The 142,738-nt window shown below is 46.8% G+C and overlaps 15 protein-coding genes and 2 pseudogenes across 17 annotated transcripts; 9 read left to right on the top strand and 8 right to left on the bottom strand.

The window, feature by feature from the left end:
* Positions 1–28,668: 28,668 nt before the first annotated feature.
* F5J12DRAFT_782138 (uncharacterized protein) lies at positions 28,669–30,337 on the bottom strand (the record flags this gene model as incomplete). Its single annotated transcript, XM_051742678.1, has 7 exons — positions 28,669–28,712; positions 28,761–29,067; positions 29,281–29,491; positions 29,633–29,964; positions 30,006–30,024; positions 30,074–30,163; positions 30,213–30,337. The coding sequence occupies 7 exons, from the start codon at positions 30,335–30,337 to the stop codon at positions 28,669–28,671; spliced, it is 1,128 nt and encodes a 375-aa protein (XP_051601239.1).
* Positions 30,338–41,600: 11,263 nt separating this feature from the next.
* On the bottom strand, positions 41,601–42,030 carry F5J12DRAFT_824803 (uncharacterized protein; the record flags this gene model as incomplete). Its single annotated transcript, XM_051745448.1, has 2 exons — positions 41,601–41,681; positions 41,739–42,030. A coding segment is annotated over one exon (238 nt), but the record flags the coding sequence as incomplete, so codon positions are not given.
* A 385-nt stretch (positions 42,031–42,415) lies between these two features.
* Positions 42,416–42,860, top strand: F5J12DRAFT_891762 (uncharacterized protein; the record flags this gene model as incomplete). The annotated part of the gene is made up of 2 exons (XM_051747522.1): positions 42,416–42,439; positions 42,468–42,860. The coding sequence occupies 2 exons, from the start codon at positions 42,416–42,418 to the stop codon at positions 42,858–42,860; spliced, it is 417 nt and encodes a 138-aa protein (XP_051601237.1).
* Positions 42,861–43,971: 1,111 nt separating this feature from the next.
* F5J12DRAFT_891761 (uncharacterized protein) lies at positions 43,972–44,831 on the bottom strand (the record flags this gene model as incomplete). The annotated part of the gene is made up of 6 exons (XM_051747521.1): positions 43,972–44,229; positions 44,292–44,351; positions 44,408–44,472; positions 44,523–44,619; positions 44,669–44,741; positions 44,806–44,831. The coding sequence occupies 6 exons, from the start codon at positions 44,829–44,831 to the stop codon at positions 43,972–43,974; spliced, it is 579 nt and encodes a 192-aa protein (XP_051601236.1).
* A 481-nt stretch (positions 44,832–45,312) lies between these two features.
* Positions 45,313–46,224, top strand: F5J12DRAFT_891760 (uncharacterized protein; the record flags this gene model as incomplete). The annotated part of the gene is made up of 1 exon (XM_051747520.1): positions 45,313–46,224. One exon carries the CDS (start codon positions 45,313–45,315, stop codon positions 46,222–46,224), a length of 912 nt encoding a protein of 303 aa, XP_051601235.1.
* Positions 46,225–50,424: 4,200 nt separating this feature from the next.
* On the top strand, positions 50,425–50,937 carry F5J12DRAFT_694545 (uncharacterized protein; the record flags this gene model as incomplete). The annotated part of the gene is made up of 2 exons (XM_051740417.1): positions 50,425–50,525; positions 50,586–50,937. Coding segments are annotated over 2 exons (453 nt in total), but the record flags the coding sequence as incomplete, so codon positions are not given.
* Positions 50,938–51,590: 653 nt separating this feature from the next.
* On the bottom strand, positions 51,591–53,838 carry F5J12DRAFT_912495 (Dbl homology domain-containing protein; the record flags this gene model as incomplete). The annotated part of the gene is made up of 7 exons (XM_051749071.1): positions 53,107–53,838; positions 52,963–53,052; positions 52,811–52,915; positions 52,675–52,758; positions 52,245–52,618; positions 51,993–52,152; positions 51,591–51,932 (listed from the first exon to the last, which is right to left on the bottom strand). The coding sequence occupies exons 1-7, from the start codon at positions 53,740–53,742 to the stop codon at positions 51,591–51,593; spliced, it is 1,791 nt and encodes a 596-aa protein (XP_051601233.1). The 5' UTR covers positions 53,743–53,838.
* Positions 53,822–59,182, bottom strand: F5J12DRAFT_935062 (uncharacterized protein). The gene is made up of 14 exons (XM_051749603.1): positions 58,621–59,182; positions 58,363–58,553; positions 58,061–58,289; positions 57,918–57,967; positions 57,375–57,851; positions 56,833–57,298; positions 56,580–56,743; positions 55,785–56,509; positions 55,622–55,742; positions 55,050–55,559; positions 54,947–55,000; positions 54,767–54,895; positions 54,549–54,716; positions 53,822–54,323 (listed from the first exon to the last, which is right to left on the bottom strand). Exons 1-14 carry the CDS (start codon positions 58,869–58,871, stop codon positions 53,902–53,904), a joined length of 3,957 nt encoding a protein of 1,318 aa, XP_051601232.1. The 5' UTR covers positions 58,872–59,182; the 3' UTR covers positions 53,822–53,901.
* Positions 59,183–77,898: 18,716 nt separating this feature from the next.
* On the top strand, positions 77,899–78,522 carry F5J12DRAFT_912493 (uncharacterized protein; the record flags this gene model as incomplete). Its single annotated transcript, XM_051749070.1, has 2 exons — positions 77,899–78,022; positions 78,081–78,522. The coding sequence occupies 2 exons, from the start codon at positions 77,899–77,901 to the stop codon at positions 78,374–78,376; spliced, it is 420 nt and encodes a 139-aa protein (XP_051601231.1). The 3' UTR covers positions 78,377–78,522.
* Positions 78,523–78,882: 360 nt separating this feature from the next.
* On the bottom strand, positions 78,883–79,774 carry F5J12DRAFT_44887 (uncharacterized protein). Its single transcript, XM_051739486.1, has 3 exons — positions 79,488–79,774; positions 79,232–79,394; positions 78,883–79,175 (listed from the first exon to the last, which is right to left on the bottom strand). The coding sequence occupies exons 1-3, from the start codon at positions 79,616–79,618 to the stop codon at positions 78,969–78,971; spliced, it is 501 nt and encodes a 166-aa protein (XP_051601230.1). The 5' UTR covers positions 79,619–79,774; the 3' UTR covers positions 78,883–78,968.
* Positions 79,775–80,771: 997 nt separating this feature from the next.
* On the top strand, positions 80,772–81,584 carry F5J12DRAFT_44872 (uncharacterized protein). The gene is made up of 2 exons (XM_051739483.1): positions 80,772–80,850; positions 80,916–81,584. Exon 2 carries the CDS (start codon positions 80,959–80,961, stop codon positions 81,463–81,465), a length of 507 nt encoding a protein of 168 aa, XP_051601229.1. The 5' UTR covers positions 80,772–80,850; positions 80,916–80,958; the 3' UTR covers positions 81,466–81,584.
* Positions 81,585–93,123: 11,539 nt separating this feature from the next.
* Positions 93,124–93,196, top strand: F5J12DRAFT_t99 (annotated as a pseudogene). The gene has a single exon. The product of its transcript is annotated as a tRNA-OTHER (tRNA).
* Positions 93,197–95,484: 2,288 nt separating this feature from the next.
* On the bottom strand, positions 95,485–98,499 carry F5J12DRAFT_782131 (uncharacterized protein; the record flags this gene model as incomplete). The annotated part of the gene is made up of 11 exons (XM_051742677.1): positions 95,485–95,700; positions 95,753–95,812; positions 96,310–96,542; positions 96,595–96,753; positions 96,803–96,981; positions 97,031–97,212; positions 97,259–97,296; positions 97,348–97,407; positions 97,513–97,980; positions 98,251–98,327; positions 98,363–98,499. 11 exons carry the CDS (start codon positions 98,497–98,499, stop codon positions 95,485–95,487), a joined length of 1,809 nt encoding a protein of 602 aa, XP_051601228.1.
* Positions 98,500–104,522: 6,023 nt separating this feature from the next.
* On the top strand, positions 104,523–107,328 carry F5J12DRAFT_782130 (uncharacterized protein; the record flags this gene model as incomplete). Its single annotated transcript, XM_051742676.1, has 11 exons — positions 104,523–104,562; positions 104,587–104,624; positions 104,779–104,829; positions 104,877–104,928; positions 104,992–105,057; positions 105,200–105,549; positions 105,717–106,071; positions 106,108–106,284; positions 106,333–106,561; positions 106,733–106,958; positions 107,011–107,328. 11 exons carry the CDS (start codon positions 104,523–104,525, stop codon positions 107,326–107,328), a joined length of 1,902 nt encoding a protein of 633 aa, XP_051601227.1.
* Positions 107,329–108,335: 1,007 nt separating this feature from the next.
* Positions 108,336–109,771, top strand: F5J12DRAFT_718929 (uncharacterized protein; the record flags this gene model as incomplete). The annotated part of the gene is made up of 4 exons (XM_051741140.1): positions 108,336–108,482; positions 108,789–109,042; positions 109,098–109,410; positions 109,460–109,771. The coding sequence occupies 4 exons, from the start codon at positions 108,336–108,338 to the stop codon at positions 109,769–109,771; spliced, it is 1,026 nt and encodes a 341-aa protein (XP_051601226.1).
* Positions 109,772–110,213: 442 nt separating this feature from the next.
* F5J12DRAFT_891746 (uncharacterized protein) lies at positions 110,214–111,487 on the top strand (the record flags this gene model as incomplete). The annotated part of the gene is made up of 5 exons (XM_051747519.1): positions 110,214–110,258; positions 110,307–110,435; positions 110,492–110,597; positions 110,647–111,048; positions 111,096–111,487. The coding sequence occupies 5 exons, from the start codon at positions 110,214–110,216 to the stop codon at positions 111,485–111,487; spliced, it is 1,074 nt and encodes a 357-aa protein (XP_051601225.1).
* Positions 111,488–112,771: 1,284 nt separating this feature from the next.
* Positions 112,772–112,844, bottom strand: F5J12DRAFT_t96 (annotated as a pseudogene). Its single transcript has one exon. The product of its transcript is annotated as a tRNA-OTHER (tRNA).
* Positions 112,845–142,738: the final 29,894 nt, after the last annotated feature.

Below are 142,738 nucleotides of genomic sequence, written 5' to 3'. Positions count from 1 at the left end.
CTGCAGTGCATGCACCCCATGGTTCAGCACCTGGACTGTTTCCTTTTTGGTTTGTTCTATGTTACCTGTATGTTCTCCATCTCCCCTTCATTCATCATCCAGGAAGTTTTCACTTGAAAATTTACAGGTCTCTGTATGTCAGTTCCTGATTCCAGTTACTGTACCTCCATGGTAGTATAACAGCCTGTACAGTACTCTGCTGTTCTTCAGTATGAATATCACCTAAGTTCCTACTCCATATCTCTCTGTCTTCTGTTTGTCAGAGTTAACTCTGATCTTCCATCTGGTCTCTTCCTCTGAAATATGAGGGCTGAGATTGTGCAAGGGGGTAGTGCATGAGCTAAACCCAATGCCCTCACTCCACTCTGCTTCTGTCTCAGCAGACTTTGTTCCTGCCAATCCTCCACTTGTCAGAGTTCTGTTTGACTGTGTCAGACTTGCTCCCAAACCTCTCCCCAGACCTTGTTTCACATTGGAGTTGGTCAGAGTAGGCCTGGACTTGACAGTATATTTGTACTCACACTTGTACAATCTCACTTCCTGTCTCCTGAAAAACTTATGCCATTATGAGAACTCAAGCTCAATCCTGAAGAGAGGTTGCCAACAACCTCACTGCAGCACTGGCTAATCCACATTGCCCTCCTTCCATCATCAAACAGTTCCAAACATTCTCCACTCAACACCACTCTTGCACTGAAGGCAATGTGAGTCAAAGTGTGGTTCAGTGGTGAAAACCAACCAAAACCAACACAAAAGACAAAAAGTGCAAGTGGTGGTGTGCCTATGCAGTACCTAGATGGTAGAACCTGTTCTTTGGGAGGGTTTTTGCAAGCTACAACACTCAAAGACAAGTGCTGAGGGTTGGGGGTGCTCCTGATGAAGAAGGAGCAGGAATGCAAGAGAATGTGATAGGGTAGACTGCTGTCAGCCTACAGAAGGATGGATGATGACTTAATTCAATGTCCTAAGCTGCACTGAGCTCAGGGAGGACTTGGAGTGAAGTAGATGATAGGTTAGACCCTTAATAAAGTCTCAACTATCGAAGCTGCTGAATGAATTACTGAGTGATGATAAAATGCAAGCAAGAGGGGCTCTCTGATGTCTTCTTTTTTTTTGCTATCTAAGTACAGTGATTTATATACAGTACAGGGGTGTTGCCTATGGAAAACAAGGTGCAAACACTTGGTAAGTGATTGGTAGCTGATGAGTAAGGCATGTAAGCAATGGGTAATTGTCTTGGAAAGCATTGGTAAGCATTGGTAAGGATTAGCAAGCCAAAAAGCGAAGAATCAGTAAGCAAAGTCAAAAGATTGGTAAGTATTGGCAATAGGTGAGTCAAAGACAGTCAGAATGTCAAAGTATGAGTCAAGTAATGTCAGGAACTGGGAAAGTGCACTGGAATCGCATTAGGGGGAGGCTGTGCATGTCACATCTCAAAGAGATTGCTTCTAGGCCAAGGTGGGATGACAGAGAGGCAGCACTGATCTGATGCCGAATATAGTACATCCAAAAGTGGACAGGGTGAGTCAGATGTCAACAGGGGTCAAGCTTTGGGGGTCTGTGGGGTGACAGGAGCATAGGGGATCACAACCTTCCCCCCCAAATCATCCTCTCAGTGAAGCAAATAAAAACTTCATGAATGAGGCTCTGTTGGAAGAGAGGATGAAGGGGGAGTGTCTTCTGCTGTATCTTGCAACAAGGAGGCAAGATGTGCATCATACCTGTCATGGATGTGATCAGGGAGAGTGGAGAACAGTAGATTATACTGTAGCTGTTGCAATCTTGGAAGAATGATGCATGAGACCAGTATGAAGACATTGCAGGGAGCAGGGAGGAAGGATCCATATGCTTCTTGGACTGGAGAGACTGAAATGACCACATAAGACCTTTCCAAGTGAATGACAGATCCTAAGGTGACCAAAGAATGTCCTCCTAGAGGTCATACTGACAAAAAGAATATGCTGTCCAAGCTGGATGGGCTGAGAGGGCACAGATGAGGGTGGGATGTACCAGGATGCTTCAGGACAGAAGCTGGTAGGAACTCCTGGTAGATATATGTAGCCATGGTCCCTAGCAAAGGGGACAAGTGAAATGATTGATGTAGAGGTGGCCATATCAGAAGAATTTAGCAAAATGAGCATCTTTTGGAGGGAGTGCTGTAGAAATGTGTGGAGTGCACAAATCCTTTCCAATTTTGGAAGGTAAGATCATGTGGCTGAGCACTACAAGTGAGTGTGGGAATGGTCTCAGTATCTGCAGAAATGGCAGAGATATGCCAAAAACCAGAATGCCATACATGTGTGCTTAAGAATTTTAGCCAGCACTTAACTCGCTCCCTTTCTTTTTCTTTGGCACTGATGACTTGTTCTTGTGCAAGGGATGACTGCCAACATTTCTGGCTGTCCTTCTTCACATGAGGGCTATGGTCTTCATCTCCATTCATCAGCTGTATCCATGTCCACCTTGCTGAACACCTTTGGTGTGTGACAGCAAAAGCACTTCACAAGCTGGTCACTCTGACCTCCATCCAACAATCTTCCACACTCTGTCACCTCATAACTGAGATGATGGACCCAACCCAGACCCTGATGATCCTGATGGTGGTTCTGATGGCAGGGGCAGCAGTGATGGGGGTATCCCTGAAGACCTGGCTGAGCTACCAGAAGACCCCCTCATCACTCTTGCTAGAGCTGTCCATGTGCTCACATGGTCTGGTTCATGCACTGGGGACTCCACTCCAAAAGCTAAGGTCTGTGAGCCTGACACCTTCCACAGCTCCAACCCAAAGAAACTCCATGAGTTCCTTGTACAGTGTGAGCTGAACCTCTGCTGAGCACCAGCATAGGATGAAGAACAACCTCTGCCTCTTCCATGGCAAGGCTGGCCACTCTGTGAAGCACTGTCCCAAGTCAACCTCCCATGCAGCTGAAGCCTGTGCTGCTATGGCTGAAGCTCTGCCCATGGAGAAGGCTGAGCCAAAAAATTAGTCTGCACAGCCTGGAGGAAGCATTGACCCCAACTGTGCACAACTGGACATCTGACTCAATGTGTCTGCTCTCTCCAGTCCCAATTCTTTACTTCTGTCTGTAACTCTTCTTAACTATTCTGTTGATACTGTTTCTACATTGATCAATTCCAGCTCTTCTGATTTGCTTTGTAGACCCATCTATAATCAAAAAATATTCTATTCCTGTTTCTTCCATTTCTCCAACTATTCCACTCCACTTGTTTGATGGTAGTACAAATGCTGTCATTTCCCAAGAAGTAGATCTTTCCCTCTGCTTTCCTTCCAGTGATGTCAACTCCATTTCATTTTATGTTACTCTGTTGGATTCCTCTTGTTCACTGGTGTTAGGACACAACTGGCTCACCTGCTTCAATCTGTCAATTGACTGGGTATTGGGCAGTATATCATTTAGACCACCATTACAGGGAATGCCAATGCCCCTGGTGCCTCTGTCACCCTCCACTGTGAGCTCTGCTCCAGATCCAACACCCTCCACTCCATCTGCAGCTCCAACTGCACCTCTGATTGACTTGCTGTGCTCCACTCCACTCATGTCACTCATCAATGCTGCTGCACATGTCAGAGCTTGTGCTCTCCCTGGCTCTAGACAGTTCCACTTACAGCTCTCCACTGATGATGTGAAGCTATGTGCATCCTCCACTTCCTCTCTGCCTCCTGACCTCTCCCCAGTCCCTCCTGAGTATCACAAGTTTGCTGACATCTTTAGCAAAGACAAGGCTACCAAGCTTCCACCACACCACTCATTCAATCTCAAGATCAACCTAGAGGAAGGAGCCTCTCCACCCATTGGCACAGTCTACTCTCTCTCTGCCAGAGCTTGAAGCTCTCTGTGCCTTCATTGATGAGCATCTTGGCTATGGCTTCATCAAGCAGTCCACCTCTGCCCACAGTGCCCCTGTCCTCTTCATGAAGAAGAAGGATGGTTCACTCTGCCTCTGCATAGACTATCAAGGACTCAATAAAATCACAAAAAAAGATTGCTATCCACTGCTGCCCATCTCTGACCTGCTCAACTCTCTGAGCCATGCTAAAGTTCATACAAAGATCAACCTCCACCATGCCTATCATCTAGTCTGCATTGCAGATGGTGATGAATGGAAAATGGCTTTCTGCACTTGCTATGGCTCTTATGAGTGGTGGGTAATGCCCTTCAGTCTAACTAATGCACCTGTGGCTTTCCAGCAATTTGTTAATAGCATCTTTGCAGACATGCTAGATGTCTGCCTCATGGTATACCTTGATGACATTTTAATTTATTCACAGGACATAGAGTTGCACTGTGACCATGTAAAAGAGGTACTCCACCAACTTCAAAAGCATGGCCTCTATGCCAAGCCAGAGAAGTGTGAGTTCCACTCCAACTCCATCAAGTACCTTGGCTATATCCTCTCTCCCTCTGGTCTCACTATGTCTGCTGAGAAGGTTCAGGCAGTCTGTGACTGGCCTGAGCCACAGAAGGTACAAGATATCCAGTCCTTCCTCAGCTTTTTGAACTTTTACTGATGGTTCATTAATAACTACTCTGAGATCATCATGCCCCTAACTCACCTCATGTGAAAGGGCACTCCTTGGAACTTTTCCAAGGAGTGTCACTCCACTTTGCTCCACCTGAAGGATGCCTTCAGCTCCACTCCTATTCTCACTCACTGGGTTCCTGATGCTCCACTTACAGTTGAAACCAATGCCTCTGACTATGCCATCACTGGCATTTTGTCACTCACCTGCTCCAATGGTGAACTCCACCCAGTCACTTTCTACTCCTACACCATGACTGCACCAGAACTCAACTATGACACCCATGACAAGGAGCTGTTGGCCATCTATGAGGTGTTCTGCCATTGGCAGCATTACCTAGAGGGCTCCACCTTACCTGTTGACATGGTAATGGACCACAAAAATCTTGAGTATTTCTCCACTTCTAAGGTCCTCACCCATTGACAGGCCTGCTGGTCAGAGTACCTTTCCCAGTTTAACCTCTCTATCTGCTTCTGACCTGGCCACTTAGCAGTCAAACCCAATGCCCTTATGCACTGTTGGGACATCTACCCAAAAGGGGGGGATAGGGACTATGTGCAGGTAAATCCTCACAATCTCCACCCCATGTTTTCACAGGAGCAATTCACATTGTCCCTCCGTACCACTACCCTCATGACACCCATGCTCCACACTGCCATGGTCTTTGATGTCAAGTGCTTGCACTCCAACATCATCTCTGGCCTACCCTCCAACCCTATTTCCACCAGTCATCTCCCCACTCCAACTAACCCTTAGTGGTCCTTGGACTCTGATGGTCTTCTCTGCCTCAATGGTTGCATCTTTGTCCCTGACATTGATGACCTCCACCTCAGAGTGCTTCAGTTCAAACATGATCACCCTCTGGCAGGCCATTTCAGGCAAAACTGCACCTTAGAACTTGTCCACAGAGACTACATGTGGCCTAATCTCTGCTCTGACATGACAAACTATGTCAGGTCCTGCACCACCTGTGGACAGAGCAAAACTCCACATCACTGCCCCTATGGTCTACTGAAGCAACTCCCCATCCCAGAAAGACCTTGGAACTCCATTTCTATGGACTTCATCAAGCACCTCCCCAACTCCAATGGTTACTCCACCATCCTCATGGTAGTGGACCACCTCTCAAAGCAAGCAGTGTTCATCCCCACCCACAACTCCATCACCTCCACTGAACTCACTAAGCTCTTCCTTACCCATGTCTTCTCTAAGCATGGGGTACCTGCTAATGTCACCTCTGACAGGGGTCCAGAATTTGTTTGTTTCCCACTTCTTCCACTCCCTAGGAAAGGCCCTTGGCATGCATCTTCATTTCACTTCAGGTTACCACCCAGAAGGCAATGGCCAGACCAACCAGACCCTCAAGCAGTACCTCTGCATCTACTGTAATTACCAACAAGACAACTGGGCCAAGCTCTTACCTCTAGCAGACTTCACTTTTAACAATGCACCAAGTGTGACTACTGGAGTTTCCCCCTTTTTTGCCAACAAGGGGTGCCATCCAAACCTGTCTGTGGTCCCTGACCAAGACTTCACTTCTCCATGGGCTCACAACTATGTTGTTGAGCTCTCCACCCTCCATGACTTCCTCTGCTCCAAGATGTCTGCTGCTCAGCAGCACTACCAGGGTCCAGCAGATGCCAAATGCATACCTCCACCTGGGTTTAAGGTCAGAGAACAGGCCTATGTCAAAGCCAAGTACTTCCACTCCACTTGTCCCTCAGAAAAACTCTCTGAGAAGTACTTAGGTCTGTTCACCATCTTGGCCAGGCTGGGTATGCACTCTGTCACTTGAAAGCTCCCTGACTCTATGTGCTCAGTCCACCCAGTCTTCCATGTTTTGCAACTGGAAACTGCAGTGGCTAATCCCTTCCCTAATCAACAACAACCTCCATCCCTTCCAGTTGATGTCAATGGTGACCTTGAGTATGAAGTATTGGAGATAATAGACTCTAAGGTGGACTGCCATCACTGCCACTGTCAACTGTTGTACCTAGTCTGCTGGGCTGGTTACAAGAACACTGATGAAGAAACATCTTGGTTGCTTGCAACTGAGTTGGATCACACCTCCAACATTGTCTCTGCTTTCCATGAATGGTATCCACATAAACCTGACCTGTATCTACCCCCACTATAGTACTCTGCCCAAGTAACCATCCTCCATGGACCAACTCTGCCCCTTTCCAAAACTCCCCTAAGTACCTTCAAGTATTCTCTGACTGTCTGCCTCATTTCTCAGAATCAAAGAAAAAAAAAAGTCTATTTCTGTAGTAGTACAAAGAGAATATACAAGTCAAAAAAAAAAACAAAAAAAAACAAAAAAAAAACAAAATCTACACTACTCCTCCATTTCCTGTCCTTCACTGCCTTCTTGCTCACCTCCAACCTCCTCTTCCTTGTTGTCCCCCTCCACACCCTCATCCACCTCTTTGATTTTGTCCTCTGCCACCTCTGACTGTGGCCTCTTCCAGCCTCCACCTGCATGCTCAAACTCAGCCACCCTGGCCTCACACACATCCTCTCTCCTCCTCATTTCTGCCCACTGTGAGGTCTCAGCCCTCGAGGGGCCCTCACGTGCCACCATTGGTTCTGCCTCCTTGCCCACCTCATGCTCATCATCCACTTCCTCTGTCTCCACCGCCTTCTCCTTCCCTTTTCCTCATGGCTGTTTCTTCTTCTCCCCTTGGGAGCTCCCTGTCCCTGCTCTCTTCCATGATGGCCCTGCCACCACCTCCTCCCACACCCAACTACAAACCTTTTTCTTGTTCTGGCAGGGCACACAGGCCCTTGCCTTGCCTTGCCCTGCCTTGCCTTGCCCTGCCTCACGCAGCCCCATGATCTTACTGGCTATACACTGCTCACAGGGGGGGCTCCTGCTTGTGGTGACCACCACAGAGGCCCCTGGGACTCTCTGGGTGGTGGTGGCATTGTAGACAGCACCACATAACCTGTAAAAAATAAACTATGAGTCAGCTCCACCTGACTTGCAGTGGTCCACTACACACCTTTGGGCAGCCTCATTCTGCCTGGCCTGCACTCTCTCTTCCAATGCCCTCTGCCACTCTCTCTCAGCCTCCTCCACTGCCATCTTCTGTCTTGCAGCCACTTTCTCTGCTGCCTTCTTCCTCTGAGCCTCTTCCTGCTCCCTCTGCCTGTGCTCTGCCTCCAGTCACTCCTCCTCTGCCCTCCACTGCTTGGCCTCCTCATGCTTGGCCTTGCACTCTGCCTTGCACTCCCTCTCCCTCCACTCAGTCTCCTCTTGTCAGTGCACCTTCTCTGTGGACTTCTCCCACTTGGTGTCAGTGGAGTCATCAGTGAGGATGACTAGGTCTTCATCTGCAACTTGGGAGTAGTTGTGGACATGGCCAGGGGTTGGCTGGGGGGTTTTACTCTGATGCTGAGCAGACATGGTGATGGGGAAAGATATGAAGGTTCAGTGCCCTAACACATGTTTTTAAGCAGTTCTTCAAACTCCAACAGAGCTCTGCTGCAGCTGCATCTATTGTCCTCAATGCATCAAAACAGTTTCAAATAATCAACTCATGTTGATGTCATTCCATACATGCAGCCTTCAGGGGTTCAGGCCCTAAGGGGGGGGCACTGTCATGACCATATGTTTATCCTAGGTTCCCACTCACTCCACACCCTACTCCACTGGCCATTCCATGCCATTCCATTCACTCTGCACCAACTCTGCTGGTCCTCTGTCATTTGCAAGTCTTCTCCACTCCAGCTACTGTCAGACTGTGCAGACTGCTTTCCAGTGGGTCACATGACTCTTGCCAGTCCAGCCTTTGGACTTCTCCTTGACAGTGCACAGTCAGGTACTCTGCAGTGTGCACACCTCATGGTTCAGCACCTGGACTGTTTCCTTTTTGGTTTGTTCTATGTTACCCATTGTATGTTCTCCATCTCCCCTTCATTCATTGTCCAGGAAGTTTTCACTTGAAAATTTACAGGTCTCCATATGTCAGTTCTGATTCCAGTTACTGTACCTCTGTGGTAGTATAAAAGGCTGTACAGTACTCTGCTGTTCTTCAGTATGAATATCACCTAAGTTCCTACTCTGTATCTTTCTGTCTTCTGTCTGTCAGAGTTAACTCTGATCTTCCATCTGGTCTCTTCCTCTGAAATACAAGGGCTGAGATCATGCAAGGGAGTAGTGCATGAGCTAAACCCAATGCCCTCACTCTGCTCTGCTTCTGTCTCAGTGGACTTCATTCCTGCCAATCCTCCACTTGTTGGAGTTCTGTTTGACTGTGTCAGACTTGCTCCCAAACCTCTCCCCAGACCCTGTTTCATGTCAGAGTTGGTCAGAGTAGGCCCAGACTTGACACTGTCATTCTTCCAAAATTGCAACAGCTACAGTATACGCTACTGTTCTCCACTCTCCCTGATTGCATCCATGATGAATATGATGCACATCTTGCCCTCTTATTGCAAGATACAGCAGAAGATGCTCAGATGTGACATGCACAGCCTCCCTTTAATGTGATTTTAGTGTGCTGTCACACACCAAAGGTGTTGTGGACATGGTCACAGCTGACTCTGCCTAACTTGTCAATAAGTTGCATGCCATGCCATGCAGATGAAGACTAAAGCCCTCATGCATAGAAAGACTGCTGGATGTGAGCAGTCATCCTTCACACAAGAATGAGTCATCAATGCTAGAGAGAAAAGAGGAAGCAAGTCAAGCACCCATCAAAGGTTTTTAGCACTCATGTACAGCATTCTGGTTTTCATCATATCTCCACCATGTCCAAAGATATCAACTCCATTCTCACACTTGCCTAAAGTGCTCAGCCACACAATTCTGCCTTCCAAGTTTGGAAAGGATCCTCACTCACTACACATTTCCACAGCACTCCATCCATCAGACACTCATTTCACTAAGTCCATCAGATATGGCCACCTCTTCATCAATCATCTTGCTTGTCCCCTTTTTCAGAGACAGTGACTATGTATATCTGCCAGGTTTCCTACCAGCTTCCATCCTGAAGCCCCCTGGTTCATTCCATCATCATCAGCCCCATCCCATCCTATGCAGCTTGGTCAGCATGTTCTCCTTGTCAGTATGACTTCCAGAAGGATGTTCTTTGGTTACCTCAGGTCTGTCACTCAGTTACAAAGGTCTTATGTGGTCATTTCAGTCTCTCCAGTCCAAGAAGCATATGGATCCTTCCTCCCTGCTCCCTGCAATGTCTTCATACCAGTCTCATCCATCATTCTCCCCATGTTGCAACAGCTGCAGTATAATCTACTGTTCTCCAGCCTCCCTGATCACATCCATGATGAATATGACATGCATCTTGCTTTCTTACTGCAAGACCCAGCAGAAGATGTCCCCCCTTCTCCCTCTCCTCCATCAGAGCCCCATTCATGAAGCTTTTATTAACTTCACTGAGAGGATGAATGGGTGGGAGATGTGATCACCTATGCTCCTGTTGCCCCACAGACCCCCAACACCCTAGTCCTTTGACACCTGACTCATGCCATCCTTTTCCAGAATTAATACTTCCCCATCTGGAAACACTGTCCATCTGTCATCCCATCTTCAGATCTAGTGATGTCTCCACTGAGATCTGACATGCATTGCCACCCCCTAATGTGATACCAGCATGCTTACTCAGGTTCTGGCACTCTTTGACTCATACTGTGATATTTTGACTGTCCTTGACTCATTGTTATCAATACTTATTCATCATGATTACTCATTTGCCTACAGTCCTTACTCATTACTTACCAAGTGTTTGTGCCTTGCTTGTCATAGGCTGCACCCCTCCCACAGTATATAAACCCCCTGTACTTAGCTACAAAAAAGCAATCAAGAAGTCACTGAGGAATCAGTTCAGTTCATCCCAGTCCTAACTTGTTGTTGACAGTTGAGGCTCATTCAGAAGAGTCTATCTGTCATCATTCATATTCTTGGTAGTTGAGGCTCCATCAAGGGTCTATCTACCTTCATTTATCATCTGAAGTGTCATCTGTGCTTAGTCAGCACATTTGATTAGACCTCCCTCCACTCCTGCATAACTTGTCATTGACTTGCACCAGGAGTCCTTTCTGCTGAATTCCTTTGCTCTGTTCAGCATCCCCCATCAAGTCTTCATTCATTCATCCACTCCTGCATAACTCAACATCAACTTGTGCCAGGAGCACATCCCATCAAAGATCATTACTCTACTCAGCATCCTCCTCTCAGTCATCCCTCTTTTTTCTTCTCCTGCATAACTTGTCATTGACTTGTGCTAGGAGCACCTGCCATTGAAACTCCTCCCAATTTAGATGTTTCTGTCCTCCAGGTTCTGTGGAGGTAAACCACCACTTGCTTTTATTTGTCTTTGGTGTTGGTTTTGGTTGGTTCAAACCACCTTTCCACACTTTGACTCACCTATTGCAAATACTTACCAAGCTTTTGACTTTACTTACTGATTATTTGCTTTTTGGCTTACTTATCCTTACCAATGCTCACCAATGCTTTCTAAGTCAATTACCCACCACTTACATTCCTTACTTATCAGTTACCAATCACTTACCAAGTGTTTACACCTTGTTTTCCATAGGCAATGCCCCTGTACTGTATATAAATCACTGTACTTAGATAGAGAAAAAGAGACATCAGAGAGCCCTCTTGCTTGCATTTTATCATCTCTCAGTGAAATCATTCATCAGCTTCAATAGTTGAGACTTTATTAAGGGTCTAGCTATTGTCTACTTTGCTTATCATCATCTTCATCAATATACTTCGTTCCAAGTCCTCCCTGAGCTCAGTGCAGCTTAGGACATTGAATTAAGTCATCATCCTTCTGTAGGCTGACAGCAGTCTACCCCATTGCATCCTCTCAGATTCTTGCTCCCTCTTTGTCAGGAGCACCCCCAACCCTCAGCACTCATCTTCAAGTGTTGTAACTTGCAAAAACCCACCTGAACAAGACCTTCCACCATCTAGGTACTGCATAGGCACACCACCACTCACTTTCTTTGTCTTTTGTTTTGGTTTTGGTTGGTTTACACCACTGAACCTCACTTTGACTCACACCAGTCTCAGAGTGCACACAGAGGGAAGCCAGTCTGGGGTTGGATCTACCTCCCTTGGTCTCAGTTTATGTGCTGTACCCTTATGCAAGCTGGGGAGAGGTCCAGGACAGGGGCTGAGGATAGACCAAGGCTTTGCCTTAGCTATTTAGTAGACTCAGAGGGTAGTACAGAGTTAAGGGTAATACTAAGTTGATATTCTGACTGAGGTGCTATGAAGTATGTACAGGGGTTAAATACACAAGGCCAGTCCAGAGTAACAAACATAGAGCTGGACTTGTTAATAAGCTATTAGCAAGATGATTAGCAAGAGGTGGACAGCCACAGAGGCCATGCTGAGGCTAATAGCCAAAGTCTGGGTGACTGCCATAACTGGAGTCAGACACAGGATTCATACAGTAAGCAGAGACCAGGCAAGAGGACTAAAACTAAATATAGCACAAACATTACCAGAGTTATGTCCAGGTGACCCAGACATGGACCTGGGTGGACCAGGGTGGAACAGCACAAGGCCAAGAGGCCAGAGTGGACCAGAGATAGGGGTAAAGTTCTGGACTTGAGTTATCTAGGCCAGAGTAGGTCCAGACTTCACCAGAGATAGGGGTTAGGGGGTCCTGACTGGACCAGGCTTGAGTCTGAGAGTCACATCTGTGACAAGCAGTGATTGTCATGACATCAAGAAGCTCCAGTATTTCTATGTGGATGGATACCCTTGGAATCTTGATGGATGGGTGGATGACCTGATCTATCACTAAGCTGTTACACCCTGGCAATTTGAGGGGAGGGGGTTTGCTGATGCTGATGACACTAGGCAAGTGAATCTTACTATGAAAGCAAAACAGAACTTACTCATGCAGCCTTGCCTGTGTACCAAGGTAATATTATTCCCTGGAATCTTCACAGAGAAGACAATCTCTTATCATGATTCAAGTAATTGCTTTGGCAAAGTTTGTGAGGTTCTTTGAATGAACTGCAAAGTTAGATGATGACAGAAGGTAGATAAGTAAACCCTACCATCAAGCCAAAAAAGCAGAATTTGTTCATGCTCAACCTTGACTGATGCAGGCTAGCTTAGCACCAAGGTAATATTATTTTCCAGTGTCTTTGCAGAGAGGACAATCTCTTATCAGGGTTCAAGTCCTTTGTCAAAGATCGCAAGGCTCTGTGAATGAACTACAAGGTTAGACTGAGTTCCAACCTTTACTTCATTAATGGTGCCTTTCATGTTGGGTGCTTGGTGCCCTCACCAGCATGACACCCAAGTCTGCTCATGTATGCTTTTGGGACATTGATGATTGAGTTGCATTCCACAGTGTCAGGCTAGATCCAGGCCCCTCATCTGCCTCATGAGACCTAATATGTGATTTATGTAAATTTGCCAATCATTTCTATGCAGGTCATGTTCTCTACTGGGACTGTCTGGACAGAGCTAGCCAGTTGGGAACCTTTTGGGGGATAGCTGGGAGTCTGGAGCAGCTGTACAGTCTGCTCCAGTCAGGCCAGCCTGGACCAGGTGAGGGTTGGTTTGCTGATGGTTGCTGATGTGCCACACAAGGGTGAACTTAATTTCACACCAAGAAGCTCATGTTATTTAGCCAACTCCATACCTCATCACTGTAAAACAACCCCCAACCACCCCAGAGGAACTCTCCAGTGCCTGTCAACTGGCCCACAGTACAAAACCTAACACAGAAGCAACAGCAGTGGACCAGACCAGCCAACACCATTCCAAGACAAGTGGAATTGATGGCCAATCCAGGGCTGCATACCAGAAACAAATGAGAATGGATGGACTGGTGGTTCAGGATGTGAGTATGGGTACATATGAACAGAGTAGTACTCCCACTCAATCCTGATATGTAAAAGGCCCTGATATGCTTATCCAAGGACAATGCTTATTGGGACACCTGCCAAAAAGGTGGGGTGTGGAAAGAATGGGAAATGGAGAAAGAAAAACCTCTTGACCCTGAGGTCTGGGTAAAGCTAACACATCCAGTGTCATTGTCAGGATGATAGAGCAATGGTTTGAGAGTAGATTCAAGTTCCAGTGAGATAATCCTAAAGAAGACACTCTCAGATTACCCTACTGTCACATGGAGGAGAGGAATAGGGTTGAAAACTTTAAAGCTAAGACCCCAAAGAGAACCCAAATGAGGTCTCTGAATGATGTATTGCAATCCTTTGTACTACAGATGTATCCCTACACAAGCGAAGTGCATATAGCCAAAGCAGTGTTCATGACACCACCAGTGACATCAAGAGGAAATGTAAGGAAACAACATGCAAGTAAAAGAAAGACCCAGAAGGGTGTAGAACCTTGTGTCAAGATTAAATGAGATAACCACAATAAGATAAAACAAGATGAGAGGGGATGACAGACTCAGGAAGCTGATGATGCCCAAGTCAGATCATGGAGAATCACAGGTGCAATATCCACAATAGTGTTCACTCAGCCCTCTTCATTGGCATCATCACATCAGATCAGGACTAGTGCAAGTAGTGATTCCCAGCAACCAGCTATGACAAGACTGTTGAGCTTTGCCAACACTGCAACCACTATGGTTACATTAGACATCAAGAACAATGACCATACCATATGCCTTCACATTCACAATGCCCTACATGCTGGTGAATGTACCAAATTCAATGTGCCAATCTACCAGAATCAAGAGGAAATGGTACAGGAAATGGAAAAAGAGCTGTATACTGTGATGAGGTGCTGGAGAGTGGTATAAGGACATCACCTGGGTAAGAGTCATGACCAGGGGGATGACACAGGGCTCAAGGAACTTTTGACAGCATGCAACAGCTTTCTGGGAAAAATCATTGTAGGTAGTGAGCACTGTGAGTTTGTTGATACCAGAGGGGGCAGAGCGATGGGAGAGAATATTGGCTGGGGGCATGGTTATGAGTTAAGGGATCCCCTTGGTGAATTATTATGCTGTGCTTGGCTGTAACATGTACTTCCCACCAGGTAGCACATCATGAATTGTGATTGAAAGTGGGATGTGATAACATGTGGTATGTGATATCAGAGGACATCAGTACAATTAGCAGGTAAAATGATCATTGGAAAAGTGTAGGGGATGAACTAATATGTGGCAGTACAGCAGCAGGTATACCCAACATAAAAATACAATTTAAGACATCATTTGTTCACTGGAATGGAAACATTTGCACCACTCCTTGCCATGGACCATCTGACTCAAGTCCAACTCTGTGCAACAACCTCTAGGAATGACTTGTATGGTCCACATTGAGTAAAATGGACTCCTAAGTTTTGGGGGGATCCAAAGTAGTAGTAGTCCCTTTGGGCCTCTGATCCAGCCATCACCATGTAACTTGACTGCTTGGCCCAGCATAGCCCCCTGTGGCACAAATCCATCAAAAAGTGGTTTACTATTATGCAGTGCATGTGAGGAGTCAAATGAAAAGCAAATGGGATATCTCTTGACATCTGCATTTTTATTAAGTGAAATAAGGATAGGTCACAGGTGGAGGTACATACCATTTGCAGGGGGGAATGGATGAAGCATGCTGGAGGGGTGGGCTACAAACATTGCCAACTGCTCATTCTCCCAGAGCCTCACAGTGTTGTCCCAAGAGCCTGAGACAATCCTCTTCCCATCAGGGGAGAATGCAACTGAAAAGACTGAATGTGTATGGCCCTCAAGAGGGCTGCCAATCTGCACACCTCCCTCAACATCCCAGACCCTCACAGTGTTGTCCCTTGAGCCTGAGACAATCCTCTTCCCATCAGGGGAGAATGCAACTGAAAAGACTGAATGTGTATGGCCCTCAAGAGGGCTGCCAATCTGCACACCTCCCTCAACATCCCAGACCCTCACAGTCTTGTCCCAAGAGCCTGAGACAATCCTCTTCCCATCAGGGGAGAATGCAACTGAGGTGACTGTAGATGCATGGCCTTGTAGTAGCTGCTGTTCAACTGGCCACCCTTTCAAGCCCCCTACAGCAACTCTAGCCAGCCTTGAGAATTTTGGCAAGAGCATCATTGATGACAATGCATTGGAAGGAATAAATGGCAATGCAGAAGCATACAGGTGTGGAGTGCTGTGCACTATCACACTGCCAAAATTCCGAACCAACTTGATTCCATCTTCTACCAATGCCAATACATCCTTAAAGCCTTCTTGTCCCTTCATTGCTCTGTCAGATGTCATCAAACACTGTATATAGGGGAACCCACCTGTAGCCATCTTGCAACCATACCAAGAGCATCCACACCCTTTCCAACCATCCCCAGAAGACTTAATACCTCCAGCCAGAACATAATTTTCTCACTTCCAACAATAGCCTTCACCAACCCTGCAAGTCCCAAGTCAAATGCTGTCTTCCTCAGATGCTGGACCCAGAATCGACTGGAGTATGAGAGATGGTGTGGAATCTTGTCCTCAATTTTCTTCGACAGATCGGGAACTTCAGCATTGGCCAGGTATGAGTTTTCCAATCCACAGATGTTGAATCGAAGGTCATCCCGGAGAATCTGCAATGTGGCAAAGGCCATGTCTCTTCCGTCAGATGTGTCAATGAAGTAGACACCACTCCGTGAACGATCCATCAGGAAGTCATAGAACGACGCATGCAGTGGTCGGACAGGACAAGACCTATCTGTAATGCCACCCAATAGCGGGGCCATGGATGCAAGAATCGCAATTAAGTCATAACGGTCCTCCTTGTCAGGGAAGTGACTGCGCATCTTATTCAGAGTATTCAAATGCAGAGGTTCGAGTGCTGACATGATCTGCTGCATCACAGAGTGGAACTGGCTCAGCGTGGTTTCGTCCTTGGGGATACTGTTTTCAAGAATTGCTCGGTACATGGCATCCAGCAATCCGCCTCCTGAACGAAGATTCATCACATTGTCGACGCGCTCCTGGACTGATCCGTTCTTGACTGCACCTGGGTTCACGAATTCACAAGCCAGACGCGCCCATTCGAATAGACCCTCCGCCTTCTGGGAGATCGCATGAACTACTGCAGGCCCAACGCCCCGAAGATGGCCCACTTTTTTCATGATGTACAATCGGACGTCACGTTCCGATAACCCTGTAGAGACGTCGTCCAACGAGGTCGACCTCACATGCTGAGCAGCATTGAGGACATGCTGGATATCAGGCAATGTGCGGGACGTTACGAGGATGCGGACGTTGCGAGGAAGTTCAGCAGTTTGGGCTGACGCAAGCACAGAGAGCAGGTGCTTCCGCGATGGTTCTCCCCCACTTTCGTCCAACGCGTCGACGACGACGAGCACATTCCCAACGACAAGCCCTAAGATCTTATGCAATGGTTCCGAAATGAGTCGCTTCCACTGCAGCACGATGTCAGAGGTAGTCTTGAGAGCATCATCCTTCGCAACTGCATCCGCGAAGGCTCGCCGGAAGGCAGGATCACGCTCTGCGAGGTCCCATGAAACTGTCCTGATTAACTGTTCTTCGAGGTGCTCGGCCTGCCAGTCACGAGAAAAGCAAAAGCAAGATCCGACCCCTCCAATGCTCTTAAACCACAGAGCGATCGTATGCGCAATGGCAGATTTCCCTTTCCCAGCTTGCCCATGGAGCCAGAGGATGCGTGGCACATTTTCAGCGGTATCATAGATCCAGTTAATAATATCCGTGAGGATCTCCCTCCTGGTACCATCAAGGCATCTCTTGGTCCAATTGACACCCACGCCTCGGGCACGGGCGAAACCGTCCAAGTCCAGTTCTTCAAGTACGCGGAATGCATCGACCTGGACTCCCCGGTCTTCGTGGCGCCGGTATTGTTGCATCAAGTCGTCTAGCGCCTCGGTGTAGGCAATAGAAACGTCGCGCGCCTGATATTCTACGTCCTTCCCTGATCTCTTCCCTGATACCAAGTTGCATTAGCTCGGGCGGTGGGAAAGTGTGATTGACGTACAGAAGTCCACAGTCGCAGAATAATTCTTGATGAACTGCACCGCACCACTTGTCATGAGTGCGATCTTCGCGAAAGTTTCCCGCTTGCCCGAAATTTCCTTGAGGGTATTTTCTTCCGTGAGGAATTCGTAAACCTTTCTGACTATATCCAGGAGGCGGGAGACCCGCTCATCTCGGGTCTGCTGAACCACGAACATCTACGTACGACTACATAAGATGAGCAATGCATACAGGAGTAAGAACGTACCTGAGAAATGGCTACTAACATTCCCAGCGCCATACGGGCGTATGGATGGATCTGGCACAGGCATGCGGTCATCAGATGGAAGCAGAACAATAGTTGCCTACCTTAGTAAGGGCAGTGACGGTTTGATTGAAATCTTTGAACGGTTTTAGATACGTATCGGGGAAGCTTTGGGTCTCGGCGAGTGCGGTATTCGCACCAGTCGCAGGGTCGACACCCCCTACGCCCCTATCCGTCACGGGACCCATACTGAGGAACGTCGGCGACATGGCATCCATATTGCCGAAATTTGGCTGATCCGTCGACGTCTGAGTCTGTCCAGCGAGCTTCCTTAGAGTTGTCGAAAGACGGAGACAGCATAGACTACATACTTCGTAGTTCGGAGCGACCTGAAATTGTCCTCTGTGTTCATAAATCGCCCCATCAACATAGATGTCAGTGCTCCCTCCCGCGGTGGGACTTAGGGAACTTGGCTCTGCTGGATGAGCAGAAACCCACATTGGCCCCTGAAAGGCACTGCCCAACGCTTGAATATCAGAGGATAGATGGGCAGTAGCCTGAGAAGATCCCTGCGATCGATTTTTGGCCAATTGACATATACCATCGCCAGAAAGGAGTGATCTGCGTACCGAAGAAGCATCGAAGTTGGATGGATTTGCAAGGCTAGTGCGAGGTTTCTTTGACTGCTTGCCGGTCATTACGAAGAAATGAGTATTTTGACACGTACCATCGCTAGGAAAAATCAGACGACATACCGAAGGAGGCAAAGAGCCGGATGGGTTGGCAGAACTGGAGCGACGTCTCTTCAACTGATCGCTGTCCATTGATGTAACAATTGGGTGTATATTCCGTGTAAGGTTTGTGCGTTTGAATTGACGTTGCGAGTGAGGGAAAGACGAAGCTGAGGGAATGCTGTGGGCACGCTCGTGAGCGCCAACTGGCACAGCAGACACGTGGCAGCGCCCGCCACTTGATGCGCATGTATGTACTGTGAGTATCATGCAGACTTGAATCGTAGAACAGGAACTGACCTGACGACGCAGCACCTTATTTGTGCGGTCAGCATCGCTACTTCGTGCCTGCTTGCTGAGAAGCATCACATAGTGGGTAGTGCGCGGGATCACGACCTTGTTGCGCTACGCGAGTGAGTCTGAAGACATCACCATTCCCAACATAGCAGCCATCTTTCTACGTCCGAATATTCGCAGCCTTCACCTACTGCCTCTGTCACAGATATATCTATACGAAGTATACTCAGTCGCGCGCGAGTAGCGACAACGTCTTAATATTCACCTATACGAAGTATACTCAGTTGCACGCGAGTAGCGACAACGTCTGAGGTGACGAATCTACTGTGCGAGACTAAATACTGTAGGTATTACAATACTGAAACCTGTGAATGTTGAATCTGCAATTTACATGACATGGGCACACATAGTGTAGTCACACTTAGGGCCCAAACGGTAGCGGAATTTCCACTTCCTTATGCAAAACATATACAAACCAACTCTGTGTGGAGTTCAGCAGACTTCTAAGTTGATAATTGTGGACTATCTGCAGCTGTGGTGTTTACTGATCAGGTGATGAATCACAGCTACCACATATGCATAATATGATATGCCACCTCAACGAACTGACCTTTATTGCAGGCTAGACCATTCCATGTCCCCAACCTGCCACTCACATCAACTTCACAGCAAGATGGAAGGTAGGGGTTCTGGGTCAAAAGAAAAGGCTCTGTCAATCAGTTCAAGCTCTGAGCCTCAGCTGAAGTTGTGAGCTGTATGGCCCCATACAGATGTTGAGATGCTTCTTGATTTCATGGAGGAAATCTGACCCAAGGCAGGTGATCATATGGTCTTTCAACTAGGGCACTTCAAATGCAGCAAGGGTGGACAACCTCACACCTGAAATATTCTGCAACCATGCAGCACCAACAATAGATATTTTATTTGAGAATCTGTCAAGAGTATTGATGCATGCACTCAGTATTAGGACTTGTGCAGAAAGTCCTGTGATGTTGACTAAGTGGAGTCACATGACCACTCTGGATGTCATGGCCACATGCACTCAAATACTACATACTGACACATCTAGTATTACAGGCCAACTATGCAAGATCACAGCAATCAAAGGATATGAAGAATGGGGCAAATGACATACCATGTGCAGGATACTGTGGTTATGAGCAATGGTGACAATGACAAGGACATGAGCAATAACAGCAGCAACTCAAGTGACAGCAATGATGACAATGACCTTACCTACTGCAGATAAACAGCCATACAAGATAGGAAGTGCTGTGCTATGGAAATGGGGCATGATGAGCATGAATACTGAGCCTGAGGGCTCAAAGGTTTGTTTCAGTTTTAGACTGTTTTACTTACATCTATTCTACACTAGGGAAAATGACTGTATATGATGAAGAGCAACTGGCATCTGGGCAATCATGATACAAGGAATGGTGATGATGGTAAGGCTTGATGTGGATCAGTGGCCACACAAGGCTAGAACAGCCATTCAATGGAGACAAGGTGCAAAGAGCACAGATAATGAGCCTGATGACTCAAAGGTTCATTTTGAATTTGGAACATTTTCCTTACATCTATTCTATGCTAGGGAGAACTGGGTTATGCTGCAAAGAGTGAGTGACATACAGACAAGCATGATACAAGAGATGAAAATGACAATGCTTGACACAGAGCAATGGCCATGCATTGCTAGAATTGCCATTCAATGGAAACAGAGCATGACAAGTGCAGATTTTGAGCATTATGGCTTAAGGCTTTGTTTCGATTTCATAGCAGTCTACTTACAGCCATCCTACTCTAGGAAAAATGGATGTATGCAACAAAGAGCACAAGTGACATTGACGATGGCACTTGATGCTGATCAATGGCCACACAAGGCAAGACTTGCTGTTTGGTGGAGACAAGGCATGATGAGTGTGGGTACTGGGCTTGACAGCCCAAGGTTTCATTTTGAATTCATAGCATTTTACTTACAACTATCCTACTCTAGGAAGAGCAAGAGATATCCATGATGCAGCATGATCATGGCACATGGACCTATGAAGGACTATGAATGTAAGGCACTCAGACATACTGCAAAACAAGTGCAATGACTACAGTTCAATCTACAACAATGACCATCAAGGATACAAGAGCAAGTGTGACACAAGGGAGACATCAGGATCACACAGAATGAGCTCAATGGCTCGACTTTTCATCTTTACTTCGGGATGTTGTACTCACACTGGCTTCATTCTAGGGAAGGTAGCTATTTATGATGAGCAGCAATCATGATACAAGAGATGATGATGATGGCACTCAATGTGGATTGACAACCATGTGAGGCACAATTTGCCATTTGATGAGAACAAGGCACAAGGAGCACAGATGCCGAGCCCAATGGCTCGAAGGTTCAGTTTGAATTCGAAACATTTTACTTACATCTGCACTATCCTAGAGAAAGTAAGAGTGTGCAGCAAAGCACGACCAATGTACTGGCAACTGTGATTCAAGAATCTACAGCTAACTATGAATGAAGTATGACAAGACAAGAGTGAAGACTACAACTTGAACTACCATGGCAATCATCGAGGATACAACATCTGATGAGCATGGATATGGAGCCTGATGGCTCAGGGTTTTACTTTTGTTTCGCAGCTCTTTACTTACAAGTACATTATTCTAGGGTAGACAATGACATTGAAGAAGGAATGTGTTGATACATGACAGGACAACCATGACAACTACAAGATGCCTGATGAGAAGCATTCAAGGGAACCTTACAGGCTCACTTGCAAGAGCCACTACAAGTAGCAGTGTGATACTGAAGTTCAGAATCATGACAAGATGGATGTTCAGTGAGGAGCATCAAAGCCATGCCAAGTGGGCTCAAAGGCCCAAAGTTCAGTTTTTTCTTCAAACATCAGTAAATCACTTTTGCTGGCCAGAGCTGTCCAGAGCTGTCCAGCACTGGACAGATTCCCTAGGACTACCAGCTCACAAAGTGGTCTACTGATGTTCATGTGCTGAGCTCAACAACTCATTCTTTCTCTTTTGTTTTGTGTCGTTTCACTTACAGCTATGTTACTATAGGGAAATCTGGTATCTACAACAGACCAAAGAATCAAAGCAACACAACATGATCCAACAGTTTTATTATGAGTGGGGTGAAGGTTCAAAGGTGGTGTCATTCACTTCACTCAGAATGGAAGCTATGCCTGAGGTGAATGTGTGCAGGCTGGGAACAGTGAGTGACAGATATGACAAAGCAATGTGAAACTACATGAGACAAGGTTGATTGTGTTTGCAACTACCACAACAGACTTTGATGATACGAGAGGACACGCAGCATGCAAAGGACTTAGGAGACACACTGACTGGGCTCGATGGCCTGGGGTTTCATTTTTGTTTCAAGTTTCGAAGTTTGCTGAAGGTGAAGACCACCAGATGGAGCTGTAGCAGGAGCCAGGAAGAATGAACTGAAGAGACTCACACATGGAGTCTCTCTCATGAAGACCAAATTGCTGGGTATGCTACACTGGTTAGGGAATGCAAGGGGCAGGTGATGAAGGAAGACAGTAAGGTTCTCAGGGTTGAGAAGAAGCACAACTGCAAAAGCATCTCAAGGTTGGTGTCGAACAAAGCAGTGGCTGGTTTGCATAGAGTAGAATCCCTCAAAGAAGAAACTGGGGGTCTCACATGGCATGAAAGGTTGCTACAGGAGTGATGTGCAAAGCTGGAATGAGCACGACAAGATGCAGACCCAAGGGTAGCCACACTGGAAGAGAAGCTTAGCAAGGAAGCCTGCAGATTCAAGGTGATAGGTTCTATTTTGCTCCGAACATATGCTACTCTGAGGTACAGTGTCCCTAGTGCAAAAGACAAGGAGATCGATGAGGACAGATGGCTCGAGGCCATTTGTCAACACTTAGTACCAAGGTTCTGTCCAACTGACTTAGAGGTAGAAGGCCAATGACTCAGTTCAAGTGACATTAGCATCAATGCCCATTGGCATTGAAGACCAGTCTATCAGAGAGACATGAGAATCTACAGATCCAAGGTGACATGTTTTACTTTGTTTCAAACATATACTATGCCAAGACACTGTGTTTCTAGGACTGAGAAAGTAACAAACCAAGATGGGCAACTTGAGGTCACTCAGCAATACTTAGTGCAAGGGCTTCAGCCCCCAGACAAAGTGCCAGACAAAGTACAAGGAATTGAGTGCATGCATGTGCAGAGGGCTGAGGCTGTGAAAATGAGATTGAAGAGGACAGTATAGCAAAAGTCCCAGTGAGCATGTTGATATATAGTTTTCTTTAATACAAATTTTACCTTGTGTGACTTTGTTCAACTGAGTTGCACTAGTCTTTGGGTGATTCTACTCACCCTGACATCTAGTTTTAATTTTCTTTCACTTTTCTTATGTGCTAGATTGTCTCAAGGACAACAGGAGTCAAGAGTACATATGCATATAAGGATGGTAAATACATGACTGAGTGGGAGTTTTTTTTTATAGGTACATACATGTCTTCAAACTGCCTCATAAAGGCCAACCTCTGCTGTACCAGCTGCAGCACTGTGTTACTGTTTCAGTGCAAAGACTGTGCCTCAAAGAGCAGTCTTTGACTTGCTCCACACTCAATTTATTACTCACTTGCTCGCATGCTCAGAGTTACCTCTGTGGTCATTCAGTTCAAGGAACTTGGGGGCTGTGGAGTAATTGAGGGTCAACGGGGTTGTCTGCAAGGAGGGTGAGGGGTTTGAGAAGCAGGGTGTGTGTTTGAGAGGCCAGGTGGTGGTTCTGGGTGGAAGGAGCTGTGTTTGGAGGTGCAAGGTTCAATAAGTTAGAGGGCAAGGAGCCATGTTTGAGGGAAGCAGATGCAAGGGTGAGGATGTCTGTGTGAGGAGAAGAGCAACTGAGGATGGTCAAATTCTAAACCACCCCTTGGATGTAGGGAATGAGTTTGAGTTCCCTAGGAGAAGTTGTCCTGGTTGGAAGAAAATAGGGGTTGGGGGATTTGTGTTTTATTTCTTGCTTTTGTTTTTGTGTTTGTACCACTGGACTTGGTGGCAAGCAGCCATGATGCTGACTAAGCATGTGTGCTGTGTTTGCATGCATTCAGTTTACCAAAAGGAAACCAATTCATGTCACAGGCCCTCAGTAGTAGGGTGATTTTGTCTTGCATTTCAGTGAGTTTTTGAGGATAGAATTATTACTTTGGGGAGTACCCAAAGGGCCAGGAGGACTGGCAAGACATTTAGATCAGTAGGAAGACATCCCAGAGCTAAGTCTTCATTTTAGTTCGCATTTTTACCTTTTTACTACACCTTTCTTTCTCCACACAGGACCTCCCTTTTGGGTTGAGCACAAATACTCACCCATTACTGATAATTACTATTTCTAGGTATCTTCTATTACCTATTCCTACACTGATCAATATGTTGTGATGTTATATGTGCTATTGTTGTTGGGCCCATCTTATGTTGTGACAGGGGTGGGTCTTACTAGATGGACCCATCCTTGTTTTATGGCAATATAAAAGATATTACTGAGGGGCCCATCCATATGTTATGACCATATAAATAATACTGCTGAAGGGCCCTTCCATATGTTGTGATGCTATAAATGATATTACTGATGGGCCTGTCTTTATGTTGTGACAGGGGTGCATCTTACTAGACAGGCCCATCTATGTGTTGTGACACTGTAAATGATATTACTGATGTGCCCATCTTTATGTTGTGACAGGCATACATGTTGCTATTGATGGGCCTGTCCATGTGTTGTGACCATGTAATTGATATTACTGATGGGCCTGTCCTTATGTTGCAACAGGGGCATATCTTACTAGACAGGCTCATCCATCTATTGTGACAATGTAATTGATAACACTGACTGGCCTGTCTTTATGTTGTGACATGGGTGCATCTTACTAGATGGGCCCATCCATGTGTTGTGACCCTGTAAATGATATATATTGAAGGGCCTGTCTTTATGTTGTGACAGGTACATCTTACTATGGACAGGCCCACCCATGTGTTGTGATGGTATAATTGGTATTATGGAAGGGCCTGTCCATATGTTGTGATGCTATAAATGATATTACTGACAGGCCTGTCTTTATGTTGTGGGAGGGATGCATCTTACTAGATGGGCCCATCTAGGTGTTGTGACACTGTCAATGATATTACTGATGGGCCCATCCTTATGTTGCAGCAGGCATACATCTTGCTATGGACAGGCCTGTCTATATGTTGTGACAAGGGTATATTATCCCAAAGATGGGCGCTTCCATATGTTGCCAACTCTGTAATCTATCATAGAGGGGCCCCTCTTTATGTTGTGACCCTATAAACATATGATGGGCAGGCCCATCCATATGTTGCAACCTTCTTCATGATACAATAGGTGGGCCCATCCTGATATTGTGACTGGGGCACACCCTACCATGGACAGGCCCATCCATGTCTTACAGTAGCTCAGCATACTTACTTGGTCATGGGACCATCTATATGTTGCAGCATCCTTACCCTCCACAGGCCCTCCCATATGTTGCAGAATTGTGCTTACAGGCCCATACATATATTGCTCTCACTATAGGCCCTCAGACCTGTCCATGTGTCATGGCTAATCTATTTGGATGGGCCCATTGTGGGGTCTATATAAGTGTTGGCATTTTGGCATGCAGGCTACCTATATGTTGTGACCAAATGGACTACATGGGGTCAAGGGCAGTCTGTTTGAGATGCACTACATTATTTGCAAGTGATAGAAAACACTGTAAACACAATAAGTGGATGACTTTCCACAAGCTGAAATAATCCCAAATATAATACCTTGGAGCTACAAACTAGACAGAACTCTAATATAATCAAAGTGTTTATTCAGACAAATAAACTGTGGGCTAAAAGGGTAGAATAATTTGAATATATCATATCTATGTCAACACTCATCTCTTGATGATGTCTGATCCTACCTATCTCGACAATTTTAACAACTTGCTTGCTGCTACTGAGGATGAAGATGGAATGGAGGATGAAGAATATGATGGTGCACTATGTGCAGCTACAATACTTGCAATGGCTGAAGTAGGGTGAAAAGTACAGATTGAAAACTGCCATCAAACCCAGCTCTACCTTTGCTGATCTCAATTATTACCCAATCCACACCTGAATACACCATGGCAGGTGCTTTTTGATAACCAGGATGATTGAGCATTCATCACAACCATGGGATTTGATGTGGAAACCTTTGGTCACATCCTGATCTCTGGATTTGCTGCTGCATGGTACCATATGCCTATTCCTTGAGATGATACATCTACCCATGGTGATCCACACCCACAGTGCCAATCTCTGGATGCAGCTGGTGCCCTTGGTCTTGTGTTACACCATCTCAACTCAACAATGACAGAGATCAGCCTACAACAAATATTTGCCATCATCCCAAGCACAGCATCTCGATATACAGTGGCTCACAAAATTGTCCCAATGTTTGCATGTTTGTAATTAATCATGGTGTAGTGAGTGAACTATCATTATTGAGTCTGAGGTGTTGGTGGATGGATCAAAGTGTCCAGTCATGGCTCTCTGATGAACCATATTACATAATATTTGGATAGAAACTGATGACAGAATACCCAAATGAAAATGAGAGCTCATTGGGACAATTACATAACTTTGTGATATGCTGGGGATGTAGTCCTTGGGAACACATATAAAACATGGTGAGATGCTCACCAATGCTACATAATGTATCACATGGTCTACTGAATGATTTGTCAACAAACACACAAAGCCAAACAGTGATTTTGCACCACTAAGCCTCCTTGCTGTAACACAAGTCAAGAAATCACCATTCTGGCTCATCAGGGACATTCTCTCAGGGCAACCTCAGCAAATTCTGGTGAACACTATAGCATAATCAATAGAATATGCCATCAGCACCATTGGTCACTTCACAAACCTGCTGACAGTTATCTCCTGCACTGTTTCCCCACCAATGCCACATGTGTCCTAGAACTATCAGTACTGTGAGAGCTGAGAATGATGTGGAGGTCCAATCTTGCATTCATCCTATCACAGACAAACCAATCACCCACTAACTACTACATCACAGCTGAAGAAAAGCCTGCCTGAAGGCTCAGGTGAAGCACAACCCTCTTGGGCACTCCCAGTATCATGGGAGGGTTGGCCTGACTGTACTCTGAGCTGAACTGGGGATCACTGGGAAGGAGTTATTTGGTCATATAAGACTAAAGAAAATATCCAGTGCCAGATAGAAGGCCATGAATGTGCAACCTGGTGGTTCAGTAGCATATCCCTCCTCATGGTACCTGGAGTGTGAGAGGGTTTAGCTTCACCCTGACCTCCATACCAGTCTCCCCTTCACAGAAATGCACTAGTTAATGGGTGATTTGTTTGTTTATGATAGGATGAATGCAAGATTGGACCTCCACATCATTCTCAGCTCTCACAGTACTGATAGTTCTAGGACACATGTGGCATTGGTGGGGAAACAGTGCAGGAGATAACTGTCAGCAGGTTTGTGAAGTGACCAATGGTGCTGATGGCATATTCTATTGATTATGCTATAGTGTTCACCAGAATTTGCTGAGGTTGCCCTGAGAGAATGTCCCTGATGAGCCAGAATGGTGATTTCTTGACTTGTGTTACAGCAAGGAGGCTTAGTGGTGCAAAATCACTGTTTGGCTTTGTGTGTTTGTTGACAAATCATTCAGTAGACCATGTGATACATTATGTAGCATTGGTGAGCATCTCACCATGTTTTATATGTGTTCCCAAGGACTACATCCCCAGCATATCACAAAGTTATGTAATTGTCCCAATGAGCTCTCATTTTCATTTGGGTATTCTGTCATCAGTTTCTATCCAAATATTATGTAATATGGTTCATCAGAGAGCCATGACTGGACACTTTGATCCATCCACCAACACCTCAGACTCAATAATGATAGTTCACTCACTACACCATGATTAATTACAAACATGCAAACATTGGGACAATTTTGTGAGCCACTGTATTACATTTGGACTCCAAATCCTACTCTCAACACTTTGTAATATGCCAAAAGCCCAGATCCATTGGCCACAGCCCAGAGAGTTTGAGGAGCTGTCAGAGCTGGTGACTCAGCAACACCCAAGACTCCATGGAGCCTTTGGAAGCATTGATGGACTGAAGCTTCCTGTCAAAACATTGGATGATCTTGATATTGAGAATGCTACATTTAATGGCTGGTTGTCCAAACATTTTGTTAGCTCAGTGATTGTATTCTCATCCAAAGGTAGTGTATATTCAATATCCAAATTACAATGCCAACACAAACTGACACTTATAAAGGACTGATCATTGGTGCAAATATTAATGCTCCAGGTAGCTGGCATGACTCCTGAGTGTCCCTACCCATATATGGAACACTATGGAGGAAAACACCAGATGGATTTTACCTTGTTGCTGACACTGCATTCCCCTGAGGCACAGCAGACATTGTGGGGTGGATTTGCACACCTTTGAAAGAGGGTTAACAGGTTGTGGGAACAGCTGACCAGATTGCCAAGGCTATGGCATTTAATTGAGAACTACTCTCATACCAACAAACTGCAGAGTGGGGCATGCAAGCCATTCAAGGCTCATTTGGAAGACTTCAAGTGCCACTAAACATCAATCATGAAGCAAAGCATGGGAACCTAATTGAGACTTGTTTATGACTTCACAATGTTCAAGCAGAGAAGGTTGGAATCAATCAAATCTGATCAGTATATCTAAAGCATTGGCAGGAGACCAAAGAAGATATAGAAGTATGGATGGGGTTTAGAGATATGCTATTTCCTGATCAAGTAAGGAAGGATTGAGTCTCTCACTTCCACTTGACATTGCAGTGCATGTAACTACAAGCACTACTTGACTTCAGAACTGTCCCCAAAGGAGAACTTTTCTTTGCCTGTACTTTGTTTAGTTTGCAGCATTAAAGCTCATGTGGATGACATACTTGTGCTGGCTTCAGCAATGGTATCTGGGGCATGGTACCCATCTCTGTTCCAATTAGCTTCTTCTTCATTTGTTGGTAGCCATTCAATCACTTCACCACCATCTGCGAACCACCTGTATCCCTGGTGTTTGTGCTTAGGCTGATTGTGGTACATCCTGATTGGTTGACAATGCTGAGTACCTGTCATTTTAAGCATCTCATATCGCATTTGAGCATGATCATATTTGTGCTGCATCTCATACAGCTCATTGTGAAGATCAAATATTTTGCTGTGTAATTTATCATTTGTCAGCTGTGCATCGCAGAGCTGCTGTGAAAGTGTCAAGTACTGGGTGGTCACAAGGGCATGATTGCTGCATTCTTCATCATGTGCCTTTTCAACTTCTGGATCAAAGGCAGTGGAAAGGTGAGACATCAATTCAGCAGCAGCAACACCTCATGTGTTATGATGAGTGGAGGGAGCTTCTGTCCAAGTTGCACAAGCAACAGCCATATGAGATGTATTTCCATCAGGTTTCACATTGTCCTTGTCTTCATCAGAACTGTCAGGCTTCTCAGCCACATCTTCAAAGTCAGAATCATTCAGTTCACAAGTTCCTGCCCACTCATTAATGAGATCATCAACATGATGGGCTTGCAAGACCTCAGGGGGACAGACACCTGTTCTGGTTGGCTTGGGTGTTCTGACAAGCTGAAGAACTTCATGAGAGATAGACCATAGACTTAGACACCTATTTCACACCTGTTTAAACCTTGTCTCAAGGGACATTGTCTTTCAATCAGGCTATCCATGCTTCAAAGCCCACTTATTGAACTTGGCTGTGACAACCTGCCATCCCCATTGTCCAAGTGGAAGTTCCTATTCAACACACTTGAGTAGTGCATTCATATCACCAATGGAGTAATTTCCAGCACCTTGAGGCTGGCCACATTTCACCTTCATCTCCTCTTCATCATCCAAGTCAATGACGTCCTGTTGCCACTTCTTTGACCTTGGCATGCCTATACTCCCCTTCTCTTTTCCCTTAGATGCTCTACTTTTATTTACACTAGAACCACCCTTGCCAGGGCAACATGAGCCAGCAATTTTTGGGGAAGCAGCTCTCCCCTGGGACTGGGCAATCAAGGATGGAATAATAAGATCATCATCTCGACCAGATGGGAGTGGCATGAGTGCAGGATCTATGGCAGGCAGGGGCAGATGCTGGAAATTTGCAGGTGACATTGATGGAACCCACAAACTACCTGGATGCATGCCTTGGTGCTGTAATTGCTGTTCAGAAGCTGGAAACCTTAAATGCATGTACACTGACCTCAAATGCATGCTCAACAGGCTCATCAGGCCCTTGGGTGGTGCAGGCAGCTTGGTAGTGATCCAGTTGGAGCACATGATGAACAGGCTGCTGTAATTAAAAGTGACTATGTGGTTGCATGAAATCATAACAGACATACCTTTGAGCAATCAGGTGTGGGATCCATGCACCACTTGAATCATGCACAAAGGGATTTCCACCATCATCATACTTGATATCACCAGATGGCATAGGTGGGTTGGAAATCTGACCAGTAGCAGCCATAGAAGTAGTGTGAGGCAGCCAGTTGTGACAGAATGCAGAGCACAGGCTCACCTCTCCCAAGCCAGACAGCTTTTAAACCTTTGGTACTCCTATGCACCATATGGTCTTACATTCTTCAGTAGTAAGGCTACATACCAGATACTAGGGCTAGAAAGCATAAATACAAGGAATATGTACTGTTGAGAGTACCAACAGTACCTGGTTGTCATCCTGCCCATGTGGTGTGCATTCTCTGGACATAGGTGTCATGATCACAGACAGTGATCTTGCTAAAAACAAGAAAAAATGTTAGAGACATGTGGAATATGGACAGAATCACCTCATGAGCATTGATTTGCGGCATCAGAGTTGGCAGGGTTGCTTTCATTCTTGTTGCACACCATGTGCTCTGATGATGGCCTCTGAGCACTAGGTGCCCTGGAATGGGTTGCATAACAACATTACGTCCATGAAATATGGTTTGTACACACTGTGCATGGCTTCCATTGATGTTGAAAAGCATGGATAGCTGGAGGAGGTCAAAAGGTGACACGGACATGTTGCTGACATAACTGTTGTGTGGTAGGAGTAGTGGCTCAATATGGTAGTCCTGAGTTTATTCCTCATTAGAAAATCTATTCAGAGGGTCTACCCCCTCCTCACAGATTAAGGTTTATTCAAGGGTGCTCAGATTTAATCTGCTGTACAACACAGCTCAGCATTGCAGCACACCTGCCTTATGGAGAAAAATCTATTCAAATTTATTATAGTCACAAATATTTCAGCCTACAGAAAGTTATCCAGTATAAGGGCACAAAAGTTAATTGCACACTCAATAGTAATGTGGAATATTAAAAAGCCTTAAAATGGAAAGTAATTCTCACATCTTGGAGTGGATGCATTTGGAAAAGGACTATGTATGACTTGCCAAATCTAACACTCCCCCTCAAGTTGGATGTAGACTGAGCTTGATGGCGAAATGCTTCACTTTGGGTGACAGCAAGGCTTTCATCAAGGTGTCTGCAATCATATTGGTGGTGGGGCAATAGATCAGACAGATCTTGCCATTTTTGATGACCCAGCAGATAAAATGGAAATGTATGTCAATATGTTTGGTGTGCACAAGGTACTGATGGTCTTTCATGAGTGTGATAGCAGATTGATTATTGGAGAATAATGTGGTCAGCTTGATGAGTGGCCCAAATAACTCTCTGATGAGCAACCAAAGCCATAAGGCTTCCTTGGCCACATGGGTGGCTGCCATGTACTTGCTCTCCATTGTCAACAATGAAATGATTTCCTGCTGTTTTGAAGACCACAATACCACTCTACTGTCGATTAGGAATGCATACCCAGAGAAGTGAGAGACAGTGGTCATGGTGTATGAGATGTTGGGATGAGTACCAAGTGAGGCATACATCAGTGAACCAATGGCTTTGCAGCACAGTACATGTTTCATCACAGCATATTCAGCACCAGTGGAGGGTGACTGACCCAAGTGAAGCTTGGTACTAGGCTCCATGGGATTTGACACAGGCTTGAGCTCATTGAAGCCAAAATGATGGATAATTGACTCGATGTAGGGTTGCTGGCATAATGATATGGAACATTCATTTCTATTTCTCATTACTTCTATCCTGAGCAACCAGTGGAGCTCACCAAGGTCAGTGATCTTGACATGCTTCCTGATGTCTACTTTAAACTCCTTGATTTCGCTTAGAAGCATTGCAGTGATGGTGCAGTCATCAACATGTACAATGATGATCATGAGCTCACCAGGGCTATGATGTTGGAAGTATATGGCTTGGTTGACAGAGAATTGGGTAAATTTCAGCTTGTCTACTGATATCTCCACTAATCTTTGGTACCAGCAATGGCCACTCTGCTTTAGGCCATACAGCATCTTGTGAAGACAACAGACTTTGCACAGATGGACAACAGATTCAAAACTGAGGGGCTGGCACATATAGATTACTTTATCATTGGTGAGCATGCCATTTAGATATGCTCCCTTGATATCAATCTGATGGAGCTCTAGATCAGAGCGAGCAGCCATTGCAAGCACAACACAGATTTGATGCAAGCATTGACACTGGTGTGAACATGTCAAAGTGATCAACTCCTTCAAACTGTGAAAAGCCCTGTGCAACGAGTCTAGCCTGATATCACACAACATTTCCAGCAGCATCTTTCTTACCACAGAAAACCCATTTGGAACCTATGACGTTGGCACCAGGGGGTAAGTCAATGAGTTCCCAGGTACCTGCATCTTTCAGTGTCTTTAACTCTTCTTTGATCCCCTCTTCCCATTGTGGCCAGTCAAGGCGACAGCAAGCTTCAGCTAGCAAGCTGGGCTCAAGGGCTTCTGTCTTGGCAGTAACCTCATCCATGGTCATTGCAAGGTCAATGTTGCAAAGAATGTCATCCAGGTCTTCTATGATGGATGCAAGCAGGGCTGTGGCTCCATCCTCCCCTTCAGGTCTGGCAGGGTTGACTTGATCTTTGATGACAGTAGGGAGCTGAACTCCTATAGGTATTTCAGGTACACCATGGCAATTTGTGCTTCCCTTGCCAGCAAGGATTTCCACAAGACATTGGCTAGACTTTCAAATTCATTTCATGACAGGTGGTTTGGCTGGAGGCAATGGGATTGGGGGATGAGCTGTGGCAGTGTGCAGAGGGGTTGGGGTTGCTTTGGTCTCCTTGACAGGTGCTGAAGATGTTAGCATCACATTTGGTAAGTAGCCATCTTCTTCCTCCCCCTCGTGAGGTAATGGCTCAGCCAAGGAGGGGTTCCAGCACACATTTCTTTCAACAGTGACTGACTTCTTTTCAGGCCAGTATACATGACAGCTATTTGGGCTGTTGTCATCAATCCCAACCCATTGGCCCTCTGTGATGCATCCTCCAAGCTTGGTTCCTCCCTCAGTATGTACCCAGACACTTGAGCCCCATGTGCAGGCTTGGCTGAGGTCTGGCTTTTTCCCAGTCACAGCTTCAAGAGGTGTCCCACCATCAAGTGCTTTGGTGGGGGTCCTGTGTTTCAACCAAACACCATGATGCACTGCTTCACCCCAAAGGGAGCAAGGTAGGCCACTTTTGTGCAACATGGCATGAACTTTCTCTAGCAAGGTGCAGTTGAGATGCTTGGTGATACCATTGTGTTGTGGAGTGTCATGTACAGTGAGTTTTTGTTTCATGCCAGCTGCTTTCAGGTACATCACAAATTCCTTCCCTAGGTACTTGCTGCCTCAATTGGAGTGGAGGACTTTCACATGAACATTGTATTGAGTGTGACACAAGGCTTCGAATTCCTTGTAGGCAGTGAAAGCCTCACTCTTCTGGTGAAGGAGGTGGATGTAGGTAAGTTGTGTTTTATTATCAGTGAAGGTGATATAGTAATGTCATCTGCTGAGCATTTCCACAGGTGTGGGTCCCCAGAGGTCAGTATGCACCTTCAGCAAACTCAGTGGCCTGTTCTCCAATGTGCTCCTTTGCAACAGGTTTTCTGGTCACTTTGGTGCATATGCAGGCTTTGCAGAAGGTCAGCTCATCTTTTGACAAGTCAAATTTTAATCCTGACAGTGAGCCCTTTTTCAGCTAGGTGATGTGTGATGGATGGGGAGATATGTCCCATCCTTTGGTGGAGCTCCATCACAGTTACAGTTTCAACTACTGCATTTGCACTGTCATGTTCATTGTTGTGGACAACACTTTGGACTTAGGGATGCAACCAACAATGTCATCTGTGGGGTTTCTGATGGTACAGGTGCCTTCAGCAAAGGTAACTGAGTAGCCTAATTGATCAAGGTGGCTGATGGATACTAGAGTATACCCAACCTCAGGAGAGTACAGCACCTTGGTGAGCCATAGCTTGGTTATGTTGTACCCATTTGGTACTTCAATGACTATTTCCCCCATAGCCATGGCATTAAAAAAGTTGTTTATTTGCAGCCAAGAACATCTTGGGTGGTATTGTCATTAGTCCCTTGAACCGCTCCTTGTAAGGGGAGATGTGTCAAGTGGATCCAGAGTCATAGAGTTCAATGACAGGTGCACTGATAGGGCTATCATTTATGAGGTTCACAAATTCTGAGGGGGTGTTGGTGGACTCAACAGCACCCAAAGTGTCATTGTGGGGTAGGTCTTCATCATCTCCATCCCCATTGTCACTGAACCAGTCATTGTCAATAGCAATGAAGCAGCATTGATCATCAGATGATGATGATGATGATGATGATGATGATGATGATGATGATGATGATGATGATGATGATGATGATATGCTTAGTAGTTCAGGGAGTGGGACTTCATTGTCAAGTTCCCCCAGGGCATGCACCAAATAGGCACCCTCTTCTTCAGAGTCAAGCATTACAGTGTGTGCAGATCCATTTGCTGTGGTAAGTTGCATTTCTTTCTTAGTTTTGTCTGGATTGGGACACTGCACTTTGTAGTGTTCCCTTGACCCACAGTTCCAGCAGGTTCCTTGTGGGCAAGCATGCCCTCTTGAACTTCCCCCTTGTACTCCATTCCTTCCATTTCCTTGCCCCCAACTGGAGTAATTCCCAGGGGTCAAAGCCAAGGCTTCATTGCCATCACAAGCTTTCTGCTTCACTCATGAGTTTTGAGTTTCTTTATGGCCTTGCCATTCTGACTCTTCAATGATCAGGGAGATGAGGATGTCAGGGTCAATGGTTTGTGTTGGACTGTACAAGCAGTGTGAGTCAAATTGTGGTTCAGTGGTGAAAACCAACCAAAACCAACACAAAAGACAATGAAAGCAAGTGGTGGCATGCCTATGCAGTACCTAGATGGTAGAACCTTTGATTTGGGAGGGTTTTTGCAAGCTACAATGCTCAAAGATGAGTGCTGAGGGTTGGGGGTGCTCCTGACAAAGAGGGAGCAAGAATGCAATAGAATGCGATAGGGTAGACCACTGTCAGCCTACAGAAGGATGGATGATGACTTAATTCAATGCTCTGAGCTGCACTGAGCTCAGGGAGGACTTGGAGCAAAGCCAATTGATGATAGACAATAATAAGCGAAGTAGGTGATAGATAGACCCTTAATAAAGTCTCAACTATCAAAGCTGCTGAATGATTTACTGAGTGATGATAAAATGTGAGCAAGAGGGGCTCTCTGACATCTTTTTTTTCCAGCTATCTAAGTACAGTGATTTATATACAGTACAGGGGTGTTGCCTATGGAAAACAAGGTGCAAACACTTGGTAAGTGATTGGTAACTGATGAGTAAGGAATGTAAGCAATGGGTAATCATCTTAGAAAGCATTGGTGAGCATTGGTAAGGATAAGTAAGCCAAAAAGCAAAGAATCAGTAAGCAAGGTCAAAAGATTGGTAAGTATTGGCAATAGGGGAGTCAAAGACAGTCAGAATGTCAAAGTATGAGTCAAGTAATGTCAGAAACTGGGAAAGCACACTGGAATCACATTAGGGGGAGGCTGTGCATGTCACATCTTGAAGAGATTAGTCTTATATGACCAAATTACTCCTTCCCAGTGATCCCCAGTTCAGCTCAGAGTACAGTCAGGCCAACCCTTCCATGATACTGGGAGTGCCCAGGAGGGTTGTGCTTCACCTGAACCTTCAGGCAGGCTTTTCTTCAGCAGTGATGAAGTACTTGGTGGGTGATTGGTTTGTTTATGATAGGATGAATGCAAGATTGGACCTCCACATCATTCTCAGCTCTCACAGTATTGATTAGTTCCAGGACTGCATGGGGCATTGGTGGGAAGCAGCACAGGAGATGACTGCCAGCAGGTTTCTGAAGAGATCAATGGTGCTGATAACATATTCTATTTATTATACTATAGTTTACAGCAGAATTTGCTGAGGTTGCCCTGAGAGAATGTTCCTGAGGAGCCAGAATGGTGATTTCTTGACTTGTGTTACAGCAAGGAGGCTCAGTGGTGCAAAATCACTGTTTGGCACTGTTTGCTTGTTGACAAATCATTCACCATGTGATACATTATGTAAGCATTGGTGAGCACCTCACCATGTTTTATATGTGTTCCCAAGGACTACATCCCATGTATATGACAAAGTTACAAAATTGTCCCAATGAGCTCACATTTTCATTTGGGTATTCTGTCATCAGTTTCTATCCAAATATTATGTAATATGGCTCATCAGAGAGCCATGACCAGCTGCTTTGATGCTTCCACCAACACCTTGGACTCAATAATGATAGTTCACTTGCTACATCATAATTAATGAAAACATGCAAACATTGGGACAATTTTGTGAGCCACTGTAAGATGAAGTGTGATTATCTCTTGAGCAGGCAAGAGAGGTTTGAGGTGTGAGAACCATTCTGTTCAACAACAGATGTTCACAGATGCACCAGAGTCAAGGACCCAGTGTGATTGCAAGAACCTGTCTTGTTGCTGTGTGAAAAAGAGGCAAAGAGGTTCATTGTCACTGGAGGTTAAGCTTGCAAAGTTGGCTGTATGCTCCTCCATCTTTTTGCCTTTCTCTTCTGACACATTGCTTTTAGTTTCATCAGCCTTTTTCTTTTGACATTCAGACTTGTCATGCCTGTGATATTTGCAGTAAGTACATTTCCCTTTCTTTTTCTCATTGTTCTTTGCCTTTCCTTTCTGACAAGAAGTTGTGTTAGCCACAAGTGTGCTACGGGCTTCAGAAACCTGGCACAACTTTTCCTTGACTAAGACCTGTGATATGACTGTTTTGACAGATAGCTTGTTGTCTGATGACATGAGGATTGTTTGTAGGGTTTGAATAGGAGGGTAGCAGGGAGATTACCATGGCTATGGCTACTAGAGATTTGTTGAGTGGTTGGCTGAGTGACTTAATCACTTGTGCTTTCTGCTGCATGGAGATGAGCTGACTTTGCATAGAGGTTTCATCTGTTAGAGTTCCATGAAAGAGCTTGCCAATTACATAGGCTATTGTCTGTTTTCCATGTCCTTCATATTGCTTGCAAAGTCACTTCCAGATCTCATATGCTGTTGAGGCATAGAGTACTCCACTGAGAGGTTCATCCTTCAGTGAGTGTAATTTGGGCACATGCTTCTTGGTCCTTTTCTTCCCAGTCTGCATGACCATCAGGGTCATTTTTTGGGTCAGGAGCAGTTGTAAAGTTTCCATTGACAACTTCCTTGAGGCCACAGATGTTGAGTACCATCCAAACTCTGTATTTCCAGGTGTGGAAGTTAGAGCCATCATTTTCTAGTGATGGAACATCATAGAGTCAACAGGAGGGGTTTTTAGACCTGGTAGAGGCCAAGGAGAGTGTTTGCAAGGATGACTTTGGCTGTGAGGGACCTAGTGACAAGGCAGAGGGTGGTGCAGAAGTAGAGCTACTCATTTCTGTAGATGCTTGAGACTTGTAAGTAGGGGTCATAGGTCAAAAAGCTGTATAACTAGAGTGCTTTGAGCTTGGGGCTCAGAACCTTTTGTGGGTAGGGTGAGAGCAGAAGGCTACTCAAGTTAGCCTAGACACAAGACTGTGTAGGTAGTGAGTAAAAAAAAAAGGTATACTGTAGTGGTGAAAAGACACTGTACCTCAGACTTGAAATGACAAAGTCTGAGGTGTAAGGTAAGACAAAGTGTAAGCTAAGTACCTAACATATTACCTAATCAACTCAGAGTAAACAGGATGGCACACTGTTTGCACACTGTGCACCAACATGAAGTATACTCAGTTGTGTGCAAGCAGTGACAATGTCTTAATATTCACCTATATGAAGTATACTCAGTTGTGTGTGAGTAGTGACAACGTCTGAGGTGACAAATCTACTGTGTGAGACTAAATACTGTAGGTATTACAATACTGAAACCTGTGAATGTTGAATCCACAATTTACATGACAAGGGTGGTCTGTTTGAGACATGCTACATTATTTGTAAGTGATAAGAAAACACACACATAAATGCGAAACACTGTAAACACAATAAGTATAAGGGCATAAAAGTTAATTGCATGCTCAATAGTAATGTGGAGTATAAAAAGCCTTAAAACAGAAAGTAATTCTCATGTCTGGGAGTGGACACATTTGGAAAAGGACTACATATGACTTGCCAAATCTAACACTCTGCATTCCATGGCCAGTGATAGGAAGACTATTGCTCTGCCAACCCTTAACCCCAGCTTGCAGGAACCTTTGGTAGTCCCCTCCCACCAGTTCTCTGTCATGTTTACCTGCAATGTCTCCACAGTTCCAATTGTTTTCTTTGGTCACCAGTGCTGCTCTCTCCCCAGATCCCTGCTCAAGATACTTAGGCACTGTTCACCCTGCAAATGCAAAGTCCAAGTTTTCGACTTCAGCTTCAGTTAAGAGGGTCACATGATGTGAACTATCACATGCATCCACCTGAGGTATGCAACCATTGTCACCCAGTTACTGCAATCATCTGCAGGATCAACCTGCTCATTGCACTTGCATGGCCTTACAATCAATCCTCTAGACCTGCAAAACCCCCTGCCTCCCCCCAGGACTCACAAGAAAGCTGCAGTATGGACAACATAGGAGGAAGGTGCATTACTGGATTTCTTGGCCTCTCATCTTTCACAGGCCAGCAATGGGAACTTTAAGAAGGCTATGTGGAATGCTGCAGCAGCCCACATGGCTCATAATTATCCACTGGGTCCAGATAACAGTGATAAGACAGCTGAATTGTGTGAGCAGAAGTTCAAGGTGGCAAGTTGTCATATCATTCTTCTTTTTTTGCCTTGCTAACAATTATCCAGCTTAAAAAAGCCTACAATGCCATCACCAATCTTAAATTGGTGGCCTCTGGCTTTGCTTATGATGATGAGCACAGTGCAATGGTCTTGCTGGACAATGCCAATCTTTGGGATCAGTATGTAAAGGTAATGTAGTTTTTTTCTTGTCAGATCATCCACTAACATCTAGTCAGGTGCACAAAGACATGAAGCCACTTTGCAATTCCAGGTTCCCCCACTTCACCAGTGTAGAGCTCCATCTCCCCTTGCATGGCCAAGGTTGGTTTATCTACTGGCCACATGCCACTACCACACCTTCTACAACCACAACCTCTGCCTTAAATACTCCTGCCTCTACTGCACCCCCCACTGCTTCAACTATTCCTACCCCCCCTCCCTCCCTTTCCCTCCTTGACATGATGCACACTCTCAATGCTCACTGTCACAAGGACACACAGTCCATGGATCCAAACTTCATCCCCCCTTCTGCACCATCAAGTTTTTTGTTGCATGTGTCAGCCAGGTTGTCATCATCATCAGCCATCACCAGCATCAGTCATGGAAAAAGGAAAGCCAAGTCCATTGTGATGTCCAAAGGTGGATTGAAGCACTCTCAGCCCCTGTCAGCCAAAGTGCATGCTGAAGAAGATCACAGTTCATTCATCGCTGCCATCACCTCCAGGCTCAATAACTTCATGCATGTGATTGCTGCCCCATTGCCCCTGCCACCCATTACCAATCCCCTCATCAATGCTGCCATGGACTACATCAACAACATGCCACAGCTCTTGACAGATGACTGGATTGACACTGGCAACTACTTCCTGAAGCAGATTTGGGTGCAGCATCAGCTGATGAAGTACCAGGATGGGCAGAGATAGGTGTTTGTTTGTTTTTTTTTACAATATACAAATGTACCCCCCCCCCCCCTTTATACAAATATGTACATAATAAAATGTACATGACTATGACTAGCTTCCTTTTGACAATGGAAGTTATTTTTCTACATGAGTGTGAAACAATTGTAAGAACATATATTTGTACACCATGAAATCTGAATGTTCAGGCTCAGAGAAGGCCCCTAATTGTAAGCTGGTGCTGATAGTCAATCCACATCTCCTCTGCAATGTTGTCATGCCTATTATCAGCCCTTCTCCTCTCTGCAGCATCTGCTGGTCCATCACCAAGGCTTCCAATACCATCACCCTCTCCTATGTCCATGGCAAGTTCAGGGTCAAAGAACTCTTCTGGATCATAGCACCATATGAAATTGTGGAGGGCACAGAGAGCAGCAGGTACTTGAGTTTGGGTGTGGATGCTATATTCAGGGGGAATTTGAAGAATCCTCCACCTGTGTTTTATAACACCAAATATCTGTTCAATGGCATTTCTAAGTCCAGCATGGTGAAGGTTGAATAACTCCTCTCGGTTTTGAGGTCTATAAAGTAGAAGTTACAGGTACACTGAGCAGGATGGAATAGCAACTTACCTTAATCCAGCCTGGTGCCATTCCTTCAGATGGTAACAAACACCTCAATAGGAACCAGAAGTGCATCACAGGTCCCAAACCCTGCATCTGCAAGAAGGTACCTCCTAGGTGGCATGTGCAAGTCATTCCTGTGTGCATCATGCCACATGGTTGCATCTGCAGTTGACCCATCAAAGCCAGTGAGGGCATATGTGAAGAAGAAGTCAAAATCACAGATGAAGAGACAGTTTTGAGATAGGTAGCCCTTCTGGTTCCTCATGTAAGGCTGGTCCTCAGCAGCAGTGAATGCTTGAATATGAGTGCCATCAACTGCACCAATACAATCCTGGAAAAATCAGAAGCATGGGTCACTAGTAATCATAGTTGATATGGGAGTGTTGTTGGTGGGGAATTGCACTTGGGATGCATAGAATTGTCCCCCAGAAAAGAAAGCCAACATTGCTTTGAAATATCTAAAAAATTGAGAAAAATATCAGACAGTCCAATGAACTCCCTACCTAGTGATGGTCCCTGGTGAGTGTTGGGACCTCTCAGCAACATTCCAGGATGACAACCCAGTAACACAGGTGTAGAGGAATATCCCAAGTTGTTCCTCCACAGAAATTCCATTGTGAGAAGGCACAAAACCATGATGGGTGAGCACCTACATCAGGTGATCAAAAACCCCATGGCTGACACCAAGGCAAGTCTGTATCCTGTCTGGATGACCATTCAGGAGCTCTAGCATCCACCCCTCACCAGTCAGGATTGAGGTATGGTAGGGGATTGGTTCTGAGTCAGAATGAAAAAGGAGGTCATAGAGGCATAGGCACCTGGATCATCACTGCTACTACAAGTGCAGCAAGACAGTAACAACAATGGTGCTGGAGCTGCTGTGCTTCAAGATCCATAGCAGAGTTGTTTGATCTGTTATCACAATGTCATCTATTGAACTACAAGTTGTGTGGTTGTCTTATATAATCATCACATGACTAAAACAGAAGCCCGAAACTTGGACTTCGCGTTCGCGCGGGCGTGCACAGCTTATATAATCATCACGTGACTACATTTCCGAAGTCGAAGTCGAAGTTTTCGACTTCGACTTTGGAGGGTGAACGGCGCCTTACCTTCCCACTCTACATCTTCACGCATCGTGAAACCGTCTCAATCATCCTCTGAGCTTAGCCGAGGTACTTCCTGCTCCTTTGTATCAACCTCGGCATAACAGGAAATGCGACTTTTAACAGTCGCATGAACTGTCCATGCGCCGGGCATTCACCACATCTGTGCTCGGCATCCACTCAGTCCACGCTACGCCGTAATGAATAAACCCAACTAAGGATAGCAGTACTGTTGTTGTGGTATGAACAGGGTTTGCTGCTGTAAATTCTCGGACCGCAAAAATCAACTGCAGTTCTACGATTTTGGTGATAAGTGTTATTTGGGCTTCTTGTCGGGTCTTGCCATCTGATTGCGTTCTCTTCCACTGACGATGTCAGCAGACGCGGTACGATCAGCGACAAGATCATTCTTGCCATGTATCGCTTCCTATTGACCCCATACCCCTCTACCCCCAGCGCTCCTTTCCTCACGGGTCGGTGGACAGACAGGCGTACGGTCAGCCGAGGATGGCTGGTTTCTTCTCAAACCAGCCCTCCCTCCCTAGGGAACTGGGCATTTTATTAGCTCGTTCGTGATGGCGTATCGCCAGCCATTGACGTCGCAACCATGGCTGCGTCATGATTGAAATCGTTACTGCTTTGGATCCTGAAATTCCTAGGGGTGCCGTCGCCTGGAAATCACCTCGTACACCGCTTATCGGAACTGATGCTGGCACCAGCCAACGGAACAACGACCACGATCGTCCTCGACAATTTCGCATATGGATTCCATGCGATGTCATGACCACGCCCAATAATATCCAATGAAGCCTACCTCCACATTCCCGGTTTGTTCTGCTCACGCGCCTGCTCGAGGCACTCGAACATCCCTGGGTGGCACTTGCCGAAGCAGAAGTACGCATCATAGGCGGGAGCGTCCTTATCATACATAAAGGTAACTGGGTACGTGCAGGTACGGCTGCGTGGACACCAGAAGGCGTCTCTGTATTGAACGACGGGCTTGCTGCTTCCGACGAATTTGGCTTGAGTCGGAAGAAGGACGTGCCCTTGTACGAAGAGGATGAACATGAGGATAAGATCACTGTCGAACTAGACGAACACGGCCCTCTGGACGGCGTTGTCACAACGAGTCCTGTCGTCGAGTGCTTTGAAGAAAACGATGACGAAGACGAGGCTGAGGAGGATGACTCTCACCTGTTCGCACTCTTCTTGATAGACTTTGCACATACACGACTCGCGCCTGGATAGGGACCTGACTCGGGCATTCTGCTTGGTATGGCCACGCTCATCCAACTCATTTGCGAGCGGCAGGGTGCTGTTCAGGCATTGGATGGTGAAGTGTATATGTAAAGAAAGCTTGCTGTCACGCATAAGTGCAAAACGCCGTTGCCATGGTACAACTGCATCCAGTGGATGCGGCGTTGAGCCGTACCTTATACCTCGTGGAAGGATACTTTCTAAAGAGTCTTAGCCATCGTATGGAGATGGTTGTGCATACTCAGACTATTACACCGAATCACCAGAAGCTCGAAATATACAACAAGTCAGTATGGAACTGTCCTTAGTGGCCAGTCCTGGCACGATCGTCTAGCCTATTATGAGCTAGTAAGTGGAACAAAAAAACAAATACGGAGACAAGTCTGTCCAAAAAGCACCGACATGAGATAATAGTCTGATCCATGGCAAGTCTGTATGTCCCCTGAAACGCCAATATTATCCAGTCTGAGCAGTTCAACTACCAGCGGTCAGCCTGATGCTCCCATTGCTAACATCCGCACGTACTCGACGTGTCCACGCACCCGGAACGCGTCCCATCACCCACACCAACAATGGCAGGTTCGAACTCACCTCGAATCACCGACAACCACCACGATACCCTCCCTTGCCTTCGCAACCGCCTGTGCGATTGCTTCTGTCCATGCACGTGCATCGCTGACGTTCGAAGCATGTAGTACCAGGATATCCCTGCACCGTGGATAGGCACGGCGAACGCGGATGTGAGCATCGTTAGAGCGTGTGGTTGCGTGATGGATGGATTTCGAGTTCGTGAATGGGGAGAGGCTAGGGGCCATGTCAGGCAAACAGGGATGGTAATGAAATGGTGGACTTGCCACGCTGTATAACCCTCCACCACCGCTCTCGTTGAGGAGTAAGAAAAAAATCACTCCATAGTACCCGTAGCATACGCTCTCACTTTGCTGTCGTCGGTGTGCCTTCTTCTTTGAGGAGTTTTCAGGGAGCGAGATAGTGAATCGGAAGTGGAAGCTCAAGACGACTGAACAGGGGAAAACACAGGGGAGATGTCAGGATATCTCATGTCGTCTGTGATGGAACTAAAAGGAACGAGAAAACACGATACTTATTGCTCCTTGCCTATCCTTAGCTGGTTGCTCACCTCACCAAACCCCGCCCGACTCTCCTGATCTCGTATCGTCTCATTCACCTCTTCCAATATATGCACCGCGCACGCCAGCTTGTGCCCTATTGACACCCGTTCCGCATGTGCTGTGGGAAGAGACGACGTCAATTGCAGTGCCGAAGACAGGTCGGGCGTTGGTGCAGGTGGGTCAGAATATTGCAGAACTTGTCGGATGAGCAGATGATACCGAGTTAGGCACTGCACTATGAATCAGTCATCGTCAGCAAATCGTTTGTCCACGGGAAGATAAATGAACGTACTTGGTGCCAGAAGGTAACTAGATAAGTAGAGATTCCTGGCCGAGGGTTCTCCCAGAGGCACTAGGAACGACTAGCGGTTAGGGACAGGCAGAGTAGCAAGAAACAAATGACCGTACCCGTAGTTGAGCGGCCAACTCTTGGTTGGTATCCCTGAGCGATTGCAACACTTTCCCAGCATTGGCTTGATGTCAGTCAACGCGCTCGCCTTGTCATCTGGCACGAAACAGATACACTCGCATCGAGGCAAGTGTGTTTCTAACAGGTTTCCTACTCGGTCTACATAGAGTCCGAGTTCACGCTGCCGCTCCTCCAGAATAAACAGGAATGCCTGGAAGAGGTGGGGTGAGTTGGGAGTCAGTCATGTCCAAAGAACGCACCGTGTTCGTAAGGATATCTGCGATATTTGGAAATATGACCGAAGTCGAATCTTCGCCGAGCATATCCATCAGACTCGAGTAGAAGAGCCCTCAATGTCAACGTCAAAGTCGACGATTGAGGTAGAATCTAGACTTACCTTTGCAGATCTTTCACATAGTCCATCTCCGTTGAGATGAGTTTGAATATCGCTTCCTGTCGTTTCCTTTCTACTGCTGGTATCCCTTGGAACGCAGCCCCGTTGACCAGACGAGCCCCATGATGGCATTCCAAACGCCAAACGCCTCTCGTGTGTTGTCGAGGTGTGTGGTTTTCCAGGGACAAGACGCCGAGGTGTGAGTTGGAATGGAATCTCACGCCAGAGATCGAACAACGTGAAGCCTTCCGATAACTTCGAGGACGACGTGGAGATTGACCTGCTCCTGAGAGACTCGTTGCAAGCGTTGCATCCGCGGACAGTCCACCGGTCCACGTTCATGCAGGGTGGGATCTTTTACGACGCAATTGTACACTAACCAAGTACCCTACAGTAGTCCAGCACCCGTTGCAACTTCGAGGCCATGATCAACAACCTGTCGTCCCTCCTACGACCCCCATCCAAAGCGAAAGCCTCCACACTAGAAGCAACGCATGCGCTGTTCGTAAGATGACGCGCCAATCTTCAGAACCTGAACCTGACCGCAACGCAGAGAAAATGCTCTTGCAGAATATCTACGACCTGTACGTGCTACTAAGAGCAGGAGGCCTGCCATTGCAGCCGTCGATACTGACCGAGTACACAAGAAAATTAGACCTCGATACCCAGATCCAATCAACCAAACCACATTCTACACGCCAGGCTCAGATCCAGATTGCACGCATACGCGACAGTGCAGACACCATACCAAGGATTATGAGAGCCAGGATATGCTTAGCAGCGGTGATGGAAGTATTGCACAACTCCCCAGGTGTGCCACATTTTATTCGTGCTCCTTTTTTCACACTGTGTGCCGATCCCCTTTTCGCCTACAGCTTCCCCAAAGCTACCTTTCCCGTCACTTCCGACAAACCCCTGTCGACACCCAAAAAGAACTCCCCAACTCCCGGGGTTACCGGCCTTCCTACTGCGAGACCTGTCGATGAGATCCTGCCCGTACATAGAATCAATGCTCTAACTCCAGAAGCTACCAACCTGGCTATGACAGCACTACACGAGACAGTTATCTCTCCCATACCGGCACCTACGCATATACCCACTCAACCCCATTCCGGTACGCCTTCGTCGTCTTTCCCACCGCAACAGCTTCCCCAGGTCTCGTCCGACGACATCGAGGATGACGAACAGGAGGAACTTGAAGTGGCTGACATCATGATCTCCATCGCCGACTCGGACTCGGAATCAACCACTTCTAAGTCGCGTAATAGCACAAATGTGAACTCGAATTCAATACCAACGCGGCACCTCGAACGAGAGCACGTGAAAACCGTATACTCACCTATGCGGCGTAGCACGAAGCGGAATATTGATGGGAATCAGGAGGCCACAGGTGAGGGGAATAGGGAAGAAGACGGTGAGTGATGTAGAGCCGCTACTGCATCTATGACATCAGAGGACATGTGTGCAATTAGCAGGGTAAAATGATTATTGGACAAAAGTATGGGTATGAACTAATTTATGACAGTATGACAGCAGATATACCCAACATCTAAATACATTTTGAACCATCATTCACTGGGTGGAATGGAAACATTTGCACCATTCTTTGCCATGAACCATCTGACTTAAATCCAACTCTATGGAACAGCCTCTGGGAATGACTGCTTTGGTCCCCATTGAGTGAAATGGTCTCCTAAGTGTTGGGGGGATCCAAAGTAGTAGTTGTTCCTTTGGGCCTTTGATCCAGCCATCATCATGCAGCTTGACTGATGCACCCAGCACAGCATTCTGTTGCATGAACCCATCAACAAGTAGATTACTATTAAGCAGAGCATGTGAAGGGTCAAATGAAAAGCAAATGGGATATCCCATGACACCTGCACTGCTTGTTAAATGAAACAAGAACAAATAGAAGGTGGAGGTACATACCATCTGCAGGAGGGAATGGATGAAGTATGCCAGAAGGGTGGGATGCAACCATTGTGAACATTGCATTCTCCCAGACCCTCACAGTATTGTCCCAAGAGCCTGAGGCAATTCTCTTCACATCAGGGGAGAATGCAACTGAAAAGACTCCATCTGTATGGCCCTCAAGAGGGCTGCCAATCTGCACACCTCCCTCAACATCCCAGACCCTCACAGTGTTGTCCCAAGAGCCTGAGACAATCCTCTTCCCACCAGGGGAGAATGCAACTGAGATAACTTCATATGCATGGCCTTGTAGTAGCTGCTGTTCAACTGGCCACCCTTTCAAACCCCCTATAGCAACTCTAGCCAGCCTTGAGAATTCTGGCAAGAGCATCATTGATAGCAATGCATTGGAAGGAATAAATGGCAATGCAGAAGCATACAGGTGTGGAGTGCTATGCACTATCACACTGCCAAAATTCCGAATCAACTTGATTCCATCTTCTACCAATGCCAATACATCCTTGAAGCCATCTTGTCCCTTCATTGTTGTGTCAGATGTCATCAAACACCATACAACAAGTACTCACCCATAGCCATGTTGCAACAGTACCAAGAGCATCCACACCCTTTCCAGCCATCCCCAGAAGACTTAATACCTCCAGCCAGAACAGAATCTTTTCACTTCCAACAACAGCCTTCACCAACCCTGCAAGTTCCAAGTCAAATGCCATCTTCCACAGATGCAGGGCCCAGAATCGACTGGAGTAGGATAGACCGTGTGGAATCTTCTCCTCAACTTTCTTCGACAGACCAGGAACTTCAGCATTGGCAAGATAGGAGCTTTCTAATTCACAGATGTTGAATTGACGCTCATCACGGAGAATCTGCAATGTGGCAAAGGCCAGGTCTTTTCCGTCAGATGTGTCAATGAAATAGACACCACTCCGTGAACGATCCATCAGGAAGTCATAGAAAGATGCATGAAGCGGCCGCACAGCGGAGACACGGTCCACAATGCCACCCAACACTGGAGACATGAACTCGAGGATGAGAAAAATGTCATAGTGGTCCTGCTTGTTTGGGAATTTTTTACGCATCAAATTCAAGGCCGCCATAGGAAGAGGTTCAAGCGTCATCACGACTTGCCGCATCACGGAGCGATATCGTTCCAGGCCTTTCCCAGAGGAGCGTTCTTCCTTCTTCCGACTCGAGCGCCATCAGATCCTCGTAGCGTTCTTTCCAAGTTTCTCCAACTCTACCTGGCCTGATGAACTCACAAGCCAGACGAGCTCACTCGAACAGACCACTGGATTTTTTGACGACATTCTGGATTTCTGTTGCTTCAATGGTGGGAAGACCGTCCAGTTCCTTCGAAACATACAGCCGGATGTCATGTTCCACCAACTCCTGACGAATGTCGTCCAATGAGATTGCCTTCACATGTGGAACGTCCCTCATAACACGTGCGATGTCCGCCAATGGTCTGGACGTCAAAAGGATCCGGAAATTCGCTGGCAGATGCACAGCTTCTGACGATTTCAGCAGGCTTAGGATCTCCTTCCTCGATTTCTCCGGCCCACTTTCATCCAACGCATCGATTATCATGACCACATTCCCAACTATCTCGCCATTAATCTTCGATAGTGGCTCCAAGATGAATCGTTTCCACTGCTGTGCCACATCGCACGTCGTCTTGAGTGCGTGGTTATTTGACACCACATCCGACAGTGCGCGTCGAAATGCCGGATCACGATCTGCCAGATCACGCGCGATAGTAGTCAGAATCTTTTCCTCCCGTCGCTCAGCCTGCCTGTCACGAGCGAAGCAGAAACAGGCACCAGGAGCTCCCACATCCTCGATCCATGATGCGATTGTACGGGCAATGGCAGACTTTCCTCTTCCGGCCTGCCCGTGGAGCCACAAGATACGAGGGACGTTGACGTCACATGTGGTAATCCAGTCGGTGATGTCCTTCAAAATTTCCGTCCTGGTACCGTCCTGGCATTTCTTGGTCGTATTCAGGCCTGCGCCCATGGCGTAAGCCATGCCTTCGAGGTTCAGGTCTTCAAGAACGCGGTACATGTTGATCTGGATGTCCCGTATCGCGCGATCCCGATATTGTTGCATCAAGTCACCCAGATTCTTGATGTGGCCACGGGCGACGGTCTGCGGGTCGGAAACAAAGCTGTCCCCGATTCTTACCACTGACAACGTATCGCGTCAGCACACTGAAGCAGATCAGAGGACCATGAACATAGGACCTACAGATGTTCTTCTTTTTGCAATATTTTACGACGAACAGCGCTGCGGCACTCATCTCCTGTGAAATCTTCCGTAACGTCTCTTTCATGCTATCCACATTCTCAATGGTATCCTTTTCCATAAGAAATTCATAGAGATCCTTGACGGTATTGAGGAGGCCGAACACTTCGTTGTCCAGATTTGCTTGGTTGATGAGCAACTAATGAGAACTATATGAGCGAGAGATTCATGAGAGAGAAGGGGGAAGTACTTGAGAAGCAGCGGTGAGAATCCCTAGTGCAAACTGGACATAAGGGTGGATCTGTGCGCTTACATCAGAGCATGCAGGCCACAGAAGCTCAAAGGCAGTACATTCGATAGAGCGGTAACAAAGGAGTTGAACACTTTGAGAGACTGGAGAATCGCCTCGATACTTTGAATCGTCGTCATCGCAGTATCGGCCTGCCCGATAAGACCAACAGCTGTTTGCAATGCCTGGGGAATGGGCTTCATCTCAACCATTGCCTGTTGTGCAACATTGACTTGGCTGCCAATTCTGGTGTCGGTTGTCTCTGTAGCGGGAGGCTCTGATCGAGTCTGGTTCGACCGATGGAAGAGGTGGCCCATCCTGGAGAACAGCTTTCGAGGGGTATCCGCCGATGGTCCAGGGATCGAAGGCGGGTCGGCAGAGGGGCGAGACGCCCCTTGTGACTGTTCGGGCAGAGGTCAATAAATACCATCGCGTGCAAGGTATAAAATGCGTACCGAGGGAATGTTAGGTGCAGTCGAACTGGGTCTTTCGGAGCTAAACAGCCGATGTTTCTTCAACTGCTTGCGAGCCATTGAGAAATCCGTAGTTTGTGTAAGGTTTGTAGGTTGGAGTCGAGGTTGAGGGGTGTAAATCAAGTAGTTTCCGACCGAAGTATCGCAGTCGAGCGCTTGAGCGCCGACATGCTGTGGACACGTTGCAGGTGGCACTGCTGGAGGCTTGGCGCACGAGCCAGATGCATTCACAGTCACGCTATCTTTCATGTGGAATAAGAAAAATGACTCCTTCATGCTCGTGTTGAAGAGAACATCAATGCCTAGTCTACGAACGCTTTCGCTATGCAGTGGGAGCTGTAGCACCTCGCAGAATCAGATCATAACTCGTGGACGAAGGCTTCAGTGCGTTGATCAAGTGTTCGGTTCAGCAGTAAAGATTCAATTGTAGCTGAGGATTGGCTCGTGCATGTCACATATTACTCCTCAAAGACAAGGATTTCGTTTCGCTATCACTAGAGTAACGCCAGTGGTGAGGACGCTCGACGTCAGTCCAGCTATTCATAAGGTGACCACGAGCATCGAATTCGACAGCTTCGATTTCAGGCTTGTCAGCCTTCTTGGCTTGTTCTCTGATTTCGATCTCGTCCATCAACGACAAGATCATCGTCACCTTGTGATACCCCCCATCGATCCTACACCCTTCCACCAACCGCGCCGCTTTCACCACAGGTCGGTAGACACGCAGGAGTACAGACAACAGAGGATGGCTCGTTACTCCTCAAGCCAGTCCTTTCTAGGGAGCTGGGGTGATTGAAAGCGTTACCACCATGGATCCCAAAATTCCTAGGGCTGCTGTCGCTCGGAAGCAATCTCGTAGATAACTTACCGGAAGCGACAGCCGCACATAGCCTACCCGCCTTCGGATCCCCCAATGGAACAACAACCACGATCGTCCTCGAAAATCTCACGTATGGGTTCCACATACCATGCATTCCCGATGTCAAATTGAGAACCGTACTCTATAATGGGGATGTTCCCCAAGCAAAAAAGGAGCGTACGATTCGCACTTCTGCGAACACGATCAGTCTCAGCACTGCCATACGTTCTACGGGCTTCCAGGTATACCCCCTTGTTGATGTCCAGGAACTGAGTGCTCATTCAAACGTGCTTACTCCCAGGAAATATGGTGAAGCAGTCAAGCCAGAACATCTCCCAGATAGGACGTCTGTTCAGACTCTCCTTAGCATACACACGACTCACTCCTGGACAGGGACCTGACCTGGGCGTGCCACTTGGTATAGAGACGCTTATCCGACTCATTCGCGAGCAGCGGGGCGTTGTTCAGGCGTTGGTCGAAGAAGGCTTCCATACTGACAGCACTGGTCGTCACACATAGATGCGATATGCCATGCCATGGTATACGTGTCCGGCGGATTTACACTTGGCTTGTGCCTCAGAAATGTTCTCGCCTCCACAAAGATTTGATCTCCCTTCCCCTTCTCTTCTCTTCTATTCCGCAATACCTCAGGACAAATCCACTAGCGGAAAGAGTGTGTGAAACGGAAGGGGTCATTATCTGCCGAGGACGAATTCTTTTTTTCGATGACTCCACGCTGAAGGATCCTCTCCGAAGAAGCGGGGTGCTAGCCATTGCGTTGACAAATATACCACCCAAACCAGTGTAGAGCGATGGATGGAGATACTCAAACTAATACACCGAAATACTAGAAGTCCGAATATTTGTAGTAGGTGAAACCCAAAAATAAAAATAGGGCCAAGTCTGTCCAATTTAAAAGTGCCAGCACAGGATAAACAGCCTGTTCGATGGACGGCAAGTCCGTATATCCCCTAAAATTCCAGTTCTGAGTAAATCATTTACCAGTGGCTACCCAAATATTTCCATTGCCAACATCCGCGCTCCCGCGAGGAGTCCTCGCGCATGCAACATGCCCCATCCCCACACCAACAATGGCAGATCCGAACGCTACCTCCGTGCCCCGCGAATCACTGACAGCCACCCTGATCCCCTCCCTCGCCTTCGCAGCCGCCTGTGCGACTGCTTCTGTCCACGCACGTGCTTCGCGGACGTTTGGAGCACGTAGTACGAGGGTCTCTCCGCCCCGAGGGTAGGCACGATGGATGCGTATGTAGGCATCGTCGGAACGTGCGCGGTTTCGTGCAGTGTAGATTTCGAGTTCGTGAACGGGGAGGGGCTAGCAGTGATGACAGGTCAATACAACCAAGGGATATTTATGAAGTAGGGGACTTGCCACGCGGTACAACCCTCCACCGCCGGACTCGTTGAAGAGTAAGAGGATATCGCTACAAAGTATTACGCGCAGCTTACGCCCGCTTTTTGCTTTCGTCAGTACACCCTCTTTGAGAAGTTTTCGAGGACCTAGGTGGTGAGTCGGAAGCGTGAGGTCAAGACGACTGTACAGGGGGGGAAGAGGAAAAAAGGATGTCAGCGAAATCTCATGTTATCGGTAGCGAAATTAAACAGAACGAGAAAACATGATACTCACTCCTTGCCTATCCTTAGCTCTCTGCTCACCTCGCCAAGCCTCGCCCGGCTCTCCCGATCTCTCATTGTCTCATTCACCTCTTCTAATATTTGCTCCGCGTGCCCCAGAGCATTCGCTATCGACTCGCGTTCCGCGTGCTCCGTGGGAAGAGACAACGTCAAGCGCGGTACCGAAGATGGATCGAGTGAAGGCGCAGGTGGGTCAGTGTATTGCAAAATTTGTCGGATGAGAAGAGGATATCGGGTCAGACGCTGCACTGCGAAGAAGTAGTCGCCAATGGGTCCTGTTTCTACGAGAAGGTGATTGGACGCACTGGGTACTAGAAGGTAACTGGACAAGTCGAGATTCCTGGCCAAGGGGTCCTCTCGGAGGCACTACGAAGGACTGACCGTCAGGAAAGGGCAGACGAGCAAGAATTAGATGACTGAACTTGCAGCTGAGCAGACAATTCCGGGTTGGTATCCCTAAGCGATTGCAACACTTTCCCAGCATTGGCTTGGTTGACACAGTAGTCCTGTGATCAATTAGTCAACGAGCTTGCCCAGTCATTTGACAACACAACGAACCAGATACACTCGCATGTGAGGCATATAGGTTTCTAACAAGTCTCCCACATGGTCTACGTAGAGTCGGCATTCACGCTGTCGCTCCTCCAGAGTAGACAGGAATGCCTGGAAGACGGGTGAGCTAAGAGTCAATCATATCCAAATGAACGCGCTGTGTTCGTAAGAAGGATGTCTTCGATGTTGGAAAATATGACCGACGTCGAATCCTCTCCAAGGATATCCACCAGACGCGAATAGAAGAGCTTCCAATGTCAAAGTCAACCAACCGGGTAGAACTTTATTTGGTACATACTTGCCTCCACGATAAGTTGGAGATCTCTCACAAAGTCCGCTTCCGTCGAGATAAGTTCTAATATTGCTTCCTGTCGTTTCCTTTCCACAGCTGGTATTTCTTCGAGCGCAGTCCGGTCGACGAGGCTTGCCCATGACGTCCCAAATGCTGGGCTGTTATCGCGTGTCGTCGAGTTATGTGGTTCTACTGAATTAGATGCCGAGGTGTGAATGGGGCCAGATATGATTGGAATCTTGCGCTCGCGATCGATGTCCGGCGTAGTAGAACGCGTGTGACGTCCATGAAAACTCAGCAAATAAGACGTACGACTCTCTCCACCTCGTTCTTGTTCTCGATCTCGCAGCGAAGGCGACAGAGACACTGCAGGTGAACGAGGAGGTGATGAAAATGCGAACGAAGAGACTGTATCGAACGAAGATGCTGACAACCGGTTAGTGGCTAATGATTGTCCGCCATGCAGCTTCTTATACGTTTCGTAATGCTCGAATGCATCGCCGACGCGCGATGTACCACTCGAGTCTGAGGTCGTCCTGAGGTGTGTGGGTTGAACGGACGTACTGAGTATTTCGCACATGGGTGAGAGCCTGGCGTTAGTACCTGTGCGACTGGTTGCCTCCGGATCCTCTGAGAATTCCATCATGGGGACCGGAGGAAGTTCCTAATGCCTCGCACAAGACAGAGGTTCATGTGCAGGAGGTAGAGATTCATGTCGTTTCCGTTGGAAGGCAGCCCCTATCGAGAAGCCCCTCTCGCCCTCTGGACCCCTGGCCCCGTCGCGCCATCGACACCTACTCCATGCCTATTGGCATGCCGCGGATGGCTCATCGAACGATTGTGATCTTTGAGGTTGCTGACGATAACTCCGGCGTTCCATCTCTTGTTTCTCCTGGTCTACAAAAGTCTGTGTTGCATCTGCGTCGGAAGCCTCAGAGACGTCAGACACACTGTCGTCATCTAGAGAGTAGTAATCGTCGTTGTCGTCGTCCTCATCGTCATCAATGCCCGTAATCTCTGGAATACGGTCCAATTTGCGCGTCTTCACCAATGAGCTGAAAGGAGTGCCATAACCATCATTGCTCAACATCTCACAGTCAGGATCGGCGCCGTCAACGCGTTGCTTCTCGTCGCCGTCCGGCTGCAAGTCACGCCCTTCGCCAATATCGTATCTGCCACTGAGTTGAACTGCATAACCGCACCAATCATAGTCGCAACAAGAGCGGTCTGCATGTCAAGAACGTGGAGTTTCGATCGGTATTGAAATTGGTATTTTGGAATTCCGGAAAGAACAGGATAAGGTCGATGGCGTGGAGTACAAGGCACGAAGCAAGGAATATGCGAGAAAGAAGGGAGAGAGAAAAAGAAATATTTCAGCCTATATCCATCCCAGCGAACGAGAAGGTAAGAAGAACTCAAGGGATTGTTTTGTGCTAACAAAATGCAACTAACCCTCTGCAACCTCCATGTACGCTGCTGGGACGGCGTAGACGACACCATCCCGTTCGGCTCTCCACCAATCGGATTCTACCCGGTCGACGATGATAAGAACGTCACCCTCATTAAACGAAAGCTCATCGGGACCCGAGCCCTCGTATGAGTAAAGGGCAGTAGCTTGAACTAAAAAGCCGTGTAACTGCAGAGTCTATGAAAGTAAAATCGGTGCGCACCTGGTTCGAGTACTTGCACATATGTCTGTGGGAAAAAACCCGATCTACCATTACTGGCGGTCGTGCCGTACCACCAGTCGCCGCCAGACTTGGAGGGATGTGCCTCGATTACGATGTTTTCACCAAAGCCTTGAACCAAGACATCAGCACAGCCATTTGGGTTTCAGGGAAACTACATACTCAGGTCTTCTGTCCTCTGAGCCTCGTAAGCGTACAACGAGCGTACCCTGAGACCTGCGGCACATTTAGGACGATAAATGACCTGTAGCGCATACACACTCACTAGTCGATTCATCGACATCTGACATGGGATCAGAACCTCCATCTGGGACATGTTCCGAAACCCTAATGTCAGGTACATCTCCAGCGTATTCTTCTTCTTCTACAGCCTCAGGTAGACGGTCCAATGTGGCCCGGCCCGCATGGTCAGCAGGCAACCCATCATACCAGTCCACTGATTCCTTGGGCCGATGCTTTGAAGTCGAAGTCAACTCAACTTGCGGTGGCTCCGAGGCTTCGGTGACGGGGAGTACCGGTGCAGCGGGAGCTGGTGGCGACGGTGGCGACGGGGATCGAGGAGTGGCACTGACATGTGCAGGGAGTGTATTGTCCCCGATGATCCTTCCAGCCGTGGCAGCGGCACTTCGATCATTTGTCACTGTTTTCCGCAAGACAGCACCTCCTTGAATAGCACTCAGGAGAGAACTTCGGTCTCCAGGAGCTGCAGAAGGTGCTACTGGAGTGGGCGACTTCGACGGTGCCGGTACAGCAGGCACTGGGGGAGGAGGGGGTGCTACAGGGGCGGGTGAAGCAGCGGGTGGAGGGAACGTAGGTGATACTGGGCTCCCGATCGACGTGGTGCAGGTCCAGCGGATTGAGGCCTCGCAGGCAACAAGCCCCCAAATAGCTGCTGTGCAAGTCCCACACGCGTATCTCGTGTTGCGAGTTCCTCATCACTACTACCATCATCCTCTTTCTCGACAACTTCATCTCAGTCATCGCCGCTGCCGGAGGGTACGGTATAATACGTGGTCTTGACGGGCGGCGGAACGCCCGGACTTTTCGGGGGAGTGGGCACAGAGGGTGGAGGTGCCGTTTGCGAACGGAATAACGGGTTACTATTGCCCACATTAACTGGCGAAGGCGTGGTCTCCGGAGCAGGTGCGTGCACATCCTTCTTCAAACGATTGAAAGGATTATTGCTCGGCTTGTCAGCAGGGGTCGAAGCTGGTGGTGCAGGGGGTGGCGGAAGTGGTGGCGGCGGTGGGAATGCAGCTTCCTCAGCTTCGACTTCGGGCGCCGGCTGGACGGAAACAACCGCCGGTGGAGTGTGCACGCGCAGCGCGGGTGGTACAGGGGGCGCAGGTGGTGCGGGGGGGACGGCTGAATTTTGCGTACTAGACACAGTGCTGACAGCAGGACTAGCAGCAGCTTTAACAGCAAAAAACTGATTCCTCCTTTGCTGGTATGCCTCCTCGTTCATCTTTTCTTCCTCTTCGAGTTTGCGCAGGAGGGCTTCACGTTCCTCGCGCTTCTTGCGCAGAGCTGCTTCGCGTGCTCTCAAAGCCACATCTTCTGGATCTTCTTCGGGTTCTGCGGGTGCTGGGGATGCTGGGGCTGGAACAGATGCTTGAACCGGCAGTGCAGGCGCAGCAACAGCAGCAGGCGTCCGGGGTACAGTACCCTTTCTAGGTGGCGGCGGAGCAGGGGTGCGAGGTTTAGGCGGTGGCGAAGCAGCCTTCGCTACAGGCATGGTTGCAGTAGGCCGTCGGCCGGGACACTGGCGCCGTCGGTGTTGGAACTGACACTGGACCAGGCGAGGGCGCAGGCGCTATGGTCGTTGGTGTTGGCGTAGGAGTCAAACCCTTTCCCTCTTTGATGGCTTGTTCAGCTTCCAATTTCAGCTTTCGTACCTGTTCTCGTTCCTCGGCTTGGCGCTCAGCCTCTCTTGCCTTCTCTCCCTTTCGAGTCGATCTTCTACAGACGAATCGAGAGTCGGGGAAACTGCGGATGTGGGTGCTGGTGATGAAACCCCCAGCGCCTGCATGCGATCCTCCAGACATCACTTGGCCTGCGCTTGAATATATGCCTTCCGTTGCGCAGGCGTCATATTCTTAAGTTGGGATGCAGGCGACCGGGAGGGTGCTGGTGCAGCTCTTGGCGGAGAATTGACTCTGGAGACCGAAGGAACGGCAGGGGTCGCAGTCGGCACAGAACGTGTCGCAAACCTGGTGTCGACGGTGCTCTCTTGGTGGAGTTGCCGATCGCTCTCCTCAAACCTATACGATTTCTTCCCGTCACGGTCATAATAGTCCCTTTCGTCCTTCTCGTACCTCGACCCACACCTCGAATATGGTCGATCGTCCTCGGTACCATACCTGGACTCAGGGGCAGGACTGTACCGACTGCCTTCCTCCCCTGCGAAACGTCCAAACCTCTCATTCCGCTTGTCCCTCTCGTTCGCCCACTTTCTCCTTTCCTTCTCTCTCCTTGCTTTACGTTCCTCAACTTTCCTCTCGAGCTCAGGAACATCTTCATGCATAAGCCTCATAAAGCTCCCTCTCAATCCTCCTTCTTTCCTCGTCCTTTGTCGTTGTCCGGGTCCCACGAGATACATATTCGAGAACCTCCTGAAGGCGCTTAATTCCGTAGCGCAAATCCTTAAGGTCCCGATCAAGTTGATCTGATTCACGTTCCGAGGGATGGTTGTCGTCGAGCATCTTTTGTGTATTAAGAAGCTGGCGTTTTAACGAAGCGATATCCGATGCTGCTGGGTTGGATTCGTCTGATTGTGACCGGACAGCGTTGCGATCGATGTGTCGAACAGATGACTGGTAGAACATACCGGGAGGTGGGACATCTTGATATCGGTACACCGTAGCATCTTGACGGCCACCTTGTTGCGTCAGCGTTGTTGAAGACGAGGTGAAAGAGCGTTCTTTGAGTCGAGAAACTGGAGTATCGAGAGCAGATGGCGATCTAGCACAAGTATCGTTTTTTAGGATATCTTTAAGAAAACTGACGGATGTGTCGAGATCTCTGGAAGACGGAGGTACAAATTCTGGAGGGAGCTCATCCGGGATTTCTGATCTAGTCTTGTTTAAATCCATAAGTTATGGATCAAAGGGACTATTTACTCGTAAGAACTTACTGCAATAAATGATACCCATTGCTACATGGAACTCAGCAAGGTTCAGCTGCCTCGATTATCAGCATCAGCGAGGGAGGGACCTATCGCCTGCCCACTTCATCAGTGTCTGCAAACATCAACTCGTACAGACATCGATAACTTACCAAATTTTCGCCAGATCATTCCTGTCGAGACCACTCTGTCCAAACGCTTCCAACGCGGTCTGCCCGCCGATGAAGCCGGTGCCCTGCGCATCCCATGGCCTGAAGATCTGATCGTAACTCTTCTTCTCCGGCTTACTCAATGCCCATGGTACTTTTGGCGTAGGCCCCCTTCCGTGCTGCTGGTTATGCTGCTGGAAACTTTGTTGCAGGAGGCGATGGGGGCCGCTGACTAAAACTCGTCTGCGCACCTGGAAATCCTGTCAGCTGAGCTTGCAGAAGTCCACCAGGTGCACCAGGCGCACCGTGAAACCCGGTTTGCTGAGACTGAAGGGACGCTGGAGGACGCGCTCCGGGATATCCAGAGGGCTGAGATGCAATCTCGCCAAAACCTGCACCCGTCGATGGGACAGCACCGGGCTGGCCACCAAGTTTCGCTGGAAGTTTGTTTAGTTGATGACCCGACCAGGATAACCCGTTTGCATAGGGTTGGGTACTGGAATCCAGGTTGATGCCGAGATGTGAGTTGGAATGGAAGATCGAGATCCTATAGATCCAGTGACTCCGAGGACGGTCGAGTGTCGGCGGAATCGCAGATCCCGGAACTCTCCGAGGACGACGCGGAGTTTGACCTGCTCAACGCCCACGCAAGGTACATCTGCAAATCGCTTAGTGCTCTAAGAGCAACGTTAGAGCGCTTAGCATCGGTAACAGTGCGTGCCGAGCTCTCAAACAATTCAAAAACTGTCTGAAGCGCATGCTGTAATTCGACTGTCTTGCAGATGTAGGATCTTTCTGCGACGTGATCGTACATTCACGGCCAAGACCGAGACCCTACCCGTACACAGAAGCAAGACCCCAACACCAGAGGCTTTCGAACCGACTGCGGCGGGATTAGACGAGATAACGATCCCGCTTGTACACAGAAGTAACACTCTAACACCCCAAGCTGACTGCGGCAGGGCTACACGAGACAGAATCCCTCTCATACCGGCACCTACGCATATACCCATCCCGATACATCTTCACCATCTTTCCCACCACAACAGCTTCCTCAAGCCCCGTCCCACGACATCGAGGATGACGAACAGGAGGAACTTGAAGTGGCTGACATCACGATTCCATCGCAGACTCAGACTCGGAGCCGACCACTTCGAGGTCGCCTAATATCACAAATGTGAACTCGAACTCAATACCAACGCGGCAGCTCGAATAAGAGCATGTGAAAACCGTGTATTCACCTACGCAGCGCGGTACGAAGCGGAGTATCGACAGGAATTGGGAGGCTACAGACGAGGGAGATAGGGAAGGAGACGGCGATGACGATGAGGTGGAATGCTACTGCGTCTATGACAAGTATTTCAAGCACCACGACGTAACCCGAAAGATGATAACGACAGCCAAGACTGGAGCGTGCGGAGGTAAGACAATCAGAGCCCCCTATCTTACCCGATTGCGCGAAGTGCATAGACGGCTTAGGATCGCAAAAAGTCAGGGGCCATCGTCTGGAGTGGTTATGGGTCCAGTATCGGGAGGAATGGAACTACGTTGGTATGTGGCCGTCATCGAGATCTGTATCTGCTTTACTTGATCAGAGACACACGAAGCCAAGTGTGTCACTGCTGCTGGTTTCGTACTACCTGTCCCGGTAGTACTTGAACTCGTCCCCGAATCCGTGCATTCCTGGCTCTGGTTTCAGCGGTGGTGGCTTGGTGTAGGTGAGAAGGATAAAGGCAAAAAGAGAGCGGACAGCAACTCAGGAAGCCCACGTTGCTCAAGTTGGACCGTGCTTCGGCGAGATCGGTGCCCTCATCTGATAGTTACTGAGGAAACTAAAAACTCTGCAGACAAAAGGCAGATCTGATTAGCTGGGAAAATCTGTCCTGTAGTTACCAGATGCCAGATGTAATTCAGACCTTAGGGCTTCTTGAGCATTCATTGAACATAGATACACAATAAACAGACCCTGCTTTGCATTGATGTTGTTGGAGATACAGTACACTTGCTCATAATGCATAATGTTGGACCAGCAGAAACTGGCATCTGGTACCACAAAAAATTCAATGATGGAAAGAAACTGTTATGCATTTCCTTTGGTGTAATGTTTACCCATGTGCATAAGTGCTTGGAGTGCACAGCCTCAGATTGTCCTACTGTTACTGGGAGGAGAGGAGTAGGGTTGAAAACTTTAGTCTTTGGTTGTTGCTATGTTCTGTAATAGATGAGCATTGTTCTGTAAACTATATACAGTACACTTGCTCATAATGCATAATGTCAGACCAGCAGAGACCAGCACCTGGTACTGCAAAAAATTCAATAATGAAAAAAAAAAAAGCTATGCATTATGAGAAAGTGTACTGTACACAACCAATGCCTCAGGGAGTAGACAACAAGTGCACTGGGAAATGTTGAGGTATATAGAGTGGGAGACTATGGGGGAAGTGCATGGTAGTGCTTTCTGACCCCAAACAACAGCAGAATCCTGCTGGGGCATGAGCTGCAAAACCTGAATGGTAGGAGGTGTTATGCCAATGACTCGTATTATATCACAAATTGAGTGTGGTGTAGCACAAGCATGTAATGTGCAAGAAGTGATGTGTAATTTAACTTCACTAGTGGTGGGGCACTAGTCTTGGCCAACTGAAGTTGTACTGTCAAGTCCTCATGGGTACAGTGAGCAGAGCTAAGGGTGGTTGCAAAGTAGATCTCAAATGGAGAGCCAGTGTGATACATGTGGGTTTATATATGTATGTAAAGTACTGTATGACAAACATTCAAAAATGTTCAAACATGCACCCAAGTTCCTACAAAGGTACTGTTGAGTCATATGGAGTCACTGCATAGCAGGTTTACACATATGACTGAGTCTCCACAGCAGGGAGAACTGGGGTGAGCATATGATGAAGGAAGGGGAACTGTGTACATATATGTCAAGTTCATGGTATCTGGGTTGAGGCTGGACTGGAGACAAAAGTGGGTGTGAGGCTGAGAGGGGTCAGGGTCAGAGGTGTAGTGGAGATACAGAAGGGCAGATTGATTGGACTTAGCAACTGAGGTTACAGTGCTATTCCCTTGCATTGGTCTCAGTCTGAGTCCAAGGCTGAGGCAGGATTATCAGAGTAACTTAGTTGATTTCAGACTGAGGGGATACAGGCCAAGTATCTATGGGTTTATATACTAGAGACAACTATAGTACAGAGACCAGTAATGCCAGTCTTGCAAGGATTGCTAAGATGATTGGTAAGAATGGCATTAGTAAGGTATGACAAAGATGACTGGAGACCAGGACAGAGACAGGGCAGGCTGGGGACAAGACCAAGGTGGGCTCAACTGAGATGACACTTAGTAATAACACTGCAAAGCAGTGCTAACTGTGCTAGGCCAACTGGGGGTAGAGTTTGGCAAGGCTGAGGCCAGACTGAATGAGTGTGAGGCTGAGTCCAGCCAGGGTCAAGGCATGGCTATGACAGTATCCCCCTCTTAGGGGTCAAACCCATGAGACCCCTGCAAGAGTGGTAGGCTGAGTCCAAACTTTGGCTGAGTTCAAAAAACTGATACTTGTGGCTCACTAAGCCCTTTGCATCTTTCTTTTGCAATCTACTCATCATGTCTGAATTGAGGCTGATCACTGTGACTGACAATGATGAAGGCTGGGTCCTCATTGACTGGACCCAGGTGTCAGATGATGCCATAAAATATGACACCAACAATGAAGAGGAGATGATGAAGGCAAAGGCAAAGGAGAGGAAGACATTTCTACAGCACTCCCTCCAAAAGACACTCATTTCGCTAAATTCTTCTGATATGGCTGCCTCTACATCGATCATTTTGCTTGTCCCCTTTGCTAGGGACCATGGCTACATATATCTACCAGGAGTTCCTACCAGCTTCCATCCTGAAGCATCCTGGTACATCCCACCCTCATCTGTGCCCTCTCAGCCCATCCAGCTTGGACAGCATGTTCTTTTTGTCAGTATGACCTCTAGGAGGATGTTCTTTGGTCACCTTAGGTCTGTCATTTGCTTGGAAAGGTCTTATGTGGTTGTTTCAGTCTCTCCAGTCCAAGAAGCATATGGATCCTTCCTCCCTGCTCCCTGCAATGTCTTCATACCAGTCTCATCCATCATTCTTCCAAGATTGCGACAGCTACAGTATAATCTACTGTTCTCCACTCTCCCTGATCGCATCCATGATGAGTATGATGCACATCTTGCCTCCTTGTTGCAAGATACAGCAGAAGACACTCCCCATTCATCCTCTCTTCCAACAGAGCCTTGTTCATGAAGTTTTTATTTGCTTCACTGAGAGGATGGTTTGGGGGGGGAAAGTTGTGATCCCCTACGCTCCTGTCACCCCACAGACCCCCAAAGCTTGACCCCTGTTGACATCTGACTCACCCTGTCCACTTTTGGATGTACTATATTGGCATCAGATCAGCACTGCCTCTCTGTCATCCCACCTTGGCCTAGAAGCAATCTCTTTGAGATGTGACATGCACAGCCTCCCCCTAATGCAATTCCAGTGTGCTTTCCCAGTTCCTGACATTACTTGACTCATACTTTGACATTCTGACTGTCTTTGACTCACCTATTGCTAATACTTACCAATCTTGTGACTTTGCTTACTGATTCTTCACTTTTTGGCTTGCTAATCCTTACCAATGCTTTCCAAGAAGATTACCCATCACTTGCATTCCTTACTCATCAGTTACCAATCACTTACCAAGTGTTTGCACCTTGTTTTCCAAGGGCAACACCCCTGTACTGTATATAAATCACTATGCTTAGATAAAAAAAAAGAAAGAAGATGTCAGAGAGCCCCTCTTGCTCACATGTTATCATCACTCAGTAATTCATTCAGCAGCTTCAATAATTGAGACTTTATTAAGGGTCTAACTATCATCTACTTTGCTTATCCTTGTCTATCATCAATACACTTCACTCCAAGCCCTCCCTGAGCTCAGTGCAGCTTAGGACATTGAATTAAGTCGTCATCCATCCTTCTGTAGGCTGACAGCAGTCTACCCTATCACATTCTCTCACATTCCTGCTTCTTCTTCATCAGGAGCACCCCCAACCCTCAGCACTTGTCTTTGAGTGTTGTAGCTCGCAAAAACCCTCCCAAAGAACAGGTTCTACCATCTAGGTACTGCATAGGCACACCACCACTTGCTCTTTTTGTCTTTTGTGTTGGTTTTGGTTGGTTTTCACCACTGAACCACACTTTGACTCACATCATACAGGTATGGGATGCCAGCCACCCCCTCAGACTCAGGCTTGTCTGAGTTTGATGCCAATGAGCTGCATGAGGAGGCAGAGTGGTTGCAGGCTGGGGGTGAGGAAGAGGAGGCTGAAGGGGAGGATGAGGCTATAGCTGAGGCCAAGTAGACCTTCCATAACATAGTGATCCTGTTACCTTGCTGCTGTCAAAGTCAAACACCCCTGGTCTCAGTCTCATACAATAAAATGGGAAAAAGCAAGAGAGAAAAAAAAGCACAAGGTAAATAAGAGATCAGGGAGAAACTAGATACTGAGAGAAGATAGAAAAAGGAGTGAGGCCAGTTGAGGCTGGTCCTTATTGGAAAGGGCTGGGTTTACTGGGGTACTGGGCATGGAACTCTTGCACAAGTTCAGAAGCATTGTCCAGCTCTGTAGCAAGTACCCAAGTGGTTTCTTCATTGGTCCCTTTGTAGCCAGTCCACCAGACTAGGTACTGTAGCCAACACCAGTGACACTGGTCGACCTTGGAGTTGAGGATTTCAGCCACCTCAAACTCTAATTCACCATCAACCTTGACTGGTGGGGGTGGTGGTTGAGTCCAGTTTGGGATGGTGTTAGGGATGGCCAGCTAGAGTTGGGAGATGTGGAAGACCAGATGGACTGTGCACATTGAGTCTGGTGGGTGCACCATGAATGAGTGGGTACTGGCCTGCACTATGACTGGATATGGTCCAAGGTTCTTCTCTGAGAGTTTCTTGGAAGGCTGGGTTGACTGGAAGTATTTGGCTTTGACATACACCTGGTCACCAACCTTAAAGTCCAGGGCCAGCATGCATTTAGTGTCAGCTGGTCCTTGATAGTGCTGTTGTGCAGGGGTCATCTCCTCACATAGGTACTGATGCAGTGAATCCAGGTTGACTGCATAATCACAAGCCCAAGTGGAGGTGAGATTGCACTCTGGGTATACTGAGATGTTAGGGTGGTAGCCCTTATTAGCAAAGAATGGTGAGACACTGGTAGTAGTGCTAGGGGCATTGTTGTAAGTGAACTTGGCCAGAGGTAGTAGTTCAGCCCAGTTGTCCTGCTGGTAGTGGCAGTACACTTGGAGGTATTGTTCAAGAGTCTGGTTGGTCCTTTTGGTCTGGCCATCACCTTTGGGGTGGTAGCCCAAGGTGAAGTGTATGCACATATCTAAGGCCCTGCCAAGTGACCAGAAGAAGTGAGAGACAAACTCCAAGCCTTGGTCTGAGGTTACATGGGCCAGCACTCCATGCTTAAAGAAGACATGGAGTAAGAAGAGTTTGGTGAGTTCTGGGGCTGTGATAGTGTTGTGGGTTGAGATGAATATGGCCTGCTTGGAAAGCTGGTCAACTACAATGAGGATGGCTGTGAAGCCAGATGAGGCTGGGAGTTGCTCAATGAAATCCATGAATATGGAATTCCATGGCTTCTCCAGCACCAGAAATTGCTTGAGGAGGCCATAAGGCTGGTGGCAGGGGACCTCAGCCTGAGCACAGGCAGTGCAAGACTGGACATAGTCTTTGATGAATGTTCTGAGGCTGGGCCAGGTATACTCATACTGGATGAGCTCTAAAGTGTGATTTTGGCCAAAGTGGCTGGACAGGGGATGGTCATGCTTAAGCCACAAGACCCTAAGGTGGAGATCATTTGAGTCCAGCATGTAGATCCTTCCATTGAGATGAAGGAAGCCAATGTCATCTACTGACCACTGGGGATCAGGCATGCCAGACAGGCAGATTCGTGAGACCAGGTCATCTGGCAGTGTGGTCAGGATATCATTGTGTAGTTTTTCAACATCCATTAAGGCAACTGCTTGTAAGACTGGGTACTCAAGGTAGGTTGCATGGAGGGAGACTGCCAGTTGCTCCTGGGTGAAGACTGGTCTCGGGTTCTGCAGGTTCACTTGGGCATAGCCCTGAGCTTACTGGGCCTGAACCTGATGATCATATTGAACTGCAAAAGGAATTCAGACCAGCAAGCTTGTCAGCAGGTGAGTACCTTAGAGGTAGAAAAGTACTCTAGGTTCTTGTGGTTGGTGACAACATCAACTGGTGAGGCCAAACCCTCAAGGTAGTGATGCCAGGTCCAGAATGCTTCAAAGATGGCAAGCAATTCCTTATTGTGGGTGTCATAATTCAACTCCAGGGTGGTCAGAGTCCAGGAATAGAAAGCAACCAGATGTATCTTGCTGTCACCACAAGTAATGGAAAGGATGCCAGCAATGGCATAGTCTGATGCATTGGTCTTGACAGTGATGGGAACCCTGGGGATGAAGTGGGTTAAGACTGGCATGGTAGTAAAGGCAGCCTTGAGGTTGTTGAATGACTGGTGGCACTCCTCAGAGAAGCTCCAAGGGGCACCCTTGCAGGTAAGCTGAGTCAGTGGTACAACAATGTCTGAGTAGTTGAAAATAAAATGGTGGTAAAAGTTGGCAAAACCAAGGAAAGATTGAATGTCTTTGACCTTGTGAGGCTCAGGCCAGTCACAGATGGTCTGGACTTTTTCCTTTGACATCATGAGGCTGGCAGGGGAAAGGTGGAAGCCAAGATATTTGACTGAGTCTGAGTGGAACTCACATTTCTCCAGCTTTGCATAGAGGCCATGAAGCCAAAGCTGGTGGAGTACCTCTTGGACATGCTACTTGTGGGACTCCTTATCTCCAGAGTAGATTAGGATGTCATCTAGGTAGACAACTATGCAGACATCCAACATGTCTGCAAAGATGGTATTCATGAAGTGTTGGAAGGTGGCCAGGGCATTGGTGAGGCCAAAGGGCATCACTAACCACTCATAGGAACCATACTGAGTCTGGAAGGTGGTCTTCCATTCATCACCCAGAGCAATCTGGATGAGATGGTAAGCATGCCAATGATCAATCTTTGTATAGATTTTGGCTCAGCTTGGTGAGTCCAAGAGGTTGGAGATGAGTGGTAGCAGGTATCAGTCTTTCTTAGTGACTTTGTTGAGGCTGCAGAAGTCTACACAGAGCCAGAGGGAGCCATCCTTCTTCTTAACAAAGAGGACTGGTGCAGCATAGGGGGAGGAGGTTGGACAAATGAAACTGGTGGTGAGATTTTCATCAATGAAAGTCCAGAGAGCTTGGAGCTTGACCAGGGACAGCAAATAGATGGTGCCTAATGGTGGTGCTGTTCCTTCTTCAAGCTCTATTTTTAGGTCATGCTCCTGGTGAGGTGGGAGTGCTGAGGCCTTGGCTTTACTGAAGACATCAGCAAAATCATGGTACTCTTCCAGAACATTGGGTAAGGCTAGGGGAGAGGAAGCCAAGGCCAATCAGGCTTGAACTGAGTCTGGGGCATGGAGCTGAAGTTGGAATTGGGCAGACCCTTCAAGTTTGCAGGCATGCATGAAGGCAGCTGCATTGATTAGGGAAATGAGAGGGGCCTTCAGGGGGGTGCAAGCCAGGGAGTTGGAGACCAGTACAGATGATGCAAGGCCATGTTGGCCACTAGGACCAGGGTCAGGAAGACTGGTGGGAACCAGACTTACAGGGGGTGTTGACAGGGTTGGCATTCCTTGTGTATGAGTCCAGAAAGTAATACTGCTCAACACCCAGTCAATCAACAGATTGTATTGGGTGAGCCAGTTATGCCTGAGAACTACTTTACACTTGGAATCCAATGAGGCTAGATACAGGGTTACTGGTGTGACATCTCCAGATGCAAAGCAGATTGAGACATCTATTGCTTGGGTTATGGTGAATGCAGATGTTCCATCAAAAAGCTGGAGTCAGATTGGTGAGACCAAGTAAGGGGTAAATGAATGTTGATTAGCAAATTGATTATCCATAAAACAATGGATGGAGCCAGAGTCCACTAGGGTATGAAGCTGAGGTAAATCATGACTTTCTATAGTGACATAGGGGGTTAATGAATTTGGACTGGAAAGAGCAGACACATTGAGTCTAGCCTCCAAGTTTGCACAACTGGAGTCAATGCAGCTCCTGGATTGTGTGGAGTCCCAGGAGCTGCTACCTATTTTTTTGCCTTGGGGGTAGAAGCTGAGCCCAAGGCTGGTGCAGCCTCAGTAGTAGCCATGGTGTGAGCCTTGGCCTTTCTGGCTTTCTTGGGGCATTTGTCAGCAGAATGACTGGAGCCTCCACAGAACATGCAGAGGTTCCCATCCATGTGATGCTTGCATTCCTCAGGGGTGAGTTTTCCATCCTTGCTGAGTTTGCTAGACTCAGGCTTGGATGAATTGCTGTTATTGTTGTTGCCCAGCTTTGATGAAGATGGCTTGGACTGGGTAGAACTGGTATTGTTACTGCCAGTCTTGGGCTTGTCCTGGCCAGTCTTGGACTGACTGTTGTTACTGGAGCCACCAGACTTGTTGTTGATGTTGGAGGAGGAGCTCTGATGCTTATTTGCCTGTTGGATTTCTTCTTTGTGCTCCCAATAACATGCATCTATCTCCTGGGCAAGGTGGTGGAACTCATGCAGTGTCTGGGGCTTGCCAACCCAACAGACTTTGTCTTTGATCCAGTCTGGGAGCCTGGAGTAGAAATGATGATGCAGTGCACCATCTCCATAGCCCTGGACTTGTGAAGCAAGTCAGTTGAAGTCCACTATGTATTTATTAATGCACTGAGTGTCCTTCATATGTAAGTGGTTGAGCTGACTCTCAGCATCAGTGACCAGGTCATGAGGTCTGAAAGTGGTTTGTAACTCCAGGATGAACTCCCTCCAGGAGTCCATCCAGAGAGGCCAGTCATCAGGGTCCTCAACCCTGAGCAAGTCTGGCTCAAACCATTCAAGAGCCATGCCTTTGAGGTAGGACTGTGCAAAGATGACTTTGGCATGGTCAGTCCTAAAAGCCCCTTCTGACATGCTGATGATCTGAGAAAATAAAGTTCAGAAGTTCAGATTCCTCTTCCAATATTCTTATGACCTGAGAAAACCTGATATCAGAAAATTACAGATTTCTTCAGACCATCAGACCAAAATTCAGAATGTCAGAAATAAAATCAGAACTTTAGAGTGTTAGATATCAGGTTCATCAAATCATCAGGATGTCAGATGTGAAAACCAGAGCTTTAGAAACAAAATCAGCACTTCAGAAACTTCATCAAGTTACTGATGAAATCAGGAACACATTGTTGGCCCAATGACCCTTGCTCTTCATGACATCAAAAGGGACATTTCTGAGTAGGTATTCTAGAGTTGAACTGATGCAGATGTGATGCTCCTTGAGGGCTGAGTCTATCATTTTGAGGAACTTCTGCTTGGTCAAAGGCCAATGATTGCCTTGGGAGCAATTTGCAAAAAAGATGTTTTGTGCAGGGGAGGATCATTGGCCTTGAGATGCTTTTCCAGTGCTTCCCATTCTTTTTTGCCCAACAAATGTCTTTGCCCTGCTGAGCCATTTTGGTTCACAGGATGTGGTGTTTTGTTACCTCAAGACCCTGGCAAGTGGACACTGACACTCAGATGAGCCACATGAGTTGCTGGGTTGAATGCATTGAGGTTCACCATGGTAAATTCTCCTGTGTGAGCAGTGGTGAAGATGGTCATGAGACAAGTGAAGATGGTTACATTAAGGGGGTTGCCAAGGTTGAATTGGGAGCAAATTTTGGTGATGGTGTCAGCTGTGTATGGCTTGTGGGGTGGGCACTTCAGAGAAGGGGGGGATAAAGCCTTGGATGATTTGAGTAGGGCATTAGTTTCTGCTTAATTCATGGACCAGGTGATACCATGGATGATGCTCCATGCACAAACCCCACAGAAGTAGTTTACAATAGTGGTATTGGCAGAGATGCTGGACATGGTTGATATGAACAGGGAAACAAGTTCAGAAGAGGCAGAGGCTCATTGAGTTTCTTGGACTCCTTTTGCATTGCAGAAGGTGTGGAAGGTGAGGAGGCCAGAGCCATAAGTTTCTCTTGTTGAGGTGGCCTATATGTGGGCTATCACATCATAGACTTGCTGGGAGTCTCCTTTGGAGAAAGGTGGGGATGATGGTCTGGTGCCAGCTGGCTTCCAAGCCATGAGCCTTTCCCTGGATGGGCATTGGAAGCATGGTTGCAATTTGTGTCAATGCAGTGCTGAGAGGGAACAGTTTGTGGGTTGATTTGGGTAACAGAAGAGTCATTGGGCATGCCACTAGGGATTGGTGTGGAGGTTGTGGAGAGATCAAGTGCCAATGATAGGTGCATGGGGCACACTGCACTTTGCAGGCAGCTACTCTGCTGGGAAGTCTTTACAGTAAATGATGAAGGGACAGAGATTTGGGTGGATGAGCACTGGAGGGTGGTGTCACATGTTGTTGCACAGTATGCCATCCAGTCTACACTGAGTTGATTAGGTAATATGTTAGGTACTTAGTTTACACTTCATCTTACCTTACACCTCAGACTTCATCATTTCAAGTCTGAGTTCTGTGTCCAGGCTAACTTGAGTAGCCCTCTGCTCTCACCCTACCCACAAAATCATATACAGTAAGACAGGTCATTGAGGTTTCCCATATCATGCTGAAAGCCAGCAAAGTGAAGTTTGAGTGCTATTTAATGTGGGGGTTGAGCATTCTGAAAAATGGTATGAGTGTGAAGGAGTGTCTTATGAGTTGGTTAAAGTGAGTGGAAAGTGGTCAGGTCTTGTGATGATGAGGACAGATGAGCAGGATGTGCATGAGCAAGGAGATGGGGGCACAGGAAAAGGGAAGGAATGCCTCTTACCTATGGTCATCCAAAGACTAAACTCAGTGACATTGCTCATGCATCACTTGGTCACATAGTGACAATGAAAGGCCCAAAATAATATCCACATGAGGTCTCTGGGCAAGGTATTACAATCCTTTATACTATAGAGATATCTCTACACATGTGAAGTGCATGTAGCCAAAGCAGGGGTCATGACATCTCCAATGACATCAAGGGGAAGTGTAAGGAAACAGCACATAAGTAAAAGAGAGGTCCAGAAGGGAGTAGAACCTTGTGCCAAGATTGGATGTGACAACTATGATAAAGTAAGACAAGATGTGAGCAGACAAAAGGAAGTGAGAAAGACTATGGTAGAAAGAGAGGGGATGACAGACTCAAAAAGCTGACATTAGCCCAAGTTAGATCATGGAGAATCATGGGGGCAATATCAATAAATAGTGTGTCCTCAGCCATCTTCATTGGCATCATCATGTGGGATCAGGACAGGTGCAAGTAGTGATTCCCAGCAACTGCCTATGGCAAGGCTGTTGACCTTGTCCAAAACTGCAACTGCTATGGCTACATTAATGACATCAAGAACAATAACCATACCACACCCCTTCCCATTCACAATGCCCTGCATGCCAAAGAATGTACCAAAATCAAGAGGAAATCACACAGGAAATGAAAAAAAGAGCTGTAGAGGGTGAGGTGCTGGAGTGGTATAATGACATTGCCTGGGTAGGGCTCATAGGACTCAAGAGACCTTGATAGCATGCAACAGCTTTCTGGAAAAAATCACTGTAGGTAGTGAGCACTGTGAGTTCATGTGGGCAGAGGAATGGGTGAGAATGGTGCCTAGTGGCACAGTTAGTAGCTAGGAGATCATCCTGGTGAATTATTATGAATGTGCTTGGCTGCAACATGCACTTCTCACCAGGTAGCATGTCATTAGGTGTGATTGAAAGTGGCATGTGATATCAGAGGTCATGGGTGTGATCAGCAGGGCAAATTGATGGTTGGAAAAATATGGTATATGAGCTAATATGTAGCAGTACAACAGCAGGAATATCCAACATCATAATACAATCTGAGCCATTATTCACAGTGTGACTTGGAAACATTTGTACCATTCTTTGTCATGGACCATCTGACTCAGGTCCAACTCTATGCAGCAACCTCTAGGAATGACTGCTGTGGTCCACATTGAGTAAAATGGACTCCTAAGTGTTGGGGGAATCCAAAGTAGTAGTTTTCCCTTTGGGCCTCTGATCCAGCCATCACCATGTAACTCAACTGCTTGGACCAGCATAGGCTTCCATTGCATGCACTCATCAACAAGCAGATTACTATTGGACAGTGCATGTGAGGGGTCAAATGAAAAGCAAATGGGATATCCCTTGACACCTGCAATGGTGCTTAAGTGAAATAAGAATAGATAGAAGATGAAGCCACATACCATCTGCAGGAGGCAATGAATGAAGTATGCCGGAGGGATGGGATGCAACCAGTGCCAACATCTTATTCTGCCAGACCCTGATAGTGTTGTCCCAAGAGCCTGAGACAACCCTCTTCCCATCAGGGGAGAATGCAACTGAATTGACTGCATCTGTATGGCCCCTAAGAGAGCTTTGAATCTGCACACCTCCCTCAGCATCCCAGATTCTCACAGTCTTGTCTCTTGAGCCTGAGACAATCCTCTTCCCATCAGGGGAGAATGCAACTGAAAGGACTCCATCTGTATGGCCCCCAAGAGGGCTGCCAATCTGCACAGCTCCCTCAGCATCCCAGAACCTCATGGTTTTGTCCCAAGAGCCTGAGACAATTGCCTTTCCATCTGGGAAGAATGCAACTGAATTGACACCAGAAGTATGACCTACAAGAGGACTGCCCATCTGCACACCCCTTGCAACATCCCACACCCTCACAGTCTTGTCCCTTGAGCCTGAGACAATCTTGTTCCCATCAGGGGAGAATGCAACTGAATTGACAAAAGAAGTATGGCCCTCAAGAGGTTGGCCAATCTGTACACTTCCCTCAACATCCCACACCCTCACAGTCTTGTCCCTTGAGCCTGAGACAATCCTCTTCCCATCAGGGGAGAATGCAACTGATAAGACTCCATCTGTATGGCCCTGAAGCAGGCTGCCCATCTGCCCATCTCCCTCAACATTCCACACCCTCACAGTGTTGTCCCTTGAGCCTGAGACAATCTTCTTCCCACCAGGGGAGAACACAACTGAATTGACTCCATCTGTATGGCCCTCAAGAGGGCTGCCAATCTGCATACCTCCCTCAGCATTCCACACCCTCACAGTCTTGTCCCTTGAGCCTGAAACAATCCTCTTCCCATCAGGGGAGAATGCAACTGATAAGACTCCATCTGTATGCCCTTCAAGAGAGCTGCCAATCTGCACATCTCCCTCAATATCCCAGAACCTCACAGTCTTGTCCCAAGCACCTGAGACAATCTTCTTCCCATCAGGGGAGAATGCAACTGAAGTGACTCCATCTGTATGGCCCTCAAGAGGGCTGCCAATCTGCACACCTCCCTCAACATCCCACACCCTCACAGTGATGTCCTCTGAGCCTGAGACAATTCTCTTCCCATCCAGGGCAAATGCAACTGAATTGACTCCAGAATTATGGCCCTCAAGAGGGCTGCCCATCTGCACACCTCCCTCAACATCCCACACCCTCACAGTCTTGTCCCAAGAGCCTGAAACAATCCTCTTCCCATCAGGGGAGAATGCAACTGAATTGACTGCAGAAGTATGGCCTACAAGAGGGCTGCCAATCTGCACACCTCCCTCAACATCCCACACCCTCACAGTCTTGTCCCAAGAACCTGAGACAACCATCTTCCCATCTGGGGAAAATGCAACTGAATTGACTCCATCTGCATGGCCCTCAAGAGGGCTGCCAATCTGCACACCTCCCTCAACATCCCACACCCTCACAGTCTTGTCCCTTGAGCCTGAGACAATCCTCTTCCCATCAGGGGAGAATGCAACTGAATTGACTGCAGAAATGTGACCCTCAAGAGGGCTACCAATCTGTACACCTCCCTCAACATCCCAGAACCTCACAGTCTTGTCCCTTGAGCCTGAGACAACCCTCTTCCCATCAGGGGAGAATGCAACTGAATTGACATAAGAAGTATGGCCCTCAAGAGGACTGCCAATCTGTACACCTCCCTCAACATCCCACACCCTCACAGTCTCATCCCAGGAGCTGGAAACAATCCTCTTCCCATCAGGGGAGAATGCAACTGAATTGACAAAGGAAGTATGCCCATGCAGTAGCTGCTGTTCAACTGGCCACCCTTTCAATCCTCCTACAGCAACTCTAGCCAGCCTTGGGAATTTTGGCAAGAGCATTATTGATAGCAATGCATTAGGAGGAATAAATGGCAATGCAGAAGCATACAGGTGTGGAGTGCTGTGCTCCATCACACTGCCAAAATTCTGAATCAACTTGATTCCATCTACTACCAATCCCAATATATCCTTGAAGCCATCTTGTCCCTTCATCATTGTGTCAGATGTCATCAAATACCATACATTGGGTACTCACCTGTAGCCATGTTACAACAGCACCAAGAGCATCCACCCCCTTTCCAACCATCCCAAGAAGACTTAATACCTCCAGCCAGAACATAATTTTCTCACTTCCAACAATGGCCTTCACCAGCACCCCAAGTGGCAAGTCAAATGCTGTCTTCTCCAAATGCTGGGTCCAGAATCGACTGGAGTAGGAGAGATGGTGTGGGATGTTCTCCTTGATTCTCTTCGACAGATCAGGAACTTCAGCATTGACCAGGTATGAGCTTTCCAATCCACAAATGTTGAATCGAAGGTCATCACGGAGGATCTGCATTGTGGCAAAGGCCATGTCTCTTCCGTCAGATGTGTCAATGAAATAGACACCACTCCGTGAACGATCCATCAGGAAGTCATAGAACGATGCATGCAGTGGTCGGACAGGAGAAGACCTATCTGTAATGCCACTGAATAGCGGCGTCATCGACTGAAGAATCGCAATTACATCATAATGATCCTCGTTGTCAGGGAAGTGACGGCGCATCTTGTTCAGAGTATTCAAGTGCAGAGGTTCGAGGGCTGACATGACCTGCTGCATCACGGAACGGAACCGTGTCAGCATGGTCCCGTCCTTGGGGATACTGTCTTCAAGAATCACTCGGTACATGGCGTCCAGCAATCCACCTCCTGAACGAATATGCATGACATTGTCGACGCATTCCTTGACTGCTCCGTTCTTGATGGCACTTGCATTCACGAATTCACATGCCAGACGAGCCCATTCAAATAGACCTTCCGCCTTCTGGGAAATCCCATGAACTTCTGCAGACCCAATGCCCCGAAGATGGCCCACTCTTTCCGTGATGTACAGTCGGATGTCACGTTCCGATGACCCTGTAGAGACGACGTCCAACGAGGTCGCCCTCACATGCTGAGCAGCATTGAGGACATACTCAATATCAGGCAATGTGCGGGATGTTACAAGAATACGGACGTTGCGAGGTAGTTTAGCAGTTTGGGCTGACGCGAGCACAGACAGCAGGTGCCTTCGCGATGGTTCCGCCCCGATTTCGTCTAAAGCGTCGATGACGATAACCACATTTCCAACGGTATGATCCGAGATCTGATGCAATGGTTCCGAAATGAGCCGCTTCCACTGAAGCACGATGTCAGAGGTAGCCTTGAGAACATCGTCCTTCGCGACTGCATCCGCCAAGGCTCGCCGGAAGGCAGGATCACGTTCTGCAAGATCGCTCGAAACCGTCCTGATTATCTTTTCTTCCAAGTGCTCGGCCTGACGGTCACGAGCAAAGCAAAAACAAGAGCCGACCCCTCCAACGTTCTTGAACCACAGAGCGATCGTATGCGCAATGGCAGATTTCCCTCTTCCAGCTTGCCCGTGGAGCCAGAGGATGCGTGGCACGTTCTCATCGATATCATAGATCCAGTTAACAATGTCCGTGAGGGTTTCCGTCCTAGTGCCATCGAGGCATCTCTTGGTCCAATCGACACCCATGCCTCGGGCACGGGCGAAACCGTGCAAGTCCAGGTCTTCAAGTACGAGGAATGCATCGACCTGGACACCTCGGCCCTCGTGGCGCCGGTATTGTTGCATCAAGTCCTCTAGCATCTCGGTATACGCAATAGAAACGTCGCGCGACTCATATTCCACGTCCTTCCTTGATTTCTTCCCTGATACCGCGTTACATTAGCTCGGGCGGTGGACCAATGTGATTGACGTACAGAAGTCTACGGTCGCGGAGTAATTCTTGATGAACTGCACCGCACCACTTGTCATCAGTGCGATCTTCGCGAAGGTTTCCAGCTTGCCCGAAACTTCCTTAAGGGTATTTTCTTCCGTGAGGAATTCGTAAACCTTTCTGACTGTATCCAGGAGGCGGGAGACCCGCTCATCTCGGGTCTGTTGAATCACGAACATCTACGTACGACTACGTAAGATGAAGAATGCATACAGGAGTAAGAACGTACCTGAGAAATGGCTACTAACATTCCCAGCGCCATACGGGCGTATGGATGGATCTGGCACAGGCATGGGGTCATCAGATGGATGCAGAACAATGATTGCCTACCTTAGTAAGGGTGGTAACGGCTTGACTGAAATCTTTGAACGGTTTTAGATACGTGTCTGGGAAGCTTTGGGTCTCGGCGAGTGTGGTATTTGCACCAGCCGCAGGGTTGACACCTTCTACGCCCATATCCATCGCGGGACCCATACCGAGGAATGTCGGCGACATGGAATCCATACTGCCAAAAGTTGGCTGATCGGCCGACCTCTGAGTTTGGTCCAGCGAGCTTCCTTAGAGTAGTCGAAAGACTGAGACAGCATAGATCACATACTTTGTACTTCGGAGCGACCTGAAATTGTCCTCTGTGTTTGTAAATCGCCCGATCAACATGGATGTCAGTGCTCCCTCCCGTGATGTGACTTGGGGAACTTGGCTCTGATGGATGAGCAAAAACTCACATTGGCGCCTGAGAGGCACTGCCCAACGCTTGAATATCAGAGGATAAATGAGCAACAGCCTGAGAAGATCCCTGCGACTGATTTTTGGCCAATTGGCATAATATACCATTACCAGAAAGGAGTGATGTGCATACCGAAGGAGCGTCGAGGTTGGATGGATTTGCAAGGCTGGTGCGAGGTTTCTTTGACTTCTTGCCGGTCATTGCGAAGAAATTAGTATTTTGACACATACCATCGCTAGAAAAGATCAGGCGACATACCGAAGGAGGAAAAGAACTGGATGGGTTGGCAGAGCTGGAGCGACGCCTCTTCAACTGATCACTGTCCATTGATGTAACAATCGGGGGTGTATTCCCTGTGAGGTTTGTGAGTTTGAATTGACGCTGCGAACGTCAAGTTAGGAGGGGAAGAGGAATGTTGTGGGCGCGCTCGTGAGCGCCAACTGGCACAGTAGACACGTGCCAGCGCCCACCAGACTCGTATCGTAGAACAGGAACTGACCTGACGATGCAGCACCGAACTTGTGTGTTCAGCATTGAACTTTCTTGCTCTCCCTCTGCGCTGCCGTATCACACCAGTCTCGAACTTGCTGAGAAGCATCACATAGCGGGTGATGTGCGGGATCGCGAGCTTGTTGCGCTACATGAGTGAGTCTGATGACATCACCAGTCCCAACGCAGCAGCTTCCTGGCCGACTGTTGCGTTGCGTGTACAGATGACCGTCTGTGAGGAAATCGCCCAGTCACTGGCAGCCGATCGATCGATCGGTGTAGTCCCCGTCGTCTTCACTATAGCGCTCTCACACGTCGTCTGCTTTCCCCAGCGTCAACTTCCTGTTCTCAGGTATGCACCCTGTCGTTGACCTTACCTTGTGTCTCAGCCTGTCATCACCGTTAGGTTGGCTATTTCTTCGCCAACGCACGCAACTATAGAGGACCATCACACCATCGTTCTACGTCCGAATACTCACGGCCTTCGCCTACTGCCTCCGCGTTTCACGGCCGGTGATCGGAAGAGTATTACTCTGCCAACCCGCATAAACCTTCAGGAGCGCCCTACTATAGTATAATCAGTCACTCGTCAGTCATCTGTCGTGCTTACCCGGAATGTCTCTACAGCTCCGGTTGTATTCTTCAGTGCCCTGTGTTGCTCCTTCCCCAGCTCCCGTCCGAGATACTTTCCTTTCCACTCTGCATCTTCACGCATAGTGCAACCGTCTCAATCATCCTTCGAACTTAGCTGAGGTACCTTCCGCTCCTTTGCATCAGCTTCGGTACCACAACAAATGCGATTATTAATGGTCACTCGGACTGTCCATGTCATCGGGCATCCGCCACATCTGTGCTCAGCTTTCACTCAGTCCATTCTGCGCCGTGATGAATGAAACAAACTGAGCATGGCAGTAACGTTGTGGTGTGAAAGGGGTTTGGTGCTGTATAACCTCAGGCCGCAAGTATCAACAGTAGCTGTTCTGCGATCTTGGTAATGAATGAAATTTGGCCTTCTTGTGGTGTCTTGCTGTCTGATTTCGCTCTCTTCCACTGACGATGTCATCAGGCATAGTACGGTCGGCAACAAGATCATTGTCGCTATGTATTACTCCCTATCGACCCTGTACCCTTCTACCCCAAGTGCTGCTCTCTTCACAGGTCGGTGGACAGAAAGGCGTATACAAACAACAGAGGATGGCTCGTTCATGTTCCTCAAACCAGCCCCCCCTCCCTAGAGAACTGGCATTCTACCTTCGACACTGCAACCGTGGCTGCGTCATGATTGAATTCGCTACTGCTTTCGGTCCTGAAATTCCTAGGGGGTGCTGTCGCTTGGACACCACCTCATAGGCTCCTTACTGGAACCGATGGTGACACCAGCCAACGGAACAACGACCACGATCGTCCTCGACAACGTCGCGTATGGATTCCATGCGATCTCATGACACGCCCGATAACATCCGACTGGGCTCACCTCCACATTCCCTGTTAGTTCTGCTCACGCGCCCGCTCGAGGCGCTTGAACGTCTCACGTCCAGCACTTGCCAAAGCAGAAGTATGAATCGCAGGCGGGAGCATCCTTATCATACATGAATGTAACTGGGCACGTGCAGAAACGGCTGTGCAGACACTAGGTGTCTCTGTATTGAACGACAAGCCTGCCGCTGCTGGCGAATTTGGCTTGGATCGGAACGAGGGGGTGCTCCTGTGCGAAGATGATGAGGAGAAGATCACTGTTGAACTAGACGAAATCGCGATGACGGTGTTATTGCGACGGGTCTTGCCGTCGATTCCTTTGCAGAAGACAACGACGAAGACTGAAGATGAGGCTGAGGAGGATGATCCTCGCTTGTGCGGACTCTCCTTGATCGACTTTGCACGCACGACTCGTGCCTGGACAGGGTCCTGACACCGGCGTTCTGCTTGGTATGGCCACCCTTATCCAACTCATTCGCAAGCGGCAGTATGTTGTTCAGGCGTTGATTGATGAAGGTCTTGATGTAAAGAAACCTTGCTGTTGCACATCAGTGCGATACGCCGTTGCCCTGGTACACCTGGATCCTGCAGATACGTTGTTAACCTGTACCTTATAGCTCGTGGAAGGATCCTCTTCAACGGGTATTGGCCATCATGCAGCGATGGACGTACATACTCAGACTAATATATTGAAACACTAGAAGCTCGAAATATACAACAGGTCAGTATGGAACTGTCCTTGCGGCCAGTTCTGGCACGATCGTCTATCCCATTATAAACTGGTAAGTGGAACAAAACTACAAATACGGAGACAAGTCTGTCCGAAAAAGCGCCCACATGAGAGAGTAGTCTGATCCGTCGCAAGCCTGAGAATCCGAAATCCCAAGACTATCCGGTCCGAGCAGATCAACTACCAGCGGTCAATTTGATGTTCCCATTGCCAATATGCGCACTCGCCCGAGGCGTCCCCGCACCTGCAACTCCATCCCCACACTAACAATGGGGGGTCCAAATCCTACCCGGAATCACCGACGCCCACCTTGGTCCCCTCCCTTGTCTTCGCAGTTACCTGAGATTGCTTCTGTCCATGTACGTGCTTTGCGGATGTTCGAAGCACGTGGTACGAGGGCCTCCCTGCACCGCAGATAGGCATGGTGGATGCGAATGTGAGCATCATTAGGGCGTGTGTGGTTACGTGAGGGATGGATTTCGAGTTCGTGAACGAGGAGAGGCTAGGGGTCATGTCAGGTGAATATGAAATACAACGGTTATGAGATGGTGGACTTGCCACGCGGTGTAACCCTCCGCTGCCGTTCTCGTTGAAAAGTAAGAGAACATCGCTCCAAAGTAGTACGCCTAGCTTACGCCTCCATTTTGCTTTCGTCAGCGCGCCTTTTTTGAGGAGTTTTCGAGGACCTAGGCGGTGATTCGGAAGCGTAAGGTCAAGACGACTGAACACGGAAAACACAAGGGAGATGTGATGTCAGCGATATCTCATGTCGTCAGTGATGGAATTAAAAGGAATGAGAAAACACGATACTTACCCCTTGCCCATCCTTAGCTGGTTGCTCACCTCACTAACCCTCGCCCGGCTCTCCTGATCTCGTATTGTCTCATTCACCTCTTCTAATATATATATTCCGCAAACACCAGCGCATGTCCTGTTAACTCCCATTCCGCATGCGCTGTGAGAAGAGACGGCGTCAATCCTAGTACCTAAAACAGGTCGGGTGATGATGTGGGTGGGTTGATATACTGCAGAACTTGCGGGATGAGCAGAGGATACCGTGTTAGACACTGCAATAGGAATCAGTCATCGTCAGCGAATCGTTTTTCCACGGGCAGCTAACTGGACGTGTGTACTTGGTGCCAGAAGGTAACTAGATAAGTCGAGATTCCTGGCTGAGGGGTCTTCCCGGAGACACTAGGAAGGACTGACGGTTAGGAAGAGGCAAGCTAGCAAGATATAAATGACCGAACCTGTAGTTTAGCAGTCAACCCTTGGTTGGTATCCCTGAGCGAGTGTAATACTTTCCCCGCATTACTTTGATTGATACAGTGGTCTTGGGATCAGTTAGTCAATGTGCTCGCTCTCTCATCTGGCAGCACCACGAACCAGATACACGTGCATTGAGGCGCGCATGTTTCTAACATCTTTCCTACCCAGTCTACATAGAGTCTGAATTCACGCTGTCGCTCCTCCAGAATAAACAAGAATGCCTGGAAGAGGCGGGGTGAGCCGGGAGTCAGTCATATACAAAAGAACTCACCGTGTGCGAAAGAAGGATATCTTCGATATTGGGAAAACGTAGTCCGCCTCCGTCGAGATGAATTTGAGTGTCGCCTCCTGTCGTCTCCTTTCTACTGCTGGTAACCCTCGGAACGCCGAGGACGACGCGGAGTTTGACCTGCTCTGGAGGGACTCGCTGCGGGCTTGCATCCGCGGACAGTCCCCCGGTCCACGTCCATGCAGGGTGGGATCTTTTATGACACGATCGTACACTAACCAAGTTCTCTGCAGCCCAGCACCTGTGGTACATTCAAGGCCAAGACCGACAAGTCGTCCCTCCTACGACTCCCGTTCACCACTAGATACAACGCACCCGCTGTTCGTAAGACGACGCACCAATCTTCAGGACCTGGACCTGACGGAAACGCAGAGAACATGCTCTTGTGGAATAACTACGACCTGTGAGTGCTACTAAGAGCAGGCGGTCCGCCATTGCGGCCGTCGATACTGACCGAGTACACAAGAAAATTAGACCTCGATACCCGGACCCAATCAACTAAATCACGTTCGACATGTCAGGCTCAGACCGAGATTGCACACATACGCGACAGTGCAGATACCATGCCAAGGATTATGAGACTTAGCAGTGGTGATGGAAGTATTGCATGACTCCCCAGGTGTGTCACACTTTATTTGTGCCCTGTCTTTCGCACAGTGTGCCGATCCCCTTTTTTGCCTACAGTTTCCCTAAAGCTACCTTTCCCGTCACTTCCGACGAACCCCTGATGACACATAGAAAGAACTCCCCAACTCCAGAAGCTGCCAACCTGGCTATGACAGGACTACACACGACAGAGATCCTGCTTGTACGCAGAAGCAACACTCCAACACCAGGAGATGTCAACCTGACTATGGCAGGACTACGCGAGATGGATATCCCTTCCATACCGGCACCTACGCATATACCCACTCAGCCTCATCCCGGTGCGCCCTCGTCGTCTTTCCCACCGCAACAGCTTCCCCAAGCCTCATCTGACGACATCGAGGATGACGAACGGGAGGAACTTGGAGTGACTGACATCACGAGCTCCATCGCAAACTCAGACTCGGAATCAACCACTTCTAAGTCGCTTAATAGCACAAATGTCAACTCAAACTCAATACCAACGCGGCAGCTTGAACGAGAGCATGTGAAAACCATATACTCACCTATGCGGCGTGGCACGAAGCAGAGTATTGACGGGAATTGGGAGGCCGCAGGCGAGGGGAATAGGGAAGAAGATGGTAAGTGAGGTTGAGCTGCTACTGCATCTATGACAGGTATTTCGAGCTCCACAACATCAATGGCAAAGATGACAACGACGGCGGAGGCTGAGATGATGTCTAGAGCAGGTGGAGGTAAGACGGCTGGAACCCCCCACCTCACCCAATTGCGCGAAGCACATAGACGGCTGGGGATTGCAAAACGCGAGTGCCATCATGTCGGGCGGTTCTGGGTCCACTATCAGGAGAAGTGAAACTACGTTAGTATGTGGCTATCATTGAGACCTGAATCTGCTTTGCTTGAACAGAGACACATGAAGCGGATTGTGGCGAGAGTGGTTGGAACTTCCATGCTGGTAAAGAGACATGGACGATGGAAACAACCAGTCAGTCACAACTCTGCGCACCCGCACATCGGCGCGGAACGCGAATGGTATGTGTTTTGTCATGTGTGTCACCGCCGCTAGTTTACCTGTCCTCGTATTACTCGAACTCGTCCCCAAATCCATCAATTTCTGGTTCTATTTCCAGCGGTGGTAGCTTGGCATAGGTGAGAAGGAAAGGGCAAGAAGAGAGGGGACAACAAACCTGGGAAGCTGGTGTTGCCCAAGTTGGGCCATGGAGAATCATAGTTCCGCCGTCAGCAGGTGTGTGTTTCGGCAAGACCCCCCAAATGATAGTTGCTGCGGAAACTAAAAACTGTCCAGACCGAAGGCAGATCTGGTTGGCTGGGAAAGTCTGTCCTGTAGTTACCAGATGACAGATGTAATTAAGACCTAAGGGGTTCCTTGAGCATTGACCAAACATAATCAACAGACCTGCATTGCAATTTTGTTGGAGACATATTCCCTCCTGTGTTTCCTTTCCTTTGGTGTGATGTTTACCCACATACATTGCTTAGACTGCACAAGTTATGTTGGAGTGTCTCAGATCATCCTACTGTCACTTGGAGGAGAGGAATATGGTTGGAAACTTTGAGGCTAAGATCTGAAGGTCAACTCAAATGAGTTCACTGGGCAACCTGTACTACAGAGATGTCCCTACACATGTGAAGTGCACATAGCTGTGATCATGACACTACCAGTGGCATCATCAGGGAATGTGAGGAAGCAACATGTAAGTAAAAGAAAGGCACAGAAGGGTGTAGAACCATGTGCCAAGATTTGATTAGATAATTATGACAAGATAAGATGAGATGTGAGTAGACAAGGTATGGCCATTACACAAAGTTGGTGCAGGTGAGAAAGACTATGGTAAGAAGAAAGGGGCTGACATTGCCCAAGTCAAGACATGGAGAATGATGGGTGGAATATAAACAAATAGTGTGTGCTCAGCTCTCTTCATTGACATCATCATGTGGGATCAGGACTAGTGCAAGTAATGATAATGACTCACAGCAACCAGTCATGACAAGACTGTGGACCTGTGCCAACACTGCAACCTCTGCAGCTACATTAATGACATAAGAACAACATCAAAACCACACCTGTTCACATTCACAATGCCCCACATGCCAGTGAATGTGGCAAATTCAGTGCTGATCTACCAGTAATGAGAGGAAATGGCACAGGAAATGAAAAAAGAGCTGTATATGTATGATGAGGTGGTGGAGGGATATAAGGACATCACCTGGATAAGGATCATAACCAGGGGAATGTCACAGGACTCAAGGGACATTTGACAGCATGCAATAACTGTCTGGGGAAAATCATTGTAGGCAGATTGTACTGTGAGTTTATAGATGCCAAATATGGGGCAGAGGGGTGGGAGAGAATAGTGGCTGGGGGCATAGTGACCAGTTAAGGGGTCATCCTGGTGAATTGTTATGCAAGTGTTTGGATGCAATTTGTACTTATCACCAGGTAGCACATCATAAAGTATGATTGAAAGTGGGGTGTGATAACATGTAGTATGTGATACCATGTCAGAGGACATGGGTGTAACTAGCAGGGTAAATGATCATTGAACAAATATGGGGTATGAACTAATTTATGGTAGTATGACAGCAGATATACCCAACATCAAAATACAATTTGAACCATCATTCACTGGGTGAAATAGAAACATTTGAACCATTCTTTGCCATGGGCCATCTGACTTAAGTCCAACTCTATGCAACAGCCTCTGGGGATGACTACTTTGGTCCCAATTGAGTAAAATGGTTTCCTAAGTTTTGGAGGGATCCAAAGTAGTAGTTGTCCCTTTGGGCCTTTGATCCAGCCATCATCATGTAGCTTGACTGCTTCACCCAGACTAGCCTTCTGTTGCATGAACCCATCAACAAGTGGATTAGTATTAAGCAGAGCATGTGAGTGGTCAAATGAAAAGCAAATGGGATCTCCCATGACACCTGCACTTCTTGTTAAATGAAATAACAATAGATAGAAGGTGGAGGTACATACCATCTGGAGGAGGGTATGGATGAAATATGCAGGAGGGGTGGGATGCAACCATTGTGAGCATCTCATTCTCCCAGACCCTCACAGTCTTGTCATCTGAGCCTGAGACAATCCTCTTACCATCAGAGAAGAATGCAACTGAATTGACTTCATTTGTATGGCCCTCAAGAGGGCTGCCAATCTGCACACCTCCCTCAACATCCCAGACCCCCACAGTGTTGTCCCCTGAGCCTGAGACAATCCTCTTCCCATCAGGGGAGAATGCAACTGAATTGACAGAAGAAGTATGACCCTCAAGTGGGCTGCCAATCTGCACACCTCCCTCAACATCCCAGACCCTCACAGTGTTATCCCCTGAGCCTGAGATAATCCTCTTCCCATCAGGGGAGAATGCAACTGAATTGACAGAAGAAGTATGGCCCTCAAGAGGGCTGCCAACCTGCACACCTCCCTCAACATCCCACACCCTCACAGTGTTGTCCCCTGAGCCTGAGACAATCCTCTTCCCATCAGGGGAGAATGCAACTGAATCAACCCAATCAGTATGGCCCTCAAGAGGGCTGCCAATCTGCACACCTCCCTCAACATCCCACACCCTCACAGTCTTGTCCCGAGAGCCTGAGACAATCTTCTTCCCATCACAGGAGAATGCAACTGAATTCACTTGAGATGCATGGCCTTGCAGTAGCTGCTGTTCAACTGGCCACCCTTTCAACCCTCCTGCAGCAACTCTAGCCAGCCTTGGGAATTTTGGCAAGAGCATCATTGATAACAATGCATTGGAAGGAATAAATGGCAATGCAGAAGCATAAAGGTGTGGAGTGCTGTGCACTATCACACTGCCAAAATTCCGAATCAACTTGATTCCATCTTCTACCAATGCCAATAGATACTTGAAGTCAAAGTCATCTTGTCCCTTCATCATTGTGTCAGATGTCATCAAACTCTGTACAAAAGGTACTCACCCATAGCCCTGTTGCAACAGTACTAAGAGCATCTACACCCTTTCCAACCATCCCAAGAAGACTTAATACGTCCAGCCAGAATAGAATCTTTTCACTTCCAACAATAGCCTTCACCAATCCCACAAGTTCCATGTCAAATGGTGTCTTTTGCAAGTGCTGGCCCCAGAATCGACTGGAGTAGGTAAGATGGTGTGGGATGTTCTCCTTGATTCTCTTCGACAGATCAGGAACTTCAGCATTGGCCAGGTATGAGCTTTCCAATCCACAGATGTTGAATTGAAGCTCATCACGGAGAATCCGCAATGTGGCAAAGGCCATGTCTCTTCCGTCAGATGTGTCAATGCAGTAGACACCACTCCGTGAACAATCCATCAGGAAGTCATAGAACGATGCATGCAGTGGTCGGACAGGACAAGACCTATCTGTAATGCCACCCAATAGCGGGGCCATGCATTCAAGAATTGCAATTATGTCATAACAGTCCTCCTTATCAGGGAAGTGACTGCGCATCTTATTCAAAGTATTCAAGTGCAGAGGTTCGTGTGCTGCCATGATCTGCTGCATCACCGAACGGAACTGTGTTAGTATGGTCCCGTCCTTGGGGATACTGTCTTCAAGAATTGCTCGGTACATGGCATCCAGCAATCCGCCTCCTGAACGAAGATTCAGGACATTGTCGACGCGTTCCTTGACTGATCCGTTCTTGACTGCACTTGGGTTCACGAATTCACAAGCCAGACGCGCCCATTCGAATAGACCCTCCGCCTTCTGCGAAATCGCATGAACTACTGCAGGCCCAACGCCCCGAAGATGGCCCACTTTTTTCATAACGTACAATCGGACGTCACGTTCCGATAACCCTGTAGAGACGTCGTCCAGCGAGGTCGACTTCACATGCTGAGGAGCATTGAGGATATGCTCGATATCAGGCAATGTGCGGGACGTCACGAGAATGCGGACGTTGCGAGGCAGTTCAGCAGTTTGGGCTGATGCAAGCACAGACAGCAGGTGCCTCCGCGATGGTTCTGCCCCACTTTCGTCCAATGCGTTGACGACGACGAGCACATTCCCAACGATATGACTCGAACTCTGATGCAATGGTTCCGAAATGAGTCGTTCCCACTGAAGCGCGATGTCAGAGGTAGTCTTGAGAATATCATCCTTCGCAACTGCATCCGCCAAGGCTCGCCGGAAGGCGGGATCACGCTCTGCGAGGTCCCATGAAACTGTCCTGATTAACTGTTCTTCGAGGTGCTCGGCCTGCCAGTCACGAGAAAAGCAAAAGCAAGATCCGACCCCTCCAATGCTCTTAAACCACAGAGCGATCGTATGCGCAATGGCAGATTTCCCTTTCCCAGCTTGCCCATGGAGCCAGAGGATGCGTGGCACATTTTCAGCGGTATCATAGATCCAGTTAATAATATCCGTGAGGATCTCCCTCCTGGTACCATCAAGGCATCTCTTGGTCCAATTGACACCCACGCCTCGGGCACGGGCGAAACCGTCCAAGTCCAGTTCTTCAAGTACGCGGAATGCATCGACCTGGACTCCCCGGTCTTCGTGGCGCCGGTATTGTTGCATCAAGTCGTCTAGCGCCTCGGTGTAGGCAATAGAAACGTCGCGCGCCTGATATTCTACGTCCTTCCCTGATCTCTTCCCTGATACCAAGTTGCATTAGCTCGGGCGGTGGGAAAGTGTGATTGACGTACAGAAGTCCACGGTCGCAGAATAATTCTTGATGAACTGCACCGCACCACTTGTCATGAGTGCGATCTTCGCGAAAGTTTCCCGCTTGCCCGAAATTTCCTTGAGGGTATTTTCTTCCGTGAGGAATTCGTAAACCTTTCTGACTATATCCAGGAGGCGGGAGACCCGCTCATCTCGGGTCTGCTGAACCACGAACATCTACGTACGACTACATAAGATGAGGAATGCATACAGGAGTAAGAACGTACCTGAGAAATGGCTACTAACATTCCCAGCGCCATACGGGCGTATGGATGGATCTGGCACAGGCATGCGGTCATCAGATGGAAGCAGAACAATAGTTGCCTACCTTAGTAAGGGTAGTGACGGTTTGATTGAAATCTTTGAACGGTTTTGGATACGTATCGGGGAAGCTTTGGGTCTCGGCGAGTGCGGTATTCGCACCAGTCGCAGGGTCGACACCCCCTACGCCCCTATCCGTCACGGGACCCATACTGAGGAACGTCGGCGACATGGAATCCATATTGCCGAAATTTGGTTGATCCGTCGACGTCTGAGTCTGTCCAGCGAGCTTCCTTAGAGTTCTCGAAAGACGGAGACAGCATAAACTACATACTTCGTAGTTCGGAGCGACCTGAAATTGTCCTCTGTGTTCATAAATCGCCCCATCAACATAGATGTCAGTGCTCCCTCCCGCGGTGGGACTCAGGGAACTTGGCTCTGCTGGATGAGCAGAAACCCACATTGGCCCCTGAAAGGCGCTGCCCAACGCTTGAATATCAGAGGATAGATGGGCAGTAGCCTGAGAAGATTCCTGCGATCGATTTTTGGCCAATTGACATATACCATCGCCAGAAAGGAGTGATCTGCGTACCGAAGAAGCATCGAAGTTGGATGGGTTTGCAAGGCTAGTGCGAGGTTTCTTTGACTGCTTGCCGGTCATTACGGAGAAATGAGTATTTTGACACATACCATCGCTAGGAAAAATCAGACGACATACCGAAGGAGGCAAAGAGCCGGATGGGTTGGCAGAACTGGAGCGACGTCTCTTCAACTGATCGCCGTCCATTGATGTAACAATTGGGTGTATATTCCGTGTAAGGTTTGTGCGTTTGAATTGACGTTGCGAGTGAGGGAAAGACGAAGCTGAGGGATTGCTGTGGGCACGCTCGTGAGCGCCAACTGGCACAGCAGACACGTGGCAGCGCCCGCCACTTGATGCGCATGTATGTACTGTGAGTATCATGCAGACTTGAATCGTAGAACAGGAACTGACCTGACGACGCAGCAGCACCTTATTTGTGCGGTCAGCATCGCTACTTCGTGCCTGCTTGCTGAGAAGCATCACATAGTGGGTAGTGCGCGGGATCACGACCTTGTTGCGCTACGCGAGTGAGTCTGAAGACATCACCATTCCCAACATAGCAGCCATCTTTCTACGTCCGAATATTCGCAGCCTTCACCTACTGCCTCTGTCACAGATATATCTATACGAAGTATACTCAGTCGCGCGCGAGTAGCGACAACGTCTTAATATTCACCTATACGAAGTATACTCAGTTGCACGCGAGTAGCGACAACGTCTGAGGTGAGGAATCTACTGTGCGAGACTAAATACTGTAGGTATTACAATACTGAAACCTGTGAATGTTGAATCTGCAATTTGCATGACATGGGCACACATAGTGTAGTCACACTTAGGGCCCGAACGGTAGCGGAATTTCCACTTCCTTATGCAAAACATATACAAACCAACTCTGTGCGGAGTTCAGCGGACTTCTAAGTTGATAATTGTGGACTATCTGCGACTGTGGTGTTTACTGATCAGGTGATGAATCACAGCTACCACATATGCATAATATGATATGCCACCTCAACGAACTGACCTTTATTGCAGGCTAGACCATTCCATGTCCCCAACCTGCCAGTCACATCAACTTCACAGCAAGATGGAAGGTAGGGGTTCTGGGTCAAAAGAAAAGGCTCTGTCAATCAGTTCGAGCTCTGAGCCTCAGCTGAAGTTGTGAGCTGTATGGCCCCATACAGATGTTGAGATGCTTCTCGATTTTGTGGAGGAAATCTGACCCAAGGCAGGTGATCATATGGTCTTTCAACTAGGGCACTTCAATGATTTGGTATCTTGGTTACCTGCCCAAGCCAATGGCTACCATAAAACTGTGAAAAGCTGTTATGACAAGTGGGAAAGTGTGCATTTATTGATTTATCCTTGCATTTGGTATCACTCATCTCATACAAAGCTGAAACAGGATTACTATGCAGCTTTAGCTGTTGCAAGGGGATTGGGGCTTGCATATTCAGCAGCAAGAGGTGCTGATGTCGTAACTGAGGCAGGGCAGCTCATGATGGATGATGTCATTGAGGTATGTCTGAGATTTTTTCCTGGCATGGCACAAAAATCCTTGACCTTCCCCTAGGATTGGCCAGATATTGCCCAATACCGAAACACAGGCTTCAAATACTTCAATCATATGTGAGACCTTGCCCTTCCTGACAAGGCAAGGGGCACCAATGCACACCATGCTGCCAGTGCCTGACCCCCTGCCCAAAGGTCCTGGGCTTCTGCTTCCACCTCATCTGATTTTCCCAGCTCCATTGCACACCCTGTCATATCGCCTCAGCTTGCATCTATGCAGCTCCCCACACCACCATCATTCCTACAGCCAGCTGTGCAGCATCAGCTACCATTCACACATCCTCATACACAGTATCAGCTACCACCTGTGCAACCCACCACACAGTTTACCTTTGTGCAGGATCAATCTGGGTTCCCTAATCAACATCAAATCACACAGACTCCCTGGAGTGTGCAGCCTGCCATAAATGTTCAAGGTACACCTGTACCACAGGGTACTTCACAGGCCCTTTCCAGTGTGCCACCCATGTCCCTGCCTGGCCTGACAGTTTCCCCTTCATCCATTCCTACATCACCACTGTCCTCCACAATGACATCTGTAAGCACTTCCATCAATCCATCATCTAGTTTGTCATCTCATGGCAAGAAGTGCAAAAGTGATGCCACTGCTGGGCTCAACACCACATCCACAGCAGCTTCCCTGGGAAGTTCCAGTGGTTCTTGGAAGCAGCACTCACAGACAGCTGGCCTTGAAGATGCAGTGTGGGGTCTAATGTCTGGTGTGCAAGACAGTACCTCCAAGTGCTCACCACCCTCAACAATCCCAAGGGCCAAAGTCTTGATGAAGCATGCACATTGATGTTTGAGCTTGAGAAGAACCTTTTGGAGCAGAACCTAGTCCACTTGCAAATGTTGTTTGAAGAGAAATCCTCCTATGTCATGGGTTACAAGAATGCCACCACTCAGTCAGCAACATACTGAATGTAGTGGGTTAAGATGAGGCTCAAGGCTGCTGGCTATGAGGTTCCAGAATATGTGAATTTGGGGGGGAAATAAGTAGTTTGTCTGTACTTATGTGTCTATACAGCAATCACTACTTTTTTAAAATTGCCATGCAAGTGTGAAAATTGAGGGTGGATAAGACATGGATGAAATTTGAGGGTGATGTAGTGGATACATGGATATTATGCAAAACTAGCTACTGAACTACTGAATCAACCCCTTCTTGTGATCTCAGTGCAATAATCTTCCCACATTTGTGCTGCAATCATGTCATGCATGGCATTCATCTGACTATGTGACCCAGCATTCAATGGAGTATCTTGCAAGCTTCTGATGTCCATTCTTCAGATGTTAAAAGTGGCCCATCATCTTCATTGAATTCATCAGGATCTGGCATGTCAATGTCATCAGGATCATGGAGGTGGATGATATTGTGAACACAGAACACCACTGCAGGCAAGCAGGACTGGATTGCCATGTGATATTTGGGTGGGAGAATGAGGGTTCGAAAACATTGTTTTATAACTCTGAAGTTACACTTGATGTTGTTTTGGAGCATGGCATGGCAAAGGTTGAAAAGCTCTTTGCCATCCCTTGGCCTGTAGGGAATGAATGAGAATCAAATGCACATAAAAATGTAGTGGTACTAACTGTAGATTGGCTTGCCCCCACTCAGCCAAATGATAGCATTGGCCATGGTATGGTACAAGTAGCTGTGGAGTCAACAGATACCCTGCATCAGCAGGGTAATACCACCCATCAGGAATAGCAAAGTCCCACAAGCAGGCATTGTGGTAGACCATGGCATCAGCAGCTGACCCTTCCCAGCCTCTGAGAACATATGTGATGATACCATTGAATGAACATGCGATGAGACAGTTTTGAGATAAGAAACCCTTGTGGTTGCACATAAGGTCTTGTTCACTTGTGGATAGTGCACATGTGATGTGTGTACCATTGAGGGCACCTATGGCATCTTTGAAGTATGGATAAAATTTGGGATTGGTGGCAATATGACTGGGGACTGGTGAATCAGCTCTGGGAAGGTGACTGTATGTGGTATAAATGCAACCCTTGGAGAATGCATGGAGCATTCATTTAAAATACCTGGGTAAAGTTTAGCAGAATTTAAATCCAAATGACAGTGCACTCACCATGATATTGTATCCATTGAGCATTGGAATCACTCACTGATGTGCCAAGCTGATAAGCCTGTCACCATTGCATACAGGAAAATCACCAGCTGCTCCTCTAACATGACATTCTTTGAATCTTGGAGATCCCCTTCACAAAGGATGGATATCAGCCTGAGGAAGGTATGTTTGTGGATGCTGAGCTTAGTTCTGATCTGCTTGGGGTGCCCATTAAGCAACTCATTTAGCCATCCCTGTCCTGAAAGAGCAGATGTATGGTAAGGTTCTGGGGTAGCACTTCAAAGTGTCGAGACTGCAGCCTGGTATAGCCTGAGTGTAGTGGCAACCACCACATAGTTCCAAATCTGCTGCAAGAGTAGCACCCTCCAAGTGATATCAGATGAGGTATCAGAATCTTCATCCTCCTCATCCAAATCATTCTCATCCCTTGCAGTGATAAGGCAATTCTTGACCATAGTGATGGTCTGGTCTCAATGGTGTAGTGGTGTATGAGGTTGATTGCACTTCAGGTAACCATTTTTCATAAGCATTTAGGCTGAATAGTTTCTCCAAACCATCCAGCCTAATAGCCTCCCAGACCAAGGTCTGCCCAGGGACATCTGGTCATGTCCCAGGGCTATGCAGATTTTTAGGCCTTGGGACAGATGGGATTTCCCACATAGCCATCCATTCAAATGCAATTATTTGGGATGTCCCAAGACTGCCTTGGGTGACTGGGGTCCCTACTCCTGAAAGTGCAGCTTATATTAGCATTGAAATAGCTGCAGAAATCCTAGCCCCCTTGCTCCTCTGACAGATTTAATCCACAAAGTATCCTTTGACCTATACATCCCCTCCCATCCCACCATGCATAGTAGTATACAATAGTACTTTTCATGTACATCTTTGCAATGTGATTCTGCTGTATTGGGACATCTCACTAGTTTCCAGGGAGATGACCCACCTGGGCCTCCACATTTGCCTTGAAAATTGCAATAATAAATTCAATCAATTTGTGTCTATACCTCATGCAATTTGTACTGTATGAAGGAAGAACTGAATGGTTTTTGAACACTTGTGTGACAAGCCAATATCTCAAAGTCACCCACATAGAACATGGGGTTGGTCACCTTTGCAACACCATCTGCAGAGGGCAGAATGTCCCAGATGAGCCTCTGAGGTCATCATGGGGCATTGTGCTGGTCTGCAAAGATAACTTAGGAGGATGTGCCATCATAGCCTGCTTAGGCTGGGATGGGACATCCCACTGACTTTCACAAGGGGACTTGGGATGTCCCACAGCAGCCTCCAAGGCTGCCTTGGGACATCCCACCCTCCCCTTTGCCAAGCAGTGGGATGTCCCACAACAGCCTCTAAGGCTATGTTGGGATGTCCCACCCTCCCCTTTGCCAAGCAGTGGGATGTCCTACAACAGCCTCCAAGCCTACATTGGGACATCCCACCCTCCCCACTGCCAACCAGTGGGATGTCCCCCAACAGCCTCTAAGCCTACATTGGGACATCCCACCCTCCCCTTTGCCAACCAGTGGGATGTCCCACAACAGCCTCTAAGGCTATATTGGGACATCCCACCCTCCCCTCTGGAAACCAGAGGGATGTCCCAACACAGCCTCTAAGGTGTTGCAGTTGTAATCTGCACTAATCCTACAAGCACCATAGAGAATCCAATGCAAGGTAGCTCCATGGTCAGAGAAGCTGCTTGACACTGAGAGGGTCCTGGCTCAATGCCAGCTCTGGTCACATTTTCATCAGGTTATGAGCTGCATCTGGAACCCATGCATGCTCAGTACAATGGGTCATGCAGCATCCTTAGTAAGTCCAGATCATGTGAGTTACATGGACACAAGGTGGCTGATAGTAAGGCCTCCTGGAAACACAGCAGTAAATCCTGATCCATCACATGACACAAGGTCAAAAGGCAATCAGACCATTTGCATGACCCTAGGGGGTGTGCACTGTTTTTACACCCCAAAAGTGGCCAGATGAAGGGACCACATTGGAGATAGTGCATTCTGTGCATTAACTTCATGGAGATATGTTCCCACAGTGCTAGTCTAAGCCCCCAAGCTACTGACACTAGTACCCAGACCATATGGCTCAGTGGTTGCAGCACCTGGTAAACACCTAGGAGGTCACTGGTTCAATCTTAGGACTGGTCACATTTTCCTCACAAGGCTACTTTGGGACATCCCACCCTCCCCTTTGCCAACCAGTGGGATGTCCCACAATTGCCTGTAAGGCTACATTGGGACATCCCTCCCCCCTCTGGGGAAAATGTTGGACATCCTACCCTGTATCTCTGACATCCACATTGCCCTCTGCCCACAATTGGGATATATATTGTCACATTGTAACAGTCTCAATCAATGGCACCAATCAGTTCAAGTCAGATCACCATGATTTTTGGAGATTCAGAATCAGGGCAATGAGACACAGGTCTGCCTTGCAGATGTCCATTTCACATATAACCAAGATTGTGAGCCCATTATTGCACAATTCTTCACACAAGATTCATATCCTTTGAGCCCTGTGTAATTTCTAGAGAACAGTACCAAAAAATATGTGCAGAGATGAAAAGTCAGTGACCAGATGAGCAGTGAGCAGTGAATAACTGCATTTGAGTGGGTGTAGCCATATGCATGAGTAGTTGCTGACATGATCAGGTTCACTCAATGGCTCAAAATGTCCTGTACATATCATTGCTTGAAATAGTCATGGCACCCAAAGAATGCTATTCAAATTGTATCCAGCAATCATACTCTGCAGGTCTCAAGTGTTGTATTATTTCTCAATCTCATGTCCTTCTACTATGATTTTATTTGAAGCAAGTATTGAGATGTGAGGCAAGGGGACACAGGTAGGGGGTAGCACATGATTGGCAAGCAGCCACCAAGTGTAGATATGACAATACTAGGTGTAGAAGTTCAGATCACAAAAACACAATGCATAATTGCATAAATTTTTGGTACTGTTCTCTAGATGATACACAGGGCTCCAAGGATATGAATCTTGTGTGAGGAAATATGCAATAATAGGCTTCCAATCTTACTTATATGTGCAATGAACATCTGGAAGCAGAGGGCTCTCTACTGCCCAAATATCATTGAAAGCCTGCTGGACAATTGATGTATAGAAGACCACTATTAGTTTGCTAAGGTGTACAGATGCCTAGATCACTTGCAATTTTGATTGTATATGTGAACTCAGCCTATGCTTTCTCAGACTTATATAGTGCTAGAACTAGTCTAATTTTTACACCAGGACCTACATCTAATTTCCCTGATTCTGAATCTGCAAAAATTGCGGTGATCTGACTTGAATTGATTGAGATATCAAAGTTATAACATTTAGCTACTATATGTGTGTGATTTTGTTTATTTGGCCTTGCTCTCAGTTTTGAAAATAGCTGTAACATGAGGAGCAACAAGGCACAAACACAGTAGCTAGGACTGCAGGAATTGTATATACAGATTGAGGCATCATGTACAGTGCCTAACAGCAATGGACATGTGATGGACATTGGTACCATATGTGATTTGACCCTGGACTGCCCCTAACAAAGAGTTGATAAGTGGCCAGTACTGAAATGTAACAGTAATGGCTAGGGCAACTGACACAAAACTATGGCATGTGGTAGAGGACTCCCAGGCAATCAGGGAGAAAGAGGGAAAATGCTGATTGGATCACCCAATCTTGAGGTATACATTAAACTGCCTCAAAACCCTTCAAACACAACAGTGGGAATATCTCAACAATGAGCAAGCAGAATTGGGTAAACAAGGGCACCCCTGAAATGGGTCAGTGAGAGGGATTTGTGGCTCGGAAAGTGAGAGAAGTGGTGCAGATATGCATGAGGTACAATGAGAGGACCTCAAGGGGTGGGCCTTGCCACAAAAATGTGAACATCTCCATAAATACTGCACCAATCACAATGATCTAGACATCTCCAGGGAGTCGTCATCTAGTAGTGCGAGTCTGCAAAAAAGTGAAAGACATGTCAGAGAAACCACTGAGATACAGCCCCAAGATAAGAGGGGTAACTCTGGGCAAGTGAACAAGCAGGTGATGACCTCAGGACAACAGCTGGGGTGATCAACATGGGCTTCAGGAGGGTGGTCGGGTACTCATAGGTAAACACAGAAAAAAAGGAGCCACCATGATCAGACCATCAGATCTTGAGCTATGTGCAAAACTGTCTCACTGCCCTCCAAACACAAAAATGGTGATATCTCAATAGTGGCTCCATGGAATTAGACAAAAGAGGCCCCCCCAGAGAGGCCTTGGCAAGGGAAATGAGTGGTGTGAAAAGTGATAGGAAAGGCACAGGACTGAGTGGAGAGCCACAGACTTGTCCCCCAAATCTGATGGTAACATCATTGCTGACACCAGTGACATCAATATACAAGCAGTGCATGACAAATATGTTGTAGGGGAAGCAAAAACTACACTAGTAGTAATCTTCATTTATATACTCCTCAGTGAAGTCATCCTCATATTGTGCAGCATTACCCCTGTTAACCCAATGAGGTTCACCTAACTGGGTTGGAGGGTAGTAGTCATCGGTATATGGACCATTGTAGTAAGGATGGTTGGTTCGAGACAGAATGCAATGGAATCCTTGGCAAGACAGAGGAAATTGAGTGTGGTGGCCAGAAGGTAACACCTAGAGAGAATGCAAGTCGACAGTGAAACCTCTGCAAAATCAAATTACTCACATGATATGGGATATTAGATGCACCAGGATCATGATAGTTCATATGGTCACCCCAAGAATCCTACATAATTTTTCCTTAGTCTTGTTACTGAAAGTCAGAGACCTGGATACTCACTTGTCATCTGGGAAAAGACTGCTGGGCTGGGCCAGCCTCTTGCATGTGAGGATGGCTTGGAAGATTATCCCAATGTAGATCCTATATGATGCTTCATTAGTCTTGTTATCAGACCATAGGAACCAAACCCTACCCCATATTGCAGAGCTGGCATGGGAGGCTCAGATGGGCCAGGCTCTCAAGTGTGCACATTGCTTGGAATTGTGGATGGGTCATGATGTGAATCTGGTGCAATGGGGCATGCATCCCAGTGTTGATTGCATGGCACAGTTCAACAGTCAGACTGTAAAGCCTTACAAACATCAGCAGATACCAGATATCAAGTAAAGAGCAGAACTTATCTGGGGACCAATAGTATCATGATTTGATGCCTCCACATGGGGTCGCTTCCGAGAGGGAAAAGGGAGTTGTTGCTGCAGTCAGGGTTGTGGCTGTCAAAGGACCTCGATGCCTTGCTGCTGGTGATCTGTTTCCTTGAGGGACTTCTGCCACTCTGGATCATCTGAGATCTGCTGCAAAACAGTACCATCAGTAGATTTGATGAGTGTGATCTCACCCTTCAAAGGGTCAGCATCCAACTGGATGAATAAAATAGGGAATACCTTTGTTCCAGCACTTAATCCCAATTTCCAGCACATCATCCAGACTATCTTGTTCTTCCTGATCATCAGTTTGCCTGTCATACAAAAGACTCAGTTTTCTCTGAAGGCAAGGTACTACAAGTTGACAAAGAGGGCCAGCCTTAAGTTTCTTGTACTTGAAACCAGGGCCTGGTGGAGATACACCATGGGGCCAGTTGACAATAGTGAGGTGGCTCCTCCACAAAAACTGGAGAAGCTGGTACCAGGAAACTTTCTGGGGATTGCTGACTTTAATGCCATGTGTGACTGAGCAAAGGATCAAGATAAATGCATGTACAGCACAAGAATAACTTACCACACAGATCTCTCAATGCAGCCAACATCTTCTCCTTCATCGTGCTTCCAAATACTCTGCAGTTGTGGTCTCTTGGAGTCTCCTTTGTATGGCAATGTAGTTCCAGCACAGAACCCACATCTCCAGTGGAACCAGTGCCAGCCACCCTGGCATCCACACTGTCACTGTTCCTGAGACACCTACAACAATCCAATGAGGTTGAATGAAACATGCAAGAAATAAACTTACTTGAAAATTGCAGTATACTTATCCATGAGTGACCAGACATCAATGCCATTTTCATTGATGAAGTTTCTTATCATCTCAGAGCCTCCAAATACACCAGAAGTTTGATGTCCTGCAGGGTCCTGTCCAACATACATTACTGCTCCAACTATCTCAATATCCTCGAGATTGGACCACACCTCTGCCTGTGGAACAATCAGAATCAATGGCTGCACAGTTGCAACCACATACCAATCCAGAAAATTGTGTCTTTGCATTGTCCACTCTAGCTGCAATAGATTTGACAGATCAATTAGTCAGTATGGTGGAGGAGCTCTCACTCCACTCATAGATGGCTTTTAACTTTTCCCTCCTTGCCATGAAGTCATCCTTTGGGATGCCTATCATGAGGGCGTTGTACTCCTTTGTAATCAAATTGTTGATTGAATTTCAATTGGCTGGTCAGGATGTTAGAATGGTAGATGTGAGAGGGAGGCAAGCCATACCACCATCTGGTTTGGGCTGTGTGGCCCAATACCACGAGCAGAAGAGGTTGGCCTCATTAATTTTGGTATGAGAAGCCTTAACACTAAATCCTGCAGTGACAAGTATGTCACATGTAGACCGCCTGCACTGCCAGCCAAGTTCTTCTGCTGTCATCTTGATGTCCTTCACAAAAGCACATATTTCATCTAATGCTGCTGTGGACAGATTCCCCAGCTTCTTGAGGTTTGGGAGTTGGGTGTCATGGTCACTGTGGTTTGCAGCATCAATGTCCTCAGCATCTATAGCCCTACCTTTGCCCTTCTTCTGAAGTCTAGTATAGATCAGGCCACCTTCTTGGTGAGGATGGACAATGTCCCCTACAGGATGGGTGGAGTCATCAGACTTGTATGTGGGTGGTGAGGACAGGGGAAGCAGGGACTGGGCACAAGAAACAGTCTGAGCATTGTGAGTGTGTGCATCATCATCATCTAGGAGTCAACATGTCAACATGAGGCAGATGCATATATAGATGGTAAACAGAACAGGATCACAACAATTCTTTATCTATATAACAACCAAGGGAATGATGGGTGGCAGGAAATGGTCATGAGTATCCAAAGCACCAAGCTTTGAAACACAAGTGGGCACCAAGCCCACCATCGCATGACCAGAGAGGCACCAAACCCCAAAATCAAAAGAAATGAGAATTATCTGAAAAAAACATGAGAGAATGAGGGATACAAAATGGAAAAACCTACCACAGGAGTCACTCAAGCTCTCCATCTCATCATCATTCTCATTCTCATTGTAATTGGAACCCTTGTCATCGTCATCACTACCAGGCAGCTGGTCATCCTCTTTCTCACTGACAACAGCACCACCTTTTTTACTTGTTTGGAAACCAGGGCATTTTGTGAGGACAGAATCCTTTGGTTGTGAAGAATGCGAGTGTTCAAGTTGGCAATGGAGTCCCTTGAAGGCTCTGGGATATCAGCAGAGTGGGGCATGGTTGTATGGGGGTGTTGAGAAACAGGGGGAGGCAAGGTGAGTATTTAAGGTCAGAGCACATCAAGCCAAGATGAACCATATGGGAAAAAAAATCTGTCTAGAACATGTTGTCTCAGCATGCAAAGTTCTGGATATAGCATCAGCAAGGACATATGAAACCATGAAAGAGGACACAATGTAAGGGGGACGAAGGAAAAGCATGCAGGAAAGAAGTGGTTGTAATGCATAGCAAGGATGACACACCTATTAAAATGGAAACATATGGGTGGAATTCCAATCGAAATCCAGAACAGTGGTATTCCATCTGCATGACCCAGAAAGTGGGTTTCCTCAGGACTGAAAAACCACAAGAGTTCATCAGTATCCAGCAATAGAGAAAGGAATGGGCTTACTAGATGGAAAATGAATCATTCAAGCCCCTAAGGGCAGTCACTGATGAGAGCAGGGTTGATGCAGTCCAATAGACACAGTCCCTTTCACGCAATTGATAGCCAAATTGAGCACATAATGTAGACCAAATGTCAGAGGTACAATGACCTTTGGGTGAAGTTGTTGCTGAAATGAATCTCTGGTACTGAGCAACAAGGGTCATTGTCATCTGTGCAATTGATCACTGGATTGACACCAAGACCACCCTTGAAGGCCCCAAGCCTTCAGGGGCTGTCAAGGGCACCAAGCCCATGACATTTAGCAGAGAGATGCTCCAAGTGTTCCACTGCTAAGTGGTAGAGCTTGAATGGTAGAAATTTAGAGCTAGTTCAGAATCCTTGGGTAAGTTGCAATTAGTTCCTTCAATGCTTGTACATGTTTTTCCACCAGGGCAGTTCATGTAGTGAGTTTGAATTGAGTTTGAAACATTTCCTCCTGTATGCAAGATGGATGATGTCAATATTGGTGGTGATCATGAGGAGATTCACCACCAACACTTGCTGTGCCATATTGCTCTTGTCGTCAATATCATCCTCTGCATGATTGGTTGTACTGAAGTACAATCTACACCAATCTGAAGGATTCCAGAGCCTTACCACATGTCAGCACTAACCAGTGAGGAATGGCTTATCAAGCTCCTTGCAGGTCATCCAGAATGAATCCAATGTGAACTTGGTGTTCACACTGATGTCTTTGCATGAATTGTGGAGGAGCTTCACCAGATCAGTCATGGCAACTCTCAATTCATTTTGCTTGAAGAAAAACTAGCTATTTTCCTCTATATGAGTGTGATGGGTCTGACTATCAGGCACATCAGTGAACATTTTCAACAGTCAAATGAGACCATATCTCAGTATGTCATCACCCTTAGTTTTCCAATACTTTTCTAACCTCCTTGATCAGGTACTTTCACAAGATACTCTTCATCCTATCATTGTCACCCTTCTATTTCACATATGTCAAGATGCCTGGTGCTGATGATATTCAGCCAAAGATTAGGGGAGATAAAAGATTTTGGCCATATTTCAAGGATGCAATTGGTGCATTGGATGGGAGCCATATCCATGCCACTCCAGTGTCGGAGGACCAGGCAGTGTACTGAAACTGCAAAGGCTCCATATCACAGAACTGCTTGTTTGCTTGCGATTTCCAGCTGATGTTTACATACTCATTGACTGGTTGGGAGGGTTCGGCTACCGATGCACATGTATACCAGGATGCATGTACAAAAGGGCTTGACATCCCAACAGGAAAGTTTCTCCTTGTGGATGCTGGATTCCCCCTGCACCCAGAAATTCTAGCCCCATACTGGGTGACTCACTACCACCTTGTAGAGTGGCACCAAGCACATTTAAGGTAATTTTCTTTGAATTATCCATCTTATCATCCTGCTGAACTGACAAGACCCAGGAACAAAGAAGAATTGTTCAACCTCTGGCACTCATCTGCATGCAATGTCATTGAGCAAATATTTGGTGTCCTCAAGTGTTGTTTTCGCATCTTACTACTAAGCCCTGAGTACAACATCGATGTCCAAGGCTGAATCCCCTCAGCACTCTGTGCACTGCACAACTTCATCTGTACTCATGATGCCAAAGAAGGTCCAATGCCAGGGCGGGATGTCCACATAGATGAGTGAGGTGCAGGAGGGCCTGGGGGATTGGTGGATGAGGGTGGAGCTGACAAAGATAATCCCAATGTAGGTCAGCTTGAAGTGGCATGCACTTTCTGTGCCCAGATTGCTCAACTTATGTGGGACAATTATCAGGAAATCATTTGATTGCAGGATCTCGGGCAATTGCCCTCAGGTAGTGATGACTATAGCTCTGATGACTCCACTAACACCAGTAGCAGTATGAGCAATATATCAATGTTGTAGATGCATAGTTCATTTGTTCCCATTCCATGCAATATACATACACTTTTGGATCTCTCATGTGTGATGAAGAAAAAAAAGATAGATTTTGATAAAGAAAAAAAAAGATTGCAATACAATGATAGCAGGTATGGAGGTACAGCAAACATCAATCTACCTATAGTATTTTTTACTGTGTACAGGTCTGAGAACTACCAACCCTGAGTTTTATCTGATACTCAAGTTCAGCAAGTGCCAAATGATCTTCCTTCTTTGCTGTCCTCAAGTATACATCAGCGATGCCAAGATTCTGCACAATCAATGATCAGATGAACACTTTGATGGGACTGGGGAAATCTTGGTCTTGATTGTCCAGTAAATGAATCACTTGTGCCCTCATTGTTGACACTTTATTGATGGCAGATGTCATTGATGTGTTGATTGATGAAGTGAGGAAGTTGATCGAGCCTTGTAGGCCTACCATGATAGGGTTTGATATTGCAAGTGAAGGCAGAGGTGGAGGATTGCAAGAACGACAGGAATGGGAGCTTTTTGCATAGTCCAAAGTGCCAGAGAGGTTGGCACATTTGTTGGAGGCAGGAGCAGTAGCAGAAATGTCACTTGCATTGGCATATGGGAAAATGGACATGGTAGTTGAAACCTCATTGTCACCAAGCATGTCAGTGTGAGACCACTTCCCACTAGACAACAGAGCACTGGATGGAGGGATAGAAATGTTGGATGGGTTGATGGTAGACAGTGGATCATCGAAAAATGGGAAATGGTCATTGTCTGACCCAGGTGGGACTAGGGGAAGTGCTGGCACAGAATCAGCAGGCACTGAAGTGGATATGGGTTCGATGGGTGTGGGAGTGGAGGAGGGTGCAGATTCAGAAGGCACTGAAGTGGAAGTGGTTAGTTGAATGGTTGGCACTCCACTGTCTCCATTGTCTAGGCTGTCAGCAGTGGCATTGGAACTATCTGGACTAAAGGCATTGGCCCCACAGGCACCACCATGGGGTATGATATCTGCAATGTAGGGATATAAATCCCATCCACTCATTTTGAACTGGCAAATGAGGGGGTGACTCTAAGAGTAATTGTCAGTTCATCAAGCCACAGGGTTAAAAAATAAAAATAAAATACCTTCACAAAATCCTTGAACACCTGCTCAGCATGCTGACCCTGAATATTAGCCCCCTTCTCATTGTCCCAGTGGGCTCCAGATGGTTGTGCTCAATAGTACTTGATATTGCGATATATCTTTCGAATCTATGACAGAAGATCAGTAAAAATCACAAGCAGTTTACAATGCTGACTTACATAGCCAGTCCACTTGTTTCTCACCGCTTGATAGTTCTTAGGAGGTCCATCTGTGTGATAGTTGGTGATATGCAGGGTGGCAGCTTGATTTGTAGCCATCTTGAAGTTCCTGTTATTGCCTGCCTCATGCCAGTTGTCATGCAGGAACCTTACAAGAGCAGCAGTTTCTTCATGGTTCCAATGAACTTGTGGAGTGGGAGCACTAGTCTTATTAGGCATCGAGTGAGTTAGTGAATCCAGAGTGTACTAGGATACAAGGGCAACAATGGTGGCAGCCAATACCCAGGCAAGCCTAAGCTGATCCAGATCATCATAATCCATCACAGGACATGTTTCAAACTCAATTCAAACTCACTATGCGAACTGCCCCAGTGGAAAAACATGTACAAGCATTGAAGGAACTAATTGTGACTTACCCAAGGTTTCTGAACTAGCTCTTATGAAGGATGGAAAGTGCTGAGTTGTGACTTGCCTCACAGTCAGGCTGCCATATGCAATACATGGCCTCAGGATTTATACTTCATAGTAATTAATTGGAGACTGCTGTGAGAAATACTTGCCAACAGATAATACAATAGCTGTTAGTCTTTACATGGATATGGTAAAAAAAATTCTGGTGGGAGTATGCACACAGTCATCCACTAGATATGGAACCCTTGCTTCATGATCTGGGTGGCTGCAGACAAGAATAGTGGAGGGATCAGTTGAGTTAGATGGCATTAAATGTATCAATACTGGCAGTGTGGGAAATTCTGTGTAAATGGGGATCAAGGGGGATAAGGTGGCAGGTGTACACTCTTTTCAGGACAACAATCCTGAAACCCCCAGACTTGATGGGCATAATGCTGCCATGGGGTATGTGGGTTGCGAGCCAGATGACCCTATGAAGGCTGCAATATGATCAGTCCAGAAATGTCACTTAAGAACATACTCACCTTCAGCACGAGATCTTAGTAACAAAGTGCTTGCTAGCATTTCAGCATCTGCTGCATTCAATTTGAGGTTTCTGATCAGAGTAATTAGAGCACCTGTGCCAAAATGCATTAGTTGTCAGGAGTTAGTCAGAAAAACACGTACTAAGGTTGCTAGAGCTTATATCCAATCCAGTACTGGGCAAAGGTATTTTGGACATGGTGGGTCAGGGAATGGGAAGGAAAGGCTGGAGAGTGAATGTGCAGAGAATTGTAAGTATGACAGCAGATCTCCAGCAGAAGGCTACCTTGTTCCCTTTCCCCATTTGTCAGAAGCCATTGCAGGAAAACCAGAAGTTCAACCATGACAAATCATGCACTTAGATGTGATGCAACTCTTCGTAATACCCTGGAGGAAGTAGCAGAAATCGATGGATAAGATACACTGAAAAGCTAACCATGTGCCCATGTTAGAACTTTGCATGGTTGATCATGAGGCAACTTGGAGAAAATTCATAGTAGAAAGGAGAACTTGAGATCAACAATCAGAATCACTGCCCTTGAAGGTAACATTGCACCAAGTCTCCGATACCATAGAGGAACACACCATGTATTTGATTGGCAGGGATAGATATGAATGGATGTGTTGCTAACTCAAATCTTCAGGACTAAAAGGTGAGGGGAGAACTGCACTATCATCCACATGATCAATCACTGAATCTGTGCCAAGGGTAGATGAGTGGGGAGACAAGGGCATTGCTATAGAAGGCATATACTGGCCAGGTGGAACAATGGAGTGCAGCTGGAGGTGGGGAGAATGATGGACCTAGTACACATAGTATGCACTGGTAAATGGGTCAGTAGACTGCGAAGCATAATGATGCATAATTTAAGTCAAAAGCACTGACCTGCAAAACCTTCATTAATGTCACTGAGAGATGAGGGTCAGTCTTGACTGTCATCATGCAATTGATCATCGGATCCACTGGACACCAAGACCACCCTTGAAGGCTCCAAGCCTTCAAGGCTGTCCAGGGCACCAAGCCCCTGACATATGGTAGAGGAATGCACTGAGTGTTCCCCCAATACCATGTGGACAGCGCACAGAAGATGAGAGTGTCACTAAGTACTAGCTGTGGGTGGTGCGAATGTTTGTTTTGGCTGTGATGATGTAACAATTGTGCAATTGTGAAATGACATGTTAAAATTCTGTCATTTTAGTCACATCAGTAAAAGTGGCCAAATCTATTAACAAAGTAGCAATGGCGCACTAGTACTTGTAACTAGGACTTGCTATAAGTAGCTTATCAACATGTCATTACTGTAATGCATGAACACATCTCCCGTGAATATTACAATAGGCAATCCAGAACATTGAGGAATGAAATATGGAACACAAAACTTATATCTAATCACCTGATTATTTGACAATTTAGAGCCTAGACTCAATGTCTTCCTCGAGCATGCTGTAAGTCAGGCATCACATTCATTTGCAGTGCAGGTCATGTGCACAGCAGTAACCATAATATTTCTCACTACTACTAGTAAGTGCTACCTACTACTTCTAGTCACCGATGCCCCTCCATATAAACCAATTCAGTGCAAGGTAGGTTTCCCTCCATCTTGTCCATCTTACTTTTCCAGATGGCCCAGTTGCTCTTTCCATGAACATTTGGAGCATTTGTCCATCAGGTCTCAGGGGTTTGGTGCCTGCAAGTTCTTGATAGGCTTGGGGCCTATAACATAGTCTACACGTGCAGAGTCAATACACTAATCATTGTCACCTCTTTGTCAAGAAGATGTTTTTGAAAGTAAGTTTTTATTCTCTTTCATTCATACTTTTCTTTCAAACATCCAGTCAACTTATGCAAATGTTTGGAGCATTTGTCTGCCAAGTGCTCTGGGGTTTGGTGCCTTGCAAGTTCTCAATAGGCTTGGGGCCTATTGAGGGCAACATGCTTGTTTCATTTCAGTTACACTGGCCTTAACACTGCATGATTCATTTTTTTCTCCCCTTGTCATCATCTCTGTCAATTTAAGTAAGTACTGACTGACTTCTTTTGTTTCCAGGATGAATGTAGCTAGTGTTTGCCCTTATGAATTATCATTGTGCAACCACCCTGGCAATGGTGTGTTCTCACTGTCCCTAACTCAGCTCAAATTGATTATTGTTATTTTCAGGGAGATGGGGTGCATTTGATGCACACCTCCTAGTGAAGTGTGATGACCACTGGATCATGTCGCCAAACACTGACTATGTTCCCCAACCCTTCATCTTTGATGGAGAAACAATCACACCCCTACATGATGGATGGTTCAGCCATATAGACTGTTTTCAATGGCCACAGCTGTTTGCAGAACACTACACATGGAGTCCATGTGTCCCCTGGAAAGTGGCCTATGGAGACAACCCAACATGGAAGTGGCTGTGGTGGAACATTACCCAGTCAGCAGAGGATTTTGTGCTGGAAAGAGGGTCTGCCTTCAAAATTGGAAGGATTCATGCTGACAAGTGGAAGTCAATGGAGACTGTTTATAATCAACTAGATGAACATTTGCAAGATTGCTAAAGAAGCACCCCCACTACAAAGGTCCTCTGAGACCCAATTTGTGGCTGGGGTCATGTTGGTGATGTCTCCTGCATCTGAAGGCATGATTTTTTTCTGGTTCAGATTTCGTTAATTAAAATTTTCTCTAGCAACTCCCATTTACATTTCAAGACACAGTCATATTGGTTGCTTTTTGTCAATGCCTCCTCCTAGACATCTTTGGCATGCTAGAATATCTGTACACAGACCTTGACCCTGCTATGGGCACTTTTGTTGATTCATTTGACTGCTGGATCAGGGCATTCATGACAGACCCCAACATTTGCCAGTGCCTTTTTGAAATATGTGTGCCTGTCTGGATGGTCTGGAAACCTGATCATGTACCCCCAGACATGCAAGCGTTGAAGACTGTCAAGATTATATGCCCTCATGACATAGTCACAGATCCTGAGGTTTTTGAGGTTGGGCAGATGCTGAAATGGCACAGTGCCTGGTACCACCCTGGTGAATTGTACCACAGGCACACTTGACAAGGCCCAGCAATTGGGCTTGAGCAATTTGCAGCTCCCTGGCTGAAACCACTGCACACCAGCAGTGGTGTGGCCTTGACTCCCACAAGCATGGGTCCCACAGCTTCCAATGCTGCAAGTTCCAGCAGTGCAAGTTCAAGTACAGGAGCTGTTAGGATGGGCAGGGCTCAACAATGTGATCAGCCATGTATGTAACCTATTCATTTTGTCTCAGTGTGTTTAACATTTTGCTCAGATCCCCCTGCAGGCTTGAGAGGAGCCAAGCCATTGGTTGTTCTGAATCCTGAACTGCAGGAAGACCTCAGCGATCCAGCTATTCCCCCTGCTATGTCTGCATGGCATGCTGCCCTGAAGGACATGAATAAGGATGCAAAAAGGGTTAGTCCCAATGCACCCAAGGTAGCTTACTTCTTTCCCAGCCCAAGTCTGTTTGTGAGGGGCAAGTCCTCTGATCACCAGCAGAGGTACCTGAGGAATTGGCTAGTCTCTCGAGCAGGTTGGATCACTCATCTTTCTGCCTCAGATGCATCTCCTGTTATCCCTTGGTCCTGGCAGGATTTCCTGAACACAATTCCCAAGCAGATTTCATCCACATTTTCCAGCAACTGACTACATGAATCTGCCACCCTCTTCAGTCCCAAGCTCATCAGCCTCCAACACGACATACCTAGCCATGTACAATTCTGGGATATTTCAATTTCCCTCACAGACCTCACTACCATTGATCAGATGATGAAAAGCAAGATTTTATGGGATTTATATGAACACAACTTCCAGTTTGAGTTGGTTGCTCTTGACCATGTGATGATGCCTAGCTTGTGGTTGAATTGGGATTCAGAGTGGCTTGATCATGTCTGGCAGGTAAGTACAATTTTACCTCACCAGGAATGCACTGTTTCTGAACTCTATGCAGATTTTCCCTGGTGATTTGGAACTCACCATGTGTGCTGAGCCTTTCCCTCAGCAAAATCAAGGCCTTGGCTCATCTGACTTTCAATCAAAACAGGAGTACATAGAGAAGCTCTGGGTGTTACTTGCTGTATGGCCAGGATGCCCCTCAGACTTGGCAGAGCCAATTATGCCATTAGCATCATCATCACATGTCTGGGCAATGGAAAAGAAGTTGGCTATATTTTATGTACAGTCATTCTTTGATACTTTTGGTCATCTGCCCTTTCTTCCCCACCTTATTCCAACTGCACCACATGGTTATGGTTCAAATAGTCGGTAACCTCCTTCATCATCCCCTGATACCATTTTTACTCTGTATGTTTCCCAAATGATATTCATAGCATGCCACAATTGCAATCTCATTTTGTTCATCACACACTTGCTCTGTCTCTTTCCCCATCACCCTCACTAGTCATGTGCAAAGGTCAGTTCACTTTTCTATGCTGGAGGCTAACTATTGGAGACGTGCTGGTAGCATCTTGGGGTTGCCTTCCAGCAACCAGGATTCAGTGTCCTGGTCACAGTCCTGTAACTTGGTGTTGCAGGATCGTCATCTACCACTAACTTGCCTAGACAGTTTATGTGTCTGACTGAATTTCATAGATGTCTTTTCGTCGACTGAAACAGCTTACTAGGTGTGGTCCCTCTGTATGAGTTACCACCCTGACAAACCAGATTCCTGACTTGCTCCATGCAGATGATCTCATGGTCCTTGTTGACCATCAGACTGCTGAACCTTCGCACTGTGTTCCTGGAACTGTGGGGCTTTACCTTCCTGTTGAGCACTTGCTCACCTTACCTGGCTGTTGCACTTTCACACAACACCCCAGTGATTCCTCCAACCCACACATCCAATGCTGCTCTGCTTCAAGTGCTGCTCACCCATTAGAGCCTTCTGTGGGTAGTGAATGTGACCTCTCCCATGATGCTGCTTTTGACTGCTTAACCGATGGACTACATATTAGCCAAGACCCGCTCTTGTCACCATCTAGGAATGCCCAAAAAAAAATGAAGCAATGGCAGTGGTGGTTGCACATTGTCATCCCTTCCCTCCTTCAGCCATACCTTGCATATAAATGACTATCCAACCACTTCTGGAATCCTGTTGACTATGAACTGCTGATGTGTGGTTGTCACCAGACTCAAAAACTGAGAGTCATTCGCATTGATTTCAATGGTGAGATTTCTGTGTTCTTCATCATTTTCCTCTGCTTAGATGCATTCATGGCAGCTCTGCAATCAGTTGATCTGGCTGTCTGTCCTTGTGCAGCCCTCCAACTCCTTTGGATGGGCTACTTCCCCTGTGCCCCACTGGGGCCAACACTTGCTGTTAGCCTACAGCTTCTTGGCTTGTGCATACCTCCAAACACTTCAGCATGGTGTGAGTCCCTTGAGGCATACCTTGCAGCTATGGGTTATGAGGTGGACACAAAGGTATGGAATTGTCATGTTTTGTATCATTACCCCATTTTTTCCACTTTGTAAAACATACATTACTGCCCTAGTGACTGTAGTACAGATGACTCTGCTATGTAGGTAGTATATCTTAATCTGATGCATGACTATTTCATGGTTATAAGTGCATGCATGTGTGACATGTTCTGTTTCTTGGGACTGCTGTAGTGTTATGTTGATAGGGTAGGATGTTTGTTGGTATTGTTTGTGGTGATGTTGCTATATTATTAATGCATACTTTGGTTGTTCTTCTCAGTCATGGATCATTGCTGATGATACTTGCAGGAGGGTATATGCCAGAGGTTCAGTAATGCATATCACTGGTATTGTATTCTGGAAACATCCCTTGATGAATATGTCCAACAACAACTGCAAGAATCTGCTAGTCCACCATCAAACATCCCCTCTGCAATCCCATTGCCAAGTTCCCCAGACAATGATGTCCTCAGTTCAAAGATGAGGCCATCAGAATACCTACAACAGCATTGTCCTCTATGCTTTGGTGGCCAGAGCTGGCAGAGCAATAATAGTGAACATGGGTATGTCACTTGGTGGATATAGTTTTGTCAACTGCTAAAATTTCCTTTGTTCTAGCTTTTCTGATGTTGATGCAATTGTTTGCATTGATGCTTGTTTTACTCAGAAGTGCAGAAGTGGGCATCCAGATGATCCAGTAAACCCTACAGCTACAGTCTTTCTTTCACAAGAAGATATTTGTGCTATGGAGCATGAGGTTAATGAGTTGCAAAAGTCAAAGTCTTCAACCCAAAGGAGAAGTGGACAGCCTTTGAAAAAGAATTATCTTGGTGATGGGGAGGATGAGTTTGAAGAGGGAATGAGGATAACAGTGTCAGTGCTGAAGGGTTATAATGAGTCCTTTACTGCAGCTGATGAGAGGCACCAGAAAGTGAGTCTTAATCATTTATTCTGACTCCATTGGTCTGATGGCAGTGTAGGCAAGTACCCAGTTCTTTTCAGATACTGGTGTCATGGCCCTACTCTGTCATCATGATTGTGTCATTTACCTTGCAAATATGACTTCAGCTGGGGAGAGGCAACATTATGCACTTGCCCTCATCAAATCTCTTTTTTTTCATCTCCCAGATAATTTTCATATTGGGCTGTTATATGACATAGGTTGTCAACTGGAACAGAGCTGCAGGAAGTGGGGTTTTCTCAAGTCATTTCTGCCACATATTTCTTTTGCCATCTCAGTATTTCTTGCCTTTGGTCATCAATGGGCATGTCAGCTTATCTATCACCCCTGAAAATGTGAAGGATTTGGGCTATCTGATGGAGAGGGATGTGAGTGTTTTTGGAGTTCAATCAAAGGGCTGATACCATCTCTTCATGTTTCTGGGGTATGTGTGCAGTATGCCACATCTGTTTCAAGCTAACATATTATTCAGTATCATCAATGCCTCTTTGTTATTGACTTCCAGGTGTGCCACCTGGACATGAAGAGTCTCACTGGTTTGGGCCAGTGGCTTTTGTGTCACTGGAATCATTGCCAAGAAAAGAAGGCTGCTGCAAACAGAGGCCTAAGGAGATGTGGAGTTGATATCCCAACTCTTCAAGCTGAATGGGTTGCTCAAGTCTCTGCACAGACAAAGCCAGCTCCTTGTAAGCTGCTGATATAAATAATGACTCCTGCTCACCATCAAATTAGGTCACAGCTCTAAAGCTACTGAGAATATGATATTGCAAATCATGGCAACTCAGAAATCATTGGCAAATTATGAGGCCAAGCTAGAAGTGCTGGAGAAAGATCTTCTCCATGGGGTTGCTGACATGACAAGCTAGAATATCCAAATTGCAGAGTGTCATCAAAAGGTTAAGTGTTTTAAAGAAGCTTTGCAGAACCAGAGGGCAACCCTAGGCATAAATGGGCATTCAAATCTTGCTAGTATCCAAAAGAGTGCTTATCTTCAAGTTAGTGGCAGTGTATTTTCTACATGGTTTCATCTAATTGAGACCATGTTCCATAGCTTCGCATGCATGCATTAGCAATCAAGAAACATATCAGAGATTGTCTGTGCCAACAGAAGTTTGAGTTGGAAAGACTGGAATGCTCATATCTGCAGACTCTCAGTGGTAAGAGGTCATCATTCATGAATACCCTTGTATTTGACTTACCTTGAAGAACAAAGACTTCAAAACCACACAGAAGCATCTGTGAAGCGACAAGAACCAGGAATAGCCAAGCTTGCCAGTAGCTACAATAATCTGTGTCTGCAAATTGTAGGCCTCATACACAAGGGAAAAGCTCCTCAGGGGTCAATAGCCCCACTCCTGATCCCAAGGGACTCTTTGTTCAAACTGGATGTGGATGATGATATTTGGCAGGATATTGGCCTTGGGGATGATTCAGATGGGTTACTACCCCCATGGTTAGCTGATGAAAAAGTGCACTCAGGGATCAGATCACTCCTTGAGCTGAGGCATTGTGAAGAAGAGGAAAGGCACCTGTTGCAGGAAAGAAGAGCTTTGACAGAGTGGTTTTCTGAAGAGTGGGGTCATGTGCAGAAAACCAGACAGAGTGCTGGTAAGAGACATGTGTCATTGCATTACCATGACTAACACACATTGCAGATGTTGATCTTGCATATGAACTTGACTGCAGAGCATTGAGACTAGCAGGTCTGTGCATCTTGTGGAAAAGGCAACTTAGAGGCTATCCTGGAACACCTAATGAGAACTGGGGTGCAAGTGATGAAGAACTGCACAGCATGGTGCAGGGTGGTCATGTTATATATATTGATGGTGATAATGAGGAGAGGTTTGATGGATTGGAGTCAGAGGGTGAAGAGGATGAGGATGAAGTGATGGATGATGAGTTGCTAAGTGTTGCTGAAGAATTTGCCCTGGCAGATGAATATCACCAACAAAGTGATATGCCATTGGAAGAATTCCATTGGGGAGAAGAATGGGAGAATGACCTACTGGATATGGATCCACCATCATCTCCAAGTAAAAGAGTTTGATACAGATAAGGGTGATAGAGACATATTATAATCTATTTGGTGTGTTTAAATAGAATTTTTTTTGAGCATCATGTTTGCAAGACATATGCATGGGTAACATGTAGAATAATCCCACTGGTTGGCAGAGGGGTAGGTGGGATGTCCCAATGTAGCCTTAGAGGCTGTTGTGGGACATCCCACTGCTTGCCAAAGGGGAGGGTGGGACATCCCAATGTAGCCTTAGAGGCTGCTGTGGGACATCCCACTGCTTGCCAGAAGGGGGGAGGGATGTCCCAATGCAGCCTTAGAGGCTGTTGTGGGACATCCCACTGCTTGGAAAAGGGGAGGGTTGGATGTCCCAATTTAGCCTTAGAGGCTGTTGTGGGACATCCCACTGCTTGCCTAAGGGGAGGGTGGGACATCCCAATGTAGCCTTAGAGGCTTCTGTGGGACATCCCACTGCTTTCCAGAAGGGGGGTGGGATGTCCCAATGTAGCCTTAGAGGGTATTGTGGGACATCCCACTGGGTGACAAAGGGGAGGGTGGGATACCCCACACCAGTCTCAGAAGGGGGCCAGTGGGATGTCCCAACTTAGCCTAAGAGGCTGTTGTGGGATATCCCACTGGCTGCTGGAGAGTGGGGTGGAATGTCAATATAACCCAAGAGGGTGTTCTGGGACATAGCCTCAGCTAGTGTTGCTGTGGCTCAGCTCCAAAGGCTGACCTGCTCAACAACAAGCAGCTTAGTCACTATGACAACTATTACCAAATGTAGCCTTGTGTTGCCACATACCAAATCCACAATAATTATTTTAATACTCAATAATATAGATGTGGTATGACCCTTGGCTGAGGACAGCTCCCTGAGCCACAGCAACACTACCCCCAGCTTCCAGAGGGGGAAGTGGGATGTCCCAATGTAGCTTTATGATGGAAATGTGACCAGAGCTGGGATTGAAGCAACCTCTTAGGTGATAAACAGTGCTCTAACAGTTGAGCAAATATATATTGTGCAGGTACTAATATCAGTAGCATGGGGGTAAACCAGTGACATGGGAACAAGACTATGTGAAGAGCAATGCACCATTCCCCACTTGCTCAGAGGCTGCTGTGGGACATCCCACTGGTTTCCAGAGAGGGGGAGGGATGTCCCAATGTAGCCTTAGAGGCTGTTGTGGGACATCCCACTGCTTGCCAGAGGGGGGGGAGGGATGTCCCAATGTAACTTTAGAGGCTGTCATGGGACATCCCACTGCTTGCCAGAGGGGGGGAGGGATGTCCCAATGTAGCCTTATGAGGAAAATGTGACCAGTCCTAAGATTGAACCAGTGACCTCCTAGGTGTTTACCAGGTGCTGCAACCACTGAGCCATATGGTCTGGGTACTAGTGTCAGTAGCTTGGGGGCTTAGACTAGCACTGTGGGAACATATCTCCATGAAGTTAATGCACAGAATGCACTATCTCCAATGTGGTCCCTTCATCTGGCCACTTTTGGGGTGTAAAAACAGTGCACACCCCCTAGGGTCATGCAAATGGTCTGATTGCCTTTTGACCTTGTGTCATGTGATGGATCAGGATTTACTGCTGTGTTTCCAGGAGGCCTTACTATCAGCCACCTTGTGTCCATGTAACTCACATGATCTGGACTTACTAAGGATGCTGCATGACCCATTGTACTGAGCATGCATGGGTTCCAGATGCAGCTCATAACCTGATGAAAATGTGACCAGAGCTGGCATTGAGCCAGGACCCTCTCAGTGTCAAGCAGCTTCTCTGACCATGGAGCTACCTTGCATTGGATTCTCTATGGTGCTTGTAGGATTAGTGCAGATTACAACTGCAACACCTTAGAGGCTGTGTTGGGACATCCCTCTGGTTTCCAGAGGGGAGGGTGGGATGTCCCAATATAGCCTTAGAGGCTGTTGTGGGACATCCCACTGGTTGGCAAAGGGGAGGGTGGGATGTCCCAATGTAGGCTTAGAGGCTGTTGGGGGACATCCCACTGGTTGGCAGTGGGGAGGGTGGGATGTCCCAATGTAGGCTTGGAGGCTGTTGTAGGACATCCCACTGCTTGGCAAAGGGGAGGGTGGGACATCCCAACATAGCCTTAGAGGCTGTTGTGGGACATCCCACTGCTTGGCAAAGGGGAGGGTGGGATGTCCCAAGGCAGCCTTGGAGGCTGCTGTGGGACATCCCAAGTCCCCTTGTGAAAGTCAGTGGGATGTCCCATCCCAGCCTAAGCAGGCTATGATGGCACATCCTCCTAAGTTATCTTTGCAGACCAGCACAATGCCCCATGATGACCTCAGAGGCTCATCTGGGACATTCTGCCCTCTGCAGATGGTGTTGCAAAGGTGACCAACCCCATGTTCTATGTGGGTGACTTTGAGATATTGGCTTGTCACACAAGTGTTCAAAAACCATTCAGTTCTTCCTTCATACAGTACAAATTGCATGAGGTATAGACACAAATTGATTGAATTTATTATTGCAATTTTCAAGGCAAATGTGGAGGCCCAGGTGGGTCATCTCCCTGGAAACTAGTGAGATGTCCCAATACAGCAGAATCACATTGCAAAGATGTACATGAAAAGTACTATTGTATACTACTATGCATGGTGGGATGGGAGGGGATGTATAGGTCAAAGGATACTTTGTGGATTAAATCTGTCAGAGGAGCAAGGGGGCTAGGATTTCTGCAGCTATTTCAATGCTAATATAAGCTGCACTTTCAGGAGTAGGGACCCCAGTCACCCAAGGCAGTCTTGGGACATCCCAAATAATTGCATTTGAATGGATGGCTATGTGGGAAATCCCATCTGTCCCAAGGCCTAAAAATCTGCATAGCCCTGGGACATGACCAGATGTCCCTGGGCAGACCTTGGTCTGGGAGGCTATTAGGCTGGATGGTTTGGAGAAACTATTCAGCCTAAATGCTTATGAAAAATGGTTACCTGAAGTGGTCGATTGCCATATGACCACAGCTGAGTATCAACTTAGAAGTCTGCTGAACTCTGCACAGAGTTGGTTCATATATGTTTTGCATAAGGAAGCAGAAATTCCACTACTGTTCAGGCCCTTAGTCACAACACATGGGCAGCCTGTGTGTCAAAACACCAACACTCATATTGACCCTGAGATAGGCCTGAGGGACTAAAGTGAGAGCAACATATGTATGGGCCCACAAGTGCATTACCACAACATATGGGAGGGCCCTTGGTGGGTAAGGATGTTGAAACATTTAGATGGGCCCATGACCAATTAAGTATACTGAGCTGCTGTAAGACATGGACAGGCCTGTCCTGGTAGGTTACACCCCTGTTGCAACATCAAGGTGGGCCTGCCTATCATAACATGGAGAGGGTCACAACATAAGGACAGGCCTGTCTATGATTAGAATACAAAGTTGGCAACATATGGATGGGCCCAGGAGTAATATCATTTATGGTGTCACAACATATAGACAGGCCCATTCATAATAAGCCATACTGCTGTCACAACATAAAGATGGGCCCATCAGTAATGTAATTTCATAATGTCACAACATATGGACTGGCCTGTCAATGGTAAGATGCACTGCTGTCGAAACATAAAGACAGGCCTGTCAGTAATCTCATGTATAGCATCACAACATATGGATGGGCCCATCACTAGTATCATACAATAGAGTCACAACATATGGGCAGGCCTGGCCCCAGTAAGATGTACCCAGTCAAAATATCAAGACAGGCCTGTCACTAATATCATTTAATATAGTCACAACATATGGACAGTCACAGAAGTATCTATACAAGTAACTAGGTGCACGGTAAGCATAGTAAAGTAAGCAGAAGGATATCATACTCACCTCAGTCACGTGCAGACAGCAACAATGTCTGACATGATGGGGTCTACAGTGCAGAACTAAATACTGTAATGTAACAATAGAAGTGAAACACCAGGTGTTGAACCTGTTTACAATAAGTATTGTCTCATTGTGAGATGTGCTATGGTCTTCGTGGATAACAAGAGTACTCACACATAAGTGCGAGACACTGTAAATACAATAAACATAAGGACACAGAGCGTTAGTTTGTGCGTTCAGTAATAGTGTTGAGTAAGAAAAGGGTCTAAAGCAGAAATTAGTTTTCATGACCCAGAGTGGATGCATTCAGAAGGGGCTACATGCGACTTGCCAAATCTAACACTCCCCCTCAAGTAGGACATAGACCGAGTTTGACAGAAAAGTGCTTCACCTTGGGCAACAGTAAAGCTTTAGTCAGGGTGTTGGCAACCATATCAGTGGTGGGGCAGTAGATTAAGCGGATCTTGCCATTTTCAACGACCCAGTGGATGAAGTGGAAATGGATATCGATATGTTTGGTGCATGCATGATATTGATGATCTTTGGTGAGTGCGATAGGTGATTGATTATCTGAGAACAACATGGTCGGTTCAGCAAGTGGCCCAAACAGCTCTCCGGTGAGCGACCGAAGCCATAAGGCTTCCTTGGCTGTGTGGGTGGCTGCCATGTACTCGCTTTCAGTCGTCGACAGTGAGATGATTTCCTGTCGTTTTGAGGACCATGACATGGCACCACCATCTATCAAGAAAGTGTACCCTGAGACCGCTCTGTGGTCTTCCACCATACTTCCATCTGCGTCTGCGTATCCTACGAGCATGTTGGGTGTCCTGCTGTATGTCAACTTCAAATTCTTGGTTCCAAGAATGTAACAATATATTCTTCTAACTGCTTCCCAGTGGGGAATCCCAGGGTTTCTGGAGAAACGGGAGACAGTGGTCATGGCATATGAGATATTGGGATGGGTACCCAGGGAGGCATACATCAGTGAGCCAATGGCTTCACGATACGGTATGTGTTTCATCGCAGTGTATTCAGCACCGGTGGAGGGTGACTGACCAGAGTGCAGCTTTGTGCTAGGTTCCATGGGGTTTGATATGGGTTTTAACTCATCAAAGCTGAAGTGTCAGACGATTGATTCGATGTAGGGACGCTGGCACAGTGAGATAGTGCATTCATCTCGGTTTCTGGTGACCTCTATCCCGAGCAACCAATGGAGCTCGCCAAGGTCAGTTATCTCGACATACTTTCTGATGTCCCTTTTGAACTCATCAATCTCGCTTGAAAGTGTGGCGGCAATAGTGCAGTTGTCGACATGTACAACGATGATTATGAGCTTGCCGGTGTTGCGACGTTGGAAGTACACAGCTTGGTCGACAGAACACTGGGTGAACCCAAGCTCATCTACTAATATCTCAACTAGCCTCTGGTACCAGTGATGACCACTTTGCTTTAGGCCATACAAAGTTTTGCAAAGGCAGCAGACCTTGTGTGGGTGATCAGCAGATTCGAATCTGGGAGGCTGGTGCATGTAAATGACTTCGTCGTCAGTGAGTGTGCCGCTTAGGTACGCTCCTTTGATATCTATCTGATGGAGTTGTAGATCAGAGCGAGCAGCCATCGCAAGTACAACACAGATGGATGTGAGCATTGCTACTGGTGCGAACATATTGAAGTAATCGACACCTTTGACCTGTGAGTACCCCTGGGTGACAAGTCTAGCCTTGTGCCACATGATGTTTCCTGTGGCATCCTTCTTGGCCCGGAACACCCATTTTGAACCTACAACATTTGCACCAGGGGGTAAGTCGACGAGTTCCCAAGTTCCTGCATCCTGTAACATCGCTAACTCCTCTCTTATTCCATTTTCCCATTGCGGCCAATTGGGACAGCAACAAGCTTCAGCTAGCGAGCTGGGCTCGAGAGCTTCTGTTTCAGCAGTAATCTTGTCCATAGCCATAGCAAGGTCAATCCGACATAGGTTGTCGTCTGAGTCTTCAATGATAGATGCAAGTAGGGCTGTGGCAGTCTCTTGCTCCCCCTCGAGCCTGACAGGGTTTGAATGTTCCTCGACAACAGTAGGTAACTGAACTCCTTTTGGTACTTCAGGTGTACCGCAACGGTTGGTACTACCTTTTCCAGTGAGAATCTCTGCGAGGCACTGGCTGGGTTTTCAGATTCGTTTCGTGACAGGTGGATCGGCTGGAAGCAGTGGAGGCACAGGTTGAGCTGGAGTGACTGGTGGAGGAGATGGAGCTGCGGCAATCTCTGCAACGGGTGCTGTAGACATTAGCATCGCATTTGGTAAGTACACATCTTCTTCCTCCCCCTCACGAGGTAACAGCTCAGCCTAGGAGGGGTCCCAGTACACGTTTCTTTCGACAGTGACTGACTTCTTTTCAGGCCAGTATATGTGACATCCATTGGGGCTGTTATTGTCTATTCCAACCCATTGGCCTTCAGCGACACATCCTCCAAGCTTGCTTCCACCCTCAATTCATACCCAGACGTTGGAGCCCCATGCATGGGCTCGACTAAGGTCAGGTTTCTTCCCAGTTGCAGCTTCGAGAGGCGTTCCTCCATCAAGTGCTTTAGTGGGGGTTCTGTTCTTCAACCAGACAGTGTGATGTACTGCCTTGCCCCAAAGGGCGCGAGGTAATCCACTCTCATGTAGCATGGCACATACTTTCTCCAGCAATGTGCGGTTAAGGTGCTCAGCGATGCCATTGTGCTGCGGGGTATTGTGTACAGTGAGTTTTTGCTTTGTACCAGCTGCCCTGAGGTACATCACAAATTCTTTTCCTAGGTACTCACCACCTCAATTGGAATGAAGAGTCTTCATGCAGGCGTTATGTTGGGTGCGACACCAGGCCTCAAAATCTTTATAGGCCGAGAAAGCTTCACTTTTCTGACAGAGGAGATGGATATAGGTGAGTCGTGTCTTGTCATCGGTGAACAAGATGTAGTAACACCGTCCTCTGAGAGTTTCAACAGGTGCAGGTCCCCAGAGGTCGGTATGCACTTCTTCCACAAATTCAGTAGCTTGGTCTCTGACGCGTTCCTTTGTGACAGGCTTTCTGGTCGCCTTCACATATACACAAGCTTCGCAGAAGGTCAGTTCATCCTTTGACAAGTCGAATTTCAGTCCTGACACGAGTCCCTTTTCAGCTAAGCGGTGGGCAGTGGTTGGAGATATGTGACCCATCCTTTGGTGAAGCTCCATGATGGTAACTGTTTCAGTCATGGAGTTTGCTTGGTTGCGATTGTTGTTGTGAATGACATGATAGAGACCGGCTTTGGACTTGGGGACATGTCCAACAATGTTGTTGGTGGGGTTCCTGATGATGCAGGTGCCTTCAGCGAAGGTGATGGAGTACCCTAGCTGATCAAGGCAGCCGACAGATATGAGGGTGTATCCTACCTTGGGCAAATATAGCACCTCTGTAAGTCTCAATTTAGTCACATCATACCCGTTTGGTACTTCTATGACCATCTCCCCCATAGCTGTGGTGTTAAAGAGTTGTTTGTTCACTGCTGAGAACGACCTAGGCGGTATGCTCATTAGGGCCTCAAATCTCTCCTTGTAGGGGGAGATGTGACGAGTGGATCCAGAATCGTAGAGTTCGATGACACACACATTAATAGGGCTGTCGTTTACAAGGTTTGTGAACTCTGGGGAGGTTTCAGTGGGCTCATCAGGACTTGAGCTGTTTCTGCAAGGTGAGTCCTTGCCATCCACTTCCTCCACCTCACTGAACCAGTCCTCATCACAGGTGGTGAAGTGTTGCCGATATTCGTCATCATCATCCAAGGATACGCTCAATAGATCAGGGAGTGTCACCTCATCATCCAGCTCGTCCAAGGCATGGGCCGAGAAGGCACCCTCTTCATCAGAGTCAAGCATCACAACGTGAGTGGATCCATTTGTAGCAGTGGATGTAGCTTCTTTCTTTTTATCAGGATCAGGACATTGAGACTTGTAGTGCTCCCTCGACCCACAGTTCCAGCAGGGTCCATGCTGGTGAGCATGCCCTCTGGAGCTTCCTCCTCAACCTCTCCAACTCCCTCGTCCTCGATTACAGGAGTTTCCAGGGGTCATGGCCAAGGCTACATCACCTTCATGGGTTCTTTGCTTAGGACATGAGTGCCGCATCTCCTTGCAGCTTCGTCTTTCTGATTCTTCGATAATAAGGGAGATGAGAATATCGGGGTCAACAGTTTGCATTGGGCTGTACAAACAAGCAGTTGCGAGCTGACCAGATGTGAAGCTGGTGAGGTATTTGGGTAAGGATTGGATGATGGTCAATCAATAGTCCTTTTCTTTGATCTGTATGCTGATGGCTGCCAACTCATCTCTCTTCGTACACAGATCATCCAGGAATTGGCAGACGTCGCTGTCAGCAGGGCATTGCATGCCTAAAAACTTCATTTGCAGATCCATTTGAGCGTAAGCTCCCTTCTTGGTGTACTCACAAACGATCTCATTCCACATGGCAGCAATGCTGCTAAGGCTACACACCCAAAGGGCAGTGGAATCAGGGATCCATTGAGTAAGTAAATGTTTCACCATATTTTCGCTTTTCTGCCACTTAGCAAGTTCATCAGTGTCAGGAGGGACTACTGTCACAAATCCATCCTGATCAGTGGAGGTCATACTGGCAGGGCAAAGAGAGGTTCCATCGAAGTGGGACCATAGCTCCTTAGCTTCGACAGTGGTCTGGAAGCGAAGGGAGAAGATCACCCAGTTTGCACCTTTGATATCGAGCTTCAGAATGTTGCCCAGGAGTGTATCAGTGGTGACAGGGATAGCAGTGGTCATTGCAGGGAGATGAGGGTCGATTTAACAGCAAGAATATCGAAATGATGGTGAGATTTCCATAGGCTATTAGAGCTCGGGGCTCATAACCTCACAGAAGTATCTATACAAGTAACTCAGTCATGCACAGACAGCATCAATGTCTGTATATATTTACCTATACAAGTAACTAGGTGTGCGGTAAGCATAGTAAAGTAAGCAGAAGGATATCATACTCACCTCAGTTGCACGCAGACAGTGACAATGTCTGAGGTGATGGGGTCTACAGTGCAGAACTAAATACTGTAATGTAACAATAGAAGTGAAACACCGGGTGTTGAACCTGTTTACAATAAGTATTGTCTTGTTGTGAGACATGCTATGGTCTTCGTGGATAACAAGAGGACTCACACATAAGTGCGAGACACTGTAAATACAATAAACATAAGGATGCGGAGAGTTAGTTTGCGCGTTCAGTAATAGTGTTGAGTAAGAAAAGGGTCTAAAGCGGAAATTAGTTTTCATGACCCAGAGTGGATGCGTTCGGAACAGGCTACATGCAACTTGCCAAATCTAACAGACAGGCCCTTCAGTAGTATTATTTATATTGTGACAGCATATGGATGGGCCTGTCCACAGTAAGATGTGCCTCTGAAGAAACATAAAGATGGGCCCCATCAGTAATCTCATATATAGCATCACAACATATGGATGGGCCCTTCAGTAGTATTTTTATATTGTCACAACATATGGGTGGGCCCATCAGTAATATCATCTAATAGCATCACAACATAAGGACAGGCCCTTCAGTAGTATCATGTATATCATCACAATAAATGGATGGGCCCATCTAGCAAGATGCACCCCTGTTGCAACATAAGGACAAGTCCATGTATGTTATTCTTAGGCAGCAGAAAGGGAGATCCAAGTTATCCACATAAGGATGGCCCATGTAAGGCATTCTCAGGCAGCAGAAAGGGAGATCAAAGGGATCTACATAAGGACAGGCCCATCCATGGTATTCTCAGGCAGCAGATAAGGGAACACAAAAACCAGTGTTACAACATAAGATGGGCCAATCCATCCATCACAGGATTACAAACCCTTGGCACTGCATAAGGCAGGCCAATCTGTCATATCATAGATAGCTCACCACAAATGGATGGGCCTATCCATATTGGGTTATCCCCCTGTCACAATATAAGATGGGCCCAGGAAGACAAGAAATGAAGAAAGTGGAACCTCTTGCACTATAAAGTATCTGAATTTCCCACTATAAACTGTGTTTCATGTTGGACGATTTGCCTATTCAGTTGGAATCTCAGGTGCTGGTCTATGTAGCTGTGAGCCAGGACTCTGCCATTGGAGCAGACAGGAAACACACAAAAAAAATGGCAGTGCTATTCCAGAACAATGCATAATATTTTTATCTGCATCTCTGCTTCATATATGCATTCAGGATTATGGACTTGTACCAGTATTGCCATCATGCTGGGGGAATCATTCATAGGCAGGATAAAAAATGTGACATCCATGCATCTCATTGTCTGTCTTTAACCTCTGACTCTTCCACTCTCCAATCACCATCACCACTCTCACTGTCAAATTACTCCATTGTCTCATCATCAGAAACATGTTGTCATCATCTTCTCGCAAGCTCTTCAAGAAATCACCTGAGCTCAATGCTGCAGCCAACCACATACTTCAAATTTACTTCAAGGATATTGCAGAAAGCAGCAAGCTGGGAAAGGCAGACAAGATTGTGAAGTGGAGAGGTGCCATCAAGGCAATAAATGATGAACTAGTGTGTCATAGCATCATCACACTTTTTCACTAACTGATGTATTCAGGACACTGTACACAACCTCATCACTAGGATGGATGAGATTCCAATGACCCTCATCAGTGTTGACATGTTTTGAAAGTGGCATGAAGACCTCAGTTTGATTGACCACCTGTGGCCTGAGTGGAAGACTGCCCTATCCCCTTCCAAAACCAACATTGCCAACCACAAGTGGCTTGACATTGTCAAGTGTTGATATGACTACCACTGTTTGGGCCCCCTTATGCCCCATGTTGTGCCAACACCAACACCACCTGCTCAAGAGACTGAAATGCTTATGAGCAACAAAAGAAAACAGAAAGCAACCAAGGCAGAGGTGGAGCAAATGATAGCAGAGAGCTCACACAGGATGGAGGTGGACAATGAGGGTGAAGATGAGGTGCCAGAACAGGAGGACAATGAGGAAGAACCAGCACAAGGCAGGCAGAAGTGCCAAGCTGCCATGAAAACAAAGTCCCATCAATCCAGATGTTGATCCCACTCTAGGAAGGCAACAGTGGAAACTGACAATGAAGATGACATTCCAACTCAAGGCCAATTGAAACACAAGCCTCATCCACCATTGGATGGACTATACAGTCATGCTACCATAGCTGCCAGAAGGATGCCTTCCCCTGACCCCCATTCCTGCAAGTCATGCCACAGACACAAGGTCTGATGCTACATGAACCCCAGGAAATCCTGCTTCTCATGCAATGGTCACAAGATTCAATGCAGCCATGCCAAAGGCAGCATTACTGCTCCAACTTGATGGAATCCATCGCAAGCCAGGGGAAAAAAGTGAGCTCAAAGTCTGTCCCCAATGATGGAGGCCCAAGAATCCCAAAGCCCAAAGGAACATCCCCCAAAGCGACATGTTTCGATGGCTTCCAAAGCCATCAATGCTGGGGTTGGGCCCTCCAACCAAGGAAAGACTATCCCTGAGGGATCTTCACTCAGTACATTCTTGATTTCATGTATTTACTGCTGACTCAAATTTTATTCAGAGATTCATATTCCTGCATTCAAACACAGGGATTCCCACCCAATCCCAGCCACTGTACAAGTGGATTCAATCATTGAGGTTGGCCCATCCATTGCACAGGAGGTAGAGGAATCTATGGTAGCAGGTATGTTTAATCACTCCACATTTATGCTAAGTATTGTCATTAACCCTTGTATTCAAAGCAGATACCCACCCATTGACAACAGCAGCACCCATCCAACTCATAACCACTGCAACTCCCAGCACACTGTCACCCATCTGTGCCCAAATTGCCAAGGTGTCACAAACATCCAACACAATTGAACAGTGAATTGAAGATTTGGAATGTTGACTCTGTGATGCTGAGGCCCACTGCCAATACTATGAAGATTGAATGTATGATTTCCAAATACAACAGGATGAGACCATGCAGACACTGGACAGGATGGCTTGTGAGCTGGAGGCTCTGCTTTGGGCCTCTGGCAGATGAGACAAGGGCAGATAGGACAGCAGGGTGAATGAGGCCATCTATAATTTTACTCTGCCATGGTATATACAATGTCTTTTTATATTTGACCCTTTAATTGACCACTGCAGCCACATTGTATACTCAACATTTACTTAGAGTGAGAAAAAGACAATGGCTAGAAAGCCAACAGAATTGTGAAGGATAATCTCATTCTACTAAAACAACCACTGATGTATCCTGATAGTCAGAAGCTTAGCAAATGCATGGCTTTGCAATATAGAATAGTTAACTTGAAACTTAAAAAATGAGATAGCAGGATGGTCTCATTCTGCTAAAACCAGAGTTGATGGAACCTGATAGATGGAGCCCAAATGAGTGGGCTATGCTATTTACAGCATTCACTTGGGAGTTACAAAACATGATAATGGCTAATAATAGGATAACAATGCAAAGAAAGATGTCAGCCTGCAAAAACAGCATTCCATGGATCCTGATAGATGGAACCCTTCCAAATGAGCAGCCTGCACAATATGCAAGGTTGATATGGACTTTCTTGACCTGCTAACATGGCATTCAATGGATCCTGATAGATGGAACCATGCAAAATGAGTGGACTGTGTGAGATGCAAGGCTGAGAGAAATTGGTCATCAGATGCAAATGCAAAGCAATATTCTCATTGTGCTAACATAGGATCCAAGGCATGCCCACAGGTGGGACATGTGCAAATGAGCAGAGTGTGAGATTTGCAAGGTTCATTTCAGGGAAAATGTTGCATTCTGCTATTGCAGGAGCCAGTGTATTTTGATAGGTGGAAGCTTGGCAAATGAGCAGATAAATATTTCTCAGCAGACAGAAATACAACCAAGGGCATTCAGCCAGTCACTAGTGCCCAATTCACCCTCTGCAGTGAGCAATAAATATTCTGTTTCCTAACAATGGTTTGTTGCTGTTCATCTCAGCCTGCAGATGACTGGGCCCTTTCAAGACAAATGATATACATACTCATGTCATACCAGACATATCCACAATGGAAATAAAACATGCAAAAGGTGAATGAATGGGCTAGCTTTCCACTGGACATCTCCTGCAAAGTACCCACTGACCCACCCATCAGCAACAGGGCAGAATGCAAGGGTGGGGGATGATATACATACTCTCATGTCATACCAGACATATCCACAATGGAAATAAAATATGTGAAAGGTGAATGAATGGGCTAGCTTTCCACTGGACATCTCCTGTAAAGTACCTGCTGACCTGCCCATCAGCTACAGGGTGGAATGCAAGGGCAGGGGATGGAAACTGCAGGTTCACATTGAACTAACATTTAACTACAAATCTTTCTCCAGGACAAACTGAATATCAGTCACATTCATGGCCTGCCATTTGCATTTGGCATGCTCAGCCAACCTCAAATACATCATCCTCTGCCTCACTACATAACACCACACCCCAGGAGCTCCAATAGCACTGCTTCCCATCTGTATCTTATGCCATTCTTTTGCTTGAAATCTGAAGAAACTTATAGCCCATTGAAATTCTGATATTACGAGCTCTTCCTCTTCTTCCCAACAATCTTTGACAGATTTTGCTTGCAGCCAATGAATGTGATAAACTAATTGAAGAAAGTTCATCAACCTTAAAGCACTGTTGAACAGTAAGGTCAACATACATTCAGACATCCAACTCTTTTATTCTGTGTCCCATGGGATGTCAATTGACCAAAACCATGGAAGATGGGTTCTGCAGTGCTCCTGTGCATTTTGGGAGAAGGCCACTGTCTGCACAGCCAGGTCTTCTTTATGAAGCTCTTGATAACATCCTAAGATATCTGCACCTGCACCAAGTGCAACCATGGCATCTCTGCATTGATTATAAATTGTGGCCTGTTTTTTTTACTGAGACATTGATAGCATGGATCATATCCCAGGCCTGAGTTTTCATAGAATAGCTCTTAGCTGTGCACACCACCCCCCAAAAGACAGCCACCTTGTCTGCCAACATAAGATGGAGGCCATGTAGTGCATCATTAGCTTGACCTGTGTGAAGCTTCAGCTCCATTTCTGCAAGATTTTGAAGCCCTCAAGCTCAACATGTGTCAATGCCAAGAGCAGATGGAAGTGGCAATTTGTCCTGCAGTCCTGTCAGGGTTCCATCTGAAGCAGGCAAGTCATCCCCCACATCATCTAGCCAACCATCATCCAAAGCATCATCCTGCTCTGAATTTGCATCAAGAAATGCAGTCTGCTGTATTGATTCACTCGCAGAGGTGTTGGAGCCGCTTCAAGGTGCAGCTTCAAGTAAATCATGGCATCCATGATAAAACCCAATTGATCAGATGCAATGTGATCAGCATGGCATGCCATAGCCAATTTTTTCAATTCTGATGCCCATTCCCTGACATCCTTTCTGTCCATGTGAAGTGAGGTTATGGCCTCTTCTAAGCATAAACCATGTGCTAGCCAACTAGCTGCTCCATGTAGGCTTCTGCTGGGTCTTGGTTCCTCCAATCACACTAGTTCGATGGCATGCACTGTTGGTGCTTCTCATGACATGTCAGTATTTTGCATTTATCCAAAAAGGCAGATGCCATACCCACCCTTAATTGAACTTTGAAGATGTCCATGGCAGATGGGTCATCAACATTATTGTGCAGTGCACAAATCTCTTGCATTTGCCAGCTGTTTCACTGCTCTGCAGTCAAGGCTTCATCTAGCTTTATATATGCCTGCCTTGCCAATGGCACTGCTGCTTGAGCTGCTTTGAGCTTCTGTGATAGGCTACCCACTTAATCTTGGATGTCAGAGAGTGCACTGTGAGTGGATCCTCAGACTAACCAATCCAAATCATCTTCATGAAGTTGGAATCATTCATCTGGAAATCCAGCAGTTCTTGGCAATGTGGTGAGGTCATCCTGCATGCAGATGTGGATGCCATGTTAAGGATGGACCACAATGTTTCAATGATTTCTCCATCTACCCATCCATCCCCCTTGATGAACAGCAGGGCATACCATGCATAGCATTCCTTCTTGTGCCCATGCACATGCCATATGCTGATTCCAGGGATAATCCAAAGTGATGACAGGATATCAATCATCTCACTTTGACCCACACACTTCTGCAGATTCATCATGTAGGAGCAGTTAATGTCATAGAAGCAAACCACTTGTTTGATCCCTTCCATATTGTATCCCAACACATTTGCCAAAGAGTAGTCCATGTTCAACTGTCTGCAGTGCCATCAGCAGGTGTCAAAATGGATCATTCAACCTCATACCTTTCTCCTTTTTGGAAGTCAACAACACAATGTGGATAAAAGCATCTGTGCCATGTGCATGCAGTTGCCCCAATTCTGGTTGCATGAAGCTTTCCCCAGGCTGTGTTTGCCTGACTGATAGCTCTGTGGTTGTTGCAGGTGGATTTCTGTGCCTGAGCTCAGATCATGTTTTGCATGGGTTGAATGAATTCATACCTCCATGATATGTGGAGTGGCCTTCAAATAGTCCACATAGTGCAGATTGGTCACCATATAACCTAGTCTGTCCATCAACCACACTTGATCTTTGGATTTCCACTCATGCATGTGTTCTGCTTTAAAGTTTCTGTCCATTACTACTGTGCAGGTGAACTGCCAGCTGGAGAAGGTCAGCACATGAGGATTGCATTATTGGAGCTGCTTACTGGTCCAAATCCTCATTGGTATCAACATTTATTCCAGGCTGGGGGCATGCTGCACAAAATAATGCTAGTCTGCCTTTCTCTGCTGACCTGGTTGTTCTGTGGAATCCATTCCATTTAAGTAGCTTGAGGTATCACCATTTCTGCACAACCCATAGAAGCTCATGGTATCTATCCTGATTGACCCTTCAGACATTCCAACACTTGGAACCAAAATACCAAATCTTACTGGAATGAGGTGTGGAAACACACTGGATGTGATCCAATTCAACTTGCTGCAATAGTTCATACCAGATGTTCCACATTCCAGGTTGTCTGTCAGGAAGTCATCCAGAACTGCAAATGTGAATGCAGTGCTTGGCTTCTTGAATGTTGAGGGAAATAGTTTGGCTCTGAGTAACTGTATGTATTGGGTTTCTGCAGTCTTGCATTCACACCAATTCACTACAATGAAATGAACACCTGTGACATCCACAACAGTGAGATATCTTGACCCCACTGGAGGACAGAGGTGCTTTGGGTTTTCTTCTATATCTTCCACATCTTCCCACTCTTGATCATCCATGGGCAGAGGTTCACCTGCTGCTTGCTGGGCTTGTGTGATTGCATGGGGACAGGGTGCTCTGCCATGTCCCAGGTGCAACTGAATGCCAGTCGGTGGGTCTTGATGTGAATGTAATTCTGGGAAACCAACTGATCTCTCACCATGTGGAGGGTGTATTCCTCATAGAAGTCCCCTGTCCACTGTTGGATCCTGTGGAAGGGCAGGCTCTCATGACTCTTCTGGCAACATTCTGTGAAGAATAGGGGCTGATGCAAGCAATCCAGACATGTGTATACCCCATTGTTGCCACACCAGGTGCAGTTCCTTGGTTCTGGGGAGGCTTCCAGCTCCAGGAGTATCTTCAAGAACTCCCCCTTCCATGGAACCCATATGTGGATGTAATCATTCTGCATCTGACCTGCCATGTGAAGTCTGCTTTTGGGTTGGTGAACTGCTGCATACCTTTTTCTGTGGTAATGTCAGTTTCTGGACCAGTGGGCTCATGCTTTCACATCCATTGAAGGCTGAATCTGCCCATGCATCAAAGCACTTGTGGGAGCAAGACCTTGAATGCTTGGATGGTGAGGATCAGGGAGAATGGACAGGGGTTGTTGGATCTGGCTGTTTGATTGTGACTTCTACCAATTGTGATCTATATCTACCTCCAGTTCTCTGAGTCTTGACTTCCAGCTGCTTCACCTGATGGCCTGGGGTAGGACCAATCATTCTCATGCCCTTTTGAGTGCTTCCCTTGGCCATCTGGAGGTTGCTGATTTTACAGTATGAGGTCGGTTGTTAGACATGCTACTGCCAGTGCAAGTCACTTTATCATTTAGCTCTATCAACATCAGTACCTTAACACATGTCAGGGCATAAATACAAATGCAACTACACTGGCCTTGCACAATGCATGGTGCTGCCTTCTTATTACTACTCAATCCCTGCCCACACATTCCCTTCCTGCTGCAACATTACCTGGGTGTTTTTCCTGGATTATGATGGTGAATTTGGATGCTATATTAGCTGATGAAGGTGAAATGAGATGTTCAGTATCAATATAAGTATGGATATGATTGGGCAAGCCAACTGACAGCCCAGATGCAAACTGGGAGCTAATCTGCCTTTGGGCAGGATCCTGTCAAAGAGATCAGCATGATTCAATATTTTGGTCACTTCACAGAATTCCTGTCAAAGATATCAGCCTGATTGGATATTTTGGTGGCTTCACAGAGGTCTGAACAAATTCCTTGGCATGACCACACTAGTACTGAAATGCATTGAGACCAAACAAGGGCATGAAAAAACTTAGTAGCCAACCATCTATTATAAACCATTATACATCATACCACATCATACTCCATGGAGTCCCAGTATGAATCAGATGCCTGGGATCAGACAGAAAGAGATGATGCTGATGGTGAGCAAGATATAGAACCATCAGATGTGGGGGAAAGGGAGGAAGAAACAGTTGAAGTGGAAGAGTTGGAGATCCTTGGGTGCCAATGCCAGGAATGGAGGCAAGCAGGGAAGAAGAAGAAGCCTGCAGTTCTGCTATCCATATGGGAGGAGATGCAGCAATTGTACAGGAACAAGGAGTTGAGAGGGAGAAAAGTCCAGACCAAGTGCAAGGTATGCTCTAAAAGTTCTGATTTGGATGCTCACAATTCAAAGCACCCTTGTAGCTAATGCAAGATTGGTTGAAAAAGCCCCTCCATTTAGAAGCCCCACATTACCCTTAGATCTGGTTACAAATACTCTGTGCAGGCAGTGGTCCATGAATTGTACCAAGAGCGAATACAGGAGAAGCTTGCAAAAATGAAAGTAGAAGAAGGCAATACCCATGGAAGCAAGCAGATCCAACAGTATCAGAATGCATTGATGGCTTTTATTCAGGATGACCCGATGGAGGAAATTGGCTGCAGCTGAAGATATAGCAGAAAGGTGGAATGGGTGGGAAGGCCCCATGCCAGAGACAAAAGCAAGGTGTGATCGTATGAAGTCAACTTTCCAGTCTTCAATTTACCCTGGTTCCCAGGAATGCAGCCAAGTATGGGTACAAGTATGTCTGAAACTTTGCAATGGAGATGTGGAGGTATTGCAGAATGCACATAGTGTGTATGGCTGGGTGGAAAAATGAGGAGGGAACTATACCGGCATGCATGTGAGTCCACCATATTCTCCTCTAGGCTTAGGTAAGACTCATGCAATGACAGTATGGACTTCAATAATGAAATTGCAGATGGGATCCCCTTCAATGATGTCTGCACACTGGAAGGAAGCCAGCATGAGTACCTTGAGGAAACATTTGAGGAACCAGGAACACTGCCTGAGCATGATGGTGAGTCAGGTCCTGAACATGCTCAGAAAAAGACAGCAGCCAAAGCAACAAGGACAGGCAAGGTTGACTCCATGAAATTGGTGAAAAATGCTGATGGAGAGATTTGGATAGGAGAAATTGCAGGCCTTAGCTGGGACCAACTACAAAAAATGGTTTGTGGATTTGTGACTGCTCACTACTGTGAGTGGCCAGAGTATTTAGTGTCCTCAATCTCTGACAAGTGCTATCAGGATTAGCATGCAGAAATCCCTTGTCAGCAGTGCCATTCAAGAATTTCAATCATCATCAAGCAGAAATGATAGCAGCCCACCATCTTTCTGAAGGATTTACCTTCAACCATGACCCAAGTCACATGTGGATGACAACAGCTACCCAGCTGCTGTCCTTCTGGCACAAGTGACAGGAATCCCATCCAAATGATGTGTTTGGATTTCAGAAGTGGATCAATCAATCTGGTGAGCTGCAGCCACCAGTGGATAGAACTTTGGTACCCCTCCAGGTTGTGAGGCAGCAGAAATACCAAAAGACACCTGCCCCAAGATGCAAAAAGAATCCTGGAAGGAAAAATGTCAAGGGCAAGGGTAAAGCACAGGAAGAGGGAGTGGCAGATGATAGTGTGGATGATAGCACAGATGACAACACAGATGACAGTTTGGATGATCATGGCAAGGCTGAGGTGAGCAATGTTGGAACAGATGGTCCCTCCACTAAAAAGGTGCACCATGTGTGATTTTCATGCATGACAGATCAGCACTAATGTGATTCTGGTCTTCAGGTATCTGGCAGGAGGCAAAACCATGCCAAGACACCATTCCCTTCTTGTTCCCACTCAAATACCCCACCAGCTGATGGTTCCCATAGTGAGTGGCTCTCTGCACCTCCAGCCCATGCAAAGACCCCAGTGCATCATCCATGAAATAAAGTGCTAACTGACAATAATGGGAGGGAAAGCAATGGCCATGATTCCAATGATGAAGCTGATGAAGACACTTATTTGCCCACCCTATCCAATTCAAAGAAATTGGCAACATCCCTGAATAGTGAGCTTCCCACTGTAACTTGTATTCATAGCAAACCCTGATCTGCACTCAGGGAGCAAGTACATAACTGAACTACAGGACCACTCAGAATATGCAGATGAAGATGGATTGGAGAGCATTCCTTTCACTGACCACCCAACTGAGGAGGGGTCAACAAGCAGAAAAAATGGTGGAAAGCTGAAATCCACCCTGAAGCACACACACAAGGCAAGTTTGGTCATGTTGAATCAACTGTTATGGTAAACAAGTTTGTGCTGTGTGTTAAGCAGGCTCTGTCAGAATTGAGTGAGCCAGACATGAATCAATGTCCACCTGGGGCCAAATACTCATCCAAGTCCAACAATAATGGATCTGTGACCACCAATGCAGCATCTGCAAATGTGAAACAGGGTGTCCCTGGGAGCACCTGGAAGTCACCTCATGTCAGAAAGGCCCCTGCAAGGCCAGATGCAGATGTTCCATCTCCTGATGCAAAGAGATCATGCAAGCAAACAGGCAGCAATCAGAAGTGGAAGTAGTTGTCAAATCCCTCAAACAGTCAGAGTGGAAACCTTTTTTGGAACTCATGTACAGTCTATAGAGGGCTTAGCCTAGTTTTACACATTAGAATACAAGTGTATGGAATGTATGGTAGCTCATGACACCATGGTGGTTGTGAGAGGTGTCTTTGATATCAGAGAGAGGGATAGTTAAGTGGGACAGTTGAGCAGGACAATTGAGTGGAGAGCTGAGCAGGACAGGTCTATGTATTGGCCATGTGGAAGTGATTGGTACCTATCTATGTAGGGAGATATTGCTGCTCATCTCCCATGTATTGCTGTTACCCAAAATTTGGCTCTGTCTGCCATTGTCCAACCTTGCTTCCCATGGTGTGAATGATATTCTCACCATTGTTCCTACAAGTTTAAATCTTGATTGATCATTGAGCTATCAGTAAACCCATTGTCATCGAATATGTCCACTGAACAGTCCTGCCAAGTTTGTTTCCATCATCAAGGTGAGGTTGTCTTCATTGTTGGATCCAGTGACCTAAGCCATCCACAGCTAATGTAAGACCAATCAAGCCAAGGCAATCAAGCTCCTGTGTGAAGCATTCCAAAAATCTAGAGGGGATGCTAGTACAACTGTGTGAGTTGACAGAACCAACCCCTCCACCAATTGTCTCAAGTGGAAGGGCAGATATGGTGGGGTCAAACATGGATATTGCAGCCAGTGAGTGAACATGATTTCTCTCCAAGCTCAACAACAGATATTCTTTTGCTATAGATTAATGCAAAAACTTGCTGGATCAGTTCCTGCAGGAAAGGGAGCCAACCACTCTGGCAGCAGGTGGAATTGCAGCCAGTGAGTTGGCATGATTGCCCTTCAAGCTAATGAACAAACTAATTTTCTAGTAATAGATCAACAAGAGAACTTGATGAATTGGTTCCTGAATGAATGGGAACCAACTGCTCCCCCAGCAGATGGTATGAACATGGATCTACTCAAGCAATTGCTGAATGCACAGGAACCATTGGCACCACCAGTCATGGATGAGAAATTAAACAGGATGGATGGGTCTTCAACACCTGCACAAGACATTACTATGCAGGTCGGTTTTCTGGCAGACTTGCAGAATGTGCAGGAACTGTCTCCTCTGCCCATCACCCATGAATCATCAAATCTGAAGGACCAATTTCCTTGACCCAATTCTCTGACTGACCTGCTTGCTCAATTGCAGGATATGAGAGAACCAATACCTCTCTTGCTTGTTTCAAATGTACCCATTGAATCTTTTGACTTGGCAGTGGATGAGGACAATGGCACAAACTGTTTGACTTTTGGCATGCCTGAATGATCAGAGATGAGGGATCTTTTTGAAGAAATATGCAACAGTGAGAATTTATTTGGTTCTATTCATGTAATCAGTGATATCCATCAATTATGTAGGTGAACTTCCATCCACACAGCAATCTCTTCAAATGGATCAATGGGGATTAGCACCTGTTCTGCATTGCAATCAAGGTATGGGCATGAGCTTAATCTGATACACCATTGACATTGATAATTTTAGTCCTGCACACCTTACATGCCACAGTATCTTGCTACCACAGAAACACCACTCCCAGTGACATGCCATTCAATCCCACCCTCAATAGGCACCTTGTGTGGGCTGCAAATGCCATTGCAAGAGAATTGGGCACAGCTGCAAGGGACCAGTATGGTGCAGCCTCTCAGGGCCTTCAACTTGTCAATATGCTTGATTTGATGGAAGTTGTTTGTTATCTGCATTCTGCCTTTGAAAATTGTCTTGAGCCATTCATTGCCAGCCAATCACACCCATCTCACCAGTCTGTGGTAGAGATGGGTATCCTCTACTTGGCATGCCAGATTGAGGTGGCCTCTGTACATCTGAAGCTGACTGCTGATATCACAGGATGGCCTGTGCATTGGTTTGCAAACCTAGCAATGGACTTGGTAGGTTTTACATTTGATTTTTCACAATGTGGGACTGATACATAATTCCTTCAGAATCAACTCAATAGCTTGATAGCTTGATTCTGGTGATGGTGTTGCATGCCAGTTATACTCCTCCCCTCCCAGCATGCTACCATGCATACCTCAGACACCAAGATGATGAGGTTAGCTTCTGTGATCAAATGCAGCTAATTCCCCTTAGTGCATTTTGCATAATTGACAATATCAGCACCATTGTCCCACATTGGACCCCACATGCAGCTGATCCCAATTCCAGCTTTGCATTCCCTTGGTGGCTATATCATTCTGAGGAATATGCAGCAGATTCCCAAAGATTGCAAGGCAAGGGATTGTTTTCTGCAGCCTGGGATTTTTTCAAGGTATGCTGCTTATTCTCATTGCTGCAAATAGTTGATGATGGCCAAGGGCTTATGGCCATTGCCTGAGGCACCAATCATAGACCATCTCAATGGCCATATCAAGGAGCAGGTAAACTACTGCATTGAAAATATTAGGAAATATGCTGATGTTGTCAACAGTCAGGGTCAACAAATCAACCATTTCTACACTAGGTGGTGGGCATTGTGTGGGTTGTTGGGCATGCTGCTTCAATAGTTTACATGTTTTTGACTGTGGAGTTGGTTGTATATACATTGCTGTGAAAGTTGATCATTTATGAGATACTGCCCATTCACATGATGTCTGAACCCCCACCCATCTGCATGACCCTGCCCATCCACATGGTGTCTGGCAATCTGCCCATCTGCATGATGGCCTGAGTAGTTTTACTTTTGTTGCAGTTTATGATGCACACCCTTTAGCTCTGAGTACCCTCCCAATCTATGATGTCTAAGCACCTGCCCATTTGCAACATCTTGGCAACACCACCTGTCCAAAGTTCGAGAGTCAGCATATCCTAATAAAATACAAGATCTGCATCACCTGCTAAATCTTACATTAAATTTTGCAGCCTCAAATCAACAGTTCTCCAGTTGCAACTGGTCTAGGTAGTAGGTTGTCCATCCACAGTGATTGACACATGGGAACATGCACTGACTGATGTACATTGGCACACATGTAGTATGCCAGGCATGCTCTGTCGCCATCTACAGCTCCCACCCCATACTCCAATGCTGAACCTGAAAATGCAATGATCATCCCTGGGTTGTAGCACAGTCACAGATTCAATGTTGGAATGACAAAGTCCAAGGGCAGGTAGTTGCCCATGGTTACCAGCATGTCATACCATGGATCCTGTTTATTGATATCCCTGTGGTAACAAGTTGCCCAATTCACCATCACAGACATGCTGCTATACATGGAGCTCCATATCAGCAGTATGGAGCTCATATCTGAATCTGCCTGCTGTTCCACCTGTTTGCCAAGGCAGATCAATGCTTCCCTGCCATCTGCATACATTTGTGGATGGATGACATGCAGGATTGCAGATAACAGGGCATTGGTGTCAGACATTTGGTTGACCCATTCCCTTGTAGAAGTGTTTTCCATCCTGGATTTGAGCAGCCATGAGGCTTCCAGGAAGGCATTTTGGGGCTTCAAGATGGATGAGCACTTTATTCACAAGGTGAGAAATGATCACCCACCCCATGACCCTGTTGAAACCATGTGGGTGACAGGTTGATGGTGCCTGGGGTGTAGCTAAGTACATGGGGGTTTATATACTGTGGGGGGAGTGCAGCTTGTGACAAACAAGGCACAAACACTTGGTAAGTAATGAGTAAGGACTGAGTAATCATAATGAGTAAGCAAGAAATGAAAAGTAAGCAAGCAAAGAAGATTGGTAAGTATTGGCAACAAACAAGTCAAGGACAGTCAAAATATCACAGAATGAGTCAAATGGAGTCAGAAACTGAGTAAGCACACTGATATCACATTAAGGGGTGGCAATGCAAGTCAGATCTTGGCAGAGACATCTCTAGATCCAAAGATGGCATGACAGATGGATGGTGTTTCCAGACAGGGAAGTATTAATTCCAGAATTGAAGGGCATGAGTCAGGCATCAAAGGGGCTAGGGCATTGGGGGTCTGTGGGGCAATGGGAGCTTAAGCAATCACATCTCCCACCCTTTCATCCTCTCAGCAAAGTTAACAAAAGCTTCATGAATGGGGCTCTGATGGAGGAGGAGGAGAAGGGGGGATGTCTTCTGCTGGATCTTGCAGTAAGATGGCAAGATGCACATCATACTCATCATGAATGCAATCAGGAAGGCTGGAGACCAGTAGACTATGCTGCAGCTGTCACAATGCAGGAAGAATGATGGATGAGATTGGAATAAAGACAGTGCAGGGAGCAGGGAGGAATGATCCATATGCTTCATCAAGAGGGGAGACCAAAATGACCACATAAGACCTTTCTAACTGAGTGGCAGACCTGAGGCAACCAAAGAACATCCTTCTGGAAGTCATACTGACAAGGAGAACACACTGACCAAGCTGCATGGGATGAGATGGGGCTGACAACAATGGGATGAACCAGGGGGCTTCAGGATGGAAGCTGGTGGGAATGCCTGGCAGATATATGTAGCCACTGTCTCTGGCAAATGAGACAAGCGAGATGATTGACAAAGAGGTGGCCATGATTGATGGACTTAGCAAAATGAGTGTCTGATGGATGGAGCGCTGTAGAAACACACAGGGTGCAAGGATCCTCTCCAAATTTGGAAGCCAGAACCGCATGGCTGGGACTTTAAGCAAGTGTGAGAATGGAGTTGATATCTTTAGAAATGGTGGAGATATGATGAAAACCAGAATGCTGTACATGGGTGCTAAAAACCTTTAATGTGTGCTTAACTCACTTCCTCTTTTCTCTTTAGCACTGACAACTCATTCTTGTGTGAAGGATGACTGTTAACATCCAGCAGTCTTTCTATGCATGAGGCCTTTAGTCTTCATCTGCATGGCATGGGCATTGTGCACAACTTGTTGACAAGTTAGGCAGAGTAAGCTGTAACCATGTCCACAACACCTTTGGGTGTGTGACACTGCTTGCAGCTTGTTGGAAAATTACAGCATGTTGGGATGCTTGCCTCAATATTTTACTGTGATCCAATGTAGGGAACAAGTTCAAGTTCCCTAGGAGAAGTTGTCCTGGTTGGAAGAAAATAGGGGTTGGGGGATTTGTGTTTTATTTCTTGCTTTTGTTTTTGTGTTTGTACCACTGGACTTGGTGGCGAGCAGCCACATTGCTGACTAAGCACATGTGCTGTGTTCATGTGAGTTCAGTTTACCAAAAGGAAACCAATTCATGTCACAGGCCCTCAGTAGTAGGGTGATTTTGTCTCACATTTCAGCAAGTTTTTGAGGATAGAATTATTACTTTGGGGAGTACCCAAAGGGCCAGGAGGACTGGCAAGACATTTAGATCAGTAGGAAGATATCCCAGAGCTAAGTTTCATTTTAGTTCGCATTTTTACCTGTTTACTACACCTTTCTTTCTCCACACAGGACCACCCTTTTGGGTTGAGCACAAATACTTGCCCATTACTGATAATTACTATTTCTAGGTATCTTCTATTACCTATTCCTACATCTGGAGCCCACCATGAGGGGGGTTCTGTTCATTTGGAGAAAGAAGTCACCACCTTATCACCACAAGCACTTCAAACAATTAGCTAAGTCTTTCAGAATTTTTAGTTTCACTACAGTCTACACTCAGGAATTTAGGCAATTTTCAGAACTATTTTTTTTGAGCAGCATATGTTGAGTGAGCAACAAAGTTGAAGGTCCCTCAAGTTGAGAAAGAAGTCTGAAGGCAAATTAATAGTCAATTTTCTGTGAAGAAGCTGTGAGAATGCGCCAAGAGAGCTCGAGGGAATGCCACCGAGGCATTTGAGGGATGCACCATGGTTCTTTGGTGTGCATCTGAGCTGTTTAGGTATTTTAAAGAGGTTTGAAGTCTTTGCAAGTGAAAGAATTGCTTCGATGACAAAGAATGGGCAAAATGGGCTTGCTGGTATGCAGGTGGCTAAGTCTCTGACTTATGGTATGCGTTCATTGAAGATCAGTTGAATTGGCCTGAATTTGTGGTGGCCATCATGCATTTGTATCCTGGGTCCCAGAAATTGGGTCAACAGTATTCAAAGAGGGACCTTTACAACCTTGTTGACAGTCGAGCAAGCAGAAAGATTCATACAGAGGAAGAACTGACAAACTTCAGACTTTATTTTCTAGATTTAGCAACATATCTACAGGTTTCAAGGCAACTCGAAGCTGACAAAGTTGAAGATCTCTATTTACACAGCTTTGACAAGGAATTCCAGCATGAAATCATTTGGAAAATGCGATGTGACAATCAATGGCAACATTCTGATGACCCATGGCCCATAGGCCAAGTAACAGTTGTGGCTATGAAATTGCTACAGAAAGGATTTTGCTCAGAGAAACCTCAGGCAAGCACAGAATGTTATGTTCAACCATGAAGTGACCCAGAATCAAGTTCAGATGAGCAGTGACTATCTATGAAGTGTTTTCCAACTATGCCTACACATGACTCACTGACAACCAGTGTGCAGGGATCTACAGATTTATCAGGATACATAGAATGTGAGAAAGTCCCAAAAGTAGCTTTGACAAGTCACATGCAGCCACACAGCCCACCCAAGAAGGCAAATAATGAACACTGAAGTCCTGGCAGGCTCATCAAAGCAGCAGCAGCAGCAGCAGCCTGTTTTGAGATGAAAGAGTTTTCTTTGAGTACAAGTGAACTACTGACTACCAAGTTACAGGAAGCACTAAAGCTCAAGCAGGTTGCACCAGTGCTAGTGGAAGAACTGCTCATAATGAAGGTCCCAGTTGAATTCAAGGCAGATGACAACACTCAAAGGGGTTCTTTATTTTGTTCATGTCAAGTTTCTCTGATGGCTACTGGTGTGTTGCTACAGGAGTCCTGTCTAAGAGGTCAAGGCAACAAAAGAAGCAACCTCAGAGTTCCAGCAGTCAGCGAAGATACACATCAGTTAACTGACAACTTATTTGTATCAAAGATTCCACTCAAATTTGAAACAGAAAGGCTCAAAGCGAAAAGGTTGGCAGGCAAAGAGGTTGTAGGCTCACACAGGATGCCACAGCGCATGAATTGTGCTGAGTCAAGGGTTATTGCAAGAAGAAGCAGGATCGAGGAGCCATTGAGGCTCATAATATGAAGGAAGCCACTGGAAGAAGTTTTGCAAGTTGAAATGTTGAAGCATGCAGCAAGGGTGGACGACCTCACACCTGAAATATTCTGCAACCATGTGGCACCAACAATAGATATTTTATTCGAGAATCTGTCAAGAGTATTGATGCATGCACTCAGTATTAGGACTTGTGCAGAAAGTCCTGTGATGTTGACTAAGTGGAGTCACATGACCACTCTGCATGTTGTGGCCACATGCACTCAAGTACTACATACTGACACATCTAGTATTACAGGCCAACTATGCAAGATCACAGCAATCAAAGGATATGCAGAATGGGGCAAATGATGTACCATGTGCAGGATACCATGGTTATGAGCAATGGTGACAATGACAAGGACATGAGCGATAACAGCAGCAACTCAAGTGACAGCAATGATGACAATGACCTTACCTACCAAAGATAAACAGCCATACAAGATAGGAAGTGCCATGCTATGGAAATGGGGCATGATGAGCATGGATACTGAGCCTGAGGGCTCAAAGGTTTGTTTCAGTTTTAGACTGTTTTACTTACATCTATTCTACACTAGGGAAAATGACTGTATATGATGAAGAGCAACTGGCATCTGGGCAATCATGATACAAGGAATGGTGACAATGGTAAGGCTTGATGTGGATCAGTGGCCACACAAGGCTAGAACAGCCATTTGATGGAGACAAGGTGCAAAGAGCACAGATAATGAGCCTGATGACTCAAAGGTTCATTTTGAATTTGGAACATTTTCCTTACATCTATTCTATGCTAGGGAGAACTGGGTTATGCTGCAAAGAGTGAGTGACATACAGACAAGCATGATACAAGAGATGAAAATGACAATGCTTGACACAGAGCAATGGCCATGCATCACTAGAATTGCCATTCAATGGAAACAGAGCATGACAAGTGCAGATTTTGAGCATTATGGCTTAAGGCTTTGTTTCGATTTCATAGCAGTCTACTTACAGCCATCCTACTCTAGGAAAAATGGATGTATGCAACAAAGAGCACAAGTGATATCAATGATGGCACTTGATGCCAATCAATGGCCACACAAGGCAAGACTTGCTGTTTGGTGGAGACAAGGCATGATGAGTGTGGGTACTGGGCTCGACAGCCCAAGGTTTCATTTTGAATTCATAGCATTTTACTTACAACTATCCTACTCTGGGAAGAGCAAGAGATACCTATGACACAGTGTGATCATTGCGAATGTAAGGCACTCAGACATACTGCAAAACAAGTGCAATGACTACAGTTCAATCTACAACAATGACCATCAAGGATACAAGAGCAAGTGCAATGCAAGGGAGACATCAGGATCACACAGAATGAGCTCAATGGCTCAACTTTTCATTTTTACTTTGGGATGTTGTACTCACACTGGCTTCATTCTAGGGAAGGTAGCTGTTTACGATGAACAGCAATCACGATACAAGAGATGATGATGATGGCACTCAATGTGGATTGACAGCCATGTGAGGCACAATTTGCCATTCGACGAGAACAAGGCACAAGGAGCACAGATGCCAAGCCCAATGGCTCGAAGGTTCGGTTTGCACATGATTCAGTCACTTGTAAGCCTAAAAGTGGGTCATCCGATGTGTACATTTTGTCCTGAAACTGGGACTAACCGACATTGGCCAGTGGTCCCTAGGGGTGGGTAGGCCAGACTGTGAAGGTGGGGTCAGCCAACCTGGCTGGGGGGCAGACCCACTGCCTGAAAGTGGGGTCAGCTGACCTGGCTGGAGGGTGGACCCACCTCCTGGAAGTGGGGTCGGCTGACCTGGCTGGAGGGTGGACCCACCTCCTGGAAGTGGGGTAGGCTGACCTGTTTGGAGGGTAGACCCACTGCCTGAAAGTGGGGTTGGCTGACCTGGCTGGAGGGTGGACCCCTGCCTGAAAGTGGGGTTGGCTGACCTGGCTGGAGGGCAGACCCACCTCCTGGAAGTGGGGTTGGCTGACATGATTGGAGGATGGACCCACCTCCTGGAAGTGGGGTCTGACATGATGTTGTCATGACATCATTGTGGCTGTGTACCCCATGCCATCACTTTCCCACCATCAAAGCGGAGTTTGAATTTCTCATTGATGTGACTGTGTTTATTATGTACACAGCTGTATTCAGCCCAACAAATGGCCCCTGATGGTATTAAATATCAATATGCTTACCTAATTAGATGTAGCGGAGTTTCAATCTGATTCTGTCATGACATCATTGTGGCTGTGTACCCCTTACCATCACTATCCCACCCTCAAAGTGGAGTTTGAATTTCTCATTGATGTGGCTGTGTTTATTATGTACACAGCTGTATTCAGCCCAACAAATGGCCCCTGATGGTATTAAATATCAATATGCTTACCTAATTAGATGTAGCGGAGTTTCAATCTGATTCTGTCATGACATCATTGTGGCTGTGTACCCCTTACCATCACTATCCCACCCTCAAAGTGGAGTTTGAATTTCTCATTGATGTGGCTGTGTTTATTATGTACACAGCTGTATTCAGCCCAACAAATGGCCCCTGATGGTATTAAATATCAATATGCTTACCTAATTAGATGTAGCGGAGTTTCAATCTGATTCTGTCATGACATCATTGTGGCTGTGTACCCCTTACCATCACTATCCCACCCTCAAAGTGGAGTTTGAATTTCTCATTGATGTGGCTGTGTTTATTATGTACACAGCTGTATTCAGCCCAACAAATGGCCCCCAATGGTATTAATATCAGTATGCTTATGTAATCACTTGGGGCAGAGTTTAAATCTAATTTTGTCATGACATCATTGTGGCTGTGTACCCCTTACCATCACTATCCCACCCTCAAAGCAGAGTTTGAATTTCTCATTGATGTGGCTGTGTTGACATATGCACAGCTGTATTCAACACACTGCTCTTCATCTTTCTCTCTCCCATGTTCCTCTTACCACTCCCTTGATGCTGGACTTCACCTATGTAGACTGCAGCTGCATGGGTTTAAGGTATGTCTTGTAGTATCCTGTTGTTGTCCTGCAGCCCACTGTGTGCCTGGCCAGCACACTATGGGTGTGTAGGTTACTGATACTATCTTCCTGTGGGTTCTGGGGGTTTAGTCTGTGCCTGCTTTTGCAGGCCAGCTGGGGTTCTGGGGGGTTACATAGTCTGTACCTGCTAGTGCAGGCCAGCTTAGGACTTTTTCATTGTGGGACCTGGGGCCTTAGTCTGTGCCTGCCAGTGCAGGCCAGCTTCTGACTGACATCTGTATTATCTTTGTACTAGTCTTTTAAATACCTTATTTTCTCTAGAGATCTCAGTGTCTTTCTGGGGAGGGGCCCCTCCAGGATGCCTGAGGTCTCAGTTCCACTTGGAACATTTGCTCTGTAACTTAGTCCTGTATTTTTCTTGGCTGTGTATTTGCTCAATCCTGTATTTTCTTGGCTGTGTATTTGGTTGGTCATTCCTGTATTTCCTTGGCTGTGTATTTGGTTGGTCAATCCTTGTAGTTGCTAGGCTGAGTAACATGAATTGCTCCCATGCTGCTTGATTTTTTGAAGTTGTGTAACCCTAACCCTAACCCTAGCAAAGGACATGCACTGGGCAAAGTAGAAATCCCACCACCCTGGTGATTGAGTCAAAGGGTAAACCTGAGGGTCAGATAAGAGTGAAATCTAAGGGATCCATACCACATGGGGTGGGGGTGAGGTTGTGTGTAAGTAGTAGGCAAATGAGTATGGCATAGGCCAAAGACTTGGGACCCAAGACCAAGGTAATCAATCCATTGGTCTAACCTTTACCATACTGGACCATACCTGTCAGTCTTTGGATTACTGGCACTTGGGATCTTTGTATTGGCTGTGCATACCTACATTGTAGCCTGCATTGCTTGTTGGTAGTACATACATATGTTGGTAACTCATGTGGTAGATACCTCAGTTTGAATAAAAACTGTAATACCTCTATAGGTCTTCTTTATCAGCCTTCTGTCAGGACTTGTACAAGAACACTGCTACATAACATGTCAACTACAGAGCAGGTCCACTTTGTGTTCAGTACCATTTGATCAACTTCATAACATCTCAGCTGTAATGTCCCACCCTTGGTACTGCATTGGTACTTGTCAGTGAACATCAGCAGATCCCTA

The sequence above is a fragment of the Pisolithus orientalis genome (genome assembly GCF_024613125.1).
Source record: "Pisolithus orientalis strain OTSU chromosome Unknown F5J12scaffold_10, whole genome shotgun sequence".
NCBI lineage: Eukaryota > Fungi > Basidiomycota > Agaricomycetes > Boletales > Pisolithaceae > Pisolithus > Pisolithus orientalis.
This window is presented reverse-complemented; position numbering and strand designations above follow the sequence as displayed.

What these genes read in the sequence shown, in the direction of transcription:
- F5J12DRAFT_44872 (XM_051739483.1), top strand. Translation starts at nt 80,959, where the DNA reads ATGACACATAGAAAGAACTCCCCAACTCCAGAAGCTGCCAACCTGGCT.
- F5J12DRAFT_44887 (XM_051739486.1), bottom strand. Translation starts at nt 79,618, where the DNA reads ATGGGAGTTAACAGGACATGCGCTGGTGTTTGCGGAATATATATATTA. An exon ending in CAGCTAAGGATGGGCAAGGG is followed by an intron (nt 79,395 to 79,487) that starts GTAAGTATCGTG and finishes TTCCGTGTTCAG; the next exon opens with TCGTCTTGACCTTACGCTTC. An exon ending in GCGGAGGGTTACACCGCGTG is followed by an intron (nt 79,176 to 79,231) that starts GCAAGTCCACCA and finishes CATGACCCCTAG; the next exon opens with CCTCTCCTCGTTCACGAACT.
- F5J12DRAFT_935062 (XM_051749603.1), bottom strand. Translation starts at nt 58,871, where the DNA reads ATGTACGATCACGTCGCAGAAAGATCCTACATCTGCAAGACAGTCGAA. An exon ending in TCAAGACCACGTATTATACC is followed by an intron (nt 55,743 to 55,784) that starts GTACCCTCCGGC and finishes GAAGTTGTCGAG; the next exon opens with AAAGAGGATGATGGTAGTAG. An exon ending in GTACATGGAGGTTGCAGAGG is followed by an intron (nt 54,324 to 54,548) that starts GTTAGTTGCATT and finishes CTTGACATGCAG; the next exon opens with ACCGCTCTTGTTGCGACTAT.